The sequence below is a fragment of the Mauremys mutica genome, chromosome 1 (genome assembly GCF_020497125.1).
Source record: "Mauremys mutica isolate MM-2020 ecotype Southern chromosome 1, ASM2049712v1, whole genome shotgun sequence".
NCBI classification, from domain to species: Eukaryota; Metazoa; Chordata; order Testudines; family Geoemydidae; genus Mauremys; species Mauremys mutica.
In genome coordinates, this window is record NC_059072.1 from 188988262 (window position 1) to 189132440 (window position 144179).

General features: G+C 44.2%; 1 protein-coding gene and 1 long non-coding RNA gene across 5 annotated transcripts; one reads left to right on the forward strand and one right to left on the reverse strand.

Moving 5' to 3' along the window:
• Positions 1 to 50503: 50503 nt before the first annotated feature.
• CXADR (CXADR Ig-like cell adhesion molecule) lies at positions 50504 to 104397 on the forward strand. Of its 4 annotated transcripts, XM_045002174.1 has the most exons (8): positions 51381 to 51456; positions 79292 to 79461; positions 80155 to 80359; positions 81096 to 81251; positions 81700 to 81822; positions 82218 to 82356; positions 82757 to 82943; positions 103703 to 104397. In XM_045002174.1, exons 1-8 carry the CDS (start codon positions 51396 to 51398, stop codon positions 103742 to 103744), a joined length of 1083 nt encoding a protein of 360 aa, XP_044858109.1. In that variant the 5' UTR covers positions 51381 to 51395; the 3' UTR covers positions 103745 to 104397. The 4 variants fall into 4 exon arrangements, with proteins under 4 accessions (XP_044858108.1, XP_044858107.1, XP_044858109.1 ...); XM_045002173.1 differs by lacking the exons at positions 51381 to 51456; positions 103703 to 104397 and adding an exon at positions 50504 to 50655 and having other exon boundaries at positions 82757 to 87726; XM_045002172.1 differs by lacking the exon at positions 103703 to 104397 and having other exon boundaries at positions 51354 to 51456; positions 82757 to 87726.
• Positions 88768 to 98496, reverse strand: LOC123361947. Its single transcript, XR_006576288.1, has 3 exons — positions 98288 to 98496; positions 97921 to 98048; positions 88768 to 88844 (listed from the first exon to the last, which is right to left on the reverse strand). It is a non-coding gene; the product is annotated as an uncharacterized LOC123361947 (long non-coding RNA).
• Positions 104398 to 144179: the final 39782 nt, after the last annotated feature.

A 144179-nucleotide genomic window follows, 5' to 3' on the forward strand; every position in this document is an offset into this window, starting at 1 on the left:
TCTCTGTCAGGAGTGAGTCCTTTGCATCTGCAGCTGCTGACTAGCCACCTGGGAGAGTATCTCAACCAGCATATTGTACTGAGTCCCTCAAAATTCAACTCTTCCATACTGTCTTTAAATAATAAGAAAGAGCCAATCTATATTCCAAATTGTGGTGATTTGGCAATTTGTGTTTCCATGATCGTGTCTATCTTATGTGAACATTACCAAATTATGTTATAACCACTTGCTTCCACCCAAAGTTCCTTATTATGTCTATAATATGGTTTTATTTTAATCTAATTAGATTCTTGTACCATATCCTCACTATGGAATCTCAGTACTTTCCAAAGATAAAAACACAGTGAATAAACAGAGTGAACATAGTGACAAGCATCTGTTGCATGTATTTTCCTTTCTGCTGCTGTTCTTATTCATTATCCATATTATCATACTACCTAGGAGTCCCAGTCATGGACCAGGAGCCCATTGTGCTAGGCAATGTACAAACACAGAATGAAAAGACTCCCAGGGAGCTTACAATCTAGGTATAAGACAAGAGACAACAAATGAATACAGATAGATGGGGCAGCATAAGGAAATAGTGAGACAAAATTTGGCCAGCATGATAAGCAGTGGGCTCAGGACACCAGAAGCCTAACCGTTGTCAAGTTTTTTGTAGGCATCATGGCAAAGGAGAATTTTGAAGAGAGATTTGAAGGTGGACAATGAAGTAGGAGAAATTGTATATGGGAATTAAACTTTTTTTTAAATTTTGTTTCTTTTTAGTGAAATGTGTATCTGAGTTGTTGTGTTCTATATGTTTGGGAAGGCAGAGTTGAAGAAATTTGCTTTGCATTTGGATCATAAGGAGGTGAGGTTTGAAGGAGTTCTTGAAAGAATGAGTTCCACAGTGTTGGATTAGCTCCTGGGAAAGCTCTCTTCTGCACGAATGAGCTCCACCCTGATAATCAATAATTCCAGCTGGGCCAGAGAAGAAGAGTTGTCAAGGACAGTGGAGGGCCTAACACAGGGGAGGGCAAATTATGGCCCTCAGGCCAGATCCGGCCCATCAGGGCTTTCAATCTATCCCGTGGGATTGCCAGCCCCGTGGCACCGTGGGGCTAAGGCAGGCTGCCTGCCTGCCCTGGCCCTGGGCCACTTCCAGAAACGGCCGGCACCACGTCCCTGTGGCCCCTGGAGGAGGGGAGGCCAAAGGGCTCCATGTACTGCCCTCGCGGCAGGCACCGCCCCCCCCCCCCACCCCATAGTTCCAATTGGCAGGGAATGGGGAACCGCGGCCAGTGGGCGCTTCAGGGGTGATACCCACAGGAGAGGGCGAGGGCAGCCACTGTCCAGTTTCAGATGCAGTTTCAGTTTCGGAGTTGGGCCAGGCCTTAAGTACAGAAGCAGCCCAAGGATCGGGGGATGAGAAACAAACAGTTCCTTTGCCCTTCCCCTATCACTTTCATTCAGCTCCATAAAAGAGATTCTGGTCTTTATTCCAAGTCATTTTCAGATGCATTTTTAAAACTGCTACTTATGCTGGATAAAACTTGACAACATCACAGCATAGTAAAACCTTTAAAATCCAGATTCAATAAGGTGTTGGTTAAAGGTAGTTAGGACTGTGTAATCTGTTTGTGAAACAATGAACAGGTTGGACAAGTTTCAATATCTTCCTGACATTATGCTAACTCTGGCAAATCTGCTGACAGTGTAAACAATACCTTATTCTCACAGATAAGAACTTTTAAAAAAATGGCTTGTGTAATCATTTACAGCGAAACCTGTTTTAAATGGTCACCGAAACAATGAGCCTTTAACTAACTAAAAATATAACAATATTGTACTGGAAAGTTTTACAATACTTTAATGTGGGTATTTATTGGAGGTTGCTACTATTTCAGATTTCATTGTATTTAGGGATATTCTGGTGTTATGTATAGTGCTACTTTTGCAAGCAGTCATTAATAAGGAAACCACTTTTGAAAGCCAAATTTTACATATTTAGAATCTCATTATGGAACACTGGAAAGAATTCTCCCCCAGGCCAGATTAGCAAGGATTTAGGGTTTTTTCCACTATCCTCTGCAGCATCAGAAATGGTTCACCTGCTGGGATCACCTAGTTATATCTCACCTAACCAATACCCTGCCATTACAGGTGCCTCAGGCATTGGTGATATCTTGGGCCAGGTGTACACTACACACTTACTTTGGCATAACTATGCCATTCAGGGGTGTGGACCATAATCCTCTTGTAGATAGTGCCATGTCAGAGCTTCTCCAGCCAACATAGCTACCACCTCCTGTGAAGGTGGAGTTTTTAAGCTGATGGGAGAGCTCTCTCATCAGCTTAGAGTGTCTTCACCAGAAGTGCTACAGTGGCGCAGCAAGTTTCTAGTGTAGACCTGCCCTTAAGGCTTGGCTACACTTGTGAGTTACTGCACAATAAAGGAGCCCCGTGCACACTAGCTCACTCCCTGTCCACACTGGCAAGGCACGTAGAACGCTCTGACTCCACAGCTAGAGCTCTCCTGGTACTCCACCTTGGCGAGTGGAATAACGTTTGCTACACCCCCGCTGGAGCGCTGCGGTGCCAGTGTGGACGACCTGTCCTGTTAATGCGCTCTGATCGGCCTCTAGAAGTGTCCTAGAATGCCTGTTCTACTCACTCTGGTCATCACTTTGAACTCTACTGCCCTGCCCTCAGGTGACCAACCGTCAGACCCACCATTTAAATTCTCTGGGAATTTTGAAAATCCCCTTCCTGTTGCTCAGCCAGGCGTGGAGTGCTCTCAGCAAATCTTTCCAGGTGACCATGCCTCCAAGCGCCAGGCAATCCCCAGTATGGAACAATGGCGAGGTGCTGGACCTCATCAGTGTTTGGGGGGAGGAAGCTGTCCAGTCCCAGCTGCGCTGCAGCCGTAGGAATTATGATACCTTCAGGCAGATATCAAGGGACTTGATGGAAAGGGGCCATGACCAGGATGCACTGCAGTTCAGGATTAAAGTGAAGGAGCTGCAGAATGCCTATCGCAAAGCCCGCGAGGCAAACAACCACTCTGGTGCTGTCCCCGCAACCTGCTGTTTCTACAAAGAGCTGGACGCGATACTTGGGGGCGACCTCACCTCCACTCCGAGTACCACCATGGACACTTCAGAGCCCAGTTCAACAAGGCAAAAGGAGGAGGAGGAGCAAAGCGGGATCGAGTGTGCTGAGGTGGAGGAAGGCACCCCAGAATCCCTAGATGCATGCAGCCTGGAGCTGTTCTCAAGCCAGAAGGAAGGTAGCTAGTCGCGGTGGCTGGTGCTTGGGGAAGGACAAACACCACAGGAGGTACCCGATAAGCGGCTTTTATTTTGGGAAGGTTATTCAGTGTGGGTCAGGGCCGCCTAGAGGATTCTGGGGGCCCGGGGTCTTCGGCGGCGGGGGGGTCCTTCCGTTCCGCGACCCACCGCCAAAGTGCCCCAAAGTCCCACAGCGGGGACCCCCCGCCGCCGAATTACCGCCGAAGCGGGACCTGCCGCCAAAGTGCAGCCCCCACCGCGGGTCTTCGGGGCACTTCGGCGGCGGGTCCCGGAACGGAAGGACACCCCCCCCGCCACCGAATTACCGCCGAAGACCCGGCTGCACTCCGGCGGCGGGTCCCGCTTTGGCGGTAATTCGGCAGTGGGGGGTCCTTCTGCCCTGGAGCGGAAGGACCCCCGGCCAGCGAAGACCGGGAGCAGAAGAAGCTCCAGGGGCCGGGGCCCCGCGAGAGTTTTCCGGGGCCCCCGGAGTGAGTGAAGGACCCCGCTCCAGGGGCCCCGAAAAACTCTCGTGGGGGCCCCTGCTGGGCCCGGGGCCTGGGGCAAATTGCCCCACTTGCCCCCCCCCTCTGGCGGCCCTGGTGTGGGTTCTCGGGGCGAGGAGGATTAGGGCTGCATGCATGCCTAGATAGGGCATTGATGTGTTCTCTCACATCACAGTAATCAGCCTCAGTGATCTCTTCAAAGGTATCATCCAGAACTTGGGCAATGCACTTGCACAGGTTTCTCGGGAGAGCCACTGTGGTTCTTGTCCCAGTAAGGCTAACTTGTCCATGCCACTGTGCCGTGAGGGGTGGGGGGACCATTGCTGCACACAGGCAAGCTGCATGTGGGCCAGGGCAGAAGTCGCATTGTAATAGAAGACCCTCCCTTGCTTCCCAGGTCACCCTCAGCAGCGAGATATCTTCCAGGACGAACTCTTGTGGAAAATGTGGGGACAGTGTTCAGTACAGGGGCCCCCTGCAGCTGTTAGCTCTCTCCATGGCATAGAAACCCAGAGGACAGTACAGCCATGAAACAATCAGTCACGCTTGACCCTGTGTTTACACACCATTTTGGGGCTCTCTGTGGGTTTATGTATGCTCGCTTTGGGACAGGCAAATTATGCTATTGTGTAGACTGTGTGGGGGAATCATTGCTCTGTCTGGTGTGAACAATGCTGTCTCTGTTAAATGTTGCATTTTGCCATTACAGATGCAACCTTGAGATCTCAGCCGTCCATGTTATCACCGGCCGAAAGACTCCAAAGAATCAGAAAGAGGCCACGTAGAAGCAAGGAAGACATGTTGCATGAAGTAATGCAGCATTCAAGTAATGAAAATCAAAAAGTTCAGGAGTGGCGGGAGAGTGAAAGGAGGATCCACCAGCAGAATGAGGAGCACCGGCACAAAAGCTCGGTGCTCCTGCAGCAAAGCATGGATCAGCTGATAAGCATAATGGAGTGCCAAGCAGACTCTATCCAGGTGCTCATAGCCATGCAGGTGGAGCACTACTGCGCCCACTCCCCCCTGCAGCCCTTGTCCCAAAATTCTTTCCTTTGTGCCCCCATTTCACCTCCAACCCACTTTCCCCAACATCCGGGTTCTTACCACCACCAGCTGCCTCCAACACTGGTAGCTTCACCACCCAGCCCTGAAAACTACGACTCTTACCCACTGCACTCAACCCCCATCACCACGTAGTATAGCCATCCTGAAGTGCAGCACTCATTGCACACCACTCCAGACAGGATATATGCAAATCTGTGATTGTACCATTCCCCACCCCACCCCCTTGCCCTTTCTGTTTCCCAAGCAGTTGTGTTTCTTTTCAATAAATGAATTTTTTGGCTTTGAAAACATTCTTTATTATTGCATAAAGTAAAAGATACCTTAGCCCAGGAAAGAAACACGCACTGCAAATCGGCGTAGCAAACACAGATTCCTACTAACGTTGGAACCACTGCACTTCACTCCCATGCAGGGCACCAGACATTACTGGTGGCTTTCAGCCTCAAATTGCTCCCTCAAGGCATCCCTAATCCTTGCAGTCCTGTGCTGGGCCCCTTTAATAGCCCTGCTCTCTGGCTGTTTAAATTCAGCCTCCAGGTGTTGAACCTTCGAGTTCCATGCCTGAGTGAATCGTTCACCCTTCCCTTCACAAATGTTATGGAGGGTACAGCACGCAGATATAAGAGACGGTTACTCACCGTAGTAACTGTTGTTCTTCGAGATGTGTTGCTCCTATCCATTCCAGTCAGGTGTGCGCGCCGCGTGTGCACGGCATCTCGGAACTTTTTTACCCTAGCAACTCCGGCGGGCCGACTGGCGCCCCCTGGAGTGGCGCCGCCATGGCGCCTGTTATATACCCCAGCCGGCCCGTCCGCTCCTCAGTTCCTTCTTGCCGGCTACTCCGACAGTGGGGAAGGAGGGCGGGTCTGGAATGGATAGGAGCAACACATTTCGAAGAACAACAGTTACTACGGTGAGTAACCGTCTCTTCTTCTTCGAGTGATTGCTCCTATGCATTCCAGTCAGGTGAATCCCAAGCCTTACCTAGGCGGTGGGGTCGGAGTGAGACGTGGCGGAGTGTAATACCGCGGAGCCGAAGGCTGCGTCGTCTCGAGACTGCTGCACCAACGCGTAGTGGGAGGCGAAGGTGTGGACGGAAGACCATGTGGCCGCTCGACAGATGTCCTGGATGGGAACATGGGCCAGGAAGGCGGCGGACGAGGCGTGCGCTCTCGTCGAGTGAACAGTGAGGCGGCATGGTGGCACGCGAGCAAGTTCGTAGCAGGTCCGGATACATGCCGTTACCCAGGAGGAAATCCGCTGCGAGGAGACCGGCTCGCCCTTCATGCGGTCGGCGACTGCTATAAACAGCTGGGTCGAACGCCGGAAGGGCTTCGTCCACTCGATGTAAAAAGCGAGCGCCCTGCGGACGTCGAGGGTGTGAAGCTGTTGCTCCCGAGGTGAGGCATGCGGCTTCGGGAAGAAGACCGGGAGGAAGATCTCCTGATTCAGGTGGAAGGCCGAGACCACCTTAGGGAGGAAGGCCGGATGCGGTCGAAGCTGCACCTTGTCCCCGTGGAAGACAGTGTAGGGTGGACCCACCGTTAGAGCACGGAGCTCAGAGACTCGTCTCGCTGATGTAATGGCGACGAGGAAGGCTGTCTTCCAGGAGAGGTAGAGCAGGGAGCACGTGGCCAAGGGCTCGAAGGGGGGACCCATCAGCTTGGCCAGCACGAGGTTCAAATCCCAGGTCGGGGCAGGACGCCACACCGGCGGGTACAAGCGGTCCAGGCCTTTAAGGAAGCGGGAAACCATCTGGTTGGAGAAGATGGACCGACCTTCCACAGATGGACGAAAGGCGGACACTGCTGCCAGGTGAACCCTCAAGGAGGAGACCGCAAGACCTTGCTCCTTAAGGTACCAGAGGTAGTCCAGGATGGTAGGGACAGGGACTACGAAGGGATTGAGGCCTCGTTGGTCACACCAGAGCGCGAACCGCTTCCATTTCACCAGATAGATGGAGCGAGTGGAAGGCTTTCTGCTCTCTAGCAGGACGTGCTGGACTGCTGCCGAGCAGTCCCTCTCTGTGTGGGTCAACCATGCAGGTACCAAGCTGTAAGATGGAGGGACTGCAGGTTCGGATGGCGGAGCCTGCCGAAGTCCTGGGTGATGAGGTCCGGCCACAACGGAAGGGGGACGGGATCCCGAACGGAGAGCTCGAGCAGCAGGGTGTACCAATGCTGCCTCGGCCAGGCGGGAGCTACGAGTATGAGGCGGGCTCTGTCCCTCCGCAGCTTCTGTAGCACTCGGTGTACGAGCGGGAACGGAGGGAAGGCGTAGAGGAGGTGATCCTTCCAGGAATACAGGGAGGCGTCCGACAGGGAGCCCGGCGAGTGACCCCGGAACGAGCAAAACAGGTGGCACTTCCTGTTCTCCTTGGACGCGAATAGGTCTACTTGGGGAAACCCCCACCTCTGGAAGATTGTGTGTACTACATCGGGACGGAGGGACCACTCGTGGGAGAGGAACGACCTGCTGAGATGGTCGGCCAGCGTATTCTGCACTCCCGGAAGAAAGGACACTTCCAGGTGAATTTCGTGGGTCACGCAGAAGTGCCACAGGAGCATCGCTTCCTTGCAGAGGAGGGAGGAGCGGGCTCCGCCCTGTTTGTTCACGTAGAACATGGCTGATGTATTGTCCGTGAACACTGTCACACAGCGGCCTTGCAGGTGGGTGCGGAAGGTGTGACAGGCCAAATGGATTGCTCGCAGCTCGCGGACGTTGATGTGCAGAGCGAGCTCCTGGGGCGACCACAGGCCCTGGGTGTGAAGGTCGCCCAGGTGAGCTCCCCAACCGAGCGCTGAGGCATCCGTGGTCAGAGTAGCGGATGGGCGAGGAGGGTGGAACGGGACTCCCGCACACACGACCTCCGGGTCGAGCCACCAGCGGAGGGACTCGAGGGTCGGCCTGGTGATCGTGACCACCATGTCGATGGGATCTCGATGCGGCCGGTACACCGACACGAGCCAAGACTGGAACGGGCGGAGGTGGAGCCGCGCGTACGCGGTGACATAGGTGCATGATGCCATGTGGCCCAGGAGGTGGAGGCAGGAGCGCACCGTCGTGGTCGGGAAGGTGACGAGGTCCTGGATGATGGAGACCATCGTCTGATGTCGAGATTGTGGTAGGCAGGCTCGGGCCAACAAGGAGTCGAGGACCGCTCCAATGAACTCCACCCGCTGCGACGGAATCAAAGTGGACTTCTCGGCGTTGATGAGAAGACCGAGTCGCCGAAAGAGGGACAGGATTTCTGTCATCTGGCCCATTACCAGCTGTCGAGACTGTCCGCGAGCCAGCCAGTCGTCGAGATACGGGTAGACGTGAATCTGACGACGGCGGAGGGCTGCGGCCACCACCGCCATGCATTTGGTAAACACCCTCGGTGCGGTAGCGAGCCCGAATGGTAACACGGCGAAATGGTAGTGGGCGTTGTTGACCACAAAACGGAGGTAACGTCGATGAGGGGGATAGATCGCGACATGGAAGTAGGCATCCTTCATGTCGAGGGCGGCAAACCAGTCTCCCGGATCCAGAGAGGGAATGATGGTCCCCAGGATGACCATGCGAAACTTGGGGTTGAGCAGGTATTTGTTCAGCTCGCGAAGGTCCAGGATAGGACGTAGCCCTCCTTTCGCTTTGGGGATGAGAAAGTATCGGGAATAGAATCCCCTGCCCCGCCTGTCTTGAGGCACTGCCTCTATGGCACCCACGCTCAACAGAGTCTGGACCTCTTGTAAGAGGAATTGCTCGTGAGAGGGGTCCCTGAAGAGGGACAGGGAGGGTGGGTGGGAAGGTGGGGGCAAAACAAATTGAAGGCGGTATCCCGACTGGACTGTTTGAAGCACCCAGTTGTCCATTGTTATTTGGGACCACGCCGAAAAGAAATAGGAGAGGCGGTTGCGGAAGAGAAGGGTAGGATCCGGTAGGGAGAGTGATGGGCCGTCCTCGTGCGTCCCATCAAAAGGCCTGCTTGGACCCTTGAGGGGCCTTGGAAGAGGCCTGGCCCTGATTACGCCTGTTGCCGGAAGGACGACGGTGATTTGGGCCCGGTCGCCTGCTATTATACGGGCGGTAGCGTTGCTGCTGGAAGGACCGGGGGGGTTGCTGTCGGAAGGACCTGCGCTGTGGAGCCGGCGTGTGCATCCCGAGGGTGCGGATGGCAACGCGACCGTCCTTCAGGGTCTGGATCCGTGAATCAGTCTTCTCAGAGAAGAGACCCTGAGTGTCAAAAGGCAGGTCCTGTAATGTATACTGCACCTCCGGCGGCAGGGTGGAGGACTGCAGCCAGGAGATGCGGCGCATCGTCACGCCGGAGGCCAAGGTCCGAGCTCCCGAGTCCGCGGCGTCAAGGGCGGCCGTGATGGAGGACCTGGATGATTTTTTTCCCTCGTCCAACATTGCTGAGAACTCCTGGCGGGAGGCTGTTGGCAGAAGCTCTGTAAACTTCGCCAGGGACGTCATGATGTCAAAGACGTACCTGGTGAGGAGGACCATCTGGTTGGCGATGCGCATTTGCAGGCCGCCCGCCGAGTAGATTTTGCGGCCTAACAGGTCCATCCGCCGCGCGTCCTTCGATTTAGGCGCAGGGGCAGGTTGACCGTGCCTCTCCCTGTCGTTGACCGACTGGACGACCAACGAGTCCGGGGTTGGGTGAGTATAGAGATACTCGTAGCCCGTGGGGGGGACTGAATATTTGCGCTCGACCCCACGAGCCGTAGGAGGGATGGACGCCGGCGTCTGCCAGAGTGTGGTGGCGTTCTTCTGTATTGTCCGCACAAACGGTAACGCCACTCGCACTGGAGCCTCCGCTCCGACGATGTTAGTGATAGGGTCCTCATCCTCCTGAACCTCCGCCACTGGAAGAGCCATAGCCGTCGCCACGCGGCGAAGCAGGTCTTGGTGAGCCTTCAGGTCTATAGGCGGAGGCTCCTTGGTGGAAGCTCCGGCCACCACCTCGTCCGGTGAGGACGACGAGGACAAGCCCTGGACAGCGGCCTCCGTCGAAGGACCTGCGGACTGTTCGTCGGCTGGGTCGGGCTGCATGGTCCCCTCGCGGTCAGGCTCACGTGGAGGTGAAGGGGGCGGCCGGCTAACAGTCGCCTCCGGTGCCCTGCGCTCGAAAGCAGGGGCTCTTGGGGGCAACGGCACCCCCTGAGCTTCATACTGGGCCCATGGCACCCAGAATCCCCACTGCTGTGCCCCCTGAGGTTGACCGTGGGGGGTAGGCGGTAGGTGAGCATTGCTGTCCGCCGCGGAGGCGACCGATGCAGAGCGGGATGGCCATGGCGGTGCCGAGGCGCTGATGGATTGCGCCATCGACTGAGGCAGTCCGGCCCCGGATGGTGCCGAGGATCGGTGCCGGTCTTCACGGTACCGGGATGGTGACCGAGACCACCGTCTGCTGCGGTGCCGGGAGCTCGACCGGTGCCGGGAGCTCGACCGGGATCCAGATCTGCGGTGCCGGGAGCGGCTGCGCGAGTCGCGGTGCCGGGAACGGTGCCGGGACAGAGACCTCCGTCGGTGCCGACGCGATGGCGATCGGGATCTGGTGCGACGCCGGGAGTGCGACCGGTACCGCGATGACGAACGGTACCGGGACTGCGACCGACGTCGAGACGGCGACCGGTACCGCGATGGCGAGCAGTGCCGAGATCGCGAGCGACGGGACGGTGACCTGCGGTGGGACCGGGAACGTGACCGGGACCAGGAGCGTCGTCCGTGCCGTCTGTCCGGAGAGGGCGGCCGGGTCATCATGGCCAGCTTTCCTGCCGACATGACAGCCCGCGCCGGCGGTGCCGGGGGCCGGAGCTCGGTGCCTCTATGAGCTGTATCAGCTCGCACGCTGAGGAGAAAGTCTCCGGCGTAGAAGGCAGCCGGGGCTCGACCACGGTCGGTGCCGGGGAGCGTGGCGGTGCCGGACTCGACGGCCCTTGCGGTGCCGGAGTCAACGGTCCAGTGCACGTCTTGTGCACGGCTACCGCGGGGGCCGCAGGTAGCGCCATCGTCATCGCTGCTGAGTCCTCCGCACGGGACTTAGCGATCGCCTTCGCCAGCTTGCGCTTCTTAGAAGGCGAGAGCGAGCGGTGCCGGGTCTTCGGAGCCGCTGTCTGAGGCTGCGGAGCCACGGTGCCGGAGCGGCTCGGGGCCGCCGGTGCGCTCTGCACCGATGAAGTTCTCGGTGCCGGCGCGGACGGTGCCGGGGGCTGGAGCGACGCCTCCATTAAGAGTTGTTTTAAACAAATGTCCCGTTCCTTACGAGTTCGCGGCTTAAAGGCGGAACAGAAAGAACACTTATCTGTTCGGTGACCTTCGCCAAGGCAACGGAGGCAGGCGTCGTGCGGGTCCCCGATTGGCATAGGCCTCTGGCACGATGCGCAGGGCTTAAAGCCCGGTGCCTTGGGCATGAGCCCGCACCGGGGGAGGAAAGGGAGCTGTTACCCCCCTTAACCTTATCCTAAAACTTAACTAACTAACTATCAAAAACTATCTACACTAAGTACTAAACGAACTATATACAGAGAACAGTAGCGAGAGCTAGGGTGGTGGAGGACAGAGAGCACTCCACAGTTCCAACTGGCCGTCACGGGCGGTAAGAAGGAACTGAGGAGCGGACGGGCCGGCTGGGGTATATAACAGGCGCCATGGCGGCGCCACTCCAGGGGGCGCCAGCCGGCCCGCCGGAGTTGCTAGGGTAAAAAAGTTCCGAGATGCCGTGCACGCGCGGCGCGCACACCTGACTGGAATGCATAGGAACAATCACTCGAAGAAGAACCACGGGGATGCTGTTATCGGCCAGGTCCAGCTTCCGATACAGACAGCGCCAGCGGCCCCTTAAATGGCCAAAAGCACACTCCACAGTCATTCTGCACCCACTCAGCATGTTGTTGAACTGCTCCTTGCTGCTGTCAAGGCTCCCTGTGTAGGATTTCATGACCCACGGCATTAACGGGTAAATGAGGTCTCCAAGGATCACAATGGGCATTTCGACTTCCCCTACGGTGATCTTCTGGTCTGGGAAAAAATTCCCAGCTTGCAGCTTCCTGAACAGGCCAGTGTTCTGAAAGATGCATGCGTCATGCACCTTTCTGGGACAGCCTGTGTTAATGTCAATGAAATGCCCATGGTGATCCACAAGCACTTGGCGAACCATAGAGAAATACTCCTTCCAATTAATGTACTCGGAGGCTAGGTGAGCTGGTGCCAAAATTGTAATATGTGTCCCATCTATCGCCCCACCGTAGTTAGGGAAACCCATTTGTGCAAAGCCATCCACAATGTCCTGCATGTTACCCAGAGTCACGGTTCTTCTGAGCAGGATGCGATTAATGGCCCTACAAACTTGCATCAACACGATTCCAACAGTTGACTTTCCCACTCCAAACTGGTTAGCGACCTATCAGTAGCTGTCTGGAGTTGCCAGGTTCCAGATTGCAATAGCCACCCACTTTTCCATCGTCAGGGCAGGTCTCAATATCGTGTCCTTGCGCCAGAGGGTGGGGTGAGCTCCTCACACAGTCCCATGAAAGTGGCTTTTCTTATCCGAAAGTTCTACAGCCACTGCTCGTCATCCCAGACTTGCATGATGATGTGATCCCACCACTCAGTGCTTGTTTCTCGAGCCCAAAAGCGGTATTCCACGGTGGTTAGCATGTCCATGAATGCCACAAGCAAATTTGTGTCGTATGCGTTACTCGAGTCAATATCCTCATTGGAGCCCTCCCTGTCACTTTGGATCCTAAGGAATAACTCGACTGCCAGAGGTGACGTGCTGGCGAGACTCATCAGCATACTCCTCAGCAGTTCGTGCTCCATTCCCACAGACCAAAAGGGTAGACAGAGCATGCAGTACAAAACATTTTGAAAGATGGCGCCAAATGTGGACGGAAGCACAGGGATTGCTGGGATGCAAATCGATGCATCACGGGACATTAGGACAGGACCTAGAATGCCCTGCACCTCCCGCCCACTTCCTACAAGCCACAGCACCAGAATGGGAAGAGGTGCTCTGTGGGATAGCTGCCCGTAATGCACCGCTCCCAATGCCGCTGCAAGTGCTGCAAATGTGGCCACACCAGCACGCAAGCAGCTGTCAGTGTGAACAGACTGCAGCACTTTCCATACTGCACTCTCCGAAGGCAGGTTTAACTCACTGCCTTGCCCTAAGTCTCTCCTGTTCTCTCCCTGTGGCACAAAGTTTAGTTTCTTGAGGACTGGAATGCTTTTGTGTAAAGCTATTGTGTTTAATATAGGGCTATCTGGGTGAAAATTAATGGCTTCTGATATATAGGAGTGTAGGAGCAGGATTATATAATTGTACTATGAGAATTAATGTATAATTTGATTTCATCCTGCCAGCCACCCTTTTTGAATAGCAGAAAGGAATGACTCTTTGGGACATTGGTAGAAATGCATCTGACAGACTGTCAGTGTCTGTACTGACCCTGGTCAGGGAAGACCAGAACAATCCTTATGATGGATTATGGTCACCCTTTTGTGTTAGGATAAGTTATAATGTCTACTATGGTTTCCTATATGTATTACAAATTAGGTACTCTAGTTAAATGTGCATTTCTTTGTTTTAAGGCTTAGTAAGTAAGAGACAGGATCTTGTATTGTGTCTATGTTAAGGAGATTAGAGGAACATTGAAGGCCTGGGCCTCAATGTGAAATGTGTTGGTTATGAAACTTAGCAAGGTATAATTTACAATGTCTTTTCTTGCTCAACATAAAAACTGCTGTATACCTTTGAAGGTCTCTGTAAAAGTGAGGGATGCATGCATTAGGAAAAGATAAGGTGTGAAGGCCATTGTTATAGCCAGATGGTCAAGGAAGAAGGAGTGAAGAGACTTAACGACACCAAAGAACCATCAATGCACATCCATAATTAAGGAAGGGCAGATTGATGACCCTGAGGTAAAGCTGGCACCCCTAAAGACAGGACAATTGATTAAATCATAACCAGGACAGGATGATCCTCTGGAGGTGTATTGGAATGTTTACATCAAAAGATAGCACCAATTAAGAAGTAACTGTTCAGAAACTGACACAGCAACATCCATAGGCTAGGTGTCCCTAGCCTCTGTTCGTCAGAGGATGGAGATGGATGGCAGGAGAGAGATCACTTGATCATTGCCTGTTAGGTTCACTCCCTCAGGGGCACTTGGCATTGGCTACTGTCGGTAGACAGATACTGGGCTAGATGGACCTTTGGTCTGACCCGGTACGGCCTTTCTTATGTTATGTTCTTATAGACTTCAACAGAGTAAAAAGACTATAAGAACAGGGTGTTTGCCATGGGACTTTGGGTTTGTCTTGCCCACACTCCAGGAGCATCGGATTGCGACTGATAGAGCCTGGCTCCCCTCTTTGACCAATCTGGCTGGCCACTAGATTGATCCAGACTCCAACTGGTAACTATAAACATCAGCTGGCAGGACTGGGTGCATGGTGTGTATGTATGTGCGTGTGTAACTGCAAAGGATATGCTAACTGCTGTATTCTCAATAAATGTGGCGTTTTTGTCTTCTCCCCTACAAAGATCCCATGTGCTTCTATAAGCATAACAGGAGGTCAGAGATGATCTAATGGTCCCTTCTGGCCTTATACGCTATGAAACTATGAAAAGCATTTCTTCCTTTTTCTGCATGGCCTGAATTCACTCTTCCTGCTAGGCAGGTTTAAGTGGTGAGTGTCATCTTGAGTTATCTTTTAATCTTTCATCAGTGACTGAAATGCTGCAGGATGACGACCAAAACACATTCAAGAGTTCAGAACTGTATGGAGTGATGTGTAGTGGTTATAACAGGAGGCCAGAAATTAGGACAACTGGATTCTATTCTTGGTTTTGCCATTTACTCATTGAGCTTCATTGGGTAAATCATTTCATTTATCTATTCCTCAGTTGGCCCCTCTTAATACTGTGTGTAATCATATTTACTTACCTGAGAGGGGTGTTTTGAAAAACCAAGTAATAGTTGGTAAAATGCTTTAATCTCCTCGTATAAAGATGCTAAATAAATGCAAGGTGTTTTTATAGGTACTATATTGAATTCCCCCCCACCCCAACCTTGCTTTGCATTGCAACATACTGAAAGTTCAGAAATCTGGCTGTCTTACAGAATAGCAGAGTCTGAATACTAATCCCACCTAGCTCTTATATAGCGCTTTTCATCAGTAGATGGGAAAGTGCTTTACAAAGGAGGTCAGTATTATTTATCCCCATTTTACAGATCAGGAAATGGAGGCACAGAGAGGTGTAGGACTTGCCTAAAGCCACCCAACAGGCCAGTGGCAGAGGTGGGAATAGAACCTAAGTCCCATGAGTCCCAGTTGCTGCAAGTTGGTTGAAGCAGAAAGAATGCTGGACTGTCAATAAGACAAAAAATCAGTTATTATTATAGAAAAATATTCTTTTAGGGCAAATCCAAGTCATATTGATATCAATGACAAAACTCCACTAAATTCAATTGGGACAAGGAAGAAGAGAAAAATGAGACATCTTGACAGTGCTAAAGTTCACAATGTTCACACCATTACACCTTCCTGAAGGTGGTGAAAGAGAAGGCAAAGGAGAAGGCAAGCACCCCCAAGCACATTGGAAAGTCGGCGCTTGTGGCAACAATGGTAGGGCTTCAGTGTAGATGCTACCTACACAAATGGGAAGGCTTCTCCCATTGGTTCCTCAAGAGGTGGTAGCTAGGTCGACTTAGCACTGTTAACACTGAGGGTTAGTGCCTGATCTACACTAGAAAATTAAGTCAGTTTAGCTACATTGCTCTCGGGTATGAAAATTCCACACTCCTGAATGGCGTAGTTAAGCCAGCCTAACTTCTGTGTAGACGGTGCCAAGTTAACAGAAGAATTCTTCCATTGACTTAGCTACCCTCTTTTGGAGAGGTGGATTAACTACACCAATATGAGAATCCTTTCCATCAGCGTATGTAGTGTCTACACTGAAGTGCTACTCTGGCGCAGCTGTGCTGATGTAGCATTTTAAGTGTTGACATACCCTAAATTGGGAATATCTGTGTCACTCAGGAACATGTATTTTTCACATTCCTGATGGATATAGCTATATGGATGTAAATTCCTAGAGTACACCAGGTCTTGGACTCTGACTCCATGTAGCTTTCCTGAGTCATACACAAAATAAATCATAGGAGACTTTGCTTTTAAAGGCAATATCCAGGTTAGTGATTGATCAATCAAGAATGTTTAATGAATAACTGAGTGAAATAGTTTCCCTAATTGCCTAAGATAGCACAGAATTGATTCTGCATGTTTTATCATTAGCAGGAAAAGGAAAGATTATTTCTATAATAAAGAGAAAGTGAGTATGCTGGGTCCAAATTTATGGAAATCTTAAATGTGTTAGACCAAAGAGTTGAATGTTGAGCCTGAATAAAGACTGCAGGTGAAAGCCTGGCCCCAATGAAGTTACTGGCAAAGCTCCCACTGAATTCACTGGGGTCAATATTTCACACTGCAAGTGTTACCTCCATAAGAGTCATGTATATTATAAGAGAGACAAGCTTTCAAGCTACACAGAGCTCTTCTTTGAGGTATTTTCCCAGATCTTAAGAAAAGCTCTGTATAGCTCAAAAGCTTGTACCTTCCACCAACAGAAGTTGGTCCAGTAAAAGTTTTAACCTCACCTACTTTGTCTCTCCTGCAGGGCCGCTGAGAGCGGGTTTGGGCCCCGGTGAAAAAAATTTTCGGGCCCCCTAGCAAGGGTGGACCGGCTAAACAGGGCCGACGAAGCCGGGCTCCAGGCCCCCTTCCGGACCGCCGGGCCCCCGTTATTTGTACCGGCTTCCGCCCACTCCATCGGCCCTGCTCTCCTGTCCTGGGACTGACAGGGCAACAACACTGCACAATATTTATTATTCATTATTTGTGCTACAGTAGATTCTAAAGGACCCAGTCAGGGATCAGGGCACTATTATGCTAAGCACTGTACATATGCATAACTAACTGTCTCGTCCCCAAAGGTTATGTCTACACTTTCCATACTGTATTGCTTAGACTCAGAGTTAGAATGCCATTACCTTGAGGTGTTAAGTCCTTGGGGCAGCCGGTGTAGGAAACAATCACTTGAGGCCAGAGAGCAGACAGCTAACCAAAACCTCCATTTTATTTACAGAAACAGAGAGCTCACCCAGCCGGTTGAAACCGGCTGAGCTATCCCTTAATAGTCTAACTCAGTTGCCATAGTAACAAAACCCATGACAACCAAATACACAACATATTCCTCCCCCACCCAATAAGAACATCCCCTAAATAAAACACATACTAAACTAGAGAAGGAGGGTAGACTGCCTCCATTCCCGGCTAAACCCTGGGGATTATTTTGCCCCATAACCGTGGGTTCGCCCTAACTAAAGATCCAGCCCATGAGGCCTTCTGTCTCTAGGTGGATTATGGCGAACTTCTGGTGTTGTTGCACCCAAAAGTACTAGGGGCTCAGGGTCCGCAGCACGAATAGGTGAGGAGGTGGTATCAGCTCATGCTGGGCAAAGGGGTATCTCAGCTGCCGGCAGTAATGGAGGAGAACAGTCAGGAACAGGTGACTCATGATTCGGTGTCTCACCAGGAGGGGTGAAGTCAGACCCCTCAACTGCAGATGGGTCCTGAAGACTGGCATGACCTGGCAACAGCTGATCTACATGTCGCCGCCAGGTAAGATTCTCTGCAGTCCGGACTGTATAGGAAACAGGTCCTGTTTGAGTGATGACTGTGGCCGGGACCCATTTAGCTCTGGAAGTATAATTCCGAGCCAAAACTGGCTGTCCTGGGCTAAAGGTTCGGTCTTTTGCTCTGGGTGCCCGTCTGATGACTTGATATTGCTGCTGATGTTGCACAGTTTGTCTGGGTTCAGAAGGTTTCAGCAGATCAAAGCAAGTGCGCAGCTGTCGTCCCATCATTAGAAAGGCTGGGGAAGCCTGGGTCGTAGCATGAGGTGTGTTTCTATAGGAAAGTAAGAAGGTATCCAGACGCTTTTGAATGGAGTGTTGTCCCTTTGCTGATTTCAAAGTGTTTTTCATTGTCTGCACAAATCTTTCAGCTAATCCGTTGGTGGACGGATGATATGGTGCTGACGTGATGTGGTGTATCCCATTTGCCTTCATAAAATTTTGAAACTCCTGAGAGACGAACTGCGGTCCGTTGTCGCTCACAAGTTGTTCTGGCAGACCAAAACGACTAAAGAGTCCTCGTAGTTTTTGGATAGTACTCTCTGCAGTAGTGGACTGCATTATAGAGACTTCTGGCCATTTAGAATGGGCATCTACTGCCACCAAGAACATGCTTCCTTCAAGGGGGCCAGCAAAGTCAACGTGAATACGTTGCCACGGGTTTTCAGGCCAGTCCCATGGGTGTAGGGGTGCCCACTGGGGTGCATTTCTTACACTCTGACATGACATACAAGCTTTTGCCTTCTCTTCAATAGCACTGTCCAGTCTAGGCCACCAAAAATAGCTTCGTGCAATTTCCTTCATGCGCACTATTCCACAGTGACCGGAATGTAGCTGTTCTAACATCTGTGATCTCAGGGGTGGTGGAATAATGACACGCCTCCCCCACAACAAACAACCAGATTGGACCGATAACTCCGTCCGCCTGGACATGTAGGGAACAAGATCGGGTGAGACCGGAGAGGTTTGTCGAGATTTTCCATGCATCACCAGGTCCATAACTTGGGATAATACTGGGTCAACGCGGGTTGCTTTCTTTATCTAAGTAGCAGTGATGGGTGTATTCTCTACCTGTTCAAAGTAGAAGATTTCCTTTTGGGCACTATCTTGATGTTTGACCAGTAAAGGCAACCTTGAGAGGCCATCTGCATTGCCGTGTAGAGTGGATTTCCGATATTTGATTTCATATGTGTGTGCAGAAAGTATCAATGCCCAACGTTGCATACGACTAGCAGCTAATGGGGGAATGCCTGTGTAGGGTCCAAAAATTGATGTCAGAGGTCGATGGTCTGTAAGAAGAGTAAACTTTCGCCCAAACAGGTACTGATGAAACTTCCTAATTCCAAAAACAATTCCTAATGCCTCACGTTCGATTTGGGCGTAGTTAGTTTCTGCTTTGCTTAGAGTGCGTGAAGCAAAAGCAATAGGTCTTTCTTCTCCCGAAGGCATAATGTGTGACACGACCGCTCCCACTCCATAAGGGGAAGCATCGCAGGCCAATTGCAGGGGTAAGGATGGATCAAAGTGCGTTAGAACTTCAGAATTTAACAATGCATCCTTAGCTTTGTTAAATGCAACATCACAGGCTTCAGTCCACTTCCAGGCCTTGTTCTGCCCAAGGAGCTCATGAAGTGGTTTTAGCAGTGTGGCTAACTGTGAGGTGAACTTTCCATAATAGTTCAGTAGTCCTAGAAATGAGCGCAGCTGGCTTACATTTCGAGGTGGGGGAGCCTCCACAATAGCTTTAACTTTTGCAGGGGCCTTATGAAGACCTGCAGAATCGATAATGTGTCCCAAATATTCAACAGAGGGCTTGAAGAATTCACACTTGTCTTTGCGAACTCGTAGGCCATACTCTTCCAGTCTTTGTAGGGTAGCCTCTAAATTCCTTAAGTGATCCTCTTCATTTCTTCCAGTGACCAGGATATCATCCAGATAGCACTGAACTCCTGACAAGCCACACAAGATCTGGTCCATAGCCCTCTGGAACAGGGCGGGAGCCGATGTGATTCCGAAGGGTAGGCGACAGTATCGATAAAGCCCCTTATGAGTCACAATAGTCAACAGCTCTTGGGACTTTTCATCGACATGCATCTGTAAATATGCTTGACTCAGATCAATCTTACTGAACTTTTGTCCCCCAGCCAGGCCTGCAAAGAGGTCATCGATGCGGGGAAGCGGGTATTGCTCTGCACACAACACTGGGTTGACAGTGACTTTAAAATCACCGCAAATCTGGAGAGAGCCATCTTTCTTCACTATTGGAACGATAGGAGTGGCCCATGAGCTATGGGTAACTGGTATTAGGACTCCATTGGTGACCAGGCGCTCCAGGTCTGCTTCAACTTTTGGCCTGATGGCATATGGCACAGTTCGGGCTTTCAGATATTTTGGTGGACTGCCAGGTTTAATGTTCAATGTCACAGTGATTCCCTTCATACTTCCCAAATCATCTCCAAAAACAACAGCATGTTTCCTTAGTATAGGGGTTAGACTGGTTTCTTCTTTAGTCATCCGGTGCACTTCTGCCCAGTTCAGCTGAATCTTCCCAAGCCAAGACCTACCCATTAAGGCTGGGTAGTTACCTCTCACCACAAACAGTGGCAATTTAGCCGCCTTTCCATTGAGCTCCACCTTAACATCAATAGTGCCCAACATGGGCACAGCTTCACCTGTATACGTCTTCAGAACAGTTTTTGTTGCCTTAAGCGGAAGATGCTGTAGCTTTTCCTTATACACAGTCTCAGGAACCAGCGAGACAACTGCACCGGTGTCTAGTTCCATGCGTGTAGGTTTGCCCTCCAATAAGGGGGTTACCCAGTATTCATGTGAGCCCGCTGCCAAAGACAAAACATGCAGTGGCACTTCCTCTTGTGAGGAGGTGTCACCTTGATCATCCTGGGTCTGCTCTAGGGTATGCAAGGTTCCTCTTTTTGTCGGCCAGACCACAGGCCTCTTTTTCTTTTGTTTACAGGCATACTCAATGTGTCCCTTTTTGCCACAGTGTCGACACACCAGGTCCTTACACCAGCATTCTGATGCCTGGTGACCCAGCTTACCACAGCGGTAACATTCTTGACTCTGCACCGTTTTGTGGGTCAGTTCTTGTGACACTTTTTGCACCCTAGGGGATGCACCGATGTATTGTGCCTCCCTTGTAGCCAGTTCCATGGAGACAGCAATATCAACAGCCTTCTGTAATGTAAGCTGAGCCTCTGTCAGTAGGCGCTTCCGTATAGCTTCACTGCAGAGGCCACACACTAACCTGTCACGCAGGGCATCATTTAACATCTCTTTAAATTCACAGTGTTCTGCTAGCTTTTTTAAAATGGCTACAAATTGTACAACTGTTTCATCTTCCTTTTTGTCTCTTTTGTGGAACCTATATCTTTCAGCAATTACCAGTGGTTTTGGGGAGAAATGAGACCCCAGGATTTCCACAATGTCACTGTAAGATTTAGTCTCAGGCTTAACAGGGTGCAGTAAGCTGTGTAGCAGAGAGTAGGTTTTAGCCCCTACAACAGTTAAGAATATTGGCACCTTCTTCGCTTCTGTAATGTCATTTGCAATACCAAAAAGCTCAAAACGCTCAGTATATACATGCCACTGCTCTGTATTCTCATCAAAAGGCTCCAGGGGCCTGGTCAGAGTAGCCATGATTTTTAGTTTCACTTTCACAGTCAGTGCAAACAAGCAGCTTTTTTTCTTTGTTTGGTCTTTACCTTGACTTCTACTTCCTTCTGTTACTGGAGCAGCACCAGGATCCCACCCTCGTCGCCAGTGTTAAGTCCTTGGGGCAGCTGGTGTAGGAAACAATCACTTGAGGCCAGAGAGCAGACAGCTAACCAAAACCTCCATTTTATTTACAGAAACAGAGAGCTCACCCAGCCGGTTGAAACCGGCTGAGCTATCCCTTAATAGTCTAACTCAGTTGCCATAGTAACAAAACCCATGACAACCAAATACACAACATGAGGTACTTACCACATTTTAAAGGCTTGTGTGGATGCTCCCCACACATTTGTACCAGGCTGTAAATGTTTGTTCTCTCAACTAGAATGATTCCTACAGTATTTTAAGAACAACTGTCTGTGCCTACAATGCACAGTTATCTTGGGAGATTGGCACCCAGGTCTGAGCACCAGGGTTAGCCTACCCTGGGTCTGAGCATCCCAGCTGCAAAGCTTAACCACATTACTGCATCCCTTACTGTTTTTGCACTTGCTATATGTGTTTGGGAGCGTGTCCCATGGTTCTTTATGCTGAGGTGCTTTCGTATTTTTTCCCAGTCAACTGTGTCAATTGGAGAAGAACATGTCTGTCCTGTGGAAGGAATTGGGGGAAACAACACTGTAGGACTATCAGCATTCAAGTGATTGAGAGTATGTCTGCACTTACAATGCTACCGCATTGCAGCTGCATTGCTACAGTGGCAACCATATCACTTCAGCTGTACCACTATAATCCATGTCCCTAAGAGACAGTAGCTAAGTCAACAGAAGAATTCTGTCAACCTAACGTTGTCTACACCAGGGATTAGTTGGGTATAGCTATGTGTCTTGTGGGGTGGGGATTTTTCACACCCCAAAGAGACACAGCTATACCAATGTAAAATCCTAGTATAAATCAGGCCTTAGTCTGTGTCCTCACTGCAAAGTGGATGGGTACCAGCTAGGGTGCCCAGATAGCAACTATGAAAAATAGAGACAGTGTGGGGTGTAATAGGCACCTATATAAGAAAAAAGCCCCAAATATCAGGGCTATCCCTATAAAATTGGGACATCTGGTCACCCTAGTTCCAGTGGTGAGCTGGAGCCGGTTCGCACTGGTTCGCAGGAACCAGTTGTTAAATTTAGAAACCCTTTTAGAACTGGTTGTTCCAGGACAACCGGTTCTAAAAAAGCTTTTAAATTTAACAAAAGCTCGGGCAGCTGTCCACCCAGCCCCTGGCTTCAGCTCACGTCCCCCTCCTCCCCTGAATGCTCTGCCCTACTTCTCCTCCCCCTCCCCTGATTCCCACGAATCAGATGTTCATGGAAAGCCTGAAACAAGCAGCAGGCAGGTAAGCTGGGGCTGGGGGGCATGAGGAGGGCTCCAGGGAGGCACGGCCTGTCCGGCTCTGGCTGAGTGGCTCCCCCTGGCCCTGGCCTGGCCCCAGCCAAGTGTCCCAGCCCAGTCCGAGCCAAGCACCCCCGGCTCTGGCCCCAGTGGCTCTGGCCCGGCTCGGGCCCCGCAGCACCGGTCCCGGCTGAGCGGCTCCAGCCCAGCACTGGTCCCAGGCCTGGCCGAGCAGCTCCGGCCCGGCCCGGCCCGGGGAGTCGGGCCCCGCGGCGCCGGTCTTGGTCCCAGCCGAGCGGCCCCGGCCCAGGCCTCAGGCAGTGCGGTAAGGGAGCAGGCAGCAGGGAGGGGGTGTTGGAAGAGGGCAGGGGAGTTCGGTGGGTTGTGGGGGGGTGGATAGGGGTTGGGGCAGTCAGAGGGCAGGGAACAGGGGGATTGAATCGGGGCAAGGGTCCCGGGAGGGCAGTCAGGAAGGAGCAGGGGTTGGATGAGGTCGGGGGGCAGTCAAGGACAGAGAGAAGGGGTGGTTGGATGGGGCAGGGGTCCCGGGGGGCATCAGGAATGAGAGGAGGGGTTGGGTGGGGCGGCAGGGGGCAGTCAGGGGACAGGGATGGAGGGTGGATGGGTCAGGGGTCCCGGGGGGGGCGTCAAGGAGCATGGGGGTTGGATGGGGCACGACCCCCTCATGGGGTCAGGAGGAGGGAACCTGTTGTTAATGTTTTGGCAGCTTATCACTGCCTAGTTCCAGCCCAAGTGAAAGTGGAACCTAGGTACTAACCCACTACCTCAGCCAGGTAAGCTAGCCTGAGTTTAACACCACTCTAAACCCTAGGTCAGAGGTTTTCCTTTGTGGATGACGGGGGGGGAAGGGTTAAGACTAAAACCTGGGTAAGAGCTTGGGATAACTGTGCAGTGTACACATACCTGTAGCCCTGATCAAGCAGATGGGGAGTGACCACACCAGCCTCCACAGATGTTTTAAGTATGAGTTAATTGGTAATGGAGATAAACAAAATCTAGTGTAGATCTATAGTCTAATAAAAAGTCTAGTGAAGAAAAGCCCAAACAGTTTAAAGTCTCAGTATAAAATGGATAACAAGTGGATACAACAACAGATGGGGGACCATACAAGGTAACAGTGAGATTATTCTAGTAAGTGTAATAAGCAGTAGTAACAGCACACTGATTGCCTTGCCATTGTTGAGTTTTTTGAAGGCATCAGAGATGAGTTTTAAGGGTAGATTTGAAGGAGGATAATGTAGTGGCATTGCAGATTTGTATGGGGAGCTCCTCTCATGCATAAGGTGTGGCAAAGGATAAAGTAACAGAGATGCTTCTGGGAAAATGTGACTAATGGGCAATAAAGGGTGGCATTGTTGGCAAAGTCAGGAATAATGCATGGACAGCAGGACAAGAGATGATATCTAGGGTGCAGCTAGATCATGAAGGGTCTTAGAAGTGAAGATAAGTATTTTCTGTTTCATGTAGTGGAAAGGAGGAGCTAATGGAGCTAAGATAGTCAAAGCAACAAGCTAGGAAGATGACCTTTGCAGCAGCATTTATAATGGATTTTAGGGGGCATGACTGCATTTGTCAAGGCCATAAAGGAGGTCACTGCAGTTGCTTATCTAGATTATTCCTGGATAATACAAGAAAGAAAAACTCTCTAAATTAATAACAGCTTTCTGTGAAATTGCCCTAATATTAACTTTTTACCCAGCTACATTTTGCTACGAATTCTAAGCTGAGACTGATCTGACCTTGGCAGAACTCAGGAAGATGGAGAAGAAAGGTGGTGTGTTCTTCTGGATTTTGGAGGTGGCCAATGATCTATCTGATCAGTAGCATGAGTTACAGCAGCCTTGGGGTTCTGATGGTTTTGCTGTCCCTCTATGCCAGTGTAAAATGCAAGCAATGCACCTAAAATCAAGCTCAAGCAATTCAATCTGCCTGTCACATACTAATGATAAGGTAGCCTTTGCAATTTTCAAATACTGTATTTCCTTTTTCACCACACCTGTATTTGCTGTAACAAGCTCAGGTATGAACTGGAGATGGGCTATTATGAATACAATACAATTTAAATATTACAATGCATAGTTTGTACAGCTATCTCACAGTGCTCAGCTGTTACAGCAATGAAAGTGTTATAATAAGCTGCAGTTGAGAGCATGAGGTAGACCAGACATTGAGTTGGAAGTAGCAAGCACCTGTGTTTAAAATTGGTTGATACCAGAAGGCCTGACTATACTCATTCCCTGTTTGGGGACAATATGTTATGTCATGGTACATGTATTGTCTTGCCAGTGCAGACATGCTTACTTGTTAGGCAAGCGGTGGGCAAACTTTTTGGACCGATGGCCACACCTGGGTGGGGAAATTGTATGCAGGGCCATGAATGTAGGGCTAGGGCAAGGGGTTGGGGTGCAGGAGGGGGCTACGGGCAGGAGGTTGGGGTGCAGGAGGGGTGCAGGGTGCAGCAGGGGGCTCAAGGCAGGGGATTGGAGTGCAGGGTGCAGGAGGGGTTCAGAGTGTGGGCTGCAGCCTGGTGCTGCTTACCTCAAGCGACTCCGGGCTGGCAGTGGCACACAGCATGTCCGGCAGTGGCTCCTGGGGGTGGGGAAACTGCATCTGAAACTGACTTGGAATAAAGACCAGAACCTCTTTTATGCAGCTGACTGAAAGTGAGAGGGGACGGACAAAGGAACTGTTTGTTTCCCATCCCCCGATCCTTGGGCTGCTTGTGTATTTAAGGCCTGACCCAACTGTCATTAAAATCTTCCACTGATTTGAATGGGAATTGGATTAGACCCCTACCTGATCTCCAGGATAGTTTAGAGCAGAGTATATAAATGATGTTATCTGCCAATTACTTCTCTCTGGACCATTTTAGCCACAAGGGATTGCTGTAGCACACAAATGATCTGGCCATGCAGTCTTTTCTTCCAGAACATCTCCTCTACCTAGTGTCCAGTAGTTTAGAGACAACTACAAAAGGTGTCTGAACAATTAACAAGGTGATAAAAATGCAGAAAGCCACAAAACCTTATCTACCTGTTTTTTTGGAAGGGTACTGTGATATATCTCAACTTTAGTAAGGCTTCTTATACTGTGTCACATGACCTTCTCATAAGCAAACTTGGGAAATATAGCCTAGACAAATGTACTATAAGGTGGGTGCACAACTGGTTTTCAGTGGTTCACAGTTAAGCTGGAAGGGCATATTGAGTGGGGTCCCACAGGGATTTGTCCTGGGTCCAGTTCTATTCAATACCTTCATAAATAATTTGGATAATGGCATAGATAGTACAGTTATAAAATCTGTGGCCAATACCAAGCTGGGAGGGGTTGCAAGTGCTTTGGAGGATGTGATATAATTCAAAATGATCTTGACAAACTGGAGAAATGGTATGAAATAAATAGGATGAAATTCAGTAAGGACAAATGCAAAGTACTACACAGAAAGGAATAATCAATTGCACAAATACAAGATGAGAAATGACTGCCTAAGAAAGAGTACTTCTGAAAAGGATCTGGGAATTATAGTGGATCACAAACTAAATTAGAGAGACAAGGTGGGTGAGGTAATATCTTTTATTGGACTAACTTTTGTTGGTGAAAAACAAACTTTCAAGCTTCCACAGAGCTCTTCAGCAAGACATGACATGTAATACTTCCACTTCTAGTCAGTGCTGATAAGGCCTCAACTGGAATACTGTGTCCAGTTCTAGGCACCACACTTTGGAAAAGATGTAGACAAATTGGAGAAAGTCCAGAGAAGACAAACCAAAATGTTTTAAGGTACAAAAAACATGATTTAAGAGGAAAGATTGAAAAAATTGGGTTTGTTTAATCTGGAGAAGAGAAGCCTGAGCAGTGACATTTTAACAGTCTTCAAGTATATAAATGTTTGTTATAAAGAGGAGGGTGATAAATTGTTTTCCTTATCCACTGGGGACAGGACAAGAAGCAATGGGCTTAAATTGGAGTAAGGAAAATTTAGGTTAGACGAGGGGTCGGCAACCTCTGGCATGCGGCTCGCCAGGGTAAGTACCCTGGCGGGCCGGGCCAGTTTGTTTACCTGTCACATCGGCAGGTTCGGCGGACCGCAGCTCCCACTGGCTGCAGTTCGCCGTCCCAGGCCAATGGGGACAGCGGGAAGCGCCAGGAGCCGAGGGCTTCCCACTGCCCCCATTGGCCTGGGACAGCGAACCGTGGCCAGTGGGAGCCACAATCAGCCGAACCTGCTGACGCGGCAGATAAACAAACTGGCCCGGCCCGCCAGGGTGCTTACCCTGGTGAGCTGTGTGCCAGAGGTTGCCGACCTCAGGGTTAGACATTAGGAAAAACTCCCTAACTGTAAGGGTAGTTAAGCACTGGAACAAATTACCTAGGGAGATGTGGAATCTCCCTCATTAGAGGTTTTTAAGAACAAGTCAGGCTAACACCTGTCAGGAGTGGTCTCTAGACAATAGTTAGTCCTGCCTCAGTGCAGGGAACTGGACTAGATGACTTATCAAGGTCCCTTCCAGTCCTACATTTCTATGATTCTATGATTCAACATTAGCGAGCCCATCAGTGCAAGCCAGCTGTGGTTAGGTTTGTTTGTTTTTTGTAAAGGCTAATATATTAAAGCGGCACCAATCCATTTTCAGTGCACCTAACATCTTGCAGGACCATGAAGGATAGTATTAACATGAAAAGATCAGCCTGATTTACTCTAGCAGAGAAACCACCATTTAGTATTGCCAACCCAAAGTGTTATAAAAACGTGAGTCAGGCCCCCGTAAATCATGAGATTTTTTTAAAATAATAAATCTGGGGTTCTTTTTATTAGCCTTCTACTTTTTGAGACTTTTTCAGGTTTTTTCCCCAGACATGAGGACTAGAATTTTTTTTTTAAGGAACGCTGAGATTTTGTGTGACTCCAGGAGCTAGGTGTTTAAGAAAAACATCAAATATCCCATGACTCAAGATAACATTTGCAAGAGTTGGTAATATATGATTATACTGAGTATATGGATTTTTTAGTATTTTAGAGTTTGATCCTGGAAAGACTTATTGCCAGACATAGGACCCAAGACTGTAACTGAATTCATTCATGTGCAAGGATCAATTTCTTATTATTGGGCATTGACATATTTGCTTCAGTGGGACTACATACAATTGTAAGTGTTTGCTGGATCAGATTCTTAGGACTAACCTACATTACCACCACCAGTAAATTGTCACTGGTAGAAGCATATTGGCGGTAAAAATGCCTAATTGTTGGCTGCAGTACAACAGTCACGGTTGCTACCACTGGTGATTTCACCTGTACTGTCGGTTAGTGAAGATACATAAAAGTACTTAACATGAATAAGGATGCTTTCCCACATCAGCGCCTTAATGAGATGAAAATTCTTAGAGTTTGATAAAATGCAATACTATTATTAATTTTATTAATTTTATAAATGTTATTAATGCGTATTGCATGTTAATGAACCCAGTCATCGTTTACCCTGCAAATATGCAAAGGAATGTCTAACATGAATTACATTTGAAAAATATAAACCAATAAACAAAGTGAAAAATATAGTGCTAATATTTTTAAAAGGAAGAACTACATTTTTTTTTCTTTTTCTAGACAAGCTTTCCAGTATTTTTTATAAAACTTTTTCTGTTCCTCTTTAGGGAATATGGTGTGATACAATTTTCTTAATTTTGGGACACACTTTAATAAACACCAGCAGAGAGTATGGGCCTTGATGTTACTTGCTTTTACCAGTTTCAGTGGTTTTAATGTTCTGTTTTATGTGAGCCACTGATTTTAAATAAACATTACATACAAAATTATTATTTTAAGCAAATTGTTTCCATATTTTACTATTGCAAAAGCATCAGAGGGTAAAATGTTATCCTGTTAAAGCATTTTGCTGTAAGCTGTCTCCAGACAAAGAACAGTAGTAGCAAAGTATGACCTATGACTCCCTAACAATTATCACCAGAGTGAGCTGTTAATTTTGAAAGCTGTTCATATTATTTATATACTAACTTCAATCGATGGCAATATAAGAAAAACACTCTGCTGGAATTACTACACTTTTAAAAAAAACAGTTGATTTTGGCCAATTTATCCTTTAAATTATTCCTTTTAAACTTCCATTCCCCTCAATGAGGCATTGATTTAAATAGAACAATGTAAATGATTATATTATAGAAGAATGGCCATCTAACAAAACACTGTTTTAAAAAAGAAGTTAGGACCTATGCATTTTTGGGGTGTGGGTAGGGGGGGTGGTAAGAGGATATGGGAGAGAACAGACCCTTTAGCCTTGTCTATTCTGTTCTATTCTACACATGTTCTTGTACTACCCTCAGTGCATAAAACTACTTGTCTAACATCTGTCACATATAGTTAGTTTTTAATCTCATTCTCTCCCTAGGGGAAGAATTGTGAATGCAATGTAGACTTTTGTTTTTGAGGATTTTTTCTTTTCTTTTCCTTTTTTACTAGTAAATATTTACCAAAGAATCCCACTGTTGCTAACACTGATTCAACCAAATGGGTGGTAGCAAAGTTGGGAAGCTCAGGCCCAGTCTACACTAAAAAGTTAGGTCAACCCAGCTACATTGTTCAGGGGTGTGAAAAATCCAATCCCTGAGTGAAGTAGATAAGTGACCTGACCCGCTGTGTAGACAGCGCTAAATCAATGGAAGAATTCATCTGTTGATATGACTATCACCTTTCAGGAAGTTGGATTACCTCAGGAGAATCCCTCCCGTCAGCATGGTAATGTTTATGCTGATGTGCTACATCGGTGCTACTGTAGTGTTTCGTGGGTAGGTAAGCTCTCGATGGAGACAGTCCTCTGGTTCCAGCAGCCATTTTCAACAATGTGCCAGCTAGATTTGCTCTTTGTAGGTTTAATTGACATAATGCTAGAAATGGCTGCCAAAGCCAGAGAGCCATTTACACTAGAGCTCCCAGTTGCTAACACTAGTACAGTTGAATCACAATTAGTAACAGTGAGAATATTTTGCAAGAATTCTGTACTGTAGCACAATGCCTCTCAACCTTTCCAGACTACTGAATTCCTTTCAGGAGTCTGATTTGTCTTGCGTACCCCCAAGTTTCACTTCACTTAAAAACTACTTGCTTACAAAATCAGACATAAAAATACAAAACTGTCACAGCACACTGTTAATGAAAAATTGCTTACTTTCTCATTTATACCATATAATTATAAAATAAATCAATTGGAATATAAATATTCTATTTTCATTTCAGTGTATAGTATATAGAGCAGTATAAACAAGTCGTACGAAATTTTAGTTTGTACTGACGTCACTGGTGCTTTTTATGTAGCCTATTATAAAACTAGGCAAATATCTAGATGAACTGATGTACCCTATGGAAGACGTCTGCATACCCCCAGGGGTACAGGGTTGAGAGCTACTGGTGTAGACAAGTTTTTTGCCCAATGTTCTTCTGAGCAGAGCTTTCCTATCATGCTACTACTATGGAATGAGATGGGAGTTTTCTTTATCCTATCATTATTTGTATCCCTTATCTATCAAATACTGACAATGTGCTTAATAAATAAAGTAAAATTCCATATTATAGAATATAAAGAAGGATGGTTCTGTAGGAAAGCATAGGACTAGGAGTCAGAGCTGGATTCTATTCCAGGCTCTGCCGCAGCCTTTCCTGTGTGATGTAGGGAAAGTCGCTTTGGTCTGAATTCACAAAAGGACTTAGACATTGCAATGCTTTTGAGCACACCTATCAGATCAGGCCCCATTCGAGCTCCTTCACATCATTGTGTCTCTCCCTGTGTGGTGTGGGGGCAGGGTGAGAACAGCTTGAGGGTTGGGTTAGAAGCTGGTGTGGAGGTGCTGCAGTTTAGAACTACACAAATCCTCAAAGGTGATGCTTTCCTGTTCCTTTGCACAAACCATTTGAACTGTGCCTTTCTTCCTATCCCACTTCTTCCTCAAGTACTGCAGATTATTCAACAGGACAGAGCACAAGTCAATCTCAAAGTGTGCAAATGGCCCAGGTAGTTCCTGTTCCCAGGTCTCCTGCATATGTCAGCCTGGGGACTCTTTAGCACTCATTCCTTTCCAGACTTATTGACTCAAGAGAATGGCAAGGTCTGTGTGACACTGCACACCATATTCTTCATAGAGATATTATTGATATGATTATGACATAATTCTGATGTATTTTGTGCAAGATAGGTCATGTCAGATATAATTGAAAAGGTTATGATTTACTGAATATGATTATCCTAGTTGTATGCATGTATCGTTTTTGTATCTGAAGTTAGGAAGATGACTATGTATCTGTGTTACAAATGTGTTTACACCTGGGGAATGCCCACTAGACAAAAGACTCAGTCTAGATGGCTGGCTGGGAAGGGCCATTCAAGTTAATGAACCATTAGGAGAAAACAAAAGGCCTTGGAAGAAGCTTATCTCCCACCAGGGAACCTTCCTGAGTACATTACAGACAGCCTCCGAGTTATGTCCGCTGTGACGCTAAAGGGACATGTGACCTGGTCACCTGGTGCTGAACTCCATTTTGGGATACCAGTGTTTTTCCATTGACTGGCGTGGAAACAAAGCTTTGAAAGAAAGGGTTCCTGCCATATGCAAAAGCTACATAAGGCAGCGGAGTGACATCATTGTGGTTCTTTACTGGCTCCCTTCCCAAGAAGACTCCTGGAAACACCTGAGGAACAAAGACAGAACTGGGGGGAAGTGCTGGACCCAGGCTAAAGGGATTTGTAGCCTGGGAATGAAACACCTGGGGATTCCAAGCTGTAAGTTAGTGCAGCTTGCCCCTTAAGAATCTGCAGCCTGCTTGGATCATCACTTAGGGTGACGATCTGCTATTCATATCCAATCTCTTCAGTATATTAAGCTTAGTTTATGTGTTTTGTTTATTTGGTTGGTAATCTGCTTTAATCTGTTTGCTATCCCTTATAATCACTTAAAGTCTATCTTTTGTAGTTAATAAATTTGTTTTTGCTTTGTCTAAAAGCAGTGTGGGTGGGAGTCATAACTTGGGGCAAAAAGCTGTTGTATATTTCCACTCCACACTGAGTAAGGGGGTAAATTTCTCTGTACAGTTCTCTGTGCAGCTTACGCTGTACAGTTCTCTGTGCAGAGCAGGACGGTATAATTTTGGGTTTAAACCCCAGGGGGTTGGGGTGGTACCTGAATAGCTGGGAAGTTCCTTAGCTGAAGCATCCCCATGCAGAGCTGATCACACATCTGTATGTAACTGCAGCTGGGTGTGTCCCTACCTGTATGTGTGATGGTAAAAGTGTAGGCTGGAGCCTGGGAGAGGGGTTGTCAGGCTGGTCACAGCAGTATTGTCTACAGGGAGCCCAAGCTGATGGGTCAGGGGGCCCAGTGATACCCCAGTTCCGAGTGGCACCCCAGTGGGATCCCGTCACAGTCTGACATCCCAGTCCCAAAGTTCTTCACTTTACAGCTGGGTATTTGGATGGGTGTTGGACCTAGAACACTCCTGTTCCAAAACTGTATTAGCTGTTCTTACTAATAGCAGGAAGGACTCCAGCAGTCCTATGTGGAAGCATTTCTCTACCTGGGCCCAGCAGCACCATATGTCTCCTGAGACAATAGATATTCCAGCTACTTTGGATTACCTTCCCCTCAGAGTAATGGATCTTTCCCTTAGCTTGATACGGGTTCACCTGGAGGCAATCAGCCCTCCAATGGACAGTCTTTACTCACTCAATCACCTCCAGAATTCTTAAAAGTCTTAATTAGAACGTTTCCACCAGTTAGAAGACCAGCCTCTTAATGGGACCTTAATTTTGTACTTTCAACACTTACCAAGCCTCCTTTTTAATACCTGGCCACTTGATGTCTTACCGGTCTATGATGGTTGTCTTTCTTCTTGCCATCATACGTTGGCCAGACACCTAGGTGAAGTGGGAGCCCCAATGGCAGACAAACATTACACAATATTACATAAAGATAAGGTCTCACTAATTAACCCCTAGTTTCAGAATTCCCAGGGCTGCCCAGAGTGCGGGGGGGCAAGTGGGACAGGGAGTCCTTCCGCTCTGGGACCTGCCGCCAAAGTGCCCCAAAGACCCGCGGCGGGGGGTCCTTCTTCCCCAGGACCTGCTGCTGAAGTGCCGGGTCTTTGGTGGCAATTCGGCGGTGGAGGTCCCCTGAATCCTCTGGGTGGCCCTGAGAATTCCATATAAACAAGATTATTCACTTACCTGTGTTCTTCCTGAAGCACCAAGCCTCCAGCATAGAAAAGAGACTTCATTCCCTTGACATGAAATGAACTTTGCTATTTTACCTACAGAGAACAAAAGAGATCAGAAAGTTATGGATGCCACAGCAGAACAAGCCCTAGGTCAAGCTGTTTCCTCTGAAAGGACTTCCGAGTTTATCTCTATCTGTATCCTACTTTGTTATCAGCTGGCACACCTTCCTCTCTCACATGGGATATGGGCTCATTCTATGAGAGCCAGGCAGCCTCAGTGGCATCACTTCAAGAAGTATCTTGATATTTTCAAGGCAGCAACATGGACTTCCATTATGCCTTGGTCCAAGCCTCTACCAATGCACCCTTTGGGAAAGTGGTTCTGTGAGCAGCAATATACCTACATAATATATGGAAATATACCTATCTCATAGAGCTGGAAGGGACCCTGAAAGGTCATTGAGTCCAGTCCCCTGTCTTCACTAGCAGGACCAAGTACTGATTTTGCACCAGAACCCTAAGTGGCCCCCTTAAGGATTGAACTCACAACCCTGGGTTTAAGCAGGCAAATGCTCAAACCACTGAGCTAACCCTCCCCTCCATCTCTCTGAGTACTTGCTTGTCAAATCGTCAGTCATTCACAGCTCACATCCATAGTGATCAGCACTCAAAGTAAAAAAGGAAGTTACTTACCTTTTGCAACTGGAGTTCTTTGAGATGTGTACTCTCTATCTGTATTCCACTACCCACCCTCTTTCCCCCTCTGCTTCAGATCCTCTCTGATTTGTGTTAGCAGGAAAAACTGGAGAGAAATCAGCCTGTACCGCCCCTTAAACCTTCAGCACAGAGTATGAGGAGAGCAATGGTGCAGGCAGGCATGGACCAACGGACTAGAATTCTCTGGTCTCAGGCGCATGGAGCACATATGTACCTGTAGTTGAATATAGGTAGGGACCACACTTCTTGAACTCCAGTTATGAAGGGTAACTTCCCTTTCATACCTTACAGAGTTTTGTTTCAAGCTGTTTGCAAACTCAGGGTGACATCGCTGCACTGGTTCACATTTTAAAGATGATCTTTGTAATCATCTGGGCTAGACACTTAATTATTTTTTAATAGAAGTTTAGGTGCTGGAGTACAAGCTGGCAGCCACAACAAAAAACAAATAAACAAAAAACCTCATTTTGCTAAGCTACTGTGAGCTGGTGAAATGCAACTCCTAGATTACAGTTCCTTGCTCCAATGTCTCCCTCTTCCCAATAGTGACTTTTCTTCCCTTCCTGGATGCTCTCCTTTGATCCAAAGCTCAAAGCATTGACTTCAGAAGGAGCGTTTCTGTTCACTTCAGAGGGCTCTGACTAAGAGCCTTTGTTCCTTCTTTGTCAGTAAAGTGCTTCTGGCCTCCTGTTTCACCAGATCTTATCTCACTTTCAGCAGTATAGTCACCTACACCTACTGCTTCCCCAGCTTCGTTAATCTCAGAATTTACAGGGTGTCGCACCTTGTGATAAATCTGGTAGATTTTTGTAATTAATCACAGTTATGAGCGATGACTTTTCAACATGGATTTTAGTGATTTATTGAGATCTATTTAATCAAGACTATTTCTTGAAAAATGTAGATTTCTGACATGACATATCTCTTACACTTAAAAACTTTCTGATTTAAGACCCAGTTTTTTAGCAGTGTTGATATAAACTTAAATGGGAGTAGGATTGGCCCTATGGAGACTAGACAGTGTGGACTTCAGGTTTCCTAAATGCTATACAGTATTTCACTTAATTACTAGCTAGTGTTTATTCCACATAAGGGTGAGGATCTCCAATCTAACAATGAATCATTTTCTCTTTCTGTAATACATATAATTACTTCATCATATTTTTCATGGTATATAATGTCTATGTTGACACAAGAGGTGATACAAGAAAGACTTCACTCACCCAGTCTATCATACTAAAGTCCAGTTAACCTTTAAAGTACTAGTCTGCAGTGCATACAAAACAGAACAACAAATCTGAGGGAAACAAAACAAAACAAATATATTTCAAGGCACTGTAAACACGCTTTATATGAAATCCACTGTATGCAAAGATTTTCAGTTTGTCCCTAGTGTTTTAGATTAGTAAAGATTTTATTGCAACTCTCTGAGAAACTACTTAACATATTCTTTTCCAATTTGCTTTGCCTTGGAGATCTCACTAAAGGTTTTATCTATACCAGTTTAAGTAAATTGATACAAAAATCAATTTAACCCTTACTGTACATACACTTAAACCACTTTAACCATTGCTTAAATTACAGATGCAAAATAAAGCAATTTAAGCAAGGGTTAAACTGGCTAAATATATCGACATTACATATTTATACTGATTTACCTTGACACATTTTAAATAATCTTGAATTCAACAGGTGCAACCTTTTTGTATAGACAATACCTAAGACTGAAAAATTAGACCAAGTTTGAAAACTGTTACATTTCTGAAAAATGATATTAGAAATTCTGATTTGTATTACATGATCTGTTTTATTGACAGATAATTTAGTATGTTACAAAGAGAAACCATATTTGTTTATACCTTAAACCATATTTAAGGTATAAACCAGGGATCGGCAACCTTCGGCATGCAGCCCCCATTGGTCTGGAACGGCAAACCGCAGCTAGTGGGAGTCGTGATCAGCCAAACCTGTGGACACAGCAGGTACACAAACCATCCCGTCCTGTCAGGGGGCTTACCCTGGCGGGCTGCATGCCGAAGGTTGTCGATCCCTTGTATAAACAAAAGGAATAAAGCTTTCAACTTTAATTCTGAATTTTCTCGCTTTTAAGCTCTTAATTTCTTGATTTCTCTGCTTTGATATTGCATTAATGCTAGATGTTTTTCTTCGTGGAATAGATAATAGTTTTGATCTGTATAATTAAATAAATTGCAGGAAAAAAATCCTAATTTAAAAGGCTATGCTAATTATGCAAGATCATCTTGAAGGGGAATCTAAACAAGTATTAGACAATGTGAATTGTCATGTATTTATAGTGTAAATGTTAATCGTACTCTTGTACTCTTAGAGAAAATGACTTGCATCCGCTTAACCCTCTCTAACCTTACAAAGAACACAGAGACTCACCCTCGGCAGGTAAAAGCTGTAGCTTTATTTACAGTAACTAACCATTTCAAAATATGCCTGTCATAAACAGATAGTTAAGGGTTAATGTCTCTTTTACCTGTAAAGGGTTAAGAAGCTCAGTAAACCTGGCTGACACCTGACCAGAGGACCAATAAGGGGACAAGATACTTTCAAATCTTGGTGGAGGGAAGTCTTTTGTTTGTGCTCTTTGTTTAGGGGTTGTTCGCTCTTGAGACTAAGAGGGACCAGACCTCAATCCAGGCTCTCAAATCTTTCTGAATCAGTCTCTCATGTTTCAAACTTGTAAATAATAGCCAGGCAAGGCGTGTTAGTCTTATTTCTGTTTTCTCAACCTGTAAATGTTCCTTTTTGCTGAGAGGATTTTACCTCTGTTTGCTGTAACTTTGAACCTAAGGCTAGAGGGGGTTCCTCTGGGTTATATAAATCTGATTACCCTGTAAAGTATTTTCCATCCTGAGTTTACAGAGATAATTTTTACCTTTCTTTCTTTAGTTAAAAGCTTTCTTTTTAAGAACCTGATTGATTTTTTCCTTGTGTTAAGATCCAAGGGGATTGGATCTGGACTCACCAGGAATTGGTGGGGGAAGGGAGGGGGGATGGTTAAATTCTCCTTGTGTTCATAGGCGCCGACTTATATGGGCTCCCTGGGGCTTTAGCCCCAGGAATATTCCCAAGCAGGGGCTCTGCTCCACCAATGTTTTCTCCCCTGCTTGGAGCGCGCCGCCGCCGCCGCCGCCACCAGGGCTGGAGCTTCCCCCCTCCCCGCCCGGCAGGGGCGGCTCTAGGCACCAGCAAAACAAGCTGGTGCCTGGTGCAGCAAAAGGCTGGGGCCCCAGCTCATCCTGCCGCTGCGAGCCGAGGAGCGGCCCGTCCCCTGCAGCCGGGGCAGGGCCGCGCTACCGGCTCCGCTCGGGGGAGAGGGATGGCCCCTTACCGGTAGCGCGGCCCCGCCTGGCTGCAGGGGACGGGCCGCTCCTCCTCCGCTTGTTCGCGCCCGGGTCCTAAACAGCCCGGCAGCAGCAGCAGCCGCTTGGCTGGGGGCGGGGCTGAGCTCCGCCCCGCTCAGAGCCGTGTGGGGAGGGGGCGGGGCTGCGAGCTCCACGCCGAGCGGGGGCAGCTGAGCTCAGCCCGGAGCTCACAGCCCCGCCCCCTCCCCACGCGGCTCTGAGCGGGGAAGAGCTCAGCCCCCTCTGGAGCCATGCGGCTGCCTCGCTGGGCAGGGCCGCTTCTCGAGGCGCGCCGTGAGCCGGGGGTGAGCAGCCGGGGCCGGGGTGTTGACTAAGGGGCAGGGAGTCCTGGGGACACTCAGGGGGCACAGGTTCTGTGCAGGGGGCGGTCAGGGGCCAGGGAAGGGGGGTTGGATTGGGGGGGTCTCAGGGAGGTGGTTGTCAGGCACCCCCTGACCCCATTACCCCCCAGGCCAAGCCCTGCCCCCAGCTCCGAGCCCAGCCCCTCTGATCCGGACACCCCCCTGTACCCATTCCCCCCACAGCCCTGACCCCCAGCTCTGAGCCCAGCCCCTCTCAGCTGGACACCCCCCTGACCCCATTCCCCCCAACAGCCCTGACCCCAGCTCCGAGCCCAGCCCCTCTGATCCGGACACCCCCCTGTACCCATTCCCCCCACAGCCCTGACCCCCAGCTCTGAGCCCAGACCCTCTCAGCTGGACACCCCTCTGACCCCATTCCCCCCACAGCCCTGACCCCAGCTCCGAGCCCAGCCCCTCTGATCCGGACACCCCCTTGTACCCATTCCCCCCACAGCCCTGATCTCCAGCTCTGAGCCCAGCCCCTCTGAGCTGGGCACCCCCGACACCATCCCCCACAGCCCTGACTCCCAGCTCTGAGCCCAGCTGCTCTGAGGTGGGCACTCCCCGACACCATCTCCCTCACCCCAGACCCCCAGCTCCGAGCCCAGCCCCCGTTGAGCCGGGCACCCCCCGACCCCATCCCCCACAGCCCTGACCCTCATCTCCAAGCCCAGCCCCTTTGAGCTGGGCACCCCCCGACCCCATCCCCCCCACCCCAGACCCCCAGCTCTGAGGTGAGCCCCTCTGAGCCAGACAACCTCCGACCCCATCTCCCCACAGTCCTGAGCCCAGCCCCTGTGAGCCGGGCACCCCCCAGAACCCAGCTCCCCACCCAGCCCTGGGCAACAGCAGCACCACCTCCAGGCAGTGACAGCCCATTGGCACCAACCATCACCATCACCCAGCAACAGCCCATTATGTAATTGTAAATGTATACAGACCAGTAAAGCATTTAATGTTTTTAAATAATGTATTTGGTGTATTTTCAAATTATTACAAATTAATTTTCACTAGTTATTTTTTACATTTCCAAATACATGTTACTATAGTATTGCAACTTTTTTTTATGGAAGGGGCCCCCAAAATTGCTTTGCCCCAGGCCCCCTGAATCCTCTGGGCGGCCCTACCCAGTGTGTGTGTGAGGAGCTGGGGAGGGACGGAAACGGGGTCCCCTGGAGCCGAGCCCGGGCTGCGATGGCGGCGAGGGGCTCCTGGAGTGTGTGAGGAGGTGAGCGGCCGGCTGGGTTCGTCGGTGCTGAGCAGGTAGCCCCGCAGCCGGAGATCCTCGCCTTCCCTCCCGCCGGGGCTGGGCCAGGGCACCGTGAGGCTGAAGAGCAGCAGGTCCGGGGGGCTCTCCAGGTCCTCGGCCGCCAGCATGTCGAGGGTGAGGGCGGTGAGCGCGAACTGATCCACCTTGGCCACCAGCAGTGCTGCGAAGTCCAGGGAGGGGGCCGTGTTCTTTGCGCCACCCCGTAGCCGCGCCACCACCTGGAAGTACTCCCGCTCCGCGCTGCCCAGCAGCTCCACCCACGTGGGGACAGAGTCGCAGCTGGGCCAGGGCTCGGCTGCAGTGTGCTGGTAGCGGATCCCACATTTGGGGGGGAGCCCAGTGCTGGGGCAACAGGGGGTGTGAGTGGGGGGCATTGGTGGGCGGGGGAGGGCAGCCAAAAAATGTTTTGCTTGGGGCAGCAAAAAACCTAGAGCTGGCCCTGCCGCCTGGCCCCAGAGCTTCCCTGCCTGAACACAGACCAGACAGCGTGTCTCTCTCCCTTGCCTCTGCTGCTGCCGGCTGCTGCCTAAGGCAATGCAAGCTGCTGTTGCTTGCTGGAGCACCGGCCGGGGGAGGGGAGCGGAGTGGAAGGGGCTGTGCCATGTTTGGCAGCCCTCCCCTCCCCCTACCTGGAGGAGAGGCAAAGGGGACTTCCGGCCAGGACTCGGAGACTGACCTCACTCACCTGAGCAGCTGCTGGGGCTTCCGTGAGTGTTTGACCCTATGATTCCCGCCCCCAGCCCCAGCCCGCACTCCTGCCCAATGCTGGGGAAGGGGCAGCCCCATGCCATCCCCTCCCACCGTCCCCCAGTGAAGCTATGGTGAGGGGCAGCAGGCTGCAGCCTGCAGCAGGGGTCAGGGAGGCAGGAAGCCCAATGTGAAGGCAGTGCCCCTCCCCTCCAGCACCCACCCACCACAGGGCAGATGGGGGAGGGGATTCATAGACCTACCTGAGCAGCTGGGGCTTGGGTGAATTTTATGACACCCTGCTCCCCTGCCCCATAGCCATCACCGTGCAGACCCCACTTCTGCCCCATGCTGGGCAAGGGGCAGCCCCATCCACAGTGAAGTTATGGTGAGGGGCAGTAACATGGAAGGCCACCTGTGATGGCAACCCCCACCCCCTAGTACCCATCATAGAGGAGGTGAGTGAGCTTTCTGGACCTGAGAGGGGGCCTAGGAACATGTGCAGTGACTGTGGTGCAGAGTGAGTGTGCTCTGAGGGGCAGGGGGGGAGAGGAGGGGTCCCTCCCCTGGAGCTTGCTGCTGCCAGTGGTGGTGATGGGGAGTCCTCTCTGGCCCTAGCCCTGGGGCAGCCTGCCTCACCCCAAAGCCTGCACCCCCAGCACCGAGCACACTCCTGCACTGTGAACCCCTCATCCCCAGCCCCACCCCAGAACCCTCACCTGAGGGGAAAAACGTGCAACTTAAATTTGGTGGTCAGTTTGGAGTATCATTGTATTTAGCACAATATTTGATTATTTTACACCCTTCAAAGTATGTAACTGGTCGTGTACAGGTGTTTTCTCTGAATACTGTCTGTGTGCCTCAGTTTCCCCAATGCATTTCTTAAGGCTCTAGATGGTGGGATAAGGGGGTGTGATAGTTGTAAAGCCCTAGAGGGCCAGTGTGATGCCGTCTGCACAGAGAATGGCCGACACCCTGTCTCCAGGCAACCTGATGGCCTGGGCCACCCCCCTGCAAGGTGCCAACTGAAGGTGTTGGAGAACAAAGAGATCAGGTGGCCTCCTAATTCCTGGAAAAGAGACAAAGGCCAGAGGAGGGAGTGTCAGTGCCTGTGCAGACTTCCGGGAAGCATATGGTGTGGAAGGGGATGCTGGGATGCTTTGGAACAACTCCATACAAAGCCAGTCAGGACTCTGGGGGAGCCTCCTCTCTGAGCAGACTGTCTCCAGGGCAAGAAGCTTACACCTTCCTGGGTCTGACCTTGGAGCATTCAGCATGCCCTTCCACACCATGCACTTTCCACAGCGAGTGTGCCCAGGCAGGTCCTGGGGCAACCAGAGGTCCGTGCACCCCAACTCCGCAGTCAGATGTGACTCTCAGCCAGACAGTAAAACAGAAGGTTTATTAGATGACAGGGATACAGTCTAAAACAGAGCTTGTAGGTACAGAAAACAGGACCCCTCAGTCAGGTCCATCTTGGGGGGTGGGGAGCCCAGACCCAAGTTCTGGGCCTCTCCCGATTTCCCCAGCCAGCTCCAAACTGACACTCCCTCATCTGGCCTTTGTGTCTCTTCCGGACAAGGAGGCCACCTGATCTCTTTGTCCCCAACACCATCAGTTGGCACTTTGCAGGGGAAACGGAGGCACCCACACAGTATTCAGAGAAAACATTAAGAACATTCCCACTTTGTCACAACAGGTGCAACAAAATTTAATACTGTATATTGAAGCAGGCAAGTGCTGCTTCTGACTTTCCACTTTTAATTGACCCTTGTAATCTTGTGGTGCTGACACATTGTAGCTTCATTTTATATCAGCTTACAGGGTGAGAGCGGGCGGGGGGGGGAACCACCATTTTGGGCCCCACCAAAAATTATACGAACCTGCCGCCTATGCTTGTGTTAAGATCCAAGGGGTTGGATCGGTGTTCACCAGGAACTTGGTGAAAAAGCCTCTCAAGGCTGCCCAGGGAGGGGAAGATTTTGGGGGGACAGAAAGTAATCCAGACACTGAAATTTCTGAATGGTGGCAGTGTTACCAGATCTAAGCTAGTAATTAAGCTTAGAAGTGTACATGCAGGTCCCCACATCTGTATCCTAAAGTTCAGAGTGGGGGAGGAGCCTTGACATGGTGGCAGAGCGGTGGGATCATTTTAAACCAAAAGCCAGTAGGATTTTTTTCTCCTTTCTAGCTGCTTAGAAAGCAGCCTGAAGGCAGAGGTGTTAAGTTTTTTTAACAAGGGTCTTTGTTAAGAGGAGGCTTCAAGCTGTGAGCAAGCAGCCAGCAAAAAACAGTTACAAGCTGAATTGTTTTCTTTCTTTCTACCTCTCGGGTATAGCTAGTTAGAAAGTCTCTGTTAACCAAGCAGCCCTGAGCTGAGTGCATCCCAGTTTCAGTGAACTGCAGAGGGGTGTGGCCAGAACAAGAAAGCAGGAAAATGAGTACCAGTGGAGCAACTAACAAACTAGAACTGGCTAGGCTGGAAGCAACAGAGAAAGAAAATGAACATAAGAGACGGATGGAACTAAAACAATTAGAAATTAGTATTTTGGAGGCAGAAAATGCAAGGGAAGAAACTGCCCACAAGAGAGCTAAGCTTTCCTTCCTTAGAGGTTTTTAAGGTCAGGCTTGACAAAGCCCTGGCTGGGATGATTTAGTTGGGTTTGGTCCTGCTTTGAGCAGGGGGTTGGACTAGATGACCTCCTGAGGTCCCTTCGAACCCTGAGACTCTATGATTCTATGGAGGCGAAAGAAAAAGAGATGGAGGCGAGAGAAAGAGAAAAGAAAGCCAAAGAGGCTGACCACCGGAGAGCTATGGAGATGAAACAAACAGAGATGGAGGCAAAGGAAAAAGAGAGGGAAAAAGAGAGAAAGCATGAACTGGAATTAGCAAGGACTAAAGGATGTATCAGCCAACCCTAACAACCCTTCTCCAGGTACTGTTTCCCATCCCAGAAAATTCCCGACCTACAAGGCAGGTGATGATACTAAGGCCTTCTTAGAAAATTTTGAAAGGGCCTGCCATGGGTACAGCATCTCTACAGACCAGTACATGATAGAGCTGAGGCCACAGCTCAGTGGACCCTTAGCAGAGGTGGCTGCTGAAATGCCTAAGGAACACATGAATGAGTATAAACTTTTTCAAACCAAGGCCAGAATCAGAATGGGGCTAACACCTGAGCATGCCCGTCGGCAGTTCAGAGCCCTAAGGTGGAAACCAGATGTGTCATTTACCCGACACGCCTACCACATTGGATAGAATTGGGATGCCTGGATATCAGGAGCAAGTGCTGAATCTCTGGAAGCTCTGTCCTTTCTAATGCAAATGGAGCAGTTCTTAGAGGGTGTTCCTGAGGAAATAGAAAGGTACATCCTAGATGGGAAGCCCAAAACTGTAATCGAGGCGGGGGAGATTGGAGCCAGATGGGTGGAAGTGGCAGAAAAGAAAAAAACTACTAGCAAGGGGAGCAAACCGAAAATAAACCCTATCACCGGGGGCAACCCAAGACCCCACCTACAACCCAAGGAAAGCCCCAGACACCCTATTGTCCCACCTCACCAGCCTCCAGCAACCCACCTCGACCCAGTGACCAGTCAGCTGGGCAATGTTTTAAATGTAATGAATTGGGACATATAAAGGCCCACTGCCCCAAAACCCCCAACCGATTACAGTTCGTTACACCACAATCACACCAAAGATCCCCAGGCCCAGATGCCTCTCAAATACCCTCAGAGCGAAGAGAAAACTTGAGAGTGGGTGGGAAGAAGGTTATCGTGTGGAGACACACTGGGGCATAAGTGTCAGCTATCCACCAATCCTTAGTGGACCCCAAATTCATTAACCCAGAGGCCCAAGTGACAATTCACCCATTCATGTCAAAATCTGTAAACTTGCCTACAGCTGAGTTGCCTGTCCAGTACAAGGGCTAGTCAGGAATGTGGACTTTTGCAGTCTATGACAATTATCCCATCCCCATGCTACTGGGGGAAGACTTGGCCAACCATGTGAAGCTGGCCAAGAGAGTGGGAATGGTCACATGCAGCCAGGCCAAGCAAGCTTCCACACCCATCCCTGTTCCTGAGCCGTCCACCAGGGCCCTGTCTGTGTTACCAGAGACCCAGACAAAGGTGGTGGAACCAGATCTTCTACCCGTGAATGCTACAGCCGTAGTGAATCCAGACCCAGAACCGGAACTGGAAAAGCAACCAGCACCAGAACCGTTGCCAACACTGACTCCAGCGCTTGCAAGCCCATCTACAACTCCAACGCCAAAGGGGACCAACGGGCCTCTGAACTGGCAGAAGCAGCAGACAACCCTAGCCAAGAGGCTCAGCCAGAGCCTGAAATATCACATAGTGCACCAGCAGAAAGCGGTTCACAATCAATGAAAACAACCTTATCATCTACATCGCTTCCACAGGGACCAAGCCCAAGTCCACGGTCTAAGGAGGAGCTGATGTCTCCAGCATCAAGGGAACAGTTCCAGGCTGAGCAGGAAGCAGATGACAGCCTTCAGAAAGCTTGGGTGGCGGCACGGAGCACCCCACCGCCTCTCAGCTCTTCTAACCGATCCCGGTTCATTGTAGAACAAGGACTTTTATACAAGGAAACTCTTTCTGGTGGACACCAGGAAAACTGGCGTTCTCAAAGACAGTTGGTAGTTCCAACTAAGTACCGGGTAAAGCTCTTAAGCTTAGCTCATGATCATCCCAGTGGGCATTCTGGGGTGAATAGAACCAAAGACTGTTTGGAGAAGTTCTTCCACTGGGAGGGAATGGGCAAGGACATTGCTAATTATGTCCGGTCTTGTGAGGTGTGCCAACGAGTGGGAAAACCCCAAGACCAGGTCAAAGCCCCTCTCCAGCCACTCCCCATAATTGAGGTCCCCATTTCAGCGAGTAGCTGTGGATATTATGGGTCCTTTCCCAAAGAAGACCCACAGAGGAAAGCAGTACATACTGACTTTCATGGATTTTGCTACCCGATGGCCGGAAGCAGTAGCCCTAAGCAACACCAGGGCTAAAAGTGTGTGCCAGGCCTTAGCAGACATTTTTGCCAGGGTAGATTGGCCCTCCAACATCCTTACAGATTCAGGAACTAATTTCCTGGCAGGGACCATGAAAAACTTGTGGGAAGCACATGGGGTGAATCACTTGGTTGCCACCCCTTACCACCATCAAACCAATGGCCTGGTGGAGAGATTTAATGGAACTTTGGGGGCCATGATACGTAAATTCGTAAATGAATGCTCCAATGATTGGGACCTAGTGTTGCAGCAGTTGCTTTTTGCCTACAGGGCTGTACCACATCCCACTTTAGGGTTTTCACCATTCGAACTTGTGTATGGCCACGAGGTTAAGGGACCATTACAGTTGGTGAAGCAGCAATGGGAGGGGTTTACGCCTTCTTCAGGAACTAACATTCTAGACTTTGTAAGCAACCTACAAAGCACCCTCTGACACTCTTTAGCTCTTGCTAAAGAAAACCTAAAGGATGCTCAGGAGGAGCAAAAGGTCTGGTATGATAAATATACCAGAGAGCGTTCCTTCAAAGTAGGGGACCAGGTTATGGTCTTAAAGGCGCTACAGGCCCATAAGATGGAAGCATCATGGGAAGGGCCATTCACGGTCCAAGAGCGCCTGGGAGCTGTCAACTGTTTCATAGCATTCCCCACCTCAACCCTAAAGCCTAAAGTGTACCATGTTAATTCTATAAAGCCCTTTTACTCCAGAGACTTAAAGCTTTGTCAATTTAAAGCCCAGGGAGGAGATGACGCTGAGTGGCCTGAAGGTGTCTACTACGACGGAAAAAGTGACGGCGGCGTGGAAGAGGTGAACCACTCCACAACTCTGGAACGTCTGCAGCGGCAACAGATCAAGGAGCTGTGCACTAGCTTTGCGCCAATGTTCTCAGCCACTCCAGGACAGACTGAACGGGCATACCACTTCATTGACACAGGTAATGCTCACCCAATTAGAACCCCACCCTACCGGGTGTCTTCTCATGCCCAAGCTGCTATAGAATGGGAGATCCAAAGCATGCTACAGATGGGTATAATCCACCCCTCTAACAGTGCATGGGCATCTCCAGTGGTTCTAGTTCCCAAACCAGATGGGGAAATACGCTTTTGCGTGGACTACCATAAGCTAAATGCTGTAACTCGTCCCAACAACTATCCAATGCCACGCACTGATGAGCTATTGGAGAAATTGGCTCATCAGATTCAGGAACTAATTTCCTGGCAGGGACCATGAAAAACTTGTGGGAAGCACATGGGGTGAATCACTTGGTTGCCACCCCTTACCACCATCAAACCAATGGCCTGTAGAGTGCCGAGTTCATCTCTACATTAGACTTAACCAAGGGGTACTGGCAAGTACCGCTAGATGAACCCGCCAAAAAAAGGTCAGCCTTCATCACCCATGCAGGGGTGTATGAATTTAATGTGCTTCCTTTCAGGCTGTGGAATGCACCGGCCACCTTCCAAAGACTTGTAGATGGTCTCCTAGCAGGATTGGGAGAATCTGCAGTTGCCTACCTCGATGATGTGGCCATTTTTTCTGATTCATGGGCAGAACACCTGGAGCACCTGGAAAAAGTCTTTGAGCACATCAGGCAGGCAGGACTAACTGTTAAGGCTAAAAAGTGTCAAATAGGCCAAAACAGAGTGACTTACCTTGGACACCAGGTGGGTCAAGGAACGATAAATCCCCTACAGGCCAAGGTGGATGCTATCCAAAAGTGGCCTATCCCAAAGTCAAAGAAACAGGTCCAATCCTTCTTAGGCTTGGCCGGATATTACAGGCGATTTGTACCACACTACAGCCAAATCGCTGCCCCACTAACAGACCTGACCAGAAAGACACAACCAAATGCAGTTAGGTGGACTGATGAGTGTTAGAAGGCCTTTAACCAGCTTAAGGCAACACTCATGTCTGACCCTGTACTAAGGGCCCCAGACTTTGACAAACCATTCCTAGTAACCACAGATGTGTCTGAACGTGGTGTAGGAGCAGTTCTAATGCAGGAAGGACCGGATCAAGAATTTCATCCTGTCGTGTTTCTCAGCAAGAAACTGTCTGAGAGGGAAAGCCACTGGTCAATCAGTGAAAAAGAATGCTACGCCATTGCGTATGCCCTGGAAAAGTTACGCCCATACGTTTGGGGACGGCGTTTCCAGCTACAAACCGACCATGCTGCGCTAAAATGGCTTCATACTGCCAAGGGAAACAACAAAAAACTTCTTCGATGGAGTTTAGCTCTCTGAGATTTTGATTTCGAAATTCAACACATTTCAGGAGCTTCTAACAAAGTAGCTGATGCACTCTCCCGTGAAAGTTTCCCAGAATCAACTGGTTAAAAATTGTGCCTGAAATGTGAAAAATCTTGTAGTTTACATAATTAGTAGTATATGTAAAGGTGCATGTGTTTTATTAATCTGTTTATTCTAAAGTTCTAGGAAGAAATCACCGCCAGTGTGGTTCCACACTGTCTGAGATTTGGGGGGCATGTCATAAACAGAAAGTTAAGGGTTAATGTCTCTTTTACCTGTAAAGGGTTAAGAAGCTCAGTAAACATAGCTGACACCTGACCAGAGGACCAATATGGGGACAAGATACTTTCAAATCTTGGTGGAGAGAAGTCTTTTGTTTGTGCTCTTTGTTTGGGGGTTGTTCGCTCTTGGGACTAAAAGGGACCAGACCTCAATCCAGGCTCTCCAAATCTTTCTGAATCAGTCTCTCATGTTTCAAACTTGTAAGTAATAGCCAGGCAAGGCATGTTAGTCTTATTTTTGTTTTCTCAACTTATAAATGTTCCTTTTTTGCTGAGAGGATTTTACCTCTGTTTGCTGTAACTTTGAACCTAAGGCTAGAGGGGGTTCCTCTGGGTTATATAAATCTGATTACCCTGTAAAGTATTTTCCATCCTGATTTTACAGAGATAATTTTTACCTTTCTTTCTTTAGTTAAAAGCTTTCTTTTTAAGAATCTGATTGATTTTTTCCTTGTGTTAAGATCCAAGGGGATTGGATCTGGACTCACCAGGAATTGGTGGGGGAAGGGAGGGGGGGTGGTTAAATTCTCCTTGTGTTAAGATCCAAGAGGTTGGATCAGTGTTCACCAGGAACTTGGTGAAAAAGCCTTTCAAGGCTACCCAGGGATGGGAAGGTTTTGGGGGGACAGAAAGTGATCCAGACACTGAAATTTCTGGATGGTGGCAGTGTTACCAGATCTAAGCTAGTAATTAAGCTTAGAAGTGTCCATGCAGGTCCCCACATCTGTATCCTAAAGTTCAGAGTGGGGGAGGAACCTTGACAATGCCAGTGCATATTCATACAGTCATTATCCCAGCAGAAATGGAGATTTCACGGATCACATCAGTGATCAAAGCTGTGGTGTACGCTACAAATTTATGATGGCAAAACTACATTGCTCAGGATTTTCCACACTCCAGAGCAACATAGTTATATACCAACCTAGCCCTCGGTATAGACAGTGCTATGTGGATGGGAGTGTGATTGCTTCTCGCGTAGGTGGAGTACCTATGCCAATGGGTCAAATAAAAGATATTACCTCTCCTGTCTTCAGTAGAACTACAGTGGCACAACTGCACCGGTGGCTGAATAACATGCCCCATTAGCTAACAGGTAAGAGAAAACCCTTTTGAATAGTGGCCCATTAGATCTAGTAATATATATCCAGGGCAGAAATGACCTTGGTTGTTAAGGTCTTATCTGAAAGATTCACACACAACAAATTGTATAATAATATGTTGAAATATTTTATGAAGGTGAATAAATATCTTTAGCTGAACTCCTGCCAAAATTCAAACCTGTGGTTCCTTGATGTGTAAGGCCTAGTTTACATACAGGTTTTATGCTAGCATAACTATTTCATTTAGGGGTGTGGGGGTTTTTTCTCTCAGAAATAGTTATACTGCTACAGCCCCTAGTGTGGATGCAGTTATACTAGTATAAAGGTGCTTCTACTGGTATAGTTTACTCTCCTTCCTGTTGGCTGTATGTGAATAAAGTACACCAGTAGAAGCACCTTTATACCAGAATAACTGTGTCCACACTAGGTGTTTATGTTGCTTTAAGTAAACTGATATAGTTAAATCAACAATAAATATTAATATGTATTAAAGCACAGTTATATATTAGATACTTAGACCACTGGACTATGGGTGGGCCATACACTGCACCCCACTCTATCTTGTATTATATACAGCTATGTAACTGTGATGGTCTTGTTTTCTCTGGAGTACAAATCGTATTTTCTAGGAGTCACTGTCCATTGATTGCAGCTGCCACTTTGTGTTCAGCACAGATGAAGTGTATTACAGAAGAAACACACATTGTACTCTTTCACAGAAATTTTACTTTTGTTTGTTCTTATTTTCTAGTTTCCTTTAATCAAAAGTAAATCATTCAGAGTGAAAATATGAGGTTGTTCTATATATGGAAAATACATACACTACATATTTACTGGATTGGTGATGTCTGAAAGTCAATGGGGAAATGCTGACTGTAAAGGTATGTTTGTTGTTCAGTATCATTTCACAGTACTGGGTAATGATTGTCCTATATGGCATCATCTATACTGGCAAAAATGGGACCAACCATTCATTACCAGTGGTAAAAAAAGTTATATAACATGGATAAGTTACCTGTGACTGGTCTACATTACACTACACTACAGCTTCCCCAGTTGCCACCAGAGGTGTTGGTTATGGCTTCAGTTTTTACCCATGTAGACTCAGTCTATCAGATCTCCCCTCAGCCAAGGCATTTTGGCAAAAATCGCTTATCATTGCTGCTTCAGTGACGGTAACAATGATAACTACTGTATATAGGGCTCCATGTTTTAACCAGTGACCCGTCCCTGTCACCTAATCCTGCTCAAAGGACTTTTTAGATGCCACAGGGGGAACCACAGCACTACACTAGTGCTCCCACCATGGATCTGAACTGATGCTGCAAAATAATGGTGGGAACTTTTAACGGGGGTCGGAGAGGGCGGGGGAACGCTGATGTTAACACAACCCAAGAGTAATTTCAGTTGGAGTCGCCCTTGTGCTGCAGCCAGGGCCAGAGGGGTGAGTGGGTAGGTGACTCTGAAGGGGCTAGGTGAGTAATTTAGCTTGACCAAGTTGTAGGGGGTAAACTAGAGCAGTACTGGGCAGATAGTTGCCAGGTTGCACTGGAGGGGAAGCATTTGTGTGTGGCTGTAGCTGTGCTGGGAGGAGGGCAGTAGAAGGTGTAGCTATCGGGGCTGTAGCTGGGTGTCTCTGGGAGCATGTCTGGGCAGTAGGGGCCCATAGCTGTGTGCCGGGAGAGGGATGGGTGGTGTATCGCTCAGTCTGGGGCTGTCCTGTAGCTGTGAGTAATTGGTGGGTCTGCGCCAGCAACTCTTTGTCTCTAGTTTCAGAGTGGTAGCCGTGCTAGTCTGTATCATCAAAAACAACAGGAAGTCCTTGTGGCACCTTAGAGACTAACAAATTTATTTGGACATAAGCGTTCGTGGCCATCTGATGAAGTGGGTTTTAGCCCACGATGGCTTATGACCATGAGTCTCTCAAAGGTGCCACAAGGACTCCTCTTTGTCTTTGTCTCTAGTCTCTGCTCATGGGGTGGGGAGTGCCCGGGAGGCGGTAGCCGCCCGTGTATCACAGGGGAAGGGGGGCAGTGCCTGTGCGGTGTGTGTGTGTCCTCGGAGGCGGGGGGGGGGGGGGGGGGGGGGGGGGGGGGGGGGGGGGGGGGGGGGGGGGGGGGGGGGGAAGAGGTGTGCGTTGCCTGGGGCTGGGCAGTGCCTGTACTCTGTGTGTCGGGAGCAAGTGTGTTGTGTGTGTGTCCCGGGGGAGGGGGCAGTGCCTGTACTGTGCGGTGTGTGTGTGTGTGTCCCAGGACAGCGCCTGTACTGTGCGGTGTGTGTCCCAGGGCAGCGGCTGTGCTGTGCTGTGCGGTTTGTGTGTGTCAGGGCAGCGGCTGTGCTGTGCGGTGTGTGTGTGTCCCGCGGGAGGGGGCAGTGCCTGTGCGGTGTGTGTGTCCTCGGAGGGGGAGGGAAGAGGTGTGCGTTGCCTGGGGGTGGGCAGTGCCTGTACTCTGTGTGTCGGGAGCAAGTGCGGTGTGTGGGTGTGTCCCGGGGGCAGTGCCTGTGCTGTGAGGTGCGGTGCGGTGTGTGTGTGTGTCCCGCGGGAGGGGGCAGCGCCTGGGCGGGGTGCGCGCGCGGGGGCGGGGGGTGCCGGTGGGGCTGTGGCCGGCCGGAAGTGACGGGCCGTTGTTCACCTGCTGGGAGCGTCCGTTGGGAGCCGCCGTGTTGTGAGGAGGACGCCGAGGCGCTACCGCCGCTGCCCCGCCATGGAGCTGCCGCCGCTGGCCGCGCTGCTGGGGAGCCTCCTGCTGTGCTGCGCAGGTGAGAGCCGGGCCGGGCCGGGGCTGCTGTGGGGGTGTCTCTCCCCCCACCCCCGCCGCCCATCGTGTGCCCGGGCGGGCAGAGCGCGCCCCTCGTCCCCCGCCCCGCCGCGCCGCTCGGGGCCAGGCTGCGGGGCGGGCTCTGTCCCGGCACCTCCACCCCCCCCCGGGTGTGGTTTGTAGCACGATGCTGCCCCCCCCCCCCGCCCGGTGCCCCCAGAGGCGGGCTCGCCGGGTCCGGTGCGTGCTGCGGGCGCGGGGCTGCTGCGCTCGCCCCCCCCCGGTGTGTGCGCGGGGCCGGAGGGGCCGGATTCTCGCCCGCCGGCTCGGTGCCCCTGCCCGGGCGCCGCGTCCCCAGCCGGCGAAAGAGCCTCGGGATCCGGCAGCGGGGCAGGGTGCGCCCGGCGCGGAGCCCAGACCCCCCTCGGCGCGAATCCAGCCTGTTCCTCCTTAAAAAGCCTTCGCCTGGCGCCTTCCAGCGCGTGTCGGTGCTTTGGTCGGTCTGTGGCTTTCAGCTGGGTCCGCCTAACAATGTGGCTCCGTAACCTGCAATGTTGGACATGTGGATTCGATGGGAAGCTCCGGGCAGAGCTAACTTTCTCAGCGAGTAACTTTTACAACGTTATGAATAAATTCCTGAGGTGGAAGTCAAAGCAAAGAGTATAAATTAGTTGGAAATACTTTGATCTGTCCGCAGCGTGTGGAGGAAAAGCAAGATTTAATTAAGCAAAAGGAGCAGGCATGTTGCACTATGCGTTTCTAAAACAGCTCCTTGTTTTGACACCCTTTTGGCTGCTAAAAGGTGGATAAGCATAGTTTAATTCTTTCAATGTATTTGCAGTTATTTTTCAAATTATAGAAATTTTAGGTAATGGCATTAAAATGTGTTCACTATAGTTTGCCTAAAACACTTATTTTCGATCCTGTGATAAAGTTTATCAAAATGATGTGTTAATTCCACCTAATTTTAGGAAACTGCTACAGTTATCTGTTGAAACACTTCCTGTTTTCAAAGCTTTCCGATATTTTGTACAATTTTGCATCAATTTCGATGTAATACAAAATAACTATGAAACACCTGGGGAGGTTAAAAGTTAGAAAAAATGCTTTTCAGGGGCGTTAGGATGACTCTCTCTGTTTCCTGTTGAAATGTTAATGCCATTGTTGATGTCACAGCTGTGTTGGGGAATTACTCATGGGATCAAAATTTGTTATAATAGAATCTCCAAATCTAACCTCTTGTGTGACAATGCATGAGTAGTTGGAAACTGTCTTGTCAACTTCAACTAAAAATACATGGCTGGTTTGCTTTTTGCTGTCTGTTTTACTGAATATATTACATTTGTTAATTAAGATTCATTTAAAAATATTTTCCATGTACTTAACATAGGCACTGTGTATAATCTGGATTGATTGATGTTAATTTTGTGCATTTAGAAACTTTTGTTTTCGTTGAGTCTCTTGGACAGTTCTGTCCAGAGTGAAGTTTGAGCACAAATTTTATATATAAACACAAAACACTTGGTTCAGGTGAAAACTGTATATAGGAAAAAATACTTACAACATTATTCTCTTTGCAAATCATTAAACTGTGCCAGTGTATATAATCACTATAATTTGACAATTGTTAGCACATCATGTTGATATTTTATCATAAAATGGAAGTAAATGACACAATGTGCTAGTGTTAATTTGAAACCGAGTAGCAGGAAATACAATTTATAGTTCAGATCCGTCTTTATTTAAAGGTGATTTGAAGAACAGTTGCTTTTAAAATGAATTTGGAAAGGGCAGTAATCAATGTTCAGTACACCGTCTATATTTAGATTTCATAAAGAAGGTAAATTTTAGCTTTTTGTTTTGTATTTGCCTTCTTCCAATTAAGAATATTGTTTTATGCAAAATATTTTATGTTCCTTTAAAGGAAAGGAATATTTAAATGATTATTTTCAGTATTTTGATAGAGAGATTTTTTTTTTCAGATAATCTTTTTCCACTTATGACATGATTTAGTCTTCAAGTATTCAGTTATCAAGTTGAGGTGATGCTGTAGTTTTGGATACAGTATAGTTTTCAAATTCCGATCATCTTTAAGTGGACTTGCAAATATGTCTTATTACCTCCACTTCAAATTAAAATATAAGTATTACATTAAAAATATTAAAGAATGTTAAGGTTGCAAAGTCAACCACTCAAAAAGTTAGAAGATGACAGAACTAATGCTGCATATTCCAACTTTAATTTAGCCCATTTGTTGTACGTGTTAGGATATCATGTGGTCATGTAATTAAAGACTATCTTTTCAAAGGTCCCCTGCCTCATCCTGTGCTCGTAATGGGTTCTATTAACTCCATGAGTAGCAGCTATTCAATGTTTGGTTTTATCTTCACCATTTGATTTGTCTTCCCATGTCTAACTTATTTGTACACCCTTGCTCTGCTTTGAATACAGAATTAATTTCCTCATTGGCTTTTCTTACAGAGCTCATCATTGTAATATCAATCTGCTTCATAAACATTAATTTATTTTCATAACACTTGAGTGAGGTAATGTGGTATTCTGTTGTCACTTTACAGATGAGGAACTGGTACACAAAGAGATTAAGGTAGAGAGAGCCTGCTAATTTTGGGATCCCAGTCTGAAGCGCCAGGGGACTGATTTTTATCAGAGAATTTGACATGTTACATGTCCCGAACAGAGCTGTATTGACTTCCATTGTAGTTGTGAATGGTCATCTCTTCTGCAAATCAGGCCCCCAAATGTGTCAGATTGAACAATTAGGATTTGGAACAAACAATTAGTGGCTACCTGTGAATAAATTGATTTAAGTCGGGGGAGTCAGTTATTTTTTTGTCAAGGCACAGTCAAGGTCCAGACTCTAGAGAAACGTTTTTCACACAGCAATAACAGTAATGATGAAACGTATGTAAAAAGATTTCATGGGCCATTCAGAAGTATCTGGCATTCTGCGTTTGGCCCGCAGTCCGCCTATTGACTACCCGGGGGTTAAGTGATTTGTCCAGCATCATACAGAAACCCTGTGGGAGATGGGGGAATAGAAGTCAGTTCTCCAGGGTGGCATTTAACTGATTTTTTCATGAGACTATCTTGTCTTTCTGTAGTCCTCTGCTTTATTCACTCGTTCCAGCTTCTCTGAAACAAATGATGCAGAAGTCCTACAGACAATAGCCTAATTTTCTATGCAACCCTGGTTCATTTCTAGGACACTGCCTGTCCGGTGCACTGAATTAAGCAGAGGTCATGTGGAGAAAAAAGTGTGTGATCATGTAATTAAAGGCTATATATCATAAAGCATACCCAGAAGGGGTCTGAATTAAGGCTGCATGAATTAATGCAACTTTAATTCTGGCATTTCCTAACTTTTGAGTACTTGACTTTGGAACCTTAAATTGTCATAAAGTAGCTTTTTTTTTTTTTTTGGGGGGGAAGAAATTTCCTAATTTTTTTTAAAGCAAACAGGGGGGAAAATATCACAGAAAAGTAGGTCTGGAAAGGATCTTGAGAAGTCTAACCTTTTCTCTTCTCTCCCCCCCCCCCCAATTTACTGGGGAAAATCCCATAGGTTCCCTGATGGTGGTACCATTTCCTAGTCCTTTCCATAAAATGGAGCCAACGGTGAAGACTTGGTTCTCCTTGTTTAACAAGAAGTTGTTTCTGATAGAATGTCTGTGAAACTGTTGAGGCTTTTATGAGGTGGTGAAGGGGGAGGATGTTTTAGCACTGCCTGTGGGCTGAGGCAGGACCAAGTCAACCTCCAGCGATGGGGATTCCACAACCTCTCCTAGAATCCTATTCCAGAGCTTGACTACCTTTTAAAGTTTTTCTTTCATCTGACCTAAATCCCACTTGTTGCAGATTAAGCCCATTACTTCTTGTCATAACTTCAGTGGACATGGAGAACAATTGATTGCAGTTCCCTTAATAACAGCCCTTAATATATTTATTAATTTGACATCTTTTCTCAAGACTAAACATGCTCATTTTTTAACCTTTCCTCCTAGATCAGGTTTTCTAAACCTTTTATCATTTTTGTTGCTCTCCTCTGGACTCTTTCCGGTTTGTCCACATCTTTCCTGTGTTTAGGCATGGCTGGATTTGGTTTAAATCAACAAATGTTGGTGAACAGTTTTAGCTGACACATTGAAATAAAAGAGAAAAATACATTTGTAACAGTCAGCACAAATGCAGCTCTGTTTCCCCCCTCACCCCCCGGCACCCTTTGCCTGCAGGGTTTGGATGATGACACCAAAATTGGTCATTATTAGGGGGTTGGAATCTTTGGAGTTTGGCTCTAAAGCACAGACCTCTGCCACTTAAGCTAAGGGACTAAAGGTTGTAATCTTTTATGTGGACCAGACTGGAAGGAGGTGACCCACACACTTTGCCATGTATTTGCTGATTGGCAGAGGACTGTTGAGACAGTATAATCCTGGGTTCAATTCTGGATTGTGCTTTAATAGTCACAGACCCTTACATCCTGACCCCTTAATCATTTTCTTCTTTCACAGCTCCTATCTCAGTCTCACTTCACTTTCTCTCCATCTCATCATCCTTTTGCATTCCAGTCAAGTTAGTTCCTTCTCCATGCTGCCTGAGCACCAGCAGCGGAGGATTCAGAGCTCCCTGTTCATAGTTCTGGTGCCTGGCACAGCAGACTCCCAGCCACCAAGAGGAACAATTTCAGGGAGAGTTCTGCTTACTCTTGCAGCCTTGGAATAGATCATGCTTATTTATTCTGTGGGGATGGTACATGTGCAGTCTGGTAGGAACTGTATGAAGATGGATGGTGAACATATGATAATTACAGATAGTCTCTTGAAAATTTAACTGCTAAAGTACTAACCTTTTATTGAGTTTGTGTAAGCCAGGGGTCCCCAAACAGTGCCCGCGGGCACCATGTGTGCCCACCTACTGTCCGCCGGACAAGCAACCACCGAAATGCTGCCGAGAAGTGGCAATGTCGAGAATCGCTACTGCCGAAATCCCGCCGAATTTCAGCGGCGACTCCTCTTGATGACGCTCCTTTATGGCGGCATTTCAGTGGCCGATTCATGGCTGCTTGTCCGGTGGCCACGGTCCTCGGCGGCTAGTCGTCTGGCGCCCGCCCCACGGAAAAGGTTTGGGACCACTAGTATAAGCTATGGATTGCCCTGTATTTCCATGAGAGTTTCATAGAGATCTGAGGCAGATTCCTGTGAAGTGAGGGAGTCAATCAACACCCTGTTCTGCCTCTCAGACTAGGCATGTGGTGGTATGCGCATCATACAGAGACACAAGCCTGCTTTCTGCAACCCTCCTGCCCCCAACAACAAGCTTTAGCGATTCCCGAAATCAAAGCTGCTTACCAGGGGCCTCCTCTCCTGTTTGCACTTTGCCAAGCTCTGACAGCTGTGACTGGCTAGCCTCCTCCGAGGTAGAGAAGAGCTCCTGGCTACATGCATCTCTGACCTCCGAGTCCTCTGCCTCTGGGTCCCCCACATCCTTTTCCAAGTTTTCCTCCTTGTGGCTTGGTCCAGTCTTGACTGGCATGCAAGCCAACAAAGTATCCATAGTGGCCTTCTCAGCGGTGGTTAGCTTGCCACTGAGTATCGCGTCCAGCTATATGTAGAATCGGCAGCTTGTGGGCGCAGCACCGGAGTGGCGGTTTGCCACCCGTAACTTGTGGTAGGCATTCCGCAGCTCCTTCACTTTGACCCTGCACTGCAGTGTGGCCTGGTCATGGCCTCTTTCTGTCATGCATTGTGAAATCTGTCCGTAGGTATCATAATTCCTGCAGCTGGAGTGCAGCTGGGACTGGATAGCCTCTCCCCAAATGCTGATGAGGTCCAGCAGCTCAGCATAGCTCCAAAGGGGGGATCACCTGGTGCATGGAGCAGGCCTGGCCACCTGGAAAGATGCGCTGAGACCACTCCATGTGTCACTGAGGAAACAGGAAGGGGACTTTCAAAATTCCCAAGCAATTTAAGGGGTGGGGCTCACTTTTGGTCACCTGAGGGCAGGGCACTAAAGTTCAAACTGATGACCAGAGAGGTGAGAACAGGCATTGTGAGACACCCCCCGGAAACCAATCACAGTGCTGTAATTGACCATGGTGTCTACTCTGGCAACAAGGCGCTGTACCCCTGGTGCAGAAAGCTGTATGCCTCTCGTTGAGGTGGTTTTTTTTATAGCGTTGCAACTGCACAGTTTCTGTGCACTGCGTAGCTTGGCAGATACACACCTCGGGAGTTACACCACAGAAAACTGCTTTACTGCACGGAAACTTGCCAGTGTAGACAAGGCCTTAGTGACTACTTCTGTTTCTTCACTTTCCCAAGCAGCTGGTAGGTGGTTCATATCAGATTTGGGTTACTTTCAGGTTTCTGTAAAGCAGCAGTGAAATTGACCAAGCTATTAAATTTCACTTGCTGCTGTTTTCTGGATTCAAAGACAAGTGTTGCATTGCTTCACATATGGAAGCATATCTTTGCAATCGTAAGAGCTAGAAATGTTAAAATGAAAGCCTACATTCTTCAGAAATTGGTGGTTAGCTCCTTCTCCATGCAACATACCTAGGAAAGCTTCCTACCTGCTACTGGTGAATGGGCGAATACTTTGTTTCAGTCACTGCGTTATCTCTGGTTTATTCACTGGTAAAAGGTTTTGTCTTTTCCAACCCTTGCTTTTAGCTGATTTTCAGGATTGTTTGCTGAGGGTATGTCTACACTATGAAATTAGTAAAAATCGACTTCTATAAATTCAACCTAAATGATTTTATACAGTCGATTGTGTGAGTCCTCACTAAGCACATTAAGTTGGCGGAGTGCATCCGCAGCACCGTCACTAGCGTCGACTTTCAGAGCGTTGCACTGTGGGTAGCTATCCTACAGTTCCTGCAGTCTCTGCTGCCCATTGGAATTCTGAGTTGAGCTCTCAATGCCTGATGGGTGGTTTTGGGTACATGTCGTCAGTCGCCCCTCCCTCTATGAAAGCAAAGGCAGACAATCGTTTTGCACCTTTTTTCTGTGCAGACGCCATACTGCTTTCAGCAGACGGTGCAGTAGGACTGCTTACCGTCGTCATCCAACCACTGCTTCCGTTGCAACTCTGCTCTCCACGTGCCATGGATCGACCTTGCAGGTCCTCTCGTCATTCGGTATAAAAATCTATTCTCATGGCATCCTGTCGTCACCCACCACTTCTGCTGCAACTCTGCTCTCCTGCTCGTGTCTCGATACCTAATTTCTCCGTGTTGTCATCATGGGCTCCCGGGAACATGTGTTCTTTGGGAAATGTGCACAGTGCTAACTGTTGTCATCCACCGCTTCCGCTGCAACTCTGCTCTCCTGGTGCCATGAATCCACCTCGCAGGTCCTCTCATCATTCGGTATAAAAATCTATTCTCGTGGCATCCGTTGTCATCCACCGCTTCCGCTGCAACTCTGCTCTCCTGCAGACACAATACCACGGCAAGAATGGAGCCTGTCAGATCACTGCTGCTGTTGTGAGCATTGTAAACACCTCATGCATTATCCTGCAATATGTGCAGACCCAGAACCTGCAAGAGGAGGTGAAGACAGCGCGATCACGATAGTGATGAGGACATGGACACAGACTTCTCTCAAAGCACAGGCCCTGGCAATTTGGACATCATGGTGGTAATGGGGCAGGTTCATGCCGTGGAACGCCGATTCTGGGCCCAGGAAACAAGCACAGACTGGTGGGACCACATAGTGTTGCAGGTCTGGGATGATTCCCAGGGGCTGGGAAACTTTCGCATGTGTAAGGGCACTTTCATGGAACTTTGTGACTTGCTTTCCCCTGCCCTGAAGCACAAGAATACCAAGATGAGAGCAGCCCTCACAGTTGAGAAGTGAGTGGTGATAGTCCTCTGGAAGCTTGCAGCGCCAGACAGCTACTGGTCAGTTGGGAATCAATTTGGAGTGGGTAAATCTACTGTAGAGGCTGCTGTGATCCAAGTAGCCAACGCCATCACTGAGCTGCTGCTATCAAGGGTAGTGACTCTGGGAAATGTGCAGGTCATAGTGGATGGCTTTGCTGCAATGGGATTCCCTAACTGTGGTGGGGCGATAGATGGAACGCATATCCCTAGCTTGGGAACGGACCACCTTGGCAGCCAGTACATTAACCGCAAGGAGCCCTCACCAAAGGCTCTTACGTAAATTAAGCTGTCATGGGATAAAAGGGAAGGTCCTTTCATGGATTGAGAACTGGTTAAAGGACAGGGAACAAAGGGTAGGAATTAATGGTAAATTCTCAGAATGGAGAGGGGTAACTAGTGGTGTTCCCCAAGGGTCAGTCCTAGGACCAATCCTATTCAATTTATTCATCAGTGATCTGGAGAAAGGGGTAAACAGTGAGGTAGCAAAGTTTGCAGATGATACTAAACTACTCAAGATAGTTGAGACCAAAGCAGATTGTGAAGAACTTCAAAAAGATCTCACAAAACTAAGTGATTGGGCAACAAAATGGCAAATGAAATTTAATGTGGATAAATGTAAAGTAATGCACATTGGAAAAAATAACCCCAACTATACATACAACATGATGGGGGCTAATTTAGCTACAACGAGTCAGGAAAAAGATCTTGGAGTCATCGTGGATAGTTCTCTGAAGATGTCCACGCAGTGTGCAGAGGCGGTCAAAAAAGCAAATAGGATGTTAGGAATCATTAAAAAGGGGATAGAAAATAAGACTGAGAATATATTATTGCCCTTATATAAATCCATGGTACGCCCACATCTCGAATACTGTGTACAGATGTGGTCTCCTCACCTCAAAAAAGATATTCTAGCACTAGAAAAGGTTCAGAAAAGGGCAACTAAAATGATTAGGGGTTTAGAGAGGGTCCCATACGAGGAAAGATTAAAGAGGCTAGGACTCTTCAGCTTGGAAAAGAGAAGACTAAGGGGGGACATGATAGAGGTATATAAAATCATGAGTGATGTTGAGAAAGTGGATAAGGAAAAGTTATTTACTTATTCCCATAATACAAGAACTAGGGGTCACCAAATGAAATTAATAGGCAGCAGGTTTAAAACAAATAAAAGGAAGTTCTTCTTCACGCAGCGCACAGTCAACTTGTGGAACTCCTTACCTGAGGAGGTTGTGAAGGCTAGGACTATAACAATGTTTAAAAGGGGACTGGATAAATTCATGGTGGCTAAGTCCATAAATGGCTATTAGCTAGGATGGGTAAGAATGGTGTCCCTAGCCTCTGTTCGTCAGAGGATGGAGATGGATGGCAGGAGAGAGATCACTTGATCATTGCCTGTTAGGTTCACTCCCTCTGGGGCACCTGGCATTGGCCACTGTCGGTAGACAGATACTGGGCTAGATGGACCTTTGGTCTCACCCGGTACGGCCATTCTTATGTTCTTTTCAATGGTGCTGCAAGCACCGGTGGATCACAAGGGACGTTTCACCGACATCAATGTCGGATGTCCAGGAAGAGTACATGATGCTCGCATCTTTAGGAACTCTGGTCTGTTTGAACAGCTGCAGGAAGGGACTTCCTTCACAGACCAGAAAATAACTGTTGGGGATGCTGACATGCCTATAGTTATTCTTGGGGACCCAGCCTACTCCTTAATGCCCTGGCTCATGAAGCCATACACAGCCACTCTGGACAGTAGTCGAGCTGTTCAACTATAGGCTGAGCAAGTGCAGAATGTGGTAGAATGTGTATTTGGACGTTTAAAAGCTCGCTGGCGAAGTTTACTGACTTGGTTAGACCTCAGCGAAACCAATATTCCCATTGTTATTGTTGCTTGCTGTGTGCTCCCCAATCACAATGTGAGAGTAAGGGGGAGACGTTTATGGCGGGGTGGGTGGGGACCCCCTTAGAATTGCATGCAACTCATCGTAGAAGTGGCATGTCTGGGTCTCTCACCCAGAGCGGCCATTTGCCTCTTTGGTTTTTTGGTAGGCTTGCCTGAGCTCCTTAATTTTCACACGGCACTGCTGCAGGTCCCTGTTGTAGCCTCTGTCCATCATGCCCTTGGAGATTTTTTCAAATGTTTTGGTATTTCGTCTTTTGGAACGGAATTCTGATAGCACGGATTCATCTACCCAAACAGCGATCAGATCCAGTACCTCCTGTTTGGTCCATGCTGGAGCTCTTTTGTGATTCTCGGACTGCATGGTCACCTGTGCTGATGAGCTTGCCATGCTAGCCAAATAGGAAATGAAATTCAAAAGTTCCCGGGGCTTTTGCTGTGTACCAGGCTAGTGCATCTCAGTTGAAAGCGCTGTCCAGAGCGGTCACAATGGAGCACTCTGGGATAGCTCCCGGAGGCCAATACTGTCAGATTGCATCCAAACTACCCCAAATTTGACCCGGCATGTCGATTTCAGCGCTAATTCTCTCGTTGGGGAGGAGTACAAAAATCAATTTTAAAAGCCCTTTAAGTCGTGAAAAATGGCTTTGTCGTGTGGACGGGTGCAGGGTTAAATCGATCTAATGCTGCTAAATTTGACCTAAACTTGTAGTGTAGACCAGGGCTAGAGTTGGCTCTTCTCTCATTTGGGTGATTTTTTTTCCCCTTAAAAACAAGCTTCACTGGCATGCCGATAATCTTCTTAAGTAACTTAACAGGTTGAATTCTTGTTTTTGAGGTAGATAAGAAATAATCTTTATTATAAGTAGCTATTTGGAACAAATCCATCAGATTAACTTTTCTTGTTTATGAAGGAAAAATATATCCCACTTCAGCAAAAATTTGGAGTTCCTGCTTCAAATCTTCAATTATGATATATACACTAATACAGTGTTTCCCAAACTTGGGATGCCGCTTGTTTAGGGAAAGCAAGTGGTGGGCCGGGCCGGTTTGTTTACGTGCCCCATCCGCAGGTCCAGCCGATCATAACTCCCACTGGCTGCGGTTCGCTGGCAGAGGGACGAACTGGCCGCCGCTTCCAGCAGCCCCCATTGGCCTGGAGCAGCGAACTGCGGCCAGTGGGAGCCGCTATCGGCCGGATCTGCGGACGGGGCAGATAAACAAACCAACCCGGCCCGCCAGGGGCTTTCCCTACACAAGTGGCATCCCAAGTTTGAGAAACACTGCACTAATATCTTGGCTTAGTATTTACAGATAAATCTTCCCTTGACTTAGGGGAAATATAGAGAATTTTAGTTGCAAATAGTAAGCTTAAAACTGTTTAGTTTGTGATCTATACTGACCTTTCTCTGACTACTTTTCTGTTTTTTATTTTTGTTTTTTCATCCCCTTCCCCATCTACCATCACCACAGGCAGTACCCTTGGACTCACTTTATCTCTTAGCAGTTCTGGAATAACAAAACATGTTAACACCTCTATGCTGTCATTCCTTCTAACCAGGTCTGCTTGAGGTCAGAATACCACATTTTACAGAGTCTATACTTGATTATTTTTGTACACCAGCACATTTTAAGGTTAAAACGATCAAAAGTAGGTTTTTAAAAACATTTCAGTAAGTTCACTTTTGCTAAATAAAATCAGTTCGTAAAGTAGAGAGGGTAGTTGCTTCTGAAATTGTGAATGTTAAAGGCAATTTAGTCTGATTTGCTTTTGTCTGTTTGCCTATTGCTTTTTCTTCCTCTGCCCTAGAGAGCAGTAGGCACCCATGTCAAAACCCTTAGTGTACCTGCAGTTATATTGGCAAAACTGCACTTTGCTGGTATAGTTTTATTTTGCTTGGAGTTGAGGGCTGAGAGAGTGTAGTTGGAATAAGCTATACTGGCAAAAACATGCTTTTGACAATACAAACTGTGTCCATGCTAGGAGTGTAGTGTTGGTATAGTATACAGATATAGCTATAGTGGCAAGCTGCTCCTAATATAGACCTGACCCTAAATCTATTTTGAGAAGATGATACAGGCATAAGATGGTAAAGTGTGATGATAAACCACATGTACTACTAGCTAATGGCTGACCCACAGAATCTATTATGTCAATTAACACTCATTTGAAATGCTATTAATTCTAAAAAATTCACTGTATTCATTAGTTAGACATTCCGTAATATAAATAAGTAGAAAAACTAGCAACATTTACACTGTAAAAAGGAGACTAAAGTGGCTTTGCTTCTTGCTCTTGAAGACTAAGTTTAAGATTCAATGTAACTGAGTTGAAAATTGTGTTGGTTTGCAGATTTCCAGGTGACTGGGATACATGGGAGTAAATCAGAAGTGCTGCCGTATCACTACAGTGAGATACATTTCTAGATAAAGAACAGTGGTTTGAGGATTCTCTGTGTGGTGATCCTCTTGACTATTATTGTAGTCTTGTAAAATCCCACTTGAGCGGCACTAGTAATCTAAGTGTTTTTATATATTCAACAAGGTAAAGGTGGGTGAATGGATTGTGGGCTGGCAGAGTTGACTGTCTTGTACAGCTGAATTATTGGGTTATCTGAGAGATTTTGTCCTGATTTTTTTTTTGAGAGGGAATTGTGTGGGATAATATGACACATGCAACATGTCAGGTATAACAGAATTTAGATATGTCTATGTGACATACAAATCAACCCAGGAATACATGTTTCTAGTATCTCTTGACTATGTGATTTGAAATTACACTGGTAGTATGTGTGGTTAAATTAAATTAAATGCCCTTGTCTACAATAGACCATGTAACCCTTTGTAATTGAACTGGTGGGATAGCATCAGTGTAAATATTAGCAGTACAATGTCCACGCTAGATATGGTTTTTCAGGTGCAGGTCATCTGCAGTTCTGCCCTAAACTCTCACTAGTACCATCTGATGACAATTTATCTGCCCTTGGAGTACCTATCCCACAGATCCTGGCACAGCTGTCTGAGGCTGTGGGTTTCTGAGAGTTTCCAAAAGGCCATCTTGGAGCCAAGGGGAATGTTGAAGTCTGACCTCTTCTCCCCCTCCCCCACAATTTACTGGGAAAAATCCCATAGGTTCCCTACTGGTACCATTTCCTAGTCCTTTCTATAAAATGGAGTTAAAGGTGAAGACTTGGTTCTCCTTGCTTAACAAGAAGAGTTTTTTCTGCTGGAACTTCTGTGAAACTATTGAGGCCTCTATGAGGTGGTGGATGGAGGATGTTTTAGCACTGTCTGTAGACAGCTTGAGAAGGAAGATTAATTCTTGGAATTTGTAATTCACCAGTCATGCATTCATCATGCTTGGAGTAGACAACATTGCACTGTACTTGCAGATGGTGGTGTCAGTAGGTAGAGCATCACTTTTGCGTTTGGATCATAACTACAGACTGAGTTCTTGAAGCCTGTGATGAGCAGCAGTGTCTGCATAACTTGAGAATGAAATGGGTGTTACAGTATCTTCCTTTGTGGAATTCCAGACCTTATGGATAAGAGCTCCCCTTTGTGTGGAAAAGAGGGGCAGTTGCCCTGTGGAAGCTGGCTACCGTGGACAGTTGCTGCTTATATGGCACCATTTTGACAGTAGGAAGCCTATGATGAGTGAAGTTGGGTCATTTGTAGGGCATATAATGTGTTGAAGAGGTGTATGGTTAAGGATTTAAATAGCTGGGACTCCCAAACTGCATGAGCTATTGAATTTATGTGCACATTTTATGGCAGCCTCAAATAAATCTAAATGCATAATATTGGAAAGAGGTTCAAACTATTCAGCGGTGTTGCAAGCCTTAATGGCTCACTATGGCAGGTTCATGGATGTGTACATTGGGTGACCAGGCAGTGTACGTAATGCTAGAATTTTCAAAATGTGTTGATCTCTCAGGGGCTAGTATAGGGGAATGCTGCTCTTCCTGAACAAGTGGCATAATGGTTTTTGTGTCCCCACTGATTCCAGGTGACCAGGTATATGCATTTTTGCACTGGCTTGTAACCTTTTCCTGACTACACAAACCTGAAGAAATGCAGCTTCACTGGTATACTCAGTAGGTTGAGGATGGCAGTGGAAGAGTATGCTGTCAGGAGACTGACAGCAAGTGGTGGATGCCCAACCTGCAGTGGCTTGTTGATTGGCTAATACAGCAATTGTCATATGTCTGCTGCATTTTGCATAACATGTAAAAGCTGAGAGGAGGTTTTCACTGAGTATTGAGTCTATGCACAGCTGGAGAGACAAGCAGTTGCACCTGAGACTGTTAGTGCAGACTGCAATTGACACACTGCACAAATTAGAAATGCTCCATGTACACATTTTCAAAGTGAAAGTGTGAATTTGATTGTGGAGTCATGAAGTGAATCTGACTAGTAGCTGACAGAAGTCTCTTTATGCTGCGGTACAGCTGTTTCTGTACAAAAATATCTTCATCATTCTTTTTGTGTGTAGTTTAATGTATAATACCTAGATAACTTTACAATTGATTTATATTCTGTAAGCGAGGGAGTTGGTTTTAAATGTTCATGTCTGCAAAACTAAAAACTCAATTCTAAAACAAAGCCATGATGGTTTGGCTTCCTTGAAGCAAGCCTTTTCCAAATGATGGTTGTAAAGCTTATACACTCAAGGAGTGTCTTTGTGTGTGGAAGCCAGTGGGGAGGGGAGGGGGCTAAATGGGAACTGGCCTTTATAGAACTCTGAAATGAATAGATAGATTTTGCCCCAGTTTCCTCAGTTTTTAATATTTTGAGAAGCATGGAAAATTTCAACACAAGAGGTGACTAAAGAAGTTTACTATGTAAACCATTTTGTTACTTAACTGTGTAGCAGGCTCTAACAGGCATCCTTTATAATGTAATGTTAGACCTAATACTGAATGTCAGTCATTTGACTCTCGTGCTAATCTCTCATTTATGTATCTGAGAAACAATAATTAAATTGTGAATGCTGCTGCAAAGATCATTCTCTCAGCCTGTTGATTTTGATCCCTTGTCAAAGATCAAGTCAAGTGCTTGCTCTTTGCCACTCATTGGACTGCTGTGAGGGAATCCTGCTGCTGAATCCCAGGGAGTTTGAAGCCCCCAGAATGTGAATAATTGAGGCACTGCTGTTTCCAGGGACACTCTTGAGGTGCAGATTTTCTATCTGCCAGACTCCATTGCTCACTTGTTAAATTTTCAAATGAGCTCGTTTGTTTTCTCCTAGGCCTTCCCCTCATGCTTGGGAGGAGTTCCTCACAAACATACGAAAAACTGCCTCATTCTCCTCTTTCCAATCTCTCCTGTGGTGCTTACAAAAATTGACAATTGTTATGCTGCTTGTGTGCTGATACACTGTCTCTCATACTGAGCAATATTGTCTCATCGTTTCCTTTTACTCCCCGAACTGTCTGTACAGGTCTGTCGCATCTTACGCACATTTAACGTGCACGATTTCAGCTTTACGCGGTTGGCAAAAACAAAAAAAAGAGAAAAACAACAATTTTAATACTGTACCTGTAGTGCTGGCGATTCCGCCCGCCATTACACTCAATGTAATTTTGACTGTATGTGATTTTCACTTTACGTGCTGACTGCGGAACGTAACCCCAGCATAAGATGCAACAGACCTGTATTCATCTGTTGTCTCTTGTCTTGTATGTAGATTGTAAGCTCGTGGGGGGCGGGGAGGGGGTACATGTTTTTGTTCTGTGTGTTCAACTCCTAGCACAGTGGGGTTCAAGACCAGGGCTCCTAAGCATGATGGTAATAGAAATAATAATTAATCAGGGAGGGAAGAAGCCTAATATAATCACTCTCAAAACTCATAATTGTGACTTCAGAACTATATTTATACTGAAATTCCAGTATTTATTCTATCATTAGCTATCATCAGTGAAGCCCCATGGATGGTAACAATAGTGGAAATACTAGTATGGATTAGGACAGGTTTTAATCACTATCTCAGCTAAACAGTGATGGTAACTTTACCCTGTTTTTGGAAATTTTCCCCTTCTCTCTCTCTCTCTCTCTCACTCTCAGGGAATATCCCTTCTCCTTTCCCCTTGCTTGAGCATTTTCAGTGGGTGAGGTACAGGAGCCATTCTCTGTCTGGTGCAGTGGAGCTCAGTGGCAGAGTGAGAGCGGGGGGTTGCAGACTTTCCTTGTGGCGCTTTCCTTGGTGTAGCCACAGCTGAGCCCCTGCTACTATCTTGTGGCAGCAGTGGTGACTCCTGAAAGAGCTTCTGCATGGGATGGGGAGGGACTTGGGTGCCTGTGCCCAGTCAGCTGCATGAGCTCCCACTTCAGTTCCTCCTGCTCCTATTCATTTGAACTGTGTAGGGTGGGGTGGGATGAACTTGTGAGCTACAGAGAAGGATCCTGAGGATTGCTAGTTTGTCAGCTGTACTGTAAAACTTGTTGCAAGAGGACCTCTTCCCGTCTAAAGAGTCAGTCCTCTGTTAGGAGAATGTAGAGGATATTCTTGGTTCAAAACTCTAATTGTATGATTTCTGTAGAGTGTACCTATGTAGATAACTTAACTTCCTCTGACAGGCTACTGAAGAAATTTTATCACTTCCTCATATATTTTGTTGTTTTAATTAAAAGGTGGGAGTGATCACCAGTCAAACTATTACTCTTGAACTTAATGAAATAAGTGAGGAAAACAGACCCTTTTAAAATACAGACATTTCTCTCTATGGCTGTTTATGCTGCTTAATCCTTCCTTCTTTCTGTTCACCTTGATACATCATAAAGAACCCCTTTTCATGTCACCTCTAAAAATAAGTTGTATTACTGAATAAGTTTGCTTACACTATTGACATAGAGCTCACCACATGCTAAGAAAAATTCTATTGTCCAGTAGCTCTGGACAGCCAAAAACCTACTGTCCTCTGGATAAACTGCTACCTTACATTTAAAATCCTAGATGCTTTGATTGACAGATGTCTGACATGCCCAAAATGAAAAGTGACTTGCTTACTTTCCTTGTAAATGTCAGCAGTGACTTGCAAAATCCCATATTTCTTTTTTAATGTGTCTCAATCTCCTTAGTGGCATGGGAAACATGGAGATGAGAGGAAAATCAGGATGCATCTGGTTGAATGAGAGCAAAAAGAAAAGCCCCTAAAGTGAACTAGAGGTAGAGACATTTGGGGGATGATGGGCATTATTTTGGTATAGTGTATAGCTGGTGCCACTATTCAGTTCTTTTTATTGACACTGACTTTCCTGCTAGGGGATAGGGAGGTAGTGCCCCTTCTGTTGCCAAGATCCCGGTTTTGTTACTCTGCTTTACACGGTCTGCCTCCATTAAATTTGTGTAGATTGCTCTACTGGAATTTCAGGAGGCTTTTACTTAATTGCAGACTGACCCACACCACGTTGGATCATTTAAATGTGTCCAAATCAAATCAAACTAAACTTATCCAACATGCATCTTGAGTAGTTCTCCAGAATCTCAAAATCCTGGATATTGGAATAGATAAAGCTCTATACTTAAACTTGTTTTGTTGATAAAGCTTTTTATAACTCTGTTGGATAGTGGTTGTACAAAAGGAATTGTAATCTGTGTTTTCCTACAGTAATGAAAAGAATACAAGTGTTCTGTGCTTCTGAACTTGATAACTATGTCCCTGTGGAGCAAGGTCATCAACTACTGATGTTGCTAGGAAACCAGCTCAGGAACAAGAGCTTCAAAAATTTTCAGAACAGTTTGTGAATACAGGGATAGATACAAAAAGAATGGACTATTGGGTAAAGATTAAACTCATTTATTGTCCTTTCACTTTCAAATTTATTTTAATGATAGTCAAGCAAAGTATTTAGAAAAGGCCCTTGTTCACTTTGGAGTTACTTCCTAAGGCCCAGATTCTGCAAACACCCATGTTAACTTTACTCACCTGAGCAGTGGAGACTACTAACATGAGTAAAGCTAAGCACAAGTTAGCTGTTTGCAGGTTTTGAATCTAAATTATCTATAAATATTTTAAGTTATTAATCTTTAATCTGAGAAGAAATAACTTTTCTGACAATTGCTAAATGTAGACACAAAAATAGTACATGCTTAGCAAGTCTTTGCCACTGGAGTATGCAACTTTTTAAAGAGATTCCTGTCAGTAATCATGCTATTGACTGAAACTATTGCACCTTCTATTTATTACAGGTAGCACCCAAGATATAACAGATTAGAGGAGAACATATTTTTTTTTTTCCAGTTTCTTTACTTTGTGCATAGACACATTTTGCCACTTTCATAGTTTCTTCTGTTTGTGTTATCCTTTAATACAGCAACAAGGAAAATATTTCTTTAAAATAGGAAAACATGATTACATTTACTTTGGATTTGTATACAAAAATAAAGAGAGCCCTAGGCACCCCTGTCATAAATTGCAAAAAGAAAAGTAAAACTAACAGCCAGCAGAACTCTCCATCCACACAGACCGAACTTGCTCTATGGCTGCCCTTGCAAATAGATTTACCTTCCAGTGTGTCCTCAAAGTCAATGGACCTGGCCTATATTGGGGAGAGGGGAAGCTTGTTCCAGAACTGCAGTCCACTCACATAGAACATTCTAGCTCCCTCTGTTAAATTCAGAGGAATCCAGCTTCAGCGTCTCCACTGTTCACAAGTGTGACAGTACAGTACAAGGAAAGAGGTAGTCTCTAAGGCAGGGGTGGGCAAACTTTTTGGGGCGAGGGCCACATCTGGGGTGAGGAAATTGTATGCAGGGCTGGGGCAGGGCGGGTGGAGTGCGGGATGTGGAGGAAGGGGCTCAGGACAAGGGATTGGGGCAGAGAAGGGGTGCAGAGTGTAAGAGGGGGCTCAGGGAAGGGGGTTGGGGTACAGGAGGTGTGCGGAGTGCAGGATGGGGCTCAGGGCAGGGAGTTGGGGTGCACGGGGTGCAGGGTGCAGCAGGGAGCTCAGGGCAGGTGGTTGGAATGCACAGGAGTGCAGAAAGGGGCTCAGGGCAGGGAGTTGGGTGCAGGAGGGGTGCGAGGTACAGGCAGAGGGCTTAGGGCAGGAAGTTGGGGGGCGGGGGGCAGGAGGGGTTTGAGCTCCAGCCCGGTGCCGCTTACCTAAAGTGGCTCCGGGGTGGCAGTGGCGCACACCAGGGCCAGGGCAGGCTCCCTGCATGCCTGCCCTGTCCCTACGCCACTCCAGGAAGTGCTGCGGCCCCTGGGTGGGGGGCGGGGCAGAGGGCTCTGCGTGCGCACATGGAGCCCTTTGCCTCCCGGACCGGGGGCTGCTTCTGAGAGCAGCGCCGGGCCCGCAGCACCACCAGGGGTAATCCCGTGGGCCGGATCCAAAGCCCTGAAGGGCCGGATCCGGCCCGCGGGCCATAGTTTGCCCATCCCTGCTCTAAGGGCTGGCCTACACTACAGCTGTAATTTGACCTAAAAGTTATGCTATTTCAGTTATGTAAGCTACATAACTGAAGTTGACGTAACTTAGGTCCCGCGCTGTGTTCATGGGAGACGTTGTACCACTGACTTACCTTATTCTTCTCAGGGAACTGGAGTACAGAAGTCGACAAGAGAGCGCTCTGCCGTCGACTTAGCAGATCTGCTAAATTAACATTGCTGCATCGATTGCAGGAGTGCTGATCTAGTTGTAAGTATAGACATGGCCTAAGTAAGGTCACAAACTCTAGAGCTTCATAGGTCAAAACCACTTCAGTTCAGTCCAGAAAACCAATAGGCAGCCAATGTAGATCGCAGAAGAAAAGTGTCATGTGCTGCCATTGAGAATCACCACTTATTATAAACAGGCCATTATATTCTGCACCAATTTAAAATTCCAGGTTGAGGATATTGCAATAATCCAATATGTAACAAAACCCACAAAAATTGACATAGGGACCTCGGTGGCAAACGAAGTAAAAAACTTTTTACCTCAACTTTTTACAGAATAATGAGCTTGCAAATTGTGTGTATTGGAAAGCCTTGTTCATAGCTGAGTTTGTACAGCATTAGATGCATTTTAGAAATAATTTGTGCTAGTAATTTTATGATGATCTCTGCACAGTAATACTTTGCCATTTAGAGCTGCTACTTTTCTTTAGTTTGCAGGTTTGTTGTAGCAGTGTTGGATATTAGAGAGACAAGGTGGGTGAAGTAGTATTTTTTTTTTTATTGGGCCGACTTCTGTTCATGAAAAAGACAAGCTTTTGAGTTTACATAGTGTTGTTTACACTTACCAGAATACTCAATTATTGGATTATTGCGCAGCCTCAAAATACTCTCACCAACATCATACAGCTCCTGTGCAGTAGTGCTTTTTACAAGTTGCCATAAGCCATATCTGATGTGTACTAGGCTCCTGGTGGATCTGTTTTGTTTCATGCTGAGCAGGAATTTAGGAATGCCACTGACTGGGAGAAGTTTTATAGTGTGATACTGGCATTGTAATCCCTCAGCAATCAGCAAAAAGAGTTTGTGGAAGTTAACTTGTAAATCTCAGTTTTTAGCATTCATGCTGACCTTTAAGACTTTCAAATAGATATAGATAATCTTCTTTGGTAGCACAACTCGGTAAAACATGTATTGGAAAAACTCTTTTTGCCTACCAAGATTTAAATTAAGGGATTGGTTTATATCCTACACAATTCTTTAAAAAGTATATATTTTCTGCTACTGTAGTAGTCAGTTCAAAAAAATCTACCTTATTACCCACAATAGTTGCATACCCTGAAGTAAAAAGAACGAGGAGTACTTGTGGCACCTTAGAGACTAATTCATTTATTTGAGCATAAGCTTTTGTGGGCCGAAACCCACTTCATTGGATGTATGCAGTGGAAAATACAGTAGGCACACACACACACACACACACACACACACACACACACACACACACACACACACACACACACACACACACACACACACACACACACACACACACACACACACACACACACACACACACACACACACACACACACACCATGAAAAAAGCCCACCTTAACTGATTCCTCTCATTATAGTTAGTATGGCAACACCCATTTTTTCATGTCCTCTGCGTGTATATATATATTCCCACTGTATTTTCCACTGCATGCATCCGATGAAGTGGGTTTTAGCCCACAAAAGCTTATGCTCAAATAAATTTGTTAGTCTCTAAGGGTACGTCCATACTACCCGCCCGGGTTGGCGGGTAGCGATCGACTCCGGAACTCCACCACCGCGAACGGCGGTGGCAGAGTCGACGGGGGAGCCGCGGACTTCGATCCCGCGCCGTGAGGACGGGTAAGTACTTCGAACTAAGGTACTTCGAGTTCAGCTATGCTATTCGCGTAGCTGAACTTGCGTACCTTAGTTCGAACCCCCCCGCTAGTGTAGACCAGGCCTAAGGTGCCACAAGTTCTCCTCGTTCTTTTTGCTGATACAGACAAACCGGCTACCACTCTGAAACCTGATACCCTGAAGTGTAAGCAGCAATATTATCTCATCTCTTCTTTTCTTGCCCAAGCACTCCAAACCTACCAAATGTAAGAATTCTTAGACGTTTTCCAGGGAAATTAAATTAAATATAGCTATGTAAATAGAATGCTTAAATGCAGCCATAGCTTTATTTCTTTTCCACTTGTTTTATTTTCACATTCTTTCCCTCAGTTTACCTTTCTCCTTTTTCTTTTTCTTTTTTTCTTTTTGTGGATTCATCTTCCTTGCCCTCTCAAATTCTCACTAATATTAAGTTTGGATTTCTTTAGTACTAGCCAAAGCAGTCTTTTCCTATCTGTTTCTTCCCTACTGCATCTTTGCCAATTGTTTTCACTAATTCCCTAGTTGCTGCTTGTTTGTTACTACTGCTCCTTTCTCCCTTGTGTGTATTCTTTTTGCTTTCTCTGACCCTTCTAAATTAGGTTGTCTCACTGGTAAGGTAGTTTTCAATAATAGATGTCCTAAAAATTTACTAGGCCTTATGCACCTAACTAATGTACATTTCAAACCTTGTCCTTCAGCACTTGATATTTAGAGCCTCTAAAATAAAATGGAGATGATAGTGAATTGGTCCATTGGAATTGAGTTTCTCTTTTAAAAAGAAAACAAATAATTTGAATTAAAGGTTACCTACAGAAGGGGAAAAATAGCCTGTGTTCTTTATCCTGTTTCTTTAAAATGCATAAAGAGAGCTGGGACAGATTTCTTTGAATTTTTTTATTAAGAGTATCAGGTCCTAATTTCCCTGGTTTTGGTGGAAGACTATTGGTACAAGTTTGTGCTTAGACAAGGCTTTAGTACAGGGATCGGCAACCTTTGGCACGCAGTCCACCAGGGTAAGCCCCTTGGCAGGCTGGGCCAGTTTGTTTACCTGCCCGTCCGCAGGTTCGGCCGATCGCAACTCCCACCAGCCGCAGTTCTCTGCTCCAGGCCAATGGGGGCTGTGGGAAGTGGCGCGGGCCGAGGGATGTGCTGGCTGCCACTTTCCGCCACCCCAAGTGGCCTGGAGTAGCGACCCGCAGCCAGTGGGAGCCACTGTCAGACGAACCCGCGGACACGGCAGGTAAACACACCGGCCCAGACTGACAGAGGCTTTCCCTGAACAAGTGGCAGCCTGACTTTGAGAAGTACTGCCCTATACTAGAGAGTTTACAGTGGCGCTGCACCGCAGTAAGCTCTCTAGTGTAGCCGCTTTAAGGCAACGGGCAGAGAACTCCTCTGTCATCTTAATTACCCCATAGCAACATAATTTAGGTCAACGTAAGCTGTATTGTAGCCATAGCCTAAGGGCAGGTCTACACTATGGCGGGGATCGATGCTCTTAGATCAATCCACTGGCGGTTGATTTAGCGGGTCTAGTGAAGACCTGCCAAATTGACTGCAGATCACTCTCCAGTCGACCCTTGTACTCTACCCTGACGAGAAGAGTAAGGTAAGTCAACGGGAGATTTTCTCCCGTCGACCCTCCTTGGTGTAGACCCCATGGTAACTTGACCTAGGTACATCGACTCCAGCTATGATATTCACAAGTAGCCTAAGAAGTGAACCTCTGAAAGGATGACCAGGAAATAGTAATTTACATTAGTAATGTGAACAGGACATGAATTTTAATGACGGTCCCTTTGAAGTAGCCTTGCCTCTTCCTGCCCTGCCTTCCCTTCCATCATCAGCCTGTAGTGTTTCTTGAAAAATTGTTTGGTGTTATATTATTGGTTATTTTTACTTTAAAATGAAAGCCAAAGACTCTAACTTCACTAACACTGTATTCACTAACTTAAAACACAGTTTTAAAATCAAATACCAGAAAACTATTTTTGCTTTATTTACCTGTCAGCACAAGGTTCTGTTTCTCTGGTACAGTTGATGTCAACAGCCTAGGCCCTAGGCAGTGCGAGAAATGTAGGTCTAGTACACTTGCTGAGAATATGACTGTATGGAAATCCCACTAGTGTTATGATTGCTTCAGCTGCACTGGTGGTAGCTTGGGTGGGACAAGTGTAGGGAAGAGTGTAGCAGATTCTAAAAATTTTACCACTGTCAACTAAATGTGCTTGGTGATCAAAAATGCTGGAAGTAGCAAGAGCCTTGCCTACTTTATAGCTCCTACTCAGGCTTTCACTGATCCAACTGAATCAGTGGTTGCACTAATGGGAGATTTCTTAAAATTAGAGACCTAATTGTGTTAGAAGTGCTGAACCCTTAATTCTAGTCTTCGTGGTTTAAAAGCTTTTTGGTTTGTAAAAGAAAAATCTTCAGACATTTCAGTTAATTTTCTGCTTTCTCCCTTTACCTGTGTTGTCTTACTAGTCATATTGCATCAGGAGAACATCTTCACTTTCAGTTACTAGGAAGTGGGCCATTAATTCACTATATCAGTTGAATTCACTTTAGCATGAAGTCTGTATTAGAGCAATAACTCTGCTGTAGTTAAGGTTAAGAACATCTTTCTGTTTAGAACCCAATTCCTCTAAGTGCTCTAAAATCTACACCAATTACTTGGATTGCCTCATGGGAGTGTGAGGTTCAGTAAGGTGCTGTGCTCTTGTGACCCCTACATTACTGATCTCTAGATTCTCTTTGCCCCTCTTATATTATCCAAAGTTTATTGTCTCTGTTTCAAAAGCCAGGAACCTTCCTGGGGTTCAGACTCTGTCCCCTGGCAAGATTGTTTAACAGTCTTCTTCCCTGCTTGTCTAGTTTAATGGCTTTATTTACTTTATATGCAAATGTATTTCTGTTGTCCTCTGTGTAAATGTGTAAATACACATTCATTTGTCTCGGGCAGGCTGGGTTCTTGCTCTGCCTCCCAAACACATTTTAAGAACATATTTCAAGCACACATCTATAACTTTTTGTATACAGTCTGTACATACATAACACACTGATTTTCAGGACCAGCATATCAACAGTTTACATATGATACCTTACATGACACCATTATGATGTATGTTGGGGCACTGTGTGTGTCAGGCCTGATGAGATATGGGGGCCCTTTGCCAGCTGGCATTGAGGGACTCACAGACCTCCCCCCCCCCCAGTAGTAATATCTAAAAAGTTAATCGTTGTGGAAGGATTCTTGTATGTTGAACAAAGTGCACAATGGCTTTTTTCTCAAGTGCTATTCAAGCTGTAATTGAAATAATTCTTAAAAGATCTTTTGAATCTTGTATTGCTATGTAGAATAATTGTAGTTTTAACAAGTCCTTTACTGCTATGTGATCTCTGATAGATGGGTTTGTGCTTATTTTCTCTTGGCTGTATTTATTGGCTGAGACTGGAGAAAATGTAGTAACAAGCAGCCAGAAACTGGATGGGGCTATAGAAATTCAGTCTGCATCTCTGTTATATAATAAACTCCGAGTAGTTTTAAAATGCACTTTAAAAAAATAGTATGGGAACTTTGATTCCTACATACCTCTTCTTCATGCTTCCCATGGATGGTAATTCTGGGCTCTGTTGGTTAGAGTTGGATTTAGCTGGAAGGCAGACCTGGGGATGTCTTATTATTCTCTCTCACTGAGGTGATGGTAGGAGAAAGGGAGAGGGGTCAAGGGAGAAGGACAGCTTTAGTAGACTGATACATAGGGTATGTCTACACTATGGGATTACTCCGATTTTACAGAAATCAGTTTTTGGAAACTAATTGTATAAAGTCGAGTACATGCGGCCACAGTAACCACATTAATTCGGTGGTGTGCATCCATAGTACCAAGGCTAGCGTCGACTTCCGGAGCGTTGCACTGTGGGTAGCTATCCCATAGTTCCAGCAGTCTCCCCCGCCTATTGGAATTCTGGGTTGAGATCCCAATGCCTGATGGGGCAAAAAACATTGTCGCGGGTGGGTTCTGGGTACATGTCGTCAGGCCCCCTTCCCCTCCCTCCCTCTCTCTGTGAAAGCAACGGCAGACAACTGTTTTGCATCTTTTTTCCTGGGTTACCTGTGCGGACGCCATACCATGGCAAGCATGGAGCCCGCTCAGCTCAACGCAGCAGCCATAAACATTGTAAACACCTCGCGCATTATCGTGCACTTTATGCTGAACCAGAACCTGCAAAACCAGGCGAGGAGGAGGCGGCAGCGCGGTGATGACAGTGATGAGGACATGGACACAGAAGTCTCTCAAACCACGGGCCCCGGCGCGTTGGAGATCATGCTGGTAATGGGGCAGGTTCTAGCCATTGAACGCCAATTTTGGGCCCAGGAAAGAAGCACAGACTGGTGGGACCGCATAGTGTTGCAGGTGTGGAACGATTCTCAGTGGCTGCGAAACTTTCACATGCGTAAGGGCACTTTCATGGAACTTTGTGACTTGCTTTCCACTGCCCTGAAACGCCAGAATACCACGATGAGAGCAGCCCTCACAGTTGAGAAGAGAGTGGCGATAGCCCTGTGGAAGCTTGCAATGCCAGACAGCTACCGGTCAGTTGGGAATAAATTTGGAGTGGGCAAATCTACTGTGGGCGCTGCTGTGATGCAAATAGCCAAAGCAATCATTGAGCTGCTGCTACCAAAGGTTGTGACTCTGGGACATGTGCAGGCCATATCGGATGGCTTTGCTGCAATGGGATTCCCTAACTGTGGTGGGGCAATAGATAGAACCTATATCCGTATCTTGGCATCGGAGCACCAAGGCAGCCAGTACATAAACCTCAAGGGGTACTTTTCAATGCTGCTGCCAGCACTGGTGGATCACAAGGGACGTTTCACCAACATCAACATGGGATGTTAGGGAAAGGTTCATGACGCTCGCATCTTCAGGAACACTAATCTGTTTAAACGGCTGCAGCAAGGCATTTACTTCCCGGACCAGAAAATAACTGTTGGGGATGTTGAAATGCCTATAGTTATCCTTGGGGACCCCGCCTACCCCTTGATGCCATGGCTCATGAAGCCGTACACAGGCAGCCTGGACAGTAGTCAGGAGCTGTTCAACTATAGGCTGAGCAAGTGCAGAATGGTGGTAGAATGTGCATTTGGACGTTTAAAAGCTCGCTGGCACACTTTACTGACTTGCTCAGACCTCAGCCAAACCAATATTCCCATTGTTATTGCTGCTTGCTGTGTGCTCCACAATCTCCGTGAGAGTAAGGGGGAGATATTTATGACGCGGTGGGAGATTGAGGCAAATTGCCTGGCCACTGATTACGCGCAGCCAGACACCAGGGCAGTTAGAAGAGCACACCAGGAAGTGCTGGGCATCAGAGAAGCTTTGAAAACCAGTTTAATGACTGACCAGGCTATGATGTGAGAGTTCTGTTTGTTTCTCCTTGATGTATACCTGCCCTCTTGATTGACTCATCCCTGTAAGCCGCCCACCCTCCCCCCTTCGATCACAGCTTGCTTTCAAAGGAAATAAAGTCACTATTGTTTAAAATCCATGTATTCTTTATTAATTGATTATAAAAATAGGGAGAGAACTGACAAGGTAGCCCAGGTGGTGTGGGAAGAGGGAAGGAAGCAAAAGGCCACTTCAAAACTTGTTGCATGACAGCCTTCTGCTTGGGCTGTCCACTGGAGTAGAGTGGCAGGGTGCACAGAGCCCTTTCCCCCACTCCGTTCTTGGGCATCTGGGTGAGGAGGCTATGGACCATGGGGAAGGCGGTTATACAGGGGCTGCAGCGGCACTCTGTGATCCTGCTTCCGTTCCTGAAGCTCCACCAGATGCCGGGGCATGTCTGTTTGATCCCACAGTAGCTGCAGCGTTGCATCCTGCCTCCTCTGATCTTCTTGCTGCCACCTCTCATCTCGAGCGTCCCTCCTGGCCTCACATTCATCCCTCCTGGCCTCACGTTTGTTGGACACTTTCCTGTACTGTGATACTGTGTCCTTCCACTCAATCAAATAAGCTCTTTCACTGCGGGTCGATTGCATGATTTCAGAGAAAATTTCATCTTGCGTGCGTTTTTTTCCGCCACCTTATCTGAGATAGCCTTCGGAATGGAGGAGGGAGGCTTGAAAAACTTGCAGCTGCGGGAGGGGAAAAAACGGGGAGAAGTATTTAAAAAGATACATTTTACAGAACAATGTGTGTACTCTTTCATGGTGAACAACACTATTCATATTACATAGCACATGATTTCAGTACAAGGTCGCATTTTGCATCTTAATATTGTACAGTATTTAGTTTTACTACTTCAGATAAGAAATTACCATTTTAAAGCACTTAACCTACTAGTCTATCACAAATGTTGACTTTCAGCAAGATGTTCACACCCAACAATAGATTCAAAACATCAAATACCTTTCTAGTTCATCTCACAGTTTACACAGTGAAATGTTCCTTTTGGAACATTTCCTGATTGCTAAACAAATACTGTGTGATTCTGCTATAAAAAACATGACAGATGAACACATGTTGTAGATTTAAGATTGTAATATATTATGGAAAGATAGCTTCCGGTCGCTTATGTAAATCTTCTTTGACAATCCTGTTTGGTCATTGTATAGTTTCTTTCTTCTTTTGAAGCATTGGATTGAGCAGAATCTGTCGCTTGGAAACATATTCTTCTTTGAGCATACCATGCAAATGAGGATTATGCTGATTTTTCCAGGAGGAGATCAGGCAGAAAAGGCTGACACAAAAATTAAATCTGAAAACTCAGTAGGATTTTTGGAAAAGATTAACCCACCCATTCTTTAAAGCAAAATGATCCTTATGTTTCAAGAACAAGTAATTTAACGTCAAGATTTCACAACTGTCCTGTCAGACTTAACTGACCTTAGCAGTATGCTATATGTCCTTATCTATACCAGAGAGGTAGCATTAGGATTGTGGTATGCATTTACTGTTGTGAAAAGTCACTGTTAACTAAAACTCTTTATGATATGTATGGTTTTTATAGGACTTACGTTGCATAAAACTAGGGTGTGTTTGTGTAGGAGATGGAAAATGAGGAAGGGTGTAGCTTTTCCTGATTCAAGTGACTATTTATAGGACTCCCAGGTTGAACTGATTAACATTATATCCAGTTTACTTCATTGTTCAATAACAGAGTATGGTACAGGGTTTGTTGGGTAAGCGCTGCTAAAAATGTCCGACTAGACAATTTCAGTTCTGTACACTTAACCATGTATTATGGCCAAGATTTTCCAAAGTGAGTGCCTGACGTTAGGCATCTGTATAAGCAGGCTGACTTTCAAAGATGCTGAGCTCCAAGCAGTTCCTGTTTCAGTGAAGGGAGCTATTGGGTGCTCAGCACTTTGGATAATTGGGCAACTTATTTGGTATCCACTTTTGAAAATCTTGGCCTATGTCTAATGGAAAGTTTATCATAAAAGTTGAATGTTTATCCATAGATTTGAATTATTGTTTGTTGAATTAGTAGAGGTTTAACACTTGTTATAGCACCACTTTTTTTTTTTCCCTAGGTCTAACAAAAGGCCTAAAGATAACGTCAACTAACCAGCCTATGGTTGAAAAAGCGCAAGGAGAGAAAGTTACATTGCCATGTACATTCACTGTCGCACAAGAAGATCAAGGCCCACTAGATGTTGAATGGGTCTTAATACCAACAGATAATCAAAAGAAGGAACAAACAGTGAGTATAGAGACAGCTTTTTAGAGACCTTTTAATTCCTAGCTGTTGTAAGAGCTCTGAATGTTGAAGCTTTCTGCCCATAAAGAACCTCTTGCTCTCTGAATTTTGTCTCTTTCAAGTCAGGGAACTTGTGGTCTTGCACGTCTGTGAAGCACCATGCACAGGAATAGTAAACAATGAATGCCAGTTATATAAACATCATTAAGATCTAGAAGGACAAGTGATTGCTCACTATAAGTTAGTGAGTGGTAAAGAGGAGAAAACTCCAGGATAATTTTTTCAGTTCATAGAATCATAGATTATTGTTACTGATAAAGACAATGCTGTGTTGAACCAAACAAGTCTGCTTTTACTAAGAAAATATTTTAAAAAAATTCTTAGATCTTAAAATATTAGTCCCTTTCCCATTCCATTCTTTAGAAGCAATACCAGTAAATTTAGATGAACCCCTTCATGCAGAGGTTTACAGTATAAGTATTAGCACACAGCAATTTTAAACAGCTGTTAATAGAGTTTATTCATTTTCCATCAGATAAATTGCGTTGGATGGGTTTTTTTAATTGTTCTGGTTAGAATTATTTTTACACATGAAAAAATATCTTCCAAAGAAATAGAATGGTGGTTCATTTGAAATATTCAAATTGCTATGCAGATTTGTTTGAAGAAAATACTTGTTTTTTCTTTTCCTTTTAGATTATTATGTACTCTGTAGACAGGATTTTTAATAATTACTATGAAGCTATGAATGGACGGGTACAGTTCACTAATCCTGATCCCAGATCTGGTGATGGCTCCATAGATATCCTGAATCTAAAGTCAGCAGACACAGGCACATACCAGTGCAGAGTGAAGAAAGCTCCGGGAGTTGAAAGCCAAAAAATACAGTTGACTGTGCTTGGTAAGATAATTTGTACAGATGCTATACGCTGTATATGTTTTTGAGGGCAAATTGTTACATGCCATATTACATTTGACACTTAAAATAAAAGAGATGCTTGTGTAAAATAAATTCATAATCTAATACTAAATTGTAAGTGGATAAATTGGGCTGTCAAGCGATTTAAAAACAATCGCGAGATTAAAAAAAATAACCGCAGTTTTAATCGCACTGTTAAACAATACTAGAATACCATTTATTTACATTTTTGTGGGTTTTCTATATTTTCAAATAGAGGGTCGGGGTGGGGGCTCTGGGCTTCAGCCTTGCTCGGGGCTCCATCCTCTCTTGGTGCGTGGGGCTCCAGCCCTCACCTGCTGCTGGTGCCTTCCACCCTCACACATGTATATGATTAATGTGTTTAAAAAAATTAACACCGTTAAGTTTTGATTTCAGTTAATAGCAGGTGTTAACTGTGATTAATTGACAGCCCTATTATTTAGTGTTCAAAAATTAGAGGATTGATACCCCTCTTCCCCCAGTGGAATGGAGGAGGAGGAGGACAAAAATGTAGAAATAATTAACATTTCTTGAAAATGGCTCAAAAATTGGTTTGCCCTTTGTATGAAACATAAGAGTTAAAAAATATAGGCTGATTTCAAGTTCTGTACAGTGAAAAATGATTTATTTGCTAAAGCTTAATTAATGTACACCATAACTGACTTTTAATTAATTTAAATAATACTTTATTTATTAGTAAAGCCAGCAATGACTAAATGCTACATTGAAGGATCACAGGAAACTGGAAGAGACCTTACCCTGAAATGTGTATCACAGGAAGGTTCCCCACTCTTGTCCTACAACTGGAGGAAAATAACTGGCACAGAGGAACTTCCGGCGACATCGTTATTAAGTAATGTTTATCCTTTGCTATTATAATATATTTAAGATGGATAATAGGCTTTGTCTTCATGTTTTTATTTTACCTTGAAATGCTAAGGTTTTTTTATGCCTAGGCTTACTGTCTTAAGATCTGGTACCTCACAGATTACCTGTGTTAGACACATCCCTTACACTCTTGGCAAGGAAGTGTTCTCAGCAGACTAGTGGTATGGAGTACCAAGACCGAATACTGAAATTAAATGCTATGGAATAAGCTTCCAGTTATTCATAAAAGAATGATAGTATTATATATGACAGCTCTTTGCAGCTTGACAAATGACTCATTTTTTTCAAACTGATGTCAAAATAACTAAGACACTGACATTTAAAATAAAATTTGTTGTAATGGATTAACACCTTTTTGAAATATTGAATAATCATTAATGGAAAATTTTAACTAGTTTCTTCAATATTTTTAGATAAAGATACAGGTGAACTGTCTCTGAAAAATGTCTCTGAGGAGTACTCTGGTACATACAGTTGTGTGGCTGCAAACAGAATTGGCACTGATGACTGTTTCGTTGTGCTAAATGTCACTCCCCGTAAGTACTTGCTATATAATAGTTTCTGCAAAATAAGAAATGTTGATGAATGAGTTAAAAAAAAAATAAACTCATTTGATCCTTTTGTAATCTATAGAAGAAATATGCTGTAGAACAGGTAGCTGACACCATTTTTAATTTTGTCATATTTTTTAGTATTGAGCGTTCTTTCAGCTCCAATAAACAAGTCAGCCTTTTGACCTGTCTTCCCATGTGTTTGTGTTTTTTGTTTTTTTTTAAATTTAAACGTGTATAAGTATGCATGTATCAGTTCAGTAATATTTCTCAGTATAGAGAACATTTGTTTTTATTTTAAGGTGTAAATGGAGAATTCTCTAGTTATGCAAATTCAGTTAAATGTCAGTATTGTAGTAATTTGTGTTAATCTATTCTAGCTATAAATACTGCTGGCACAATTGCTGGAGCAGTTATTGGAACTCTTCTGGGTCTCTTTTTATTGGCCTTTCTTGTCTTCTGTTGCTGTAAGAAACGTAAAGAGAAAAAATATGAAAAAGAAGTGCATCATGATATTAGGTAATGGCCCATTTTCTTTACCCTTTGAACTGTAATATCTGAAACTAGAAAATAACTTCCTCTTATGTGGGTAATATATTCATTATGGCTGATTAGAATTCTGCATTGACCTAAGCCAGTACATTAAGCCAGTGTGACAGCTAAGCCTAAAACCTTATATTTTTAATGTAGTATACATTAATATGCCTGTATCCTATTTTCTGATGTTTCAATATTTTGTTCAGTTAAAAAGGATTCTGAAAGTGGTAAATATTTGAAACATTTTTTTAAAGTAATAAACAGTATTACTGTTTTTTACACTTTTATTTTTGTAATAGAAAAAACAGTAGAAATTTTATAAATCTCTCAAAACACCAATACATTCTTGGTTTAAACCATTTTTATTTTTAACTATTTTCAGAGAGGATGTTCCTCCTCCAAAGAGTCGTACTTCAACAGCCCGCAGCTATATAGGCAGCAATCGTTCCTCTCTGGGTTCAATGTCTCCCTCCAATATGGAAGGATATGCCAAGACTCCATATAATCAAGTACCAAGTGAAGACTTTGAACGTTCTCCTGGTCAAAACCCAAACTTTCCACCGTCAAAGGTAGCTGCACCTAATCTAAGTAGAATGGGAGCTGTCCCTGTGATGATTCCAGCACAAAGCAAGGATGGGTCCATAGTATAGAATGGTGTTAATTTATGCTTTTTTTTATTCTATACAAATATTAAATTAAAAAAAAAAACTTGTTCCAACCTACATTTAAAAAGTGCACAAAATTGTCCTTGAAGAAAATGAACAGTTTGTTTGAACAGCCATCACTTCTGCTTATTAATTTTGAACTGTTATTAAAATATATTAATTAATTGCTTCAGCAAAAGCATTTAAGTTCTGAATGAGACATGAAACAATGGAGGTATTTGAATTTTAGATGAAAAAACACCATATCAGCTAGATGTGGAATTCTGAATATGAAACACAAAGTTGTATATTTTTGACAGTGAAAAGACATTGCAACTGTACTCCATGAAATTAGATTTCCAGAGACTTTATCCTCAAAATTTTGAATGACTTAAATATTTTGACTCCTTTGGCCATTCTGTGATAATGGCCACAGTGGCTGAAGTACTTGAATGATCTAAATATTTTACTGAAAGTCTGTGGAAATCTTTAACTTTTGTAATGTGCTTTTGGAGCATTTTCTGAATTGCTGAGAACTTGAATATCGTGGGCTACCAGTTGCAGTTAATTGAACCCAGTCAACTAATAAACTTGATTTTGTGATTAAATGCAACAAGTGGAAATGCTACAGGAGACCATGCAAGCTTTATGAGACCCCAATTTTAAGAGAAGAGCATTTTATTATAGTCATGCCAAGCAACCCAAAACTGTTCACTGGCATTAAAGGGACATCATCAAGTTTATACCAACTTGTTTCTCATGGAACCTAGTCTTCCAAAACTTCAGATCAACTGTTTTCCCATGAAAAATGGATGTGTGTGTGGACAAATAGTTAAATTATGCGAGATAGATATTTATCTGTCTGTTAAGATTTTCAGAACCTTGCTTTAGTTTTCTAAATCTCACTGTAGGTTTCTAAATCCATATTTTGATTCCAAAGAGGTAAGCACGCAGAAGCTCCATCTGCATTTAATGGGAAATAAGTGCTTGTGAGTTGGTAAAATCTGCTCACTTATTTTGGAAACTTATTTTTGACCCTAGTGTGTGTATATATACACAGTACAATATTAGTCTGCTATTTTAGGGCATTGTGTAAACAGTTTTTGTACAAAGAATTTGTAAAAGGGGTAAAAGAACTTGGTCCTCGATGTCCCCATTAAAACCAAACTAACCTCTAAATATTGGGACCAAACACTTAATTCCATTTACTTTCTCATAACAAAAATAGAATTTCAGATAGTTTCTCTTCTTCATGTAGTGTGGTTATCCAAAATTGTAGATATAGAACTAAAATTTATTGTTGAATTAAAAAAAAAAAACTTTCACAATTTACAAATTTAAAAAAAAAAAAGCTTTCCAGTGTAGTTTCTGTACTAGTTTCAGACTTATTAAAGTACTGTTGATATCTTGTGATGATAGCTATTGCGTTGTTGTGGATAGTGTATTTGAATTTTGCATCAGTTCAAGTCTTTGTAAGTTTAAAATGTCAGTAGTGGATATTAAACTGCCAAATATTCTTCAAACTGAAAATGAAGATAGAGTACAACACTGATCTTATTTAAGCTAAATGTCTGAACTGCCTGTGTGAAAGATACTAGGTATATCTGTATTACAATGGTGTGAGACAAAAGGTTTTCTCAAGAGTTTAGGGAAGCTTTAGGCTGTAGTGTCTGTTTTTTCTTTAGCTGACTAGGTCTGTGAAATTATTTAGGTTGCTCTTAGATGTTTGTCCTAGTTGTAGGTAGATACACAATTTTTGATCTGGATTATTATGTAGAGTATATAAACCCTTTTCATTCTGAATTTAGAGAATGAAGTAGATATTAAGTATTTTAGATATGTATAAAACTTTCCACATTTTGGGACATCTTTTTTAGATTGTAATCAGATACTGTTAGAACTAAGATACTTTTATCTTTCATCTGTGCCTTTCCAATAAACTTTTATGCCTGATTGTAACTTAAGTTTTTTAAAGAAATTTCTGGTGCCTAAATTACTTTTTTTTTTTGAAAGGTGCTTCTTAAACATGAAGGTATAGACTTTACAACACTGTGACCTGATTTCGTCTTACATACTTTTTATATTTGTACCTCTTCCTGCCAATATTTTGGATGTGGCTTAACTCTGCATAATGTTCTGTATTTCAAAACACTTTGGTTTTGCTTGAACTTCTCTTTACAAACTAGTGAATGTTATGTTCCTGAAAACATTCACTTTCACTGTAGTACCAGATTAGATGATTAGAACCCTCACATGTTATACGTAATACTTTGTAGTTATTTTCCAGACACATGAATACAATATTCTTTAAAAAAAAAAAAAAAAAAAAAAATCTTAATTTTAAGGAATTTTTGAAAGTGTAGGGCAGAGGTTCTCAAACTGTGGGTGGGAACCTCAAAGTGGGTCGCAATCCCAGTGGGGTTCCCAGGGCTGTCTTAGGCTTGCTGGGGGCCATGGCTGAAGCCTGTGCCCAACCACCCAGGCCAAAGTCGAAGCCAGAGGGCTTCAACCCTGGGCGGCGGGGCTAAGGTTACAGGCCCTCTGCCTGGGGCTGAAGCTTGCCCCCTCCCTCCCCTCCCTAGCCAGCGCAGTGGGGCTCCGGGGCTTGGGCAGACTCGGGCTTTTGGTTCTCCCCTCTCCCCCCCCCGCCCGGGGTTGTGTAGTCATTTTTGTTGTCAGAAGGGTGTCGAAGTGGAATGAAGTTTGAGAACCCCTGATGTAGGGAACGAAGACAGTCCCTTCCCATATCCAGTTATAAACACTGAAGAGAGACTGTCACAGTTGATTGATATATTGATACACCAAAATTTTGCCTACCCTAAAGTAAGGTGTTTATTATTTTAAAAATGCTGTTATGTCAATCTTGAAAACTGATCTGCTGTGCAAAACAGGTAAAGCACAGATTAAAAACCAGCAGTAGGACTGGGCAACTAGCTAACAGTCTAAAGTGCTTGATTAATCCATCTGTGGACATGTTTGTGAGATGGGCTCTCCTCGCGTTGTCCAATACTCCATACTCCTGTCAGGTAAACAGGCAAGATACTGAAGAACATAAATGTATTACATCAAAGCAGGTGTAGCTGCATTTGTGCCTATTTAATGCCCTGTCAGCTCACAAGAAAGGAATAAGTGATAGAGGGAAAGGACAGCATGATGTGGCCTCAAAACATAAGCTTTTAGGCCTTGCAGCCTTGACAATGTCTCTTTATGAAATTGCATGGAAGATAAAGTAACAGGAACTGACAGAGTCCTCTGAAATACATAGGACTACCTACTTAGGATAGACTTTGTCTCAAGTACCTAACATCCAGGCCTATTGAATGGACAAAGTATTATTATGGAGGCCACCTTATTACTACTATAAATCTGATTAATATCACAAAATAAATAGTTTAGTAAATTATTGTTTTTTTCTTTAAATTCAGACTCTAATTTACTTAAAACAGATACCAGATTAAAATGTATTGTCTATTTAGAAATGGAATGGATGGGACAAAATAGCTTGTCCCAGTACTTCCCCCGCCCCTCCAATTAGAGTGTTAATTGTTACAGATAAGACTTCTAAGGAAAACTCTTATAGGAAGCAAGCACAGCTAGTTCACCGATTAGAACACACCATCCTCAATGCCTCATTCATGCAGTCTTATAGTTGAAGATAAACTCTTTTTTGTAAATATCAAATCTAAATGAACTGAAGAAGTAATAAGTAGTTAATTGGGTGACTGAAAATTTAGTTTTCCATTGTCAATGGGGCATACTCTGATTTTAGTTTGGGATGAATAAAGCGTGACAGCCTTATGTAATTTGAAAAAACACTACATTAGACCAGATATCATCAACTTCCTTTTAATAAACTTTCTGAAACAGATATTTAAAGGTGTTTTTGTGAGGCGTTATTTTACACTGAAATTTCATGAGTAAATTTTTTAAGCGTTTAGTGCATTAAAAATGCCTTGTTCCAGTTCAGCGAAATAAATATCCATCACATTTTTGTAAATGCCATTAACTGTGGTATTTTGCCTATTCAGAAACGTACAAAAGTACACATTTAATCTAATGTTGTGTAGTATATTATTACATTCAGATTAAATGTCCTCATACCTCTTGTTTAGTAACAATACAGCTAAGTGTTAAAGATGTTTTTAAAATATCTGTCTGTAAATCAGGGCTTTTCTGCAATAAAGGAAGCCAACAGTAATAGACAATAGTTTTCATGGCAGACTTTTGTTCTTTGTACTCTTGCCACGTAGGAGTAAAGTCCACATTAGGTTCATCGTATCACTTAAACCCTACTGAAACACTGCATTAAGTGTTTATAGGGCCTTTGGGCTTCTCAATGATGCGGCACATTTCAACTTAATTATACTAAAGCAATACTGCCTAACGGAATAAAGGTCTGCAACTGGAAAAAGGTATACAATACTTCACGTGCACAAAGCATAGTATTTGATATTGGTATGAATTTCAGCATGAGGTTTTATATTTAATTTTTAAGAATTTAAAGTAGAAGCATTGAAATTTGTAGGAGTCCATTTGTTTAAAAAAAAATGCTGGAGTTTCATGATAGACTTGTGTACTTTTTGAAATAAATCTGTTAGAGAAAACAGTAGTCTGTCTTTATTCTAAAGCAAAGCTTGTTTGTCTTTTAGTTTTCTCTTCCTCTTGCACTCTCTTAAGTGTACTAATAAATGTGACTGTCCCTACCACACTGGTGCTCATCTTGTTCTTTCTTATTCCTCCTTTTGTTACCGCTTTCAAATGACAAATAGCAGTTTAAACTGGATATTTTAAACTTTTCTGTGGATATAGGCATGCACCTTCAGATTCTGTATCTTGATTACTCATTACAATATAGATCATAGCTTAGATTGATTTTTAAGTTGGGTTGATTATCCACTTTCCATTCCAGGAATAAAATATTTGAATATAAAGTTGTTCCCCCAGGAACTTAACCATTATTACTGTAGATGTCCAAGTGAGTGCTATTCCCTGTCATTTTCCCTTTGTTAACCAGTCAAACACATTCTGTTACAATAAGATTTCCTACAGGTCGAAGTAACCCCCTCAAGTTGCTTATTTTAAGTGTTGTTTAAAGTATTTTATTAATATGCTTATATGATAAACTTGGTCTGAAGCCTGTAAACATGGCGAATTCTTAGTGCATGTGTACAGCATTTCTAGTGGTATTCAGTTCCTCAAATTTTGAATTTAAAATTTCATTGATTTCTATACATTTATCTACGTTAAATTTGTGTAATTAAAAATTGTTCTATGCATATGAGCACTGGATATGTATTTATAATAGGCATGAATACCACTAAGGGCTTAAGGAAGTAACATACATACATAAATAACTGATATTTTTACAATCTGAAAATACTCTGAAAAAGATACATGTCTACATATGTTAATGCATGTTTAATTAAATCTGTACAGTGCCAAGCACATTTTGAACTTTGCTTCAATATATATAATTAATGGTTGATCAATGGAGCTTAAGAAGTGAGCACACTAATGAAAAACCCGTAATGACAATAACTGTTTTTCCCCTATATAGCTGTCCTTTGCTGTTCTTTCAGTACAGAGGAGTTTTGTTTTAATATAGCCTGGAAATTAAAATAAGCAGTAAACTTAAGGCAGAATGCAAGGAAACAAAGAGATCAGCGTTCTAAATCTAACAAGTTTCAGTTGAAGAAAAACTGATCTGATTTTAAAATGTTCATAAACAGGCTAGACATATATCCCTTACCAAGTGTCATGAGCCATCTCCAAAGTGACTCGGTTTCTTCAGTTGGGGATGAGGAATATCTCTGGAAAAAGTAATGCCTGAAAGGAGGAGCAATCAGAAAAAAGGTCCAGTGAGATTAACAATTCTAGAATACATATCCTGCAATAGAAATGAAAGATTGCTGACACTCATTTAACAATCTGGATCAAATGGTTTCCCTCAATGGCTGAACCTGGAAGGAAGAGGGGAGCAGTCATCACTTACGACATTTTTTTTCCTGACCAGCTGCATTTCCTTCACTCTGGATGCTGTATTTTCATCAGTTAATCTCCTGCCTCAACTCCAGGCAAACACCTTCTAGCAAGCAACGAGATGGACAAGCAGAAGATTCACAGGTACGGCAGTGCCCAAATGTCTTCAGTGGCATTTGTGACATCCATTTTTGCTCTTCCTTGAGACAGAGTACAGCAGGCCCAAACTTAGTCTGCCTCCTCTCTGAGCATAAAGGCCTCTTCCATGGCAGTGGAAGCAGCCTTGAAATTTCTGGGTACCCGTGTCTGAGTACCCTGGCTTCTCAGTTTTGGTGACTAATACATCCCCCTCCGACTGAGTCCTCACTGGGCAGCCAATGTTAGAAGCTGAAACTCACATTCCTCTTCCTCTTTCAGGACAGGCAGTCTTGACCTATGCTATGTTTTATTTTCCCATGCTCCCACTGGTCCAGTTTTCATCACTCTTGTCCCCACTTCAGGACTTCAAGGGGAGGGGGTGAAGTCCAGATCCACTACAGCTAGGTGGCTAAAAGTCTTGTGTTTCCACATAACGCTGCATAGTCTTCTTCCCCTGAGCCATTTATAGCCCACTGTACTAGAGCCATGACTTATCCCATGGGCTGAAAAGAAAAGGACTTCGGCAAGGGACTTGTGTAAAGCTGCCAAAAGATGATCTTTACGTACCTATATGCTACTACAAATTTGTTGTGTCAGCTTTGGCAGATACTATCCTTAGAAGGAACATCTTGACCACCAGAACTAGGGAGTCACTGTGCACTCTCTATATCTGATTGATCCAGATTGTCAAATGAGTAGGAACAGAAAGAGATTTTGTAGTGGTAAATTGGATTTTTATGAAGAAGCATTTGACTATTTGGGATTATTCCAGACCTTAATTACATTACTGCTGATAGTTAATTCGTTATTAGTCTTGCTATTTTAGAAAACATTTTAGTCACTTTAGGTTTGCCCTTATCTAATTTTTTCCATAAGCATCTTTAAAGGCTAGGGAATAATCCACCTAAAGAAAGTGTGCTAAAGCAGCGTGTAGATAGTGTTGCTGAGTAAGGAGGATAAGCTGTTATAAGTTGATTGGTCACTAGCAAACTCAAAGAGAGGAAAGTCCAATGGTCTAGCCCGGGGTCAGCAACCTTTCAGAAGTGGTGTGCCGAATCTTCATTTATTCACTCTAATTTAAGGTTTCACGTGCCAGTAATTCATTTTAACGTTTTTAAAAGGACTCTTTCTATAAGTCTCTAATGTATAACTAAACGATTGTTCTATGTAAAGTAACCAAGGGTTTTAAAATGTTTAAGACGCTTAATTTAAAATTAAATTAAAATGCAGAGCCCCCCGGACTGGTGGCCAGGACCCGGGCAGTGTGAGTGCCACTGAAAATCAGATCATGTGCCGCCTTCGGCACCCGTGCCATAGGTTGCCTACCCCTGGTCTAGAGACTGCCAACTACCTTGTGGCAGAAACTTAAATTACATAAAGGGAAAATGTCGCTTTCAAGGAAAAGCAGGAGTTCAATAAAGGAAAAAATAGAAATGTCTACGTGCCAGAATCTCTGGTTTTTCCAAAAATTTATTTATTTTTTTATTTATATAACATACTTAAGAACCATAAGTTAAATCAAAATTGACACAGACTCTGTTAAAACAAACTGCAAACTCCCTAGCAAAGAATACCACCACCAAACTCTCATTCCCATAAACTAATTCTTTGTGCAAAAGCCTGTCTAAATAGACAAGGATTTCTGGACACCTCCATTAGGATCCATGAATCAGTGAGTGAAATAAGTTCAGTGACAAAATCCCGGCTTCCAACCTTGTATGGACAAATCTAGTGAGTACCATCTCTACGTATCAGTTATGTTGGGATGGAAGACTAGGAGAAAGGTAATCAGTGCTAAAATGTATAATATTTTTTGAATCTCCAGCCAACAATATTAAAGCACATAATTACTGGAGTTCAGTGACAGCAACCACTAGCTGGGCCTGAGTTTTCTGTGGAACAGATAAATAAACTAAATCTCAAAGTTGTATACATTTGAACGAAGTAAGAACCTTTTTTGCAAATTGTCTTAAGAAATTGGTAGAACAGTTTCAGAACATTAGTGTATCTACTAAATTTGCATGATGTCAAGACCACTAAGATGGGGACTTTGTTTAAACTGCATAGTGTATTAGTTGCGTTACATATGTTTTGTTTCTATCAGCATAGTAACATCACCTACTCGAATGACATTGTCTATGGCAACAGAAGCACTGTTCTTTGAGCATAACTATGTCTACAGTGAGGATTTTTCTGGAATAGGTTTGTCAGCCAGAAGTGCGTGTGTTTTTTTTTTTTTTTTTTCTTCACACCCAGGACCAACATAGCTATGCTGACAAATCATTGTAGAGTAGAATTGGCCTGACGCTTATCCCAGATCTTCATCTCCACTATACAAACTGTTAGTGCCTGAGAAAATGGAACTGGGCCAGTGTCACTAATTTCATTAAAATATACTTGTTAGTCAACCCTGATGGCAGATAAATACCAGGCCCCATTTCAAAGCGTGCACTTGTCAAGATAGAATTTTATTTTTTAATCTGCTTTCTCATTACTATGATTTCAATTTACCACCAGTCTAGCTCAGGTGGGAATTGAGCGACTTAACCCAGAAACTGTATGAGATGAGGCTAGTAACTAAGCTGAATTTTGACTTAAACAAGATGACATCTTTGGGACACAGCTGGTGGTTTGCGGAGTGCTGTCAAAAGCTTATGTTGTGGCTGCCAGTACTGTACATTTTATGTGAGTAAATAGGATGCCTTTTCCCATCACTTGTAAGCCCATAACTGCTGAAAGCAAAAATATTTCTTCCGGAATATAAAATAACTTAGTAAGATGATGTCAAAAGCTTGGTTTTAAAATATATTAATGTTTATGCCCTTTATCCATCCAAAAATGAAAGGCGGCACTCTCAGATGAACCACCATGAATATAAAACAGCAAGGATGAAATCACCCATTTCAATTTTTTTTTTTAAAAGGGTGGGTACTAATGAGCCCAAGCTTCTCTTTGATTCTTTTCTTTGACCTAATTACACTTCTCCCCATGGTTATGCATTGTAGAAGTATAATTTAAACACACAAGGATATGGCCACTTCTGAGCTGATGCCCCTGTTGATCTAGTGACTATCACAAATGTTGCTTTGTCCATCCTTAGTTTAAGGTTGCGAGGGTGGCAACAGTATGTATTAATACACCAGGATGTCTCAAAGCTAGGACACTGTTAAAGACAACAAGAATGTGATCTTTAAGAATGTGAATAATGTTTAAAGGTAACCTACAAAGAGGTGGGGTCATGGAAATTGGACTTGTTTGAGAAGATGGGTAATATAGAAGGCTATTGGATGGTCAGGCTACAGGAGAAAGATACTGAACAGATATCCTCTGGTGATAAGCATTCCCAATCCAGCACTCCTGACTGCCCCATTATGAGTGGTCAGCACCCCATTTCCCTTCATATACAGCCACAAGAAACTCTCCTAAAGCAACCTTTTCCCAAACAATTTTGCATCTCCCACCATCACCAATGAAGGGATGTTATTTTACCACTTTACTTGTGGCTCTCAAATATTATTTATACAGTACCAGGGAGGGTCATGGTGCTTTACAAATAATATGGAAGTGCTCTGTCTTTAGTATGATCTCAAAATATTAACCAGTCATTTGACCTCTGTGCTTGTCAGTGCAGTATTAGTCATTCATGTTCTAGAGTAACTGTTTCCCCAATAATTATCTCTTCTCCCCCCACCCCCTGTTAAAGGACACTGGCTAAATAATTAAACATTTCCATCTGTAACAAATAGACCACTTCAGGTTATTAAACTGAATTTTAAAAACCTGATCTAGTTTTCTCTATTTATGCTTTGTTTACTAGTTGCCTTTCTTAGCTTTAGTCAGTGAAAATAATTTAGACTAGATAATTTAAATTTTTAAGCGAGTTTACTTTCTGGTTTGCATACACTAACACAATGGTGCAATATCTGGATTCCAAACATTGCATTTGTGAGAAGTTCTAGATTGCATTACTTTTATTTTAAAGTCATTATATTAACTTGTGTATATGCACGTTGATGCTTTTTGTAATTGTGGGTGCATTTTATAAAATCAATCTAAATGTTCAGACAAATTGTACTTGAGTGTCTTTTAAAGGGACACTGTCAGGTTTGTTTTTGTTTTTTCTTAAAGAATGAGACTTTAAAAAATTCTAGTTTCTAGCAGAGACTGTTTTAAATAACATGTCCTGATTTTAGGGAATAAATAAAGTTGTTTTACTAGTCTTATCAATTGTTTTTAAAAAGGTTAATAAATAATTAGTAGAAGTTTTTTTTTTTAAATGGTCATTCAGTTGTTAGCATCCAACTGGGTTAACAGATTGCTTATAACCATTTATAACATCTTCTGCTGATGTACCTATAATCTGTAACACGTACTGCTCATGTCTCTAAAAGCTTTATAACTTCTATTAATCATTTACACACAGAACCTTAATATAAAGTATGGCCAATTTTGTTTATAATGTGCGTTGGTTTTGGTTTTGTTTATCTTTTGTTCCTCTGATATTTTAAAAAGCTCTTTTCAGGGAAGGAATTAACTAGTGCTGAACTTCATGCTCATGGTCTCCTGCATCTATTCAGAGTACTACTGACTTCCCTGGGACTCCGCTCAGGCACTAGTGTCTGCCTGCAAAACAAGTTGTAGGATTGGAGCCTTGCTATACATGGAGTGCTCTGAGACCCATTTAGCAAATTGAATAAATAGATTTTTCCCTCCACGGACTTATTTCAGCTATGCCAGTCGTGTTACCTTGACTATAGTATGTATGCAGTGTAGTCGTAGCTGTGTCGGTCCCTGGAAATTAGAGAGACCAGTTGGGTTTGGTAGTATCTTTTATTGGACCAACTTCTGTTGGTGAGAGAGAGACGCTTTCCAGCCACACACAGCTGTTCTTCGGGTCTGGTGTAATGTGTTTGTCAGGCCGAAGATGAGAGTTGTTGACAAAGGTAACCCTTTGTCAAGGGGATCTCTGTATCACAGTCTGACCCCTACAGAACAGGGGGGAAGACAACACTGCCCAGACCTGAAGAAGAGCTGTGTGTGGCTCAAAAGCTTGTCTCTCAACAACAGAAGTTGGTCCAATAAAACATATTCCCTCACCTATAGTATATGACATTTTCAGCCAAAACCATGTGTGTTTTTTCAAGTCCGGTGTCTCTTTGAATAAAGTATAAATAATATAAATTAGAACGGTCATTAAATATGATGTGAAATGAGTATTTTATAGTATCGGAACATTTTAAATAGGTTGTAAATAGGTTGTAACAGATGTATTCACAGGCAGGTGGTAGAAGGAAGTGTTCTAGAGATCATAAATTAGTCGTCTTTATTCTACTGGCATTGGATCATAATACTCTGTTGGCTAGACTGGTTTAGCATGATATAACAAATTTCATGCTTTTTAAATAATTGTATTTAGCTGGACATTGTTTGACAATAACAATTTATTTCTGTGTAGTCATTCATAGCATAGTCATTCATAGCATAGTATAACATTGAAAAACCCTCTTAAAATGACTATACTGATTATTTTAAAAATAAATGAATTGTTATAATGTGAATGTCTAAATATTCATGATTTCTGCACGTTCACCAAAACGTGTGTGTGTATAAAAACAATAAGATAAAAATGATTGATTAAGCAGAACTTTCAGGACCTGATCTGAAGTCTATGGAAAGAGTCCGTTCTGCCTTGAGTGGGCTTTGGATCAGGCCCCTTACTTGGTACCTTAATAACCTTTATAATTCACAATTCCCTAGGTACAAGTAAAAAAATAAAATAAAATGAGACCATTAGTCAAAACCATGTAAAAAGAAGAGACATTCTGAAAAATACTACAATCTCAAATAATCACTCCCGTCTCCCACCCTCCAACCCCCCTTCTTCCCCCAATATGTTAAAACATCACAGTACTTGAAATTGAAACATGCTAATATGAAATATGGTTTGGTAAGAGAATATTGGATGCCCTCTTGTGGCCAATGATTTCTGATTGTCTTAATGGTTTTTTTAACAGTGCTTCACCCCAGTGACTGAAACATACCACACATTTGCTTGTGACTTGCTATGATTTGTTAATTCACAGTAAATCATTTTAAATATTATCTGCTGTATGGTAAAGCAAAAAGAATTTAACCTAACTTCTTGGATTCCAGAAAATTATATATGCTACTGCAAATTATAATCCTGAAAAACAAAAATGAAAAAATAGAGTAAAAATTCTATTGTAATTCATATCAATTGCAAAAGCAATAACTTGACCTTTCTGTGTAAACTTTGGAAGGAAAGCTTAATTATATGAAGATAATATAAAGGAAATGTACAGCTTGGTATATAAACTTTCTCTTTTGATCCGGTTTAACTATTATAAGAACTATTTGCAGACTTTTTAAACTTAGGAAGCCTTTAGGCAGGTGTGCACCATACCATTACATAAAATATTTGGAAGTATAAATTAAGGAGTTGCGATGGAAAAAATAGTCCTGAAAAGCACATAGAAGTTGACTGTGTGGATGTAAATATAATAAGGATCTTATTAAAGTTAAACCTGAATTTAACTGAAAACTGATTAACTCCAAGAGAGCGGCTCTACACTTTTATATTGAAGAAATATACTTCACTAAGACATTGAAATATCAGCTGTCCTCAATGCAGCTGAAGCCATCTAAGGTCTCTAGAAATAACATTTCCTGGTTCATTGTTCTTCCAGGGGAGATGTAAATTCCTAAGACAGGTCTTAATGTATCTGATGAGATGGATGTACTTAGGAAAATGAAAGTACATTTTTCTTGTATTGGGACGGTAGAGTCTGATCATGCCAGATCTCTCTCTCTTTACAGAGACATCAAGACTGCACATTTTCAACAACAACATTTTTAAAGATCAGAGGGTGAAGCTGTCTAGTTAGCTGAGAAACTGACAATAGATTCCACTTAGCCAACTTTAAGATTTACAAATTAACTATCAGTTGGAGTAAATTCTTTTCCTTGTGTTTCTTTCTCAGCCTTTCTGTTGATCAGGGCTGAATACATATGTAATATCATACGTCAAAGGATTTTTTTTTAGCACATTTAAGCTTTGTTTTTTATGAAATATATATATACACATCAGTAAAAGGCATGGAAATACTCTTTTTTAGCTGGCATTTGTCATAAAGTCCTCTAGAATTTTTTGCTACTAAGGTCAAGAATTGGGGGAAAAAACTCATGCCTTTCCCCACTTAGTGGCTGGCTGAATTTCCATTATTCCCCTGTGTCTTGTTATATCTGGTTAGCGTAGGAATTTAGGCAGCGCTTGGAACAGGCATAGGGGGTAACTTACTGACAATGAAAATGGGGTCATTTCAGCGTGCACATGAATTTTTGTTCAGACAGCATCCTATATCTTTGTTAAGCCACTTTAATACCTACCTTGCATTCCAGTCTTGCAATTTGGAAGGCAAATTGGGAGACTGATGTAACTGTATGGAGCCCCACTGAAATCAATGAAGCTCTGCATAAGCACAGCAGAGTGCTTATGCGCAATGGATTCCATGTTCTGAAATCCCACCTCATATTCAATGTCTGATCAATATGCTCTTGAGAGACATAACAATGCCACATAAGGTCTGGGCTTTTTCAATTTTTTAGTCCCACAAAGCTTCCAAAATGCTTTGGTTTTAAGCTAGCTGTAAATTTGTTGTTACAAAGAACTAGATAAATATTCATCAGTATGAATGCTGGTTCAGATTTGTAGAGTTAAGGTCAGAAGGGACTATTTAGTCTGACCTGTATGTCACAGGGCATTAAATTTTACACAGTTACCTCCGTATTGAGCCCAATAACTTGTCTGACAAAAGCATAAATTGTGTTTGGCTGAACGTATTTTGCAGATACATTCCAGAACACTGATGAAAATGTTGAATAGTATCAGGCTCAGTGTCAAGTCCTGCAAAAACCCCATTAGAAACATCCCCACTTGATGAGGATTCTCCATTGATTACTACATTTTGAGAGCTGTCATTTTAGTCCATTTAACATGTGCATTATTGATATTGTATAGTGCCAATTTTTAAATCAATGTCATGCAGTATATTAAGTCAAAGTATTATATCCTACGCAGTTATCTTTGTCAACCAAACTGGTAATCTCACCAAAGAAGATGAAATCATGATCATTTGACTAACTCTTTTCACAAAACCATGTTGATTGGCATTAATTATACTCCTATTCTTTAGTTCTTTATCAACTGAACCCTGTATCAGCTGTTCCATTGTTTTGCCCAGGATTGACATCAGGCTAACTGGCCTATATATCAGTACAATATTAGCATGCTTCTAGTCTTCTGGAATTTTCCTAGTATTCCAAGATTTATTTAAAAATAACATCAGTGGGCCAGAGATCTTCTCAGCCAACTCATTTAGGATTCTTTGTGCAAGTTATCCAGGTCTGTTTATTCAAAAATGTTTATCCCTACTACACATTGTATAACATTGTTCCTTGTTACTAATGGACTGGAAAGTATTTCTTCATCCTATGCAATACCAGTACATCATCCTTCTTTCCAAATACAAAACTGAAATATTAATTGAACAGTCTTTTCTGCATCAGTATTTAACAGTTTTGCCATTCCATTTAGTAATGGGCCTATACCATAGCTGTGATTGTTTGTTTTGTTTTGTTTTTCTTCCTAATATACTGTACAAACTAACTCACTCCTTTGAGTGTTAGTCCCTATGTGTATTCCACGGAGGATACAAATGTGCCTGAGACCAGAAGATTCTTGCTGCTAGAGTCTATTGGTCCATACCTGCACTCCTTCTTGTGTTCTGATCCAAGAGTATGAGGGGCCATGCAGACTGACGATCTCTCCGGTTCCTTCTTACTGTCACATGGTCTGGGATGAAGCCCCCCAGTGTTCACGACTGATCCTAGACTCTGTTTTTGTAAGTATTATATAACATTTATATAAAAATCTGTAAATATTGGAGAACTGTCTACAAAAGTTGATAAAACTTTCTTAGTAAATTAATGCCCCCCAACCCAGCCCCACACCCACCCCGCTGCTCCTTTCCCCCTTTCCCAGTCAGCAATGAGCACTAGAGGTCCCTGTACTACTTCGGAGAAGCTCATATCTCCATTCAGTGCAATATCAGCCACTCCTTTTTGTCACAAACCTCTCAAGTTGGGGAGTTCAGGCTTAGGAAACACTTCCTGGAGGAGGCCGAGTCCCCAGTCAGATTCGGGCTAGGCAGACTCTTGTACAATGGGCTGAGGAGTCAAGGAGCACTTCGGCCAGCGCTGTTTTCCCAACGAAATAAAGTCCACTGTGGAAGATTTGCCCTTTCAGGGAAACAACTTATCAGTCTTTTGACTGAACAAGGCCTTGCACTTATTAAAATACTAAAGGGCAACTCTCTGTTCCTTGGGGGTATACACCTCAGCTGCCAAGAGGAATTACACAAGGCAACCTTTCTTTCACCAGAAAGCTTATGAACTGCTGCAAAAGTGTCAGAGGATGCAATGAAATAAACATAATGTTCCTTCTGCCTCTTCTTTCCAGGAGCAACACCTGCCAAGAAGTGCTTTTGGTGGGATCTATGAGAACCACTAATCTACCCAGGTGCCAGGTCCTCCCTCCTCCAAGATCTGATTTGGTGGCTGCCTAGCCCAGTTTTCCCATATATGGTGGATGATTACAAACAAACAGATTCCTGATACTATCCACTTTGGTTGTACCATAGAGTTCCCCTCTTCCCTTCCAAAACCCCCTTTCTCATTCCTTTCAGGGACTGCTCTCATACTCTTATAGGAGATTGACTCCCTACTTCTACCAAGACCCATAGAACCCATACCCTAGTGCTGAGGTGGAAAGGGATTTTATTCCCAATATTTTTCAATTCCTAAGAAGAAAGGGGATGGAGATGACACTTCAATGTCTTTATCCTAAAATAAAGATTCAGGATGGTCACCCTGGTATTGATAATCTCATCCCTAAACAGATACAAATGATAAATGGCTCTTGACCTGAAGGATGACTCCAGCTGTACCGTCTACAAGCTTGGCTTTCATCAGTATATGTATCAGGCACAATATAGAAAAAATAGTTCTGTTCCCTCCTACAGTGTGAGACTCTCTAGCTTGGGCGGCAGGACAGGGAACGTGTGTGTGTAAGAGTCCCATTTGCTGCATCTCCTCAGAAGATGTTAATTACGGATGTCTCCCTTGTAGGCTAGGGCATTCATCTGGCCAAACAGAGCTCAGGGAACATGGACTCCTCAAGAGTCCAGGGTATAAGTGGATCTCCTGGAACTCAGAGCAGTCCAAGAAGCCAGCAAAAGATTCTTACTATTCATTCACTTGCAACTTATTCAGCTCATGTCATACAATGTGAGAACTGTGTTCTACATCAACAAGCAGTGGGAGCAAGATCACCCTTTTGCATAGAGGCAGTCCACCTCTATGCAAAACTGGTATCTTTGTCATCACATTACCCTGTCAGCTGTTCACCTGGGAATACAGAAAACAAAATCCTTTAGGAGATCACCTAGACTGTTTTGTAGCCCTTGTGGAACACATGAAAGGCCAAGCAATATCTTCACAAAGACTATCAAAGTGGATCTCTGGCTATATCTGCTCAGTTACCGGATGCTCCTCCACCTTACGGAGTGAAGACCCACTCCACCAGAGCAAAAGCTCTTTGAGTAGCTTCGCTTTGGGAAGTGCTACGCCTTGAAATGAATAAAGTAGTCATTTGGAGTTCTTTTCATACCTTCACACAACACTCTGTCTCAGTGAAAGCCTTCTCAGCTGATGCATCCTTTGGGTCAGTCATCAATACCACAGAGATCTTCGCACCCTCCTCCATCCTGAGCAGTGCTTGTCAGTCACCCACAGTGGAATACACATAAAGACCAGCACTTGAAGATGAAAGAGAGGTTACCTACCTTCCATAACCACAGTTCTTTGAGATGTCTTCTCAGTCTGTACTTTACTACACACTCTCTTTCCCCTATGCTTCACACCATCGCTGTTTTGCGGCAACAGAAGCAACTGGAGAGGGAGTTGGTCCGCACCACTCCATATACCCTTGGATCAGAGTACAAGAAGATAAAGAGCACAGGAGTGGACCAACAGATTCTACTCTTCCAGTTTCAAGCGCATGAGGAGGGCATGCATACTCACAGTAGAATACAGATAAGGACCTCACACCTCAAAGAACTCTGGTTATGGAAGGTAAGTAAACTCTCTTTATTATCCTTGCCCTGACTGCCATGGATTTTTTTCCCCTGATGTCTTTAGCTTCCCTTATCAATTTTCTACACTTCATAACTTCTAATTAATATGAATTTCTATTTTCCCTTTTGAATTCTAGTTGCTGCTGTCTCTTCTGCCACTGAACCAGGATGGCCCCTTAGCCATAGTTGTTTTCTTTATTGATTGTGGCCATCTAATAAACTCTTCCTAAAGAATTCCCAATTTTAATTTACTTTTCTGGTTTTTTCCCCCTAATCAATTTCATTCATAATTTTCCTCATATTCAGGAAATTAGCCCTTTTGAAGTACCGTGTGTGTGTGTGTGTATTACTGATTTGGGACTGTCCCTTGTTTGTCCATATTGAATGTAATCAGGTCGTCATTGCTTGTCCTTAGGCAACTGGTAACTTAGAGGTCAGTGATTAATTCATCTGTCTTGCATCTGAAGAAGTGGGTATTCACCCACGAAAGCTCATGCTGCAAAACGTCTGTTAGTCTATAAGGTGCCACAGGACTCTTTGCTGCTAATTCATCTTTATCATTATGAGGTCAAAATAGCGTTACCTTCTGTTGCTTGCTGTACTGTTTGTGTTAGAAAATTATTTATAATTTTTAGAAACTCTGATTTACTATTGGCTGCATGAGACCACCTGCATTTCCTGAATTGAAGTCCCATGTTGGTTGTTGATTTTGTTGCCTTGGGAATGAAGAGACATTTATTTTATTATACTTTGTTTGCTAAAGAGATTTACCTGCAGAGGAAGGATAAACTGAGGACAATAAAACTTGAGGGTTTCAGGACTGACAGTACTTTGGACAGGTTAATATGAACTGGAAAAACTGGAGTGTACCAAATGAAAACCCATATTTGAATAACAGATCATTGCTCCTCCAGATGTCTGAGAAGATGTGTGATTGTTTTGTTTTATTTTATTTTTTGCATGTCAGACAAATACATCTTCTGGTGAAAGCTGCCCTTTTGGGGCAAGTATCATCTGCATGGGAAGCCTGGGTTGGAACAAAGGGCCTAATTTAGACTGGTAAAAATAGGTGTCGTTCTTCTTCAGTCGATGGAGTTTGCACATCAGAGCTGAATTTAGCTCAATACTTTTTCCAGCCCAGCCTTTTCATCATGAATATTCTGACAGTTAGTGTGCAACATAACAGAGGTTATCCAAAACTGGGGGAATATCTTGTTAACTTGCCCTAGATTTGCTCGTATAAGGAGTGGGGACAGAGCATTCCTAACACAGGCCCATAAATCTGGAATCTACATCCCTACCCTATTGTTTGACCTTGAGGGAGTCGTCATCTTTGTGGCACAGGAGAAGGAAGATTATTTTTTGTTGGGAAGTGTTCTAAATTAAAGTGATAAATAATAGAGACAAAAATCTAGATGCACAAGCATTAACCTGAAAGGGTTTATGAAGAACAAAGACAGATCAAGCTAGATTCATTTTGCAACTAGATTTACAAAACTAGTAGGCAGATGGTCTAAAGCAGTGGTCTTCAACGTTTTCCGGGTGGCGGGCGCCGGACGACAAACCACTAAGGACCGTGGCCAGCGGACAAGCATCCTCCGAAATGCCGCCGAAGTAGCGTCATCAAGAGGCGTCACCATCGAAAATCAGCGGCATTTCAGCAGTGGCACCTCTTGGTAACACCACTTTTCAGTGGCATTTCAGCAGATGCTTGTCCACCGGCCAGTACGCGGGCACACCTAGATGCCCCGGCGGGCGCCATTGCGCCCATGGGCACCGTGTTGGGGCCCACTGGTCTAAGGTAAATGCAGTTATCAATTATCACTTTCACATGGATTGAGTAGCTGGAGTATTTTACACAAAGATTAATGCTAATCAGCAGTGTGTCAAGTTATAAGAAAGTGTCTATAGGAAGTGACAGCATGCAGTGTTATAGAAGTTCCAGTCTGACTCAACATCTTCATTAATGATCTGAAAGAGGAAATAGTGTGCTAATTACATTCATAAATACTATGGAATTGAGGCATGTTATGAACAGTAGTGAAAATGAGAAATAATACAAAGGCACATAATTTTGGAAATAGGGTTAGATAATAACAAAATGAAATGCTTCCCGGACAGTTGCAGGCTTCCATGATATACTAAGAAAAGAGATTTTCTGTATATTACTGGAAATGAGTTATGCTGACATACGGCAAGGGGTGATAGTAGACAGCATATAAGATGTATATGATCTTTCAGCAAATTGTGGCAGCCAAAAAAAGCAAATGTTGTTTTGATGCCCCTTGAACAGCAATTTGGGGCATCATGTCACAAAGAAGGGAGGTTATAGTTCCTCTTTATACATCCCTTCTGAGATGAGTACTGGAATATTCTATTTAGTTTTGGGTACCTCTATAGCAGAAAGACATGGTACTCAGAAGGTGGGTGGGAGGGAAGGATCAAGGGACTGGAAGGGCTGATTTATAAAGAAACATTAAGAATGCAAAATAAATATGACTAAATAGCCAGTTGCAGTGGAAGGGACTTGATAACTAAGTACTTTAAGGTTGTAAACACAAAAGAGGAAAAATAATTGTAGGGTGAAACAATTGGTAACTAGGAGTGATGGAATGAAATTAAGGAAAGGATATGTTGAGCTGAATTTCACAAAAATATCTTCATAATAATGATGGTGGAAGACCCTCTGCTTGTGATTTTAAACTAGACCAGATAAATACTAGAAAATATACTGCAGATAACTTTACACTAACTGATAGATGAACTAAGGAGTCTGATCCTATAGGCATTAGAAGCAATGGCAAAATTCTGACTTCAATGGGAGCAGCTTCTAGATCAGGGGTGGGCAAACAACGGCCTGTGGGCTGAATCAAGCCCACCAGCTGTTTTTATCCAGCCCTTGACCTCCTGCTGGGGAGCGAGGTCTGGGGCTTGCTCCGTTGTGGCGCTCCAGCTGGGGCGCAGGGTCGGGGGCCTGCTCCTAGAAGCAGCGGCATGGCTCTCCTCCATCTCCTATGCGTAGGGGCAGCCAGGGGCCTCTGCTTTGCACGCTGCCACCACCCCAAACGCCACTCCTACAGCTCCCATTGGCCAGGAACCCCAATCAATGGGAGCTGCAGGGGCAGTGCCTGCAACAGCTCATTTCTATTCTAACATATTAATATTGGGACTTACTCTCCACTACATTACACTGATTTAATGTAGGAGTAACTCCATTGATTTCAGTCCTAATGATCTGCAGTTTAGTATAATTAGGATGAACCTAATGGTGTTTATCTTAATTACAAATTAACTTACGTGATGATCAAATATCCTAGCACCTCATATAGATTAATGGTATTCTCTTTTTTATAGTATGACCTCGCATACAAGATTCATGATATCACAGTGGTATAAACATGAAGAAACAGGCTGCACTTGTCCCATGAATTTCAACTGTGGAGAAACTGAAGTATATTATGAAATGAAGTACTGTTTGTTTCGTCTATACCTATTTTCACTTTAGAGTCAAGATTACATACTAGACTCTGCTCAGTTTTTCAGGTAGCATTTTCTTTTAATCTTACCTACCTATCGATGATGCAAAGTTTACAATGTGACAGTTAAAGGATTTTTCTCCACTAGTTCTAGGTTTTAAAGAATTAAAAAATAAAACATAAACCCTTTTCATAGTATGAAGATAGCAATGCCTCTGGGTAGAAGTAAAAACTCAAGATGAAGTTGACAGAAATCAACTCAGGTGGCAAAAAAAAATGTAGCTTGTTATGCAATTTGGTGCTGAAATTATTTCAGTCCAATCACACAGAAATTAATGTGATTTTAAGTTTTGATTTAGACTGAATTTTGTTTACAGCTAGTTAATTGCCTTATTTTTTTGATAGGAAGTGTGCCTTTCATACTGTATATTTAAATGCTGTGATGATAATGTCTTTTTAATACTGTTATAAAAATGATTTCTATAAACATTTCTTTTAAAACACCTTGCTATATTGTATTCCAAGACTGTAAATCTTGTAACATATATTAATAAAATATTACATTATAATGTGTATAGTACAAGTAGACTTATCAAAATCTGGTAAAATATATGCGGCAATAAGTGGTGTCAGTTTATGACCCTACCTTTGCTTTTCATCATTTTATCATAGAAAAGAGGGGCAAAGAATATGCAAATAGTGACCGAATTGTTTAAACAAAGAAATTTACATACATTAGCTTAGATTCTCCCTTGAGTTAAGATGGCTTTGTACAGTTCTGAGAGTGCAAAGTGGCCATAAATCTGATGGCAGATAGCAAATCCACACACTGTGTGGCTGGCATCAAGACTGTGGCCTGGAGAAAGAAGGCATGGTGGGATGAAGGGTTCCAGTGCGCAAGTAATCCCCAAACACTGGCGTGGCTCCTTGTTACCATACATAATCAACATAAATTAAAGCAGCCGGAAGGTCTAGGCTGACATGCAGTGGCCTACTGTTGACGGAGCACAGTTGTCTTAAAACCATTTTGTGTCCACAGAGAGAGACTCCTGAGGTACACTGTATGCTCATCAGTGACTGCTGAAGATCTCATTTGATTGTTGGGTTAGTGAATCAGTGTGAGGTTATGTGTTTGTATTATTTAAGGCTTAATGCAGTGATTTCTACCATGCTGTCTCTCTGAAGGTACCCATGTAATCTGATGATACAGGCTGTTATTCCTTCCCTGATGGTGGTAACCAGTGAAAGTGAGAGTGCTAGTTGTTAGATTTGTACTATCCTGATTTTGTTTGTGCTAGGATTATATGTCAAAAAAGACCAAAACACAAAATCTGACACACGAGAGAGATGCATATATTTGCTTTAGTCAATGCGCATGAAAAACTAAGCAATATTCCATAATCAGCTTTTTTAAGTACTCACTCACTCACTCCAGTGGTATAGCCTCTGTACTCACAGCAGATGGTAACTGGCTGCTCACAGAGAAAGGCAAGATTCTCTCTCACTGGGCAGAGCACTGATAGTCTCCTGAACTGTCAATCCACTATGTTTGATGAAGCCATTGATTCACTCCCACTGTGTTCTGTCCTGGATGGAGCTGTCCTCGTACCCTTCTTTAGGCGAGATTATTAAGGCCAGCAAGCAGCTGTACCGGGGCAAGCCTCCGGACCCAAGAGCATTCAATCTGAAGTGTACAAATGTGGAGGTGCACACCTGGCAGGAAACTCACCAGCCTTTTCAAGACTATATGGGAACAGGGTACCATGCCCCAGGAGTATAAGGATGCTTTCATAGTCCATCTGTAGAAAAGGAAGAGAAGCATATCAAGCTGTGACAACCATTGCGGAATCTCACTGCTGTCCGTAACTGGGAAAATCCTTGCCTGGTTGTTCTCAACAGGCTCATCTCTCATTTAGTGGACCTGGTGTATCCAGAGTCACTGAGTGGCTTTTGTGCTGGTTGTGGCACCATGGACATGATTTTTGCAGCCTAACAAATACAAGAGATGGCTTGTGAACAGAATAAGGACCTATATGTGGTATTTGTTGCTCTGACCAAGGCTTTTGACACAGTGAATTGTGAGTGCCTGTGAAAACTCCTCTGGGAACACAAATTTATGAAGAAGAGGATTGTTGTCATCTACTCACTTCACAATGGCATGATGGCCAGGGTGATGGAGTGTGGTGACTCATCAGAAACCTTCCCTATCACCAGCAGCTCCAAACAAGCATGTGTAGTGGCTCCAGCCCTCTTTGCCACCGTTTTTTTTCAGCCATGCTCTTGTTCACATTCCAGGACTTTGGCAAAGGGGTACACATCCAGTTTAGATTGGATGGTGGTCTATTATCTACAGTGACTCAAGGCCTGCACCAAGGTAATCAAATAGCTTTTTAAGAGAGCTCCTGTTTGTTGATGACTGCTGTCATTGTACACATACTTGTCATGTATCACTTTGCCTAGGACTCAAAATGCTTTGGTTCACAGTCAGCCTGAACAAGACAGAAGTCATGTACCAGCCAGGACCAGACTATGAGCATCACAAGCACCATGAGTCCATTGTCACAACTGACAACTCACCCCTCAAGTCGATCAGGAATTCTGCTATCTGGATTGCACACTTTCCAATAACACCATGTTGGAAGATGAGATTATTCAGCATCTCACAAAGGCCAGCATGACATTTGGCAGGCTCACCTTCAGGCTCTGGAGGGAGCATGGAGTTTTGCCTCAGAACCAAGATAAAAATCTACCATGCTGTTTTTCTCACCTCACTCCTCTACGGCTACGAGATATGGATTCTATACCGACAGCACTTCAAACAGTTGGAGAGCTTCCACTTTCACTGCCCAAGATCCATCTGCAACATCAAGTAGTAGGACAGGATGCCCAACGCTGAAGTCCATGAAAGGTGCCAAATCCGTGGAATCGAGAGCATACTCAGGGCTCAGTTTTGCTGGGTCCAACGCATGGTGCCTACTGAGGTTTTCTATATACTGAAAGCGATACTCTACAGTCAACTGTGCACAGGAACCCACTGTAAGAGTCAACCCAGCCTCAGATATAAGGACATTTTGAAGGCTAACGTCTATCTTGAATTATTTGATATTAAAATCTGAGAACTCATTGCTCTGGACCAGTGGTGGGCAACCTGTGGCCCGTGGGCTGCATGCGGCCTGTCAGGGTAACCTGCTGGCGGGCAGTCAGTTTGTTTACATTTGTACGGCTGCCCGTAGCTTCCAGTGGCTGCGGTTCGCCGTTTCCAGCCAATAGGTGCTGCAGGAAGCAGTGCGGGCTGCAGGGATGTGCTGGCCACCACTTCCCACAGCTCCCATTGGCCACCACTGCTCTGGACAGCCTCAGATAGAGAGGTCTGTGCCATAAGTCCATGTCTACTTTTGAGGCATGGTGTGTGAGATCGCAGCGGGGGAATATATCATGTCGTAAGGCCAAGACCTCAAACCTTCCCCCAACAATGACTATGCTTGCTAGAAATGCAATCGCATTTACAAATCCACAACAGGACTTGCTTCCCACGTGAGAAGCCATAAAAGCAAGTATACTGAGACCTCAAATCAACACCAGCTGAACACTCATCTGCAGAGAGAGAGAGAGAGAGTGTGTGTGTGTGTGTGTGTGTGTGTGTGTGTGTGTGTAAGAGAGTAGTGAAGACATATCTAAAGTAAGTTTAGGAATTTGGTAGGGTCCTAAGAGTCTTTGAGATGGGACTGTGGTGATGCTTACAATGGAAAGAGTTCTTATTTCTAGTTGGAAGAGGAAATGGTCTGACCAGAACAGATGATTTAGGTGTTTCTTATATTGATATCCTTCCTGAAGATCTAGGCAGCTCTGTGTTGATCCAGAGAGTATGAGATCCCTAAACTTTCTTCTCATGTCAGAAGCACCATCTGTGTAGATGTTGAAGTCTCCCAAGATGATGAGGTTTGCAAATTTAAGAAGGATTTGTTGAGCAGAAACTTAGATTAGCAAAATGCCCAGGAAAAATGTACTGATGAGTGACACCAGGAGATGAGTGCTAAATAAAGACACTCAAATCATGTGTGGCCTGACTGATTGCTTTTATACTAGTGCAAATCAGGCATAATTCTATTTAAGGTATTTATATGGCTCCTATTACTATAGTATCTGAGCACCTCACAATCCTTAACATGTTCATCCTCATAACACCCTTGTGTGGTATAGAAGTTGTCATTATTCCATTGTACAGCTGAGGAGCTGAGACTGAGGCTAGGTCTACAGTGGGGGGGGGGAGGTCGACCTAAGATACACAACTTCAGCTACGCAAATAGCGTAGCTGAAGTCAGCGTGTCTTAGGTCAATTTACCTGGCCGTGAGGATGGCAGCGAATTGACTGCTGCCACGCCCCCGTCGACTCCGCTTCTGCTTTTCACCGTGCTGGAGTTCCAGAGTCGACGGCAGAGCCATCGGGGATTGATCGATCACTACCCGTCGATCCGGCAGGTAGTGTAGACGTACCCACAGACTAAGTAATTTCCGGTCCTGTTTTTCAGCACCATTGTGATCCACCAAAGCCCTGCTTGGCTGACACCTAACCCTGTGGGCACCTAAAGTCACTCTGCTCCTAAGTTTTCCAGTTTTCCTAAACCTCGTCTTAGGTGCCTATATTTCTACCACTGGGCACGTGCACTGCTGCCTCACTTTAGGTACCCGGGTGCCCATCTCCTGCCTAAACCCTAGTCCTATTCATGAACCAGGGGAAATGTAGGTGTTCAGCTTCCTAAGTTGCATGCAGGGTCTGATCTGGCTGGCATGCTCAGAGGCCACCTAACCACAAAACATGGGGGTGGGGAGTGGGTGGAAAGGAGGAGGACTTCCCTTACACCCTTTAGCCTGATGATTAGGATACTCATCCAGGATGTAGGAAACCCCTCATTCAAGTCCCTTCTCCTCATCAGGCTGGGGCAGGGGGTGGATTTGAACAGGGATGTGCCACCACTCGGGTGAGTGCCCTAACCAGTAGGCCTTGGGATATTTCAATGTCATTCCCCCTCAATCTCTCTTATTGAGGTTGTTCCAATTTAATTAAATATTGGGCCACAAAGTATTAGAATGACTCTCTAGCCAAGGGATTAGGGCACTGACCTGAGGGGCAGATCCCTGTTCAAATCCCTTCTTGTCAGGCAGAGGGGACATTTCTTCCATTGTTGTTTGCCATGTTGTTGTAGTCATGTTAGTCCCAGGATATATGAGAGAGAGAAAAGGTAGATGAGGTAATTTCTTTACATAAGAACGGCCATACTGGATCAAACCAATGGTCCATCTAGCCTAGTATCATGTCTTCTAACAGCGACCAGTGCTTTAGAGGGAATGAACAGAACAGAGCAAATTTATGAAGTGATCCATCCCTTGTCTGGTAGTTTCTGGTAGTCAGAGGGTTAGGGATACCCAGAACATGGGATTGTAGTCCTGACCATCTTGGCTAACAGCCATTGATGGGACCTGTTATCAAAAAAGAATGGCTCTGGCTGGGAATCTTCTTCACATTCTCTGTAGTGAAGACTGATGCAAAGAATTCACTTAGCTTCTTTGCAATGGCCTTGTTTTCCTTGAGTCCGGTGGCCGCACTGATTCTTTGGGAGGCTTCCTGCTTCTGATCAGCTTGACATTAGCTATCCGCCAGTCATCTGGTACCGACTGAAGAAGAGCTCTGTGTAGTTCAAAAGCTTGTCACTTCCACCAACAGAAGTTGTTCCAATAAAAGATACTACCTCACCCACTTTGTCTCAACATTGACATTCACTTTAAAAACAGCACTGTGAGTTCCAAGCAGAAATCAAATGTAGTTTTTTTAAGAAGGAAAAACCATTATCAAATACTAGATGTTCAGGCTATTATCCCACAAATATCAATATGCTTTGCTCAGTTTGCATTATATTCTTGTTTTCACAAGATGTGCTCATTTAGTCCTGTGTAGCGTAACGAGTGGCTCACAGTGATACTTTGATGCTTCAATTACTATGCAGTTTTACCTGTCTGAAAGCCCATTTAAGACAAAGATTCTGTTATGCTAATGCAAATAATTGACCAGTCTGAGATTGAGCCATTGTATTTCTTTCCTTGTCAACGCCACCCTCTCCTGCTGTTAAGTGTCTCTGTAATGTGACTCCAGTCTGTCTAGTAATTCAGACAAGAGATTCCTTTGTGACACTAATTTTAACACTACCTAAGCAGTCAACTGGCACAGATAATTGTTTGGTATTGGATGTTAAACTGGCCTATAATCTCTTTAGGGGAACTGGGCTAAAATATCAGCTTTGGCCTGTAATGTCCATTTCTAAAACTCTAAGTTGCTTCTCATAGCAGTAAAAGAGCAGCTCTACCTAACCACTGCATCTTTTTTTTTTAAATAATTGACATAACTTAGGGACCAGCAACATTTTATTATTATTGATTATTTATAATCTTATAATATTACCTTAGCATCCAGGAGCCCTAGTCATGGATCAGGACCCCATTGTGCTGGGCTCTGTATAAATACAAAAACAAAGAAATAATACAGGCTACCCCTAGTTCTTGAGCTTAATTTCATGATCTAGTTCTAACAATGTGGTACTGTTCCATTTCATCTAAATAACTACATCATCACAAGGGCACATTTGTTTTCCTCTCTGATACTAGGGTGACCAGATGTCCTGATTTTTATAGGGCCAGTCCTGATTTTTTTGGTCTTTTTCTTATATAGGCTCCTATTTCCCGCCCCCCGTCCCGATTTTTCACATTTGCTGTCTGGCCATCCTATGTAATACTCCCACTGGAGCCACCTGTTGTAGTAACTAGAAATTAAACATTATTACTACTATTTATGGTACCACCTTGGGGCCAAACAAGAATGGGGCCCCATTGAGCTAGCATTGTACAAACTGAGACATAAGGCAATGTCTTCACTAGAAATACTGCAGCTGCACCGCTGTAGTGTTTCATTGTAGATGCGCACTACAGGGCCTGGAAGAAGAACTCTGTTGCTGTCCACCTAGAGGTGCTAGCTAGGTCAACAGAAGAATTCTTTCCTCAACCCAGCACTGTCTACACCCGTGGTTAGGTTGGCTTAATTATGTTGCTCAGGGGTGTAGATTTTTTTGTACCCATGAGAGACGTACGTGGGTCAACCTAACCTAACCTTTTCATGTAAACCTGACCTAAGTAAGCAAGACAGATGCAGGGTGGGGTAAAGAGATTCAACACTCCAGCAGAGTGAACAGTAGGACATTTTGTAGTAACCCTCATGTTAGTGCCATGATTTTTGGAGGAGAGAGTGGGTGATGTTTGTTTTTTTAGTTCTTTGAGTGGGGTTTTATTAGGAGGGGATCAGTTAAAGAGAAAAACAAAGGAAGTGAGAGGGACCATAGCAGGGAGTAGAGAAAGGGGGAGAGGGCAGGAAGGGGGAGCAGAGAAGGCAGGTGGAGTGAGGTTGAGGTGAAGAGACTGTGAGGGAGAAGGGATTGGGAAGATCTTCAAGCAAAAGGACAATCAGTAGAGTGCAGTGTGTGGACACTGTAGAAAGCAGTCTGATGACATTATCAGTGTGCTAACAGTGCCTGCCTGCTGAGGTGCTTCTCGTGTCTGCTCCTGTTGGTTTGAGTTTCTGTAGCCCTTGGGACTGGCTCTTCCCTGAAATTTCTTTCTTCCCCAACCCCAGATAAAGGAGTGAGGGGGTCTGTGCGTTCTAGTGCCCTCAAACAGAGGGGGTGGGTCACACCTGCACAGTCCTGGATTTGGGAGGTGTTGGGAAGAGGCTATTGCTATTGGGCTGGGAGGCAGTTGCCCCTCCCCCCAGACCTTGGTTTGCCCATGTGTGCTCCCCTCCCCCCAAATTTTTCATAGCTCCTTTCCAGCTGGTGGTGCAGGGTCTCTCAAGGGCCTGCAGGGGGAACTGAAGCGGGCTTGGCAAGGGTTCCTAATCACTGCATTGTCAGCAACACCCTCCGCTCCCCACTGGCTGGACAGGAGCAGTAGCAGTGGTGTAAGGTGTTGTTGGTGCCACTAGGCCTGAGTAAACCAAAGTTGTGACTTTGGGCCTGAAGTGAACCAAAGTTCTTACATGCTGTGAACTTTAACCAGCCTAAGATGCTAACAGACTGCAAGCAAAATGTGTAGCTGTCAGCAATCTCCGCTTGCAAATGTAGGAGTTTGGAATAGCAGAAGCGGCGGGGAGGAGGGGGAGAGGGGGAAGGAAAATCTGTATGCGTTTGTTCTGTGAAGGCCATAGATAAGCTTGTGCATGAGAACCTTTTCTAACACGCTGAAATGTAATACCTAATGTAGCTGCTGCTGGGAAGGGAGGGGTGAGGGGGAAAACCGAACAAAAGGCTTACACAAACAAGTGGGGTATAAATGCTGGGACCCCGCCTGCGCGCGGGTGTGCAGGATTTGAGAATGCTATTCTCCCTGACACCTTATTTGGGGCTCAAATAAACCTGGTTTTGCTTCTCCACCCTGGTGTGATAATTAGTGCGACGCACACCGGGCAACGAATCCCGCTGTTGCTCCGCCTTGGGCTCTTTGAGCCGGCAACAGTTTTGGCGTCCCTGGGTGGGCTCGAGGCAAAATTGTGCCTTGCCCGGACTCCTCCAATGGCCGGTGGACGATGGTCACAGCCGATGCCTAGCGCGCACTGGTGCCTTTACCGGGGGCCTCGGCAGAGACGCGTCAGGCTGACCTTGGAGGGCACAACGGTGCAACGCACTCAGATAGTGGAGAAGCAGCTACGGGCGACGGTGAGGAACCGGTCCTGTGGAGAAGGTAGGAACAGTCCAGTGGTGTGGACTTTTGCCTGAGGCTGGGGACGCCCAGCCGTTGTAATTCCCACTAGACAAGAGAGCGTCCTATAGTGGGTCAAGGGCAAGCCCGTGGTATGGGGCAGGAACAGAGTACAGGCAGGGTATGGTGTACACCCTTAGAATGCATTCTGATGAATTGGAGAGTGTTTGAATCAGATCCAATGACTAAAAGTGAACTGAAAAGATTTTATACAGTAGACTGGCCTCAGTATCAGTTAGAGAGCCAGGAAAGGTGGCCACCAGAAGGATCACTTAATTACAGCATGATCCTTCAATTATTTCTGTTTTGTCAGCGAATGGGTAGCTTCTGAAGCTGTTTGTATGTAGAGCTCTTGTAAAAATCCCTCATCATATGCCCCAGAGCTGCACTGGGAGGAGAACTGTCCGTGGGAATGTCTGTCTCTGCTGGGCTCATGCCATTTGAATTTATTGACTGTGCAGCAAGATAAAATGCATCGTGGTAATAGGAAACAATGGCCTTGGTGTGTGTGTGTGTGTGTATACCTGTGTGAGTGTTCGTTGCTGGAAGACGCCCAGATTGCCCTGTGAAGCGATTGCTAATGATCAGGAGTAGTCTAACGCAAGCCCAGTAACTAGTGGATCTTTAGGAGATCCAACCCACGGTGGGCTGACTCAGCCTGGCATCGTCCGGCGAGGAAGCTGCTTGGGTCTAGGAATGTGTGAACCCATCTTCCCTCCCCCCCCTTCCTTTCCGTGTGGGCTACTGACAGTCTGATCATCTCATTGGATGCAATTAGAGTATACGGCGCTGTGTCTCCCAGAGACTAGCCGACGCTCTTTGCTGAAAGGGGATGTAGGAAAGTCAGTCATCCTTGTTAGTCTCCCCTGTGTGACTGTTCTGTAGGGAGAGATTCTTAGTTTATGAGCCGCTAGTGCGGACAGGGTACCCTCTCTGTGTGTGCAAGTGGAAAGTGGGTAAAGGGACAGTCTAAAAATTCTACCTCACCCCCTAAGGGTACCCCAGCATGTTCCATGTACGTACATTATGGTCCTAAAACCTGCAGGTATTTAGAGAATTGGAATCTTCACATGTGTGAAAATCCATCTAAACAGTGCCCATTAGAAGGTATCTTCAATCTAGATAAGATCATATATCTCAGAGGAGCTTTTAATCACAAAGAAAAGCCTCTGACACAGTGTGAGCAATTTGTCTAGGAACGGGTTAATTTGAAACTCGGCTAACCCCAGAGATAAAGAGAGAGCTGCTCTGCTACAAGGTCAAGAGCCAGCACACAGACTATGCTAAGTAAAATTGCTTTCAGCCCCAGCTGGTTGTGGAAAATAAACAGAGGCAAACCAAGGGTAGTATAAGTTACAGAACTGAGATTGCATTTGCAAAGCTTAACGGTTCAGTGAGATCCAACAGTTTTTGCAACCCTGAAGCCGGACAGGCAGCTGACCTGAACTGGAATCTCTGAAAGAGACGCCGCAGGAGATTCCAGGGTGTAAAAGAACAGCCATCCCAAGAGTGGAAGCATGTTGGAAATGCTGGACACGCTGTATACAGGATAATCTCCCGTCCACCTATTTCCCTTCTCTGAACATTATACACAGACATGCCAGTCTGGATATGTGTAAGTATTAAAGTGGCTTAAGGCTTGGAGCATTCATATTTTTTCCTGAGTGATGTGGGAGTGTTCCCAATACTTTCCATTGTTGTTTTATTATTTTTAATGAAGCTTTAAAATTTGGATATATGGTGTGATTTCTCTACCCCCCCCCCAGTCCTGCAATGTCAGTTTGATCACCTGACATAAGGGATAATTGGTAACAGAAATTTGTCAGTTTGGTGAGCAATAGAGAATTGGGAAGCCTTGCAGAATTTACACCATCTGTTTTACCCTTGTTATTTTATGTTTGCTTTGTTTGGTATTGTTTGGTATTATATAATAAGGATTGTATGGTTAAAGGTGAGCCCTAATAGAATAAGGAAACACTATCTGGTTTTGGTGCACTATCTAGTTTTAGCTCTGTTCTGTTTAACCGGTTACTGTTGGTTTTTCTGCTCTGTTCATTTGGGCGTTGGGTGTGTGGGCGGAACTGAACTTCTCGTTCGTAATTCCTCAGGGTGGAAGCCATGTGTGCGATGAAGCTCTGAGGTTGTATTGAGATAATTCTGTCCCGCCCCCTGTGACGGACAATGTAATAGAAGTGGAAAAATCTGGCTTTGACTGTAATTTTCTCTGCTCTCTGTGTAATTTTCTTTTCTGTTTAAGTGTCAGCAGACAAATGGGTGGGTCTCTGGGTAGACCCCCTTTAGGAGTTTGGATTGTGTGTTAAGTAAATGGCCTTTACCCAATGGCCGTGTATTTTTGCCAGGTGGCAAGCCTTACTAGGGAGGACTTGAGTAGTTTTGGGAGTAAAATGTTTTAGGGAAAAGACCAGAAGGGTGGGGGCTAGCTGTGAAGCCCACCCTCCTAGCTAAACTGGTAATGGAATAAGTTTGTGTCTAGAATAGGGGCAATTCAGCGAGAAAAGCAGGATCGGGCCCAGGCGAGGCAGGCAACAGAGAGATGGGAAAACAGGTTGGAAACTTTTAAGGGTGTAGTGGAAGAAGGAGTAAGTGAGTATAAGCATGGAAATTTCAAATACTCAGGAGGATATTTGAAATGGTGATTTGAATTGGTAAGTGGCTGCTGAAGGAAAAAGCAAGTGATTTAAGGGAAGAGCATGTGATTTTTAAGGGAAAGTGAAAAGTTAACTCTTTAGTTGCTGGAGGGAACAGCAGTTGAACTTTGTAAAAATGCTAAAGAGAAGTTTTTGGTGTCTTTGAAATGTTTGTAAATAAATTCAGGCAAAGAAAATATGGGGTAATTCTCCTGAATTAACAAGAGTATTCGTATATTTTAAGTAATGATTGACTGCCCAGAAGGGGGTAGACTTTTGCTTTGTCTTTCAGATAATCAAAGAAAACTAATACCAGCTGAACAGCATTCAACATATCATGCATTTACTGACAGAGTAACAATTATGTTTTGTGTTCTATGTTCTGTCTTGTGGTGTCTGTCTCAAGTGGCCAGAATTGTTGTGTTTAATATTTTTATGGGATGATCTAATTTAAAATCAAGTGGCAGTGTTAAATTGAAATGCAGATACTTGTTTTGTTCAATTTAGAATACAAAGTGTTTGGATATATCAGAAAAATGTGATATACTAAAGTCTAATACATTTTCCTAAGTAAGAGAAAGAAACTTTATTAGCCAAATCTTTTAATTGAGAATTGTTATTAAAATTTGCATACTAACAGTCTTTGAAAGCAAGGACATGGAAAGTTAACCCACTCCCCATATTGTACATGGGATCCTTCTGGCTACCTCAGACTTCTAGCCAGAGGGCTGGGATGGTGGAAAGCTATTGGACTAGAGGTTATATTAAGTGAACTCATCAAAGTGGGTGTGCTTGTCCTGGCCTGTTGTTCTAAAGCTCTGTAATAAGGTTATTTTAGTAAAAGGGTATATGTGGCATACATTAAATAAGACTAATGTACTGTGTATGTATTTATTGTTAACAAAAGGTGTATAAGTAAAAGTTTCCTTTATAGGTTAAAGAAAAAAATGGGAAAAGGAAAAAGAATGAGTTAACATGCTAAAAATGAACTGGCCAAGATTTGTGCTGAGACAAACTTAAAGTGGCCAGATGCCCTTCCTTTGGCACTAATAAGTATAAGAACCATTACTTGGCTAAAAACCAGAAAAAGGGGGGACTTAAATTTGCCCATGCAACTATAAAATTTGTAAAATCTGCAAAGACACTAATGCAATGTGTTAGGTTTTTTTTCTCACAGGTAAAGAAGAAACAACCCAAAGATCCTAGCAGCCCTGCCCACTCCTTGGAACCAGAAGACTGGGTCTACATAAAGATCCATCAACGAAAGACTGCCTTGGCTCCACGCTGGAAAGGCCCTTTCCAAGTCCTGTCTACCAACACTGCTGTGAAGTGCCAAAGACTGACTGCTTGGACCCAGGATTCTCACTGCAAAAAGACCCCTCCACATCAGAAGAATTTTCCTATTGATGATTAGCCTATTCTTTCTTCTAGTTCTACTGTGCTTCTGGACAGCTTCTGGACAACCTCTCCCTTGTCCACTGACAGACCAACTGTGCCTTTAGACTTTTCTAGAAAAAGCAAAGCCATTACAGGGTGATATGTGCTGGAAACCTCTCCCCTGTAGGATGCTAAACCACAATTGTTTTGGGAAAGAAGAAGAAACACTCACTCCACTGACATTGCCAAAGTCCAGGAATTCCTGACTAAAAGGACATTGAGAACTGACCCTGGTGAAGAAACAAAGAATTGTACACTGGCAAGAAAGAAATTTATGGGACCCATGATTGGGAATGTGGTGTTAATTGACTTTTGGGGTTTAATCTACAGGCTGTGCCCTGTGTTTTGGATAAATCCTTCAGTATGTATTGCCCTCCTAATTGGATTTTAAATGACATTGCCCTTATCAAGTTTTCAAATCACTTCTACATACCCAGATTGCTCACAAGGGGATGCCATTAGATTAGCACAACAGAGGGCCTGGGTTATTTCCTCTGGAAAGAAAGAGAATTGAGCAGATCCCTGTGGGCTAGGGCCAATATCTTAAAAGACAAGAACATAATAAGAAATTGGGCCAACTAGAAAAGGCTACTAGCCTTATTTTTGAAACTCAGCTATCTTAAATACAGGCTGGAGTTGGTGAGTTACATGTCATTTCAGCCCTTAGTTCTATGACCCAGAAGTTACTGACAGAGATGGTATTGCATATCACTGAGGCTGGGAAGGTATTGCAGTGGGATCTAGACCAGACTTGGCCCACTGCCCTTACAGATGCATCAGGAGTACCATCTGATCTGTGGTCATGAAGACATACTTGGACACTTTCTGGATGGAAGTGGGGACATTCACAGTGCTCCTTCCAAGCATATGGACCGGTTAGGGTGGGTGTGGTTTCCACATACCGAATCCTGCTGGGTCCATGGGGAGCATGCATATGGGACTGAATTATTCACCGAGACATCTGGGAAATTAAACCACTTGGTATACCTACCTGATTTATAGTCAGTGTCCCAATCCCTTAGTTGTTAAATGAACATTCCACTCTTTTGTCCATGCATTCATTCCTGGGTTGGGGGTAACTAAGCTCAAAAGAGCAGTTGTACATATATCTGTAAAGCTTCATTGTTTTTTTGTTTTTAAAGTTTGAGAAAACTCGCCAAAAGTTTGTTGAGTATTCTCAAAGGGGGGAATTGTTGGTGCCACTAGGCCTGAGTAAACCAAAGTTGTGACTTTGGGCCTGAAGTGAACCAAAGTTCTTACATGCTGTGAACTTTAACCAGCCTAAGATGCTAACAGACTGCAAGCAAAATGTGTAGCTGTCAGCAATCTCCGCTTGCAAATGTAGGAGTTTGGAATAGCAGAAGCGGCGGGGAGGAGGGGAGAGGGGGAAGGAAAATCTGTATGCGTTTGTTCTGTGAAGGCCATAGATAAGCTTGTGCATGAGAACCTTTTCTAACACGCTGAAATGTAATACCTAATGTAGCTGCTGCTGGGAAGGGAGGGGTGAGGGGGAAAACCGAACAAAAGGCTTACACAAACAAGTGGGGTATAAATGCTGGGACCCCGCCTGCGCGCGGGTGTGCAGGATTTGAGAATGCTATTCTCCCTGACACCTTATTTGGGGCTCAAATAAACCTGGTTTTGCTTCTCCACCCTGGTGTGATAATTAGTGCGACGCACACCGGGCAACGAATCCCGCTGTTGCTCCGCCTTGGGCTCTTTGAGCCGGCAACAGTGTTAAGTGTGGAATGAGCTCGGCCCCAATCCTTGCCCTGGGCCAGCAATCAGTGAGACAACCCCACGCTGTCCACCACCCCCATTTCTCCCCAGGTTAGGACTGGCATGTTCCCTCCCGCTCCTTTTAGGACAGGATAGGCCCACTAACCCCTTATGAGCAAGCTGCAGCCCTAGCAGGGAGTCTAAGGCCTGGTCTACACTAAGAATGGGGGTCGAACTAGGGTACGCAAATTCAGCTACGTGAATAGCGTAGCTGAATTCGAACTACCCTAGTTCGAACTACGTACCCGTCCAGACGCCGCGGAACCGAACTCCGCGGCTCCAAGGTCGACTCTGCTAACTCCAGCTGCCGAGGTGGAGTACCGGAGTTCGAACTAGCGCTTCCGGAGTTCGAACTATCGCGTCTAGATCAGACGCGATAGTTCGAACTCCGGAAAGTCGAACTCACCGCATCGACCCGCGCGGTAAGTGTAGACTAGCCCAAAATCAGGGATGTTGACACAACTTGGCCTCCCATCCCCTTAAATTTTTCTGAAAGATGCCCCTGGTGCTGAGGGGCTGGGAGGGTGTGAGGAGAAAGGGATGGCCCCAGCTATAGTTTTGGCAAAGTGCAATCCAATCAGTAACCCCACAGACACAGCTAATCCTAGCAGTGCTATGTATCGTCTATGCATCCAGAGAGAGAGAGAGAACTGCAGCACCTGAGTGGAGAAGGGCAGGACTGCTCCTGAGATCATCCTTATGGGAATGGGTGAGGAGCAGCTAAAGTGGTGCTTTTTTGCTTGGGCCAGCCAGCAGAGGGATGCAGATGCCTGGTGGGCAGGAGGAATGTAGGATAAACCCCTTAAAGGGGTGTAGTAGTGTGACACTTTGGGAAAGCTGTCTACGTGCAATTTATGAAATCTGTTTAAGATTATGAACTCTCTGGATATGTCTTTATCAAACTGCAAACTCCATTCTGAGTGCTGTCTGCCTTGCCTGTTGTCTTTTTACCTACACCCTGGGATGCAATTCCAGGGGGTGGTGACACAGGTAAAAATGGATGATTGTCAAACCTTGGTAACCTCCTATTCAAACGGAAGCAGCACTGGACAAAGAAGGTGGCCAAACCAAGAAAACTAGTTCTGAAAGGTGGGCTAGCAACAGAGCACCTGGTGGGGACTTTGAACACCTGATGAGGCTAATCATAGGGTCACATGACAGGGGACTTGCAACTTTATAAAAGGAGGATTCTCTCACCAGCCATTTTAGAGACAGAGAAGAGACCAGCAGCGGAAAGCAATGCTGTGCAAGAGAAAGATCCTGGACATCCTGAAAGACTCTGACCTAAGCCCAAAGCACACTCCACTGAGGTGAGGAAACTGAGGCAGGTAATGGTGTGTGGGTGTGTGTTTTGCTTTCCCTGGATCTGTATATTTCTGTACTGCCTACTGTAAAGAATAATTGTTTTAGAATCCCTTTTGCAAAGTCTCTGTGTTATGTGCTTTAATGATCACGTGTCCCTGGAGAGGTAAACTGTAAAACAGTGCCAACAAGGGTTGAAGTTCTGAGAAAGCGTTTACTTTAAGCAACTGGGTGTCCTGGGGGCCTTGGTCAGCCGCACTATGAGGTCCCATCTCTGTGACAAGGTATGAGACAGAGAGTCTGTGCCCATGTAGTGTGCCAGAGAGGCCAAAGAAAGAGACAATGCTGCAGCCTACCAATACAAAGAAGAGTTTAGGAGCAGGTGGGTCCAGTGTGGTGGGATCCAAACCCAGTAGCTTGGTGAGTGTCCAGCAAGGGGATCTCAACCAGGGCTGTGACAAGCAGTTAGTGCAATAATTTCCCTGGGAAGTTCTGGAAGACTTCTTATACTTTAGTCTCCTCACCTCCCAGCATACTGCAGCCAAGCACACTCTTATCACTATAACATTTATCTACACATATTAATACATGAAGGCTTTAAAGAGCTGTTTCCACTGTCTTGTCTCCTTATCTCCTGGGTATCCAAGCCATTCCAGGGGGCTGGAAGAAGGTTTTGTGTTACTCCTTTAATGAAATTCAGTCCACCTTCTACTGGTTTGGTTCTGGTTTCTATTTATATCTACTGATCACCTTCCCATCTCCTGCCCTGCACTGGTCTTTCCATCCCTTGCATTGTAGAATAACTTCTGTTGGCCCTCCGATGTTGTATTATCATGGCTCTGCACAGCTGAACTGGGGTTGCTTGCTCCAAAAAATTTTTTGTCTACCTACAAAGTCTCTAGTGTTGGCCCTCACATAGGTCCCAAACCTGCAAACACGTGTGTCTAGCTTTATGCATGTGAGTAGCCCATTGAACTCAGTGACACTCCTCTTCTGCATAAATTCAAGTGTAAGTGTAAGTGTTCGCATGATCAGCGTCATAGTTTCAATGAGAGCCTTTTCTGAAGAAACACTGTTGGAATGGGCTGTTTGCTAACAGGCGAAGAGCTCCCCGTTACTGTCTCCAGTAAGACAGGAGCTGCAACTTTTACTTAGGGACCTAAGGAAGGGAATAAGAACAACTGAATTTGGTATTTTAAAACAGTTAACAGATGTTCAATACCTATACAAAAAGGTAAAATGCTTTTAATTAGCACTGTGCTCTAAAGGGACTTTTTCAGAAGGAGATATTATATGATGTAGTGCAGTGATCTTGTTAGCAAAAGGTTTCAGAGACGTTTGTTCAAAGAAGTTACATGAGTCCAGAATTCTCTTCCTCCAATAACCGGTCATGCTGGGAAAGGATTTTGTAAGATTAGTGAATATTGTGTGACCACTCAGTTGGATGTGATCAGTAAAGCTATGTGTATCTCTATCAAATCTTAGTACAGTACTTTGATTTTTAAAGAGCTCCTCCTGATAACCAGGGGGCGCTGATCAAATTGTGACAATTCACATGTTGTTTTGACATTTAATCAAGAGATTTAATTTTATTCATTGCCTCAGAAGTTTGACATGGACATTTTATAAGTCTAAAGAACTAAATGAAATGCAGAATCAGATCCGTTACTTTTTTAAAAAACCATATCAAATCCCCCAATCTCATTTCCATCTCCACAGGGCTGAGCTGCACATCAGTTACATACATTTTTTAACATTTTAAAGATGAAAGTATTTTTACAAGGTGTATTTTGGTTGAAATCCCAAACCTGCTGAAATCAATGGGAGTTTTGCCATTGACTTAAATAGGGTCAATATCACCTGCTATTTTAAAAGCATTCTGCTCCCTACTGAGGGAAGTGGGACACTGTACAAAATAATAAAAACAATATAACTCACAGTAAACATTTTAATAAAATCAATCCTCTTAAGTTCACATAAATTAGTAAAAAAGGCGGGGGGGATATAGAGAAGAAATGACTATTGGGTCAACAATTATCAGGCTATAAAATCGTTGGAAGAGAGAGAGGCAGAGGTTTTGAGCACTGGCCTGCTAAATCCAGGGTTGTGAGTTCAGTCCTTAAGGGGGCCACTTAGGGATTTGGGGCAAAAATCTGTCTGAGGATTTGTCCTGCTTTGAGCAGGGGGTTGGACTAGATGACCCCATGAGGTCCCTTTCAACCCTGATATTCTATGATTCTAGAGTATTTAGGCTTCAATCCTGCAAAGACGTATGTACTTGTCTGACTATGCTCCAGGAATGGTCTTACTGGCTTCAAAGGGAATTGTCCCAATGCATAAAGTTAAGCCCATGTGTAATTCTTTGCAGATTTGGTGCCTTTGTGCCTGCTCCTACTCCCATTAAAGTTATAGGATATTTGTCCAGTGAATTCAGTGGGACATGATTGGGATTTGTAGGTTTTTCTTGAATTAAATTTTCTCAGTGTAGGACTCATCATAGCAAAGACGCCATCATCTGCCAGTCTAAGGTTCTGGTCCTGCCCATCTCTTCTGCATGGAGCATGATTTGCAGTTAATGGTGGCTTGCTGTGTAGATCAGGTGGAGGATCAGGGCCAAGGATACTGTGGAGGAATCCCTAAGTAGCCTGTCATGGTGCCTGAGGGTGTGGCTACACTTAGTCAGAAGTGTGACTGCAGCATACCCAAGCTAGCTTTGATCTAGCTAGCTCAAATAACAATAGCAATGAAACAGGCAGCAGCATGGGCTAGTTGCTCCAGTAGGTACCCAGAGTCTTGCTGCAGCTTCACTGCTATTATTATGGAGCTAGCTAGATGCAAGTTAGTTCGGGTATGTCTAGACATGCTGCAGTCACACCTCTGACTGCTGTGTAGCGGTATCATGAGTGCAGATATTAGGAGGAGGCACAAGAACTTGAAAATGTTTTCAAATATCCATCTGTTTCCCCCCGCTTCCTTAGGGCTTTGATCATGGAAAAAAAACGGGGTGGGTAGATCCCCATTGACTGCAGTGAGGCTCCATGTGGAACCTGCCTTTGCAGTTCTCTTTTCAGGAACAGGGCCTGAATTATTAATAGTTACAAAATGTGCATGAATGAAATAAAAACGATTCATTAAAAAGGAAAGCAAGGGAGCGCTGCAGAATGAATTTGAAACTGGATCTCTAGCAGCCCCTGAAAAGCAAAAAGTGAAATCAGAGCCTTTCAATACACAGGGGCAGAAGTGCCAGTTTAATGTGATTCAAAGAAGCCAAACTGCATTGGCAGCAGGAATTTAACTCGCCTGACTTTTTAATATAAATATCTGAGATTTTGATGTGTGCTTCACACAGGTGGTCTGCACTGCTCCATGTGACAGCTGTTAAGTAGAGAAATCGAACATGTTAAGAACATTGTCAATTGGTCTGGATTGGTTGCTTATATCTTATAATGCCGTATTTCTCAAACTGGGGTCGCCGCTTGTGTAGGGAAAGCACCTGGCAAGCCGGGCCAGTTTGTTTACCTGCCCCATCTGCAGGTCCAGCTGATCGCGGCTCCCCGTGTCCGCGGTTCACTGCTCCATGCCAATGGGAGCTGCTGGAAGTAGCGCGGGCCGAGGGACTTATTGGCTGCTGCTTCCAGCAGCCCTCATTGGCCTTCAGTGGCGATCCGCGGCCAGTGGGAGCCGCGATCAGCCGCACCTGCGGACAGGGCAGGTAAACGAACCAGTCAGGCCCGCCAGGGGCTTTCCCTACTCAAGCAGCAGCCCCAGTTTGAGAAACACTGATACAGTGCCAATGTGCTAATGTTCAGTAACCTGACAGAATGGTGCAAAGCCTCAGTTACTTAGCACCGAAGACATAAAGTGCTTACAGGACATAGTGTATGCACAGTCTACATTATAATTCACTCTACAGGCACTCAAAGTATGCTGCATGTGTTAAAATAATTTCAGTGCTAAATGCCGAAAGCATTTCTAGGCAAAGGAAGGGAATGGAATAGTTCTGCTTCCTGCAGCAACGTGATATTCTCCTGTCACCACTTTTGAGATTGCTGCTTGCCAATGTTATTTCCCCTTGTCCCTGTTTCAACTGTTTGCCAACCATAAAGGCACTTGATCTCCATGCAGAAATATCACCATATCCTCACTGTTCCCTTCACATCCTTCTAACGCTCTCCTCTCTGTGCTGCCTTCTGTGCAGCCCTCAACATTTGGAATCCGCTCCCTAATATTTAAAATACAACTTTCCAAAAGCCATATTAATGTGCCTCTTAAGGGTAACAAAGCAGTAGTAAATCTGATAAAACCTCAAACCAAAATCATGAAACTAGCAATTCACTCCCCCAACACTTGGTTAACAAAGAGTTAAGGTTGTCTGGCGGTGCCTTTTATCCTTCCATAATGGCAAATCCTTCTGTGTAAACCTCTGAAAACCAGAAAATGGTGAGTTAAGGTATGCCCCACCCTCTCCCCACAACTTTCCTCAATGTGGTACTCTGTTCCCCTCTGGTGATGGCTTGGCCACATATGAAGGTTATGACTTGCTACAGCCTCGGCTAACAGATGTGGAGCTTTCTGCTCAGGTAGTAGAGGCTTAGGCTTTCAGATCCACACTTTGGTTCCCAATGCTGATGACCCACCCAGGGGCATTTTGTTACAAGTAGTGGATACACTGGACCACCTAATTGCTTGACGACTTCTTGTGTCTCAAGTTGCTCTCTGCAGGTGGACTCCTGTGCCTATATGTAGCTCCATTGACTTACATGGGACTGACTCCATGGTGGTCCGGGCATCTGCTTTTTCTAAAGTACTTGCATGACCAGGGCCTTCCAATGTAAACTTTCTGGTGCAAGGACCTTTTCTTTTTTAACAAAACACTTGTGTGGAAGATCTGCTATTGTTAAGTAACGGTGTGGCAGGTGGCTGGAAATTTCAAATGGATGCCCTTCACCTAGTTGCAGGGCTCAGTGACTGCTGAGCAAAATGGAGAGCTTCAGACTAGTTCTGCATTGGTATAGGGATGCAATGGTAAAATAAAACAACATATTTGCTGAACACAATCTCTCCTTGCATTTGTGGGAAGAGCAATGCAACACATAGCATGCAATTGGCACAATATAAAGCAGTAAATGATAATTATTCACTCTTGCTCAGAACTCTTAGCATGTGGAAAAAGAGAGACTCCTCAATTATTGCAGAAAGGATTTTATCACCAGTTTGGGGGAACTATTCATTCACTAGGCCCAGATCCTGAAAGGTATTTGGGCATCTGGGAGTTGGGCACCCAAATACTTTTGAGACTTTGAGTCATAGGCACTTCTGAAAATTATATCTGATATTTATTTACATGTTTGAAGCAGTTATTTTTATATTGTTTCTATGTCACAAAGTGAAGGCCATGCCAAATAATAAGAATGACGTCTTGTTTCAGTTCACTCAAGCTTCTATTTTTTTCCTTTAATTCTGTTATTTATTCAGTCTTGCAAACAGTACCAGCATATACTACTTTATATTGGTCAGTATAGAGTTTCACTTCATTACTGTGATGAACTCTGTTAGACTGGGATCATTAGTTGTAAGTTGTACGTAATTTGTTTTAGTAAAAGATGCGACGATGCATGCACCAGTTTCGTATTTCATCTTATGAGACAATAAATGTTCACTTAATCAAATCGCTATTAAAACCAACCATTTACCAATAAACCAAAAGATACACAGACTTCATGAAGCCTAGGCTAAACAATGATGCCAAAGGAGGTAGTGGAAGGGTAGCCAACCTGTCCAAATAAAGCTGTGACACAGAATGGGCTACGTCTGCGTCAAATTCCAGATTTCCACACCCCACAAGTACACTTGGAAATATAGGCACAGTAATACAATATTTTGCAACAAGATTGTGCAGATTGACAATGGTTGCTCATCTTCTGTGTGTTCCAGATGTATTTGTTTGGCATTGCTTTTTCATGCAGAAGAGGGTCATTTATGAATGAGTTAGGCTTTTCCCTGTGTGAGATGATTCACGTACAGAAAATGTGCATTTTCAGGAAGGTTTACATTTAAAGAATAAATCACTGAAGAAAGGCCTGCAGTAAAAAGGCTATAATGCACAGAAATCTGAAGCACCAAAGAAATGTGATTAATTAAAGCCAGTTAAGATAGGGCCCACTCACTGGGTTGAATACTGCAGCAATTGTGATGGATCATCTGATCATTTGTGTTAAAATTACTCCTCCTAATATCCTTAAATATAAAAATAAAACTCTTATAAAGGCATATAGCATACAGAACATATTAAAATGCAGACACATTTTATATTTGGTTTCTTTATGTATAATATTCAAATATCTACTCCCTGAAGCATTGTACAATGTAAAAGCCTGTAATGATTGTATATTAGTAGTGACAGATTGGAGAGTCATGACTATATTGGTGTCAAACCATTACGTCTTAAACTGGAAGTATCTAATGGAATGTCTAATGCTTAACAAAATTGAAGTCTTTTCCCATTTTGATTATTAATATTTTTCCAAGGATGCTGATGTAACTTGATAATTAGTACAAATTCAGTCAAACAATGGCATTTGCAACTGTTGTATCTTATTTGGGTCCAGTGAAGATTTATAATATGGAACAAGATTTGCATTTGTGTACATGTGATTTTTCTATTGCATCTATTTACTGTGAAGGGAAGAGAGGAAATCATGATAAATATGGTTTAAAATATTTATCTTTTATGAATCCGAAGTAATATATTCCATATTTTAACAAACTCTTCTAGAGTATGAGACACTCAGAACAGAACTTCTCACAAAGTACTTGGGACTAATCTGAAAGATTATTCAATTGGTTGAGCATCACTGTTTTTGCAAACAGGATGCCCTGTATGTAAATAGTAAGTGGAAATGTTCAGCGAATTTAGCTCCATCATATAGGTTTAATTTTTTCTCAAAACTACTTATCAGCATAAATATATTCATAGGAATCTTTATTCTATGGAAACAGTTATTCCTCTGGGATTTCAGCTTTCACCTGCATTGTTTGCAAGCTACACATTTGCAGTGTTCTAGTGCATGAGTCCCTAAAAATAAAATTTACAAGGAATGCCTGTAAGCAAGTAAAAAACTGGGGACTAGGCAGCTCAGAGGATTTGTAATTTACCAGTCTTTAGTCCATCAATTGTCAGTTTGAATTCAGCCCAAATTAATGATGACCATACGTTATTACTGACAGACAGCTGCTTTGGGGCTTATGTGAAACGAGTTGAGCGTTCTTGTTTCATTTCCTAGTGACCGAGTGTCTTCATCACAAGGATACCACAGTCTCCTAGCACAGCAGATCTTTCAATTTTGTCCTCACTTTGTAATTATATCTCAGTGAGAGTCCCAAGCATGCAGAGTGCTGCAGAGTGGGAGGCTGTACAACTTTTGGTCATGGAATATCAAGAGTCAGGGACTGATGGAAGGGGGGCAGGGGAAGGCTGCTAGAGCAGGTCCTTTTATATGCTGGATAGACCTATGTGCTTGCTGGGATTTTCATAGCTCTTCAAGTTGTGGAGATGTGGTAGTGGAATGCCTTACATTCTTGTGTAATTAATCTAGCCAAAACAAAAGCTCTAATTTCAGCTGAAGAGTGGAACAGGAATGTGGTGTTCAATAAGCATGTAGTTGGGACACCCGCCTATCTCAAAGGATGCCGACCAAGGAATGTGGCTATGCTCTTGAATAGCTTCACTTTTGAAATGTTGTTGTTTCTGTGAAATGAGTCATATGGCTAATGATTCAGGACTTGTGCAGGGATTACCTGATGTTTGCCTGATTAGGAGTGCTCCTTAGCCAATTACATGATGGAATACTACTACTACTAGGAACAGCCAGAAGCCAGTCAAAAAGGAGACTTGGCTGATGCCAATTTGTTGTTTTTCTCATTTATTTCCTCGCTATCATAATAAGTATTTGAAACAGAAACCCTTCTTAAAGTAGGACAAATACTACTGCAATAGGAAATCTCATTTAGAATCACAGTTAATTTGTTTTTAATGTCTGCACAGATACAGGTCTTAAGCAAATATAGATTCTGAATCAAAGGGAGCAAAGACATGCTGCTGAACTCAACGGAGTATTGATTTTGTGGAGGGTCTCATTTGATCAAGTAGAACTGAACAGCAAAGCAATCCAAATCCAAAGGATTCATCTGCTCAGGCATCATCAGGATGTAGTTGAGAATGAAAATTGTTGCTTCATTATGAATGTGGTGAGTGATGAATGCTGGCCCTCTATGGGATCAATGTTTTTTCTGATTCTGAAGCTGTCTCGGGAGCGCTATGAAAAACATCCACTTCTGCAGACTGGGAAATCCATCACGCTCCAGGAGGGTCTCTAGGAGGCTGTTTATGAAAGTCAGAGATTTATAGATGGGGGGGGGGGGGGAGAAAATGTTAATGGACTTCTTAAAAATGCTTATTATTGTTATTTATTATGGCATCACCTAGGCATCCCAGTCATGGATCATCTACCCGCTGTGCAAAAGTGCTGTACACCCACCTACGCACCCATACATATTTACCTATCCATGACTTAAAGCTTCCTCTGAAACCTGAAAATATTTCTGCTCTCACCAGTCTTGTCTTCAATTTGTAATTATGACTCGTATCATTTCTTTAAGTGTAAGTGGTATTGTCTTGGTTCTTTTCTATCTTCACTTATATGAAGCCAAATTATGCCATAAAGTTTGCCTATTTAATTATTTTTCAATTTAAAAAGTATCTGTTGATTTTAAAACCAAATATACAGAGACATTTACACAGGGTTGCCAGATCTTGCAATTGTATCATGAGTCTTGCCATATTTGATTGTTTTTCTTAAGGCCCCAGGTGCTGGAATTGAGTGTGTGAAAAAAGGCAACTTTCATTTATTAAAAACAAACAAACAAAAAGTCAACTTTAGCCTTCATGTGGTAAGGCAAAGAGAAAGAATTCCAAAAGTATTATTTTTTAACAAAAACCTCATGATTTTTAAGGCAATCTCATGATTTTTGGGGGCCTGACTCATGATTTTTTAGTACTTGAAGTTTGCAATACTGTTTACGTATATGTGTTATATGAGGAGAGGAAGTATTGTCTAGTCCATTGCAGGGAAATAGGAGCCAGGAATCCTGAGTTCTGTTCCTGGATGCACTACTGACTGACTCACCACATAATCTTGCTCTAGTCACTGAGATTGAACTGAAGTCAATGGGCTGTGAGTCAGGGCGTTAGCTGTGCAAAGCAAACATAACTCCATGTTAAACTTCCTTTTTTTTGGGTTCTCTCTGTTTTGGAAGATTAGGAAGAGACTCTCAATCTCAAGGAGAGAAGATGAGTTATTCCCATCTCTTTTTGATGATGGGCACTGAGTAAAAAGTTAGTGGAATAGAACCATATAATTTTCCTCTTTGAGTACCCAGTCCAGCTAAGCACTTAAACCCGTGATTAACCTTAACATTTACTAATTAACATTGCAATTACCATTATTTATATTGTGGTAGTGCCTCTGGAGCACCAGCTGAGACCTGGGTCCTCTTGTGCTACATTCTGTACTTACAGAATAAGAAAAAGTCCCTGCTCTATAGAATTTATTGTCTAAATAGACAAGACAGACAAATGGTCAGAGAAAGGGCACACCTACTATTATCCCCATTTTACGGATGGGGAACGGAGGTACAGACAGATGAAGTGATTTGCCCAAGGTTGCACAGAAGAGACTGTGGCGGAGCCAGGAGCTGAACCCAGATTGCCCAAATCTCAGTCCAGTGCACAAGGGCATCCTTCCTTCCTGATGTGGTATGCACTGTATACAGACAAAGAAGAGAAAAGGTATACTAATAGATGGAGGCATCAGTTGCGCCAATTAACTGAATTATTTAACTGAGTTGGGAGAGGAAGGAAATTGAAGCCCCGGGAAGCGGAGGGTAGGATTATGGAACTGTAGCAACATTTTCAACCTATGAACTTTTCTTTCATACATTGGGTGCATGACTGCCAGAACTCTGCACTGAGAGGTGTTTATAAAATTCTTTGGTTTAGTTCCATGGGGAGAGTCTATAAAAATGGTGTGAATCTCTCTTTGTTTGATTTAATCTGGGTTGTTGGAAAAACAGTTGTATCCGTTCATTTCTGGAGATAAAAGTGTATAGAGTGGAAAATAATGTACTGTGCCACTTGAAAACAATACACAGCAGCAGATATTTCCAGTGCAGATCAGATGGTGAACTTCTGATCTGAAATTTGGATTTGAAGCAGATACTTTATATAATATAGCAGACAGCTCAAACTGAAGCTAATTCGCTATTTGAATATTTGTATTTAGAATCTTGTGTTCCTTCAAGAATTGCCACTTGATGGTTACTTCACACACTAATTGAGATTAATTTGGACAGTATTTGTGGCTAGGCAACAGATTGTATGTTTTATAACTAAGCAACTGAAAATCAATAGCTAGCTTTTCAGAGGAGTTAGGATTTGAAGTGGGAAGTAGTCCAATTTGTGGTTTGGATTTATGGTTGTTTTGTATGCTTTTAAACACTTCTGCGATTTGGAAGTTACTGCATTGAATGTCCATTGCAGTTTACATTGTCTTGTATCAGATGGTGTAAAGAAAATCAGAGTTACTAGTATGTCTCTGGCCATTGTACAGTTACATTGACGCTCTCACTGTGAGTTATCTGTTTTACCTGTATTGGAAGAGGAATTTTGTTACCGTAATACTGGCAGTGCAGATTGCTAAATAAATCTGTTTCTACTTGGAAAGCATATAGTTAGTGTGGCTGGGGTTTAGAAACACTATATATCCATATACGAATGGTATATTAGTTTTACCTAACACATTTTAGAACATGCCTAGGGCCCTACCAAATTCACGGTCCATTTTGATCAATTTCACAGCCAGAGAGTTTTTAAATTGGTCAGTTTCACATTTTCAGATGTTTACACCTGAAATTTCAGTGTTGTATGTGGGGTCCCAAACCAAAAGATACCTAGAGGTGAGTCTGATTCCCTGGAGCAGCTGTGCAGGGGAAGGATCAGTCCTTCCCTCTCTAGCCTGGCCAGAACTTGCAGCTAGGAGCCCCTGGCTGGGGCGCTCAGATCTCACAGGGAAGGGCTTATTTCACGGTCCATGATATGTTTTTCATTGCCGTGAAATTGATAGGGCCCTAATTATACTTATTGCTGTGGCACTAGCGGTCGTCATGCTACATTTAAAAACAAGTATCAATTAGGGCTAGTCCTGTCTCATGAATAGCTCAATAGGCACTGTGACCCTCCGAGCCATAATTCCTTTCCTACTTCCTCCTTGTTCCCTGGCGGTAGTCATCTACTGCTAGCCTGAACCAGCATGAAACTACTCCTCCACCGCATGCTGGCTCAGATACATTGAATAGTGGAGATGAAGCCAAAACTCCATACATTCTCCGCCTCTTTAGGGGGTGTGCAGATGAGTATTAGTGCCACTTAGTGCTAAGCACCCAGAGCTAAGGTCCAGGTGGCTTGTGTAACAAGGAATTAAAGATCCCACTTTCACACTCTATTTTCAAAGTGTGGTGATTTGTGGTCATTGTCGGTATAGGAATCAATTAAAGCTTTGGGGTGGCAGGAAGGCAGGCTTCAGTGGGAGTCTTAAATTTTTCAGCCAGTGGGTTGGGAGCTGAATTTGGGCTGGAATGATGAAACTTGGAGACGGACAAGAATTAAACCCCTGGAACCAAACAGCCTTAAATGTAGTGAAGTCCAGATCTGAACTTTACTGCTGGCCTCCCTCTAGAATAGGCTGATTCAAAATGTTGGGTACAGACATCCCCACATTGTGGACAAGCTTGAATGCAGATAAAAACTTTGGGCCCAGGCCTGTTCCCTTTAAAATCAATGATACTTGCCATTGAGTGCAACTGGAACAAGAATGAACTTGTTTGAAGCTTAGTCCCAAGTTCAGTTAAAATGCAGTTGATTGTAGATGAAAATAATTAGCCTTTGATTCAGTCATACAAAAATTCTATGTCCCACCCCAGTCTCTCTTTCTGAATCCCCAGCTAGGACCTATTATTTGGGCTCTGCGGGAGGTTAATATTATATAAGAGGAAGAAAAGTACATAGTCAAGTTTTAAGGCTATTATTGAAATAGGCAAAAAAAAATGTTTCTGCGTGTGTGCTGTCCTAGGTCAGACACCCTTTTCAGCAATGAATACAGTAATATGAAAAGTGACAGGGAGACTTAGACCTCCAAATTGCTTAGATGGAATGAGGTCAAGTTTGGCAAAATGCATTAAAATCAGCTGGAGAGGTCATTTAAAAAATAATTGATTATAACGTGCCACGTGGTAGGTATTACATCACTCCTTTTTTGCAACCTTTACCGGTGTCCTAACAATAATTTGTATCTCTGATGCAATGACAGCTGTTGAGATGTGTTTTCACTGCAGATAATATAAATATCTATTTTCACTCTCTATATATAATCTAATCACTGTGTGTTCTTGATGTCTGCCAATTTGCTTCTGTGGGATGGGTGGGGGGAATCAGTAATATTTTTGTCAGGAATGTAAAACAAAACATAACATGAACACCAGACTTTGTATCTTTTGAACACAGAAGGAGCTGTGTATAAAAGACACAGACAGAAAATGTGTTGGCAGGTCCTGATAAAAGGACTATGGGACCTCAAGGCCACAGATATTTAGGGAGCCCTGAAGTCCCGGGACACTGCTACTACATATTAAAGGTGAATTCCAGAGCTAGAATAAAAACTGAGTTATTCACAGATTTGGTTTCCAAATGAGCCAGCCAGCCATGTTCTCTGTGTGCACGACAGGTGGCCAGATATAAATAATCACACTTGAACTTTCATAAAACAAATGTTCTTTTCTTGAAATCCCCTAGCACTTCATGGTTTGCTAAAGACATCCTAAAACTGGTATGTGCAAGTGTGTGTTTATATTATTTATTACAGGCTATCTACAATGAATAGCTTTCCTTATGAAGTCTTTTGGGCTCCAGTCCAAGGTGTTTAGGTCCAGGCCCAGGCCCAGGAAAGTACCTAAGCACATATTTAGCTGATGCATATGAGCAGTTCTATTGACGTTACGTGCTTAAAGGTAAGCATGTGATTTGCTAGATCAGGCCTTGATGCACTATATAGACAAGTAAATGTAAAATCTGCATGCAGCAGTACACAACCAGAATGATGGGAGAGAGATTCTATTTTCTGTGATAACCTATTTGAGGATTTGGTGAATCCCTGAAATGGAGTCAGTGTGTACAGAATTCCAGCCTCTCTGAGGCTCTTTGGAATGAGGTGTATCCTGACATGTCAAAATGTACAATAGGATCATTTAAATTAACAAATGATTCTGCTCACCACTGCACTCCTTTACATCATGGTTCACTACAGCTAAAAGACAGGAGGGTAAAATGAAAACTGGCCAACAGTACACCTAATAGGGAGATGGTCACAGTATACATAGCATGTCTCCTTATAGGGGTCAGATGTAATTGTATAGTAGCCAACAAAAATGCGTTTACATACACGTGAGGGGACAGTATTGACATTCCATGGCTTGGGTTGTGGCTTAGGGAAAAGGGGCTGATCCACAAAGGGACTTAGGCCGAGTGTTGCAATGCCTAACGACAACGTTTAGGCACCGTGCTGCTTAGTGGAATTCACAGCCATGAGCTAAGTGCCTAGGCTCCCTATACAATATATGGGGAAAGATAGGTGCCTAAGAAAAGGATCACAGAAGCCTGCATGCTGAGCAGGGAGCTGCCTAAGCTAGCCAACAGGAAATGCTTAGGAAAGAAGTGTGGCTTGGGCCCTGCTCATCTCGGAGAATTAGGTGCATATCTCTGCTTAGGATTCACAGCCATGAACCCTCTCCTGGAGTTAGGTGTCTAAGCCAGGTCAGCCCTTTCTCATGGAAAAACTGAGGAAGAAGCGGTGATGATAGTGTGCCCCCTCCCCAATCCCCAAGTGGTTAGACTGATAACCTGGAGTGTGGGAGACCAAGTAAGGTTCAAATCCCCACTCTGCCTGATTTGGAGCAGGGACTGGAACCTGGGTCTCCCAGACGAGTGTGCTAACCACTCGGCCATTGTCATTTTCTTTTTGGACCAGTGAGTATTTTATACACAACATGATTCAACAGGAGAGACCCACCCCAGAATACCCCATCACCTAGGATGCTCACCTGGGAGATGGGAGCCCTGGGTTCAAAATCCTTGGGCAGAATGGGGGTTTGAGCCTGGGTCTCCCACATCCTGGGTGAGTACTCTAACACTGGATTACTGGGGATAAGGTCACTGCCACCTGCAAGCTAGGCTTGGGAACACCTAGTTTGAAAATCCCACTGAGGCTTAGGCATGAGCTAGGCACCAAGATGCTTTGTGACACCAGGACTTAGGTCTCTTTGCTCATGACCACTGGCAGAAACTTAGCTGCTTATGGGGTTAGGCAGCAGCTGAGTAGAAGTTTTGAGGGTCTAAATTTTGGATTTAAGTACCTAAACTAGCAGGTAGGCACCTAAATCCCTTTGTGGATCTAACCCAAGGGTGTTTTTGTAGCATTATGTGTTTGTGACCTTCCCAAACCTGTTCAGGTAGGTAAAGCAGATGGTAAGAGAACATATATTTATAAAACACGGAATGAAGGGAAGATCTATTTTCTTATACATGATTACTAACTTCCATGTTACTATTATACACTACCAGGGTAAATTGCCATGGCTCCATTGAAATCAATGGAATGATGACAATTTACTCCAGCTGAGAATCAGCCTCCAGATCTTTACCTGTATTAGCTAGTTATGTGGCTATGGCAGCCAGGTCTATGGATGGATCAGCAAACTTGGTTGGAAGGGCCTAATTTGGTAGCTGCTCCGAACTCTCTATTTTGTGAAGGAAATCCAAGTACTCTTTGGTCTTTAGCACTTTTTTGTTCCAAGCATGATCCTATAGAAGAAAATATGGAAGAATATTTTATTGTATTAAAGAACAATGCATGTGGCATTACTGTGGAAATCCTATTTCTTTAAAGATGTGAGAGTTTCTGAAAGCCATGCTCTGACATATCTTAGTGCTTAATATCTGCTATGAACCAGTCAATAGTGATAATCTATGGTGATCTTTTATAAAATATTTTAGTTGGTTACATTATGAATTTGCAACTCTGTACTGCTTAAACACAAAAACCTAGTAAAATAAAATAAAATTGTAGTTACTGAAGTCTACCACCAGAGAGGGCTTGTGCTCTATTAAATATTAATGGCTAAATGGCAAATATATCAAAGGGAAATGTACAAAGAGCAGTGCTTACCTTCTTCTGCTGGCGTAAATGTCAAATTGGCAGTTTGTGCAGTAGTTATAATTGGATTTAGTCTTTATTATATTTATTCTACTTGTGAGTATTGAGTTGTCCTCCTTCAGATACCAAGAGGAAAATAATGCATTGAAACGTCAATCGTTCAGAAAAAGTGGAAAAAAATATAAAATTTAATCAAATCCTTTTAATTGCACATAGTGTTGGTTCAAGGATAATTGTCAAGATAGTTTAGAAAATGAGCACAATTGAGATAAATTGGGGATAAACTATTCTACTGGATAAATGACAGGAAGCTAATAAGGGCCAGATTCTGATATCTTTTCACTGAACAGCACCTGACTTCACAGGTGGTCTCACGGGAGTCAATAGCTGTACCCTTCGTTTAAGGTGCTACTCAGCATTGGCAGGGCTGTCAGAATGTGGCGCTATGGAACACTGCACTTCTCATTGATTTTGAGGCTGTATAAAGATCAGGAGTTCTATGGGGATTACTGGGTCCCACTGATATTTCTTCTACTCTCCACCAAATGGCATGTGGCACACTAACCAAATATTGCTTAAATGCACAGAAGTGGCCATCCTTTTTAGACTTCAGATCATGCTCTATTTAAGCACCTAGGTTTCTGAAGGGTTGCTTAAACATGAAGAACTCCTGTCCATACCTTAAGGTTTATTTTTAAATTGACATCATGTTTATATTTTCTGAACACGGAAGTGCGTGGACTTCTTGTTTTGTTTTTCTTTGCCTAAAAAGAGCTTGGGCAGAGTCTGTGAATGTGATATTTTTATATCTGATGGCTTATGTCCTTTAAGACACGTATCTGCTCTGCAGGTTTCCAGTAGATGAGGAGGTCTGGTACAGCACATGCACAGGAGTGTAACTTCATTCATTTCTGCAGTCCCTTTGACTTCTGCGAAGAATTCTCAGCGCAGGCCCTCCCCCAAACCCAATCTTTCTTCTCAGAGGAGTGTTTGGAAATGTGGAGTCAAATCATATGCTAGATCTCTGCTAATAAAAATATAGGGATGAGTAGACGACACAAGCCTGGGCGGTTATTATTTTAACCTATTTACTATGTAAAAAATACATTATGTTGTACAAACTGCAAGGTTTCCAGTCCTCTAGAGCCATTGGGCCTCATCCTGCATTCCTTGCAGAGTCAAAACTTCTGTGACTTCAGCAGAGTTTTGAACATACAAGAAATATAGATTCAGATCCGTAATGAAATCCTGCTCTAAATGTGGAGGTGCACTAGTTAAACCCACTTTCCTAAATCATCTGTCCTCTCGTCTAGATTTCCCAGTGTGTCCCATCCTGTTTGTCTGTCCTTTAGATAGTTCCCAGGCCACAGACTGTCTTTAATATTGTGTGTTGTACACTCCACAGCATATTGTTGGCACTAAACAAATCATTAACAGAACCACCACCCAGAGGGTAATGTTTGTTCCTGAAAATTAAGGCTTTGATCTTGCCTTGGGAGCTACAAAAATCAGACTTGTGCCTTCAGCAGGATTCTGCATGAGTGCTGGTATCTGTGCTAGAAGCTCCCGAGGCATGATCAGGCCATAAATTGGTTCAGTTACTGAAAGCCTCAATCTTGGAAACATATCCCTTCAAATGTGTTTAAACAAAACCTAAATTTGGGACCTAAGTTGACTTGAGTGTGATTCCTTCCTCTGTTGGCATTCAGGAGCATTACATTCGACATTGGGAGAGCGATTCTTGGGTCCTGTTATGACAGAAAATAGGGACCGACTTATTCACAATTATGTGTGATCAGATATGTATTTGGTGCTGAGCACCCACAACTCCCGTTTACTTCAATGGAGGGTGGAGACATGTTGTGTTGTGTCTCTCAAGATTGTGCCACTAGAGAGGTCCCAGAGAGGAGTCAAATTGCTGTGTGAAATAAAACTAGGCCCAACTCTGTGAGAAGCTAAACACCTCTGGCAAGGGGCTGAGGGTTCCTGTCTCCCATTCACTTCACACAGGATCAAGTGCTTTATTTTTACAGAACATTAAATAAGTCTTCCCCTGCTCTACGATATTCGCAGCCAGCGCTTTATACTTTTCCATGGTCTTCCCTCACCATTCTGATAATTGCAGGAATGTGTCGGACGGATGGTGCAGAAGGCTTTCTTTGCTTCTGTCATGCACTGCTCAGGAGTCATTAAGGCCCCAGTTCAGGAAAGCACATAAACATGTGCATCAGTTCATCCTTAATCAGGAAAGTATGCCAGGATGTACTTATAACTTTAAGCATACGCTTAAGCTCTACCAGCTTCAATGGGACTTGAGTACTCGCTTAAAACTACACATGTGCTTCTGTGCCTGAGGGCTGAGTCACTGCAGGTTCTGTTTATAGGATAAGTCAGTGCAGCTGAGTGAGCAGCCCTGGTCTGGCTGCAGGTTTGCTCACATTGGGCATGTTTTCCTGAAGCCTAAATGAACAAAGTAACACGTTTAAAGGGTTCAGAAGCCTAATTATCCACCTGCTTATACTGTGAATACCAGGAGCTGCTTCTCTTTTGTAAAACTCAGGTAAATCAGAGGAGGATCAGGTCCCAAATGCACATGAAGGCTCCAAATCTAAGGATGTCTTTTCAACTACGCTTTCATTTCCTGATGCTTAGATCTGCCTTCATCTGTTTTGACTCTCCCTGGCACAGCACTAAGCCATTGTTTCACTATAATGTCATCAAGGGACGGGGAAGAAAATGATGCAATACAGCAGCTATGCTGCCCTCTTCCAGCACACCCCAATGACAGCTTTGGGGGATTAAACTGGAAATTGCAGGTTTAAAGTAATTGCCTTGAAAATGTTGGTTTTATTTCTCTTTTACTAACATTTTAAGACAGGGCTTCCCATTTCAGTGGTGTTAGTCCACAGTCTCCCATAGGATAAAAAGGGAGTTTGGATTCGAAGAAAGGCAGCTCAGGATAGGAGTGGTGTAAAGTTTGTTTGCAAAATGTTTAGCTGGAATCTAATTCTGGGGGAAAGATGTGTCTGAGTTACGTCTTTACAGTGTCTGGAGCTTGAGGAAAGGGAAAAGAGACTTCAAACCACAGATCAGCAGAAGTGGACCCGTGTCTTTTCTTAATGCTGTGAACATTCATCCTGCTATGTGTGACCAGGCACAGAGCTTGCTCTCCATTGTTGACTAAAGAGATTGTTTTGAACTGTGGACATCGGACAATATTGCCATTAGATCCCAGCTATTTCAGAATGTATGGAGGTAAACTGCAGGGAGCTTCTTTTGTTCAAGTACCTAGCATTGTACTCCAACTTCATAATCAGGAAATGAGAAATTTCACCCTGCAGGCCTTTTCAGTGACCACATTTTTGGGTTAATCCTCTTTAGGAATAAAAGGTGATGATACTATTTTATACTTCCATAGCACCCACCCTCGGAGGATCTCAAAGCACTTCAAAACCATTGATGGATTAAGCCTGACAATAAAACTGCTTATTATTTCCAATTTTCAGATGAGGAAACAAGCACAGAGAGAGCATTGGGAAGTGGCTTGCATCAGGTCATGCTGGAAGTCAGTAACAGATCTGGGAGCAGAACCCAAACATCAGGTCAGGGTCTTAGCCCTGCTCTGACCGCTTCATATTGCTCCAGTGGTGCAGAGGGGTACTGGCTAAAGCCCGTGAAACTAGTCAGCTGTGGACTCCCTGGATATGGTACAAAAGGAGCAGGAATCTCCCACATGATCCTATCTGTGTCTTCCAATAGTGGGAGGGTGTCCCAAGGAATGTATAGTCACTGCCACCGCCACCCCTGCTGCCTTCTGCTTAGAGGGCATTGTTGGATAGGGAGAAGTGCTTTGGGGTTAAAGCCTGAGCTCAGTGCATTCCAGAAATGACCAAGCTGTTGTGTGGTCCCATGGTCTAGGTAAGAGTGGCCCCTAGGCTGTTGCAGGTTGGCCCTGAGAATCAGGGAGCCATGACAACTCCACGATGCCCCCCACCATTGTACCCACAGCTTAGGTAGAGGTACCAGACTGGGAGCATCAGATAATCGAAGCAGATGATTATTCTGGCCAGTTCTATCAGCATTCCCTTAGCAGAGATAAGAGTGGGATGAATTAGGGGAGATATGTTCTTTTTTCTGTTTAAGTGCAAAATATTAAAGATGCCCTATCTATGAGACATAATAACGTACTACACACAAAAAAGCTACATTAAGGTTGTAAAGTCAAGTCCTCAAAAGTTAGGAAATGCCCAAATTAAGGTTGTCTTCACCATAATTCAGCTCCCTTGTGCATATGCCTTAAGACACGTTCTGTAATTACATGATCACCTGTTATTTTTCCATAGGATTCCTGCTTCATGAAGAGCACAAGAATGAAGGGTGCTCACATAATGAGTAGCTATTCAATATTTTTCTCCTCTTTGTTCAATGTGGATCCCTAGAATTAATTTACTGCACTCTATTCAAACCCTGCCTGATGACAGAATTATTAATTTCTTCATGGGCTCCTCTAGGGTGCTCTTCACTTTAGTATCTGAGTGCTGCACAAATATTAATGAATTTATTTTCATAACACCCCTGTGAGATGAGGTGTTATCTCCATTTTATACCTGGGGACCTGAGGCAGAGAGTTTAAGGTCTAAGGTATCCACTAATTTGAGATGTCTTGGACCTGTTTTTTCAGAGAACCTAGCATTATATACTACTTTTAAATAGTCAAAGCACAGTTTTTGATGCTTAGGCCTTATTTACTGCATGCTAGTAAAATCCTTCTCTGAAGACATACATATTAATCTCCTCACTATATACCACTTGAAATGCTCAAAGCACAGTTCCCACTGACTCTAGTTGCAGCTGTGAGTGCTCAGCACTTCTGCAAATCGGACCCTGGGTCTCAAGTTAGACACCCAGAAACTGAGGAACACAAAATTAGTGATCAACTGTGGGAAAAATCTGGTTTAAATGACTTGCCCAGCATCAGATAGGAGCTCTGTGGCAGAGGCATGGATAGAATCCAGCTCTCCAGGGTAGCCTTCAACTGCCTTAACCAGGAGGCTGTCCTTTCTCTTCCCTCAATTCCCTACCTCATTCACTGTAGGCCTTCCAACTTTTTCAGCAAATGAGGCCGGAGTCCTACAAACAGCCGCCTCCTTCACTATTCAGCCCTGATGCATCTCCAGAACAGGACCATCCTGTACTTTGAATACTGCAGGTAGTTCAGTGGAAGAAAAAACAGTATGTGATCATATAATTAAAGATTGTATTGCATATGCATAAGGGGGCTGGATAAAGGTTGCATAGGTTACCTTAATTCTGGCATTTCCTATCTTTTGAGTGCTTGACTTTGCAACCTTAATAAAGGTGTGTATGTGTGTAATTTACTAAGTTTTTTTAAAAAGCCTAGGAATTCCATAATGTGGCATCATATTTGTTATGTTCACAACAGACATAAAAAGAAGTTAGATTAAAAACGCAAGTATTCTTGCTGGAAGGTTGCAGCATAATTCTACTTTATTTTTTGGAATTCAGATCAATAATACTCAAGGACTCAAAAACAGAGAGAGACAAAGCAGGCTGCTCCCTAAAACAGTGGCACAACTCACCCCACCTGATTGTTAATCTCAGATGCTTCACTACAGAGCCACCTACCTTGTAAGCAGGACTAGGAACAACACCTGATCCCGCCGCCTTCTCCCTTAAAGTGATAGCTTGCAATTCCAACACACTCCTCAATACACCAAAATACTGATACCCACATGGGTCAGCAGCAGGGCTGGAACCTTAAGCACATAGATCTCTGCCACTTGAGCTAACAGAGTAACTGATAGCAGTAGTAGGTTGTCATTCTCTATGTGAACCAACACTAGAAGGGGATTGGACACTGGCCAGAGGGTTTCACAGATACATGCTGACAGCAGAGGAATGGTGAGACTCTGGTTCCATTCTGGAGGGGAGTATGCTCCAGTTGGCACAGAATTTTTTTATTCCCCTTAAGCTTGATGCCTTTATTCCCATCCCCTCAAACCTGTCTTTGTCCCAGTCATGTCTCTTCTCCACTCCACTTCCTCATCCCAGCCCCATTCTCCTCACCCAGCCAGTCTAGTCTGCACTCTGCAGGCTTCTCATTCCAGTCCCAGTCTCTTTGCCTAGCCATTCTCAGTTTCCCCTTCTGGCTTCTCTTCTGATTTGTCTCTTTCTATCCCACCCTGGCCTCCAGTTCCCTCCTGTCCACTCCCATTTTCCATGCACATTAGCTCCTAGCCTCCAAAGCCCTCCCTGAACTTCTCGTCCAATCTGTGCCCCCTCCATTCATGGCTTCTTGTTCCAGTCTCTTTGCCCAGCCATTCCTAGTTTTCCCACTTGCACACCCCACACCTCTTTCTCCCACCCTGCTGGTTCTTAGTCCCAGTCTCCTTACCCAGCCAGTCCAAATCTCTACCTCTGGCTCCTTATCCAGTCTCAGTCCCTGCTGTTTCCCTTCCCAGCTCCCGGTCACTTTGCCCAGCCAGTCCCAGTTTTCCTCTCCCATCCCCCCCACCCTCAGGATCCAGTCCCAGTTTTCTCTCCACTTGGCTTCTTTGGGCTAGATCCACAAATGGAAGCTGTCTCCTCTGTTTTCGAATCAGACAAGAGCTGGATTTGCACATAAAACAGAACTACAATCGCTGTTTTACAATTTAACTCTAAAGTCAATAGGATTTGCCTCCATAATAACAATTTAAAGAATACTAAATTTGAGCAGATAAAAACAAGAACTGACCTTCAGTATTAAGGCACAATGAAACACTCCCACAACTATTCCTTAACAGGGCCTGATAAGGTCTTGTTAAAGATGAGTATGAACTGTGAATTCCTTGTTGTTACCAGCCCGTGCCACTACTGAAACATTTTCGAAAAGCAACTTTGGCTGGTGAATGCAATTAATGTATGGTTGATGTCCGTACACAGAAAACTTTATTCTATTTGCATCCAAATGTTAACTATTAGTGAGTTTAAAATACTTTTTTTCTTAATGAGATAAGCAGAAGTTTTGTATCTCCTGTGCCTTATGGCAGCAAGAGAAAAATCATATAATACAAAGCATGAAGAGTTGTGAGTTCTGTTTTGAAGAAATTACTGAATAGATTATAAGAACAAAGGAAACAAAAAGAAATTAGGTTAGAACATGATGTACCAGTAGGCATGCATTGTTTATACCAAGAAGCACAAATTGTAGCTAACATTTTGAAACCCGAGTAACTAAAGTTAGGCAGCTAAATATGATATATGTGCTATACAAAGGCACAACTGATTTCAGGGCAGAAGCAGAACCCAAGATTTCTGGCTACCACTCTTATGGTGCAACTGTTAAAAGACATACCATCACAGTACTGGTATTGATGATGGATGGGATTTTCACAAACATCTAAGTAACTAACATGTATGTGACTTTCAATGGGAGCTGTGCTCCTAAGTTACTTTGGCACTTTTGAAAAATCCCACACACTGTTCTGATCTAACACAATTCCAGTTACCTACATGGATGTAGCTGAATGTCCTTCTGTTCAACAAGAAAGTAGAAATTCTGCTACAAGATTCTTTTATTGATGGTGATTTACCAGTGATCTGAATTTGATATTCTTTTCCTTTGGAGTGAGTGCCTTTGCATAAACCATAGTCCAAAACGCAACATCTTTTTAACTTTGATTTGTTCATTATTTTAAGAAGTACAAAAATATATTCCCAGGTCTCACACAAAAACCAAATTGCTTTGAGTATTTGTCATAATGAAGGCAAAAAGAATTGGCCATGAACAACAGGGACAATAGTACGGATTTGTGCAGAGTCTCCATGGAAAATCTTAAGTGATTCAGCTGTTTCTTTTGAAGTGCTCAATTGTTGCATATTGGAGATCTCAAATTCTGAGAGTTATTGTGTGGCTCTCATTTCACAGAAAAACACATCCTTATACATTGTGATTCATGTCTCCAGCCTTTCCCATGAATAAATCCTTCAAAATGCAGCTAACGTTATTAGAGACAACACTTAAAGGCGATGAAATTCTCTGTGTATATGGCTGTCACCTGGAAGGAAATGTATGTCTTTGTGTTTAATTTTGAAACAATTGTCTGGTATTGGGCAAGTTCTCTTTCTGTGCTGAGTTATTTCAACTTAAGGCTATGTCTTCACTGCACAGCTATAGCAATGTAAAAACACACCTTGTTATCTCCATTTAAAATCCTAGTGGAGACAAGGGACACTAATTCTTTCCTCAATGTGTAGCTAGGAGAGGACAACGCTAATCCCCCCACTTTAGGTTGACTGTGACAAGCTACCTCAAGTTAAAACCTCTAAAGTGCCTTGTCTCCATTAGGATTTCACATCAAAATAGCTGTTTTGGGGTAAAAACACACTGTTTGTGCATTGAAGACAAAGCCTAACTGTTAAAGGCAGAGAGCGCTCTATTGGACTGTAGCTGAAGCCTCTTTTTTCCAGCTGTTACTACTGCATGTGGCAGCTCAGCACCTGCAGAATTGTAGTTGCCCTTTCTCTCTGGTTTTGGTTACGCAATAGGAATCAGAATTATGCACTAGGAGACAGTCTCAAGTTCCAGCACTCAGAGTTGGTCAAAAAAACAGGAACATTTTACACACACAAATTCACATGTGCTTTTTAAAAAAAAAATTTTGACCAGCTCCACTCTGACTCCCCAGTAACACAGTCTCTATAGAAATGCAAAAGCATCTTTTGATGTCACTTATAAAATAAGTGGCCCCTATACCATTTGGGCTGAGCTTGAACTGCTGGTTGATCACATGTTGTCACATGCTCATGTGCAGCTTTGATTCTGCAGAACGACTGCTCAGCTATTTTAAAGCCTTTGCTTTTCAAATAGCTGCGGGCATGTGACTTTCACAGAGCTTGTCCATTACTCTTAGGGCTGACACTGTCAGCAGCCTAGAACAGTGGAAACTGACAAGCCAGGAATATTCTTGGCTGTTGAGGATCAGGATAGAATCTCTGCTCCAGCAGGCCAAGCAGGAATTTTGTTGATGGCTGCAGCAGCTACAGCCATCTCCTGTTAGATGACGTGGTT

Excerpts from the sequence above, each read along its gene's own strand:
- CXADR (XM_045002172.1), top strand. The coding sequence starts at position 51,396 with ATGTTGCACTATGCGTTTCTAAAACAGCTCCTTGTTTTGACACCCTTT. Across the intron at positions 81,252-81,699 it reads TCCGGCGACATCGTTATTAA|ATAAAGATACAGGTGAACTG; the intron begins GTAATGTTTATC and ends CAATATTTTTAG. Across the intron at positions 81,823-82,217 it reads TGTGCTAAATGTCACTCCCC|CTATAAATACTGCTGGCACA; the intron begins GTAAGTACTTGC and ends AATCTATTCTAG.